The 144,179-nt window shown below is 43.2% G+C and overlaps 7 protein-coding genes and 1 long non-coding RNA gene across 8 annotated transcripts in view; 4 read left to right on the plus strand and 4 right to left on the minus strand.

The window, feature by feature from the left end:
* Positions 1-496: 496 nt before the first annotated feature.
* cped1 (cadherin-like and PC-esterase domain containing 1) lies at positions 497-35,239 on the minus strand (the record flags this gene model as incomplete). Its single annotated transcript, XM_083999331.1, has 20 exons — positions 497-787; positions 1,882-2,028; positions 2,963-3,050; positions 3,143-3,244; positions 3,955-4,175; positions 5,172-5,308; positions 7,121-7,220; positions 14,347-14,518; positions 15,276-15,462; positions 16,709-16,785; positions 16,879-17,027; positions 18,522-18,824; positions 19,850-19,922; positions 20,118-20,248; positions 20,384-20,516; positions 21,105-21,244; positions 21,341-21,435; positions 22,419-22,587; positions 30,044-30,440; positions 35,172-35,239. The coding sequence occupies 20 exons, from the start codon at positions 35,237-35,239 to the stop codon at positions 608-610; spliced, it is 3,069 nt and encodes a 1,022-aa protein (XP_083855457.1). The 3' UTR covers positions 497-607.
* A 398-nt stretch (positions 35,240-35,637) lies between these two features.
* Positions 35,638-53,010, minus strand: ing3 (inhibitor of growth family, member 3). The gene is made up of 12 exons (XM_083999536.1): positions 52,862-53,010; positions 50,435-50,506; positions 50,165-50,265; positions 49,321-49,386; positions 48,647-48,743; positions 47,864-47,935; positions 47,607-47,723; positions 46,088-46,251; positions 44,331-44,560; positions 43,269-43,461; positions 36,098-36,136; positions 35,638-35,965 (listed from the first exon to the last, which is right to left on the minus strand). Exons 1-12 carry the CDS (start codon positions 52,887-52,889, stop codon positions 35,849-35,851), a joined length of 1,296 nt encoding a protein of 431 aa, XP_083855662.1. The 5' UTR covers positions 52,890-53,010; the 3' UTR covers positions 35,638-35,848.
* A 3,155-nt stretch (positions 53,011-56,165) lies between these two features.
* Positions 56,166-76,373, plus strand: tbk1 (TANK-binding kinase 1). The gene is made up of 21 exons (XM_083999515.1): positions 56,166-56,203; positions 59,214-59,317; positions 59,439-59,579; positions 61,204-61,333; positions 62,408-62,589; positions 63,237-63,397; positions 64,072-64,182; positions 65,309-65,488; positions 67,023-67,219; positions 67,749-67,807; positions 68,518-68,609; positions 69,727-69,828; positions 70,000-70,078; positions 71,071-71,192; positions 71,301-71,377; positions 72,310-72,349; positions 72,484-72,585; positions 72,686-72,782; positions 74,635-74,735; positions 75,045-75,116; positions 75,860-76,373. The coding sequence occupies exons 2-21, from the start codon at positions 59,231-59,233 to the stop codon at positions 75,897-75,899; spliced, it is 2,172 nt and encodes a 723-aa protein (XP_083855641.1). The 5' UTR covers positions 56,166-56,203; positions 59,214-59,230; the 3' UTR covers positions 75,900-76,373.
* Positions 76,374-81,487: 5,114 nt separating this feature from the next.
* Positions 81,488-84,412, plus strand: gpr19 (G protein-coupled receptor 19; the record flags this gene model as incomplete). The annotated part of the gene is made up of 2 exons (XM_083999332.1): positions 81,488-81,802; positions 83,456-84,412. 2 exons carry the CDS (start codon positions 81,488-81,490, stop codon positions 84,410-84,412), a joined length of 1,272 nt encoding a protein of 423 aa, XP_083855458.1.
* A 4,403-nt stretch (positions 84,413-88,815) lies between these two features.
* ncaph2 (non-SMC condensin II complex, subunit H2) lies at positions 88,816-126,545 on the minus strand. The gene is made up of 18 exons (XM_083999333.1): positions 126,498-126,545; positions 122,120-122,185; positions 114,860-114,976; positions 112,818-112,916; positions 112,386-112,447; positions 111,963-112,038; positions 110,658-110,714; positions 107,446-107,525; positions 105,860-106,020; positions 101,677-101,778; positions 101,506-101,550; positions 100,329-100,399; positions 99,719-99,818; positions 92,666-92,752; positions 91,653-91,702; positions 91,425-91,526; positions 90,821-90,970; positions 88,816-89,052 (listed from the first exon to the last, which is right to left on the minus strand). The coding sequence occupies exons 3-18, from the start codon at positions 114,965-114,967 to the stop codon at positions 88,915-88,917; spliced, it is 1,488 nt and encodes a 495-aa protein (XP_083855459.1). The 5' UTR covers positions 114,968-114,976; positions 122,120-122,185; positions 126,498-126,545; the 3' UTR covers positions 88,816-88,914.
* On the minus strand, positions 101,873-103,631 carry LOC311006680. Its single transcript, XR_014596385.1, has 3 exons — positions 103,559-103,631; positions 103,069-103,146; positions 101,873-101,934 (listed from the first exon to the last, which is right to left on the minus strand). It is a non-coding gene; the product is annotated as an uncharacterized lncRNA (long non-coding RNA).
* Positions 126,546-132,635: 6,090 nt separating the features above from the next.
* On the plus strand, positions 132,636-136,401 carry socs2 (suppressor of cytokine signaling 2). The gene is made up of 2 exons (XM_083999547.1): positions 132,636-132,803; positions 135,769-136,401. Exons 1-2 carry the CDS (start codon positions 132,686-132,688, stop codon positions 136,272-136,274), a joined length of 624 nt encoding a protein of 207 aa, XP_083855673.1. The 5' UTR covers positions 132,636-132,685; the 3' UTR covers positions 136,275-136,401.
* A 3,060-nt stretch (positions 136,402-139,461) lies between these two features.
* cradd (CARD and death domain containing adaptor protein) overlaps positions 139,462-144,179 on the plus strand; it is a 7,304-nt gene continuing 2,586 nt past the window's right edge. The window contains exons 1-2 of the mRNA XM_083999334.1: positions 139,462-139,662; positions 140,093-140,306. Coding sequence (XP_083855460.1) covers positions 139,561-139,662; positions 140,093-140,306 — 316 coding nt within the window. The 5' untranslated portion in view covers positions 139,462-139,560. The remainder of the gene's footprint in view (positions 139,663-140,092; positions 140,307-144,179) is intronic.

Below are 144,179 nucleotides of genomic sequence, written 5' to 3' on the forward strand. Positions count from 1 at the left end.
AGATGAGAGAAGCAGAACGGACCCCTGTTTTAAAATCGCACGTTTCTGCAAAATATTTACTGTAGAAACACCAAAATCACACCAAATCGTTCAGGAAGTCCTTACAGCGATGATGGTCTGTGTTTTGTTCTGATAGGAGTTATCGCTTTGTCACAGTAAGCCCAAATGTGAGACCAGTGCAGAGGCAGAAAATCGCTCTTTTTCCTCGACGATTCTGTCTGCCTCAGCCTGGGGGGCCCCTATCGTCATTGGCAACCACCTGAAGTTGCCGTGGTAACGTCTGATTCTCAGGCCAGAGCCACAGTTCATCTACTGTGGGTTTGATTCCCATGTTGACAGAGATGGTATCTACGCCCGGCAGTAGCCCCGTGGCCCTATCAAGTTCAGTTACTAATTAGTTCCTCAGTAACGACTCTAATCTTGTGTCCCATATTGTAAAGTGTTACCGATGAGGATGATGAAGATGATGACACACACACACACACAGTCAGGTCCTGGTTCTGGTTCTGGTTCTGGTCCTGGTCCTGGTTGTAGTTCTGGTTCTGGTCCTGGTCCTGGTTCTGGTCCTGGTCCTGGTTGTAGTTCTGGTTCTGGTTCTGGTTCTGGTTCAGGTTCTGGTTTTGGAGCAGATGCGGCTCAGCAGGATCTCAGAGTACACCTGGTTGACTGGTCCTCTCACGTGATAGGTCCAGCCGTCCTTAGGCCCCGCCCCCTGCTCCACCTCCGGCCCAGCTGATTGGCCGGTGCTGTTGCCTGGCGACGGCCTGGAGGACCAGAGCTTCTCCACCTGTGAACAACCACAGAAGAAGAGTTTGTAAACCAGGGTTGTGTCCGAAATCACTCCCTCATTTCCTCCTCCCTACTCACTATATAGTGAATTCAATATAGTGACTCACTGGTCAAATAAAAAAACACTACTCCGCCGCACAGTTAATGACGTATTACGTCGCGTAATTAAAACGTTCTGACCGCGATCCTAACGGCTGGTGTAGGTACCATGGATACAACCATGGTAACGGCCGGTGTAGCATAGACCTACGGGTGTGCCAACATAAAAAGAGGAGTAAAGCAATATATTAAGCGGTAATATACTTAAGCATCAAAGATGTTCAATCAAACCCACACAGTTTGAAACAACGTTCAAAACACACACAGCCACTCACAACTAAGCATAAAGTCCGCTAGCTTAATGCTAACGTAATGTAAAACACCATAGACGGGCTAACAGAAATTAGCCTTGCTATCCAGAGTCTGTGGTCAGTTTATAACGCTTGTTAGGAAATTTGCTCTGACGTTTGTTGTGGGAGTCTGTGGAAGCCGCGACCGGACAACTCTGACAGCTGGACACATTTATTGAGGCTGCTGCACTACTGCATTTATTTGGTAGCTACACCGGTCACTACTGCATTTATTTGGTAGCTACACCGGTCACTACTGCATTTATTTGGTAGCTACACCGGTCACTACTGCATTTATTTGGTAGCTACACCGGTCACTACTGCATTTATTTGGTAGCTACACCGGTCACTACTGCATTTATTTGGTAGCTACACCGGTCACTACTTCATTTATTTGGTAGCTACACCGGTCGCTCTGGGCCGCTGTGGTAACGGCGATCCGTGACCGCAATGCATGATGGGATATCTTGCTCTGGTTAGTGACCATGGGATGTTCACTACATTTGGCAGTGAATTGTGGGATAGATTCAGTCACTATATAATGAACATTAATAATCACTGAACATTCGGACACCACTACAAAATGGCCTGGTTACTATATAGTGAGTAGGGGGGGATTTCGGACACAGCCCAGGTCTCTCCACTGATTGGTTTCTTCCTGCTCTTCAGTGATTGGTTCGTGGGCCGTGGTTACCGTGGTTACCTCGTGGAAGTGGCAGGCGCAGCGTCCCTGCAGGAACTCCTTGTAGCGACCCATCGTGATGCTGAACGTGTCGATCGCCTCATACCCATGATGCTTTGCAGCGGCGATGATGTCGTCATTCTCTTTGTCCAGATCCTGGATCTCACTCTGGAAACAGACACACACACACACACACACACACAGAGATGCTTGAGGCTCCGCCCCCTCACAGGTGACAGCTTGAGGCTCCGCCCCCTTATTTAAACTCAGAGATATAATTAAGCAATATATCACTCCAGGCCGTGGTCTCTGCTCATTCTACCACTCTAAGGGGCGTTGTTCCCCCTTAGAGTGGTAGAATGAGCAGAGACCACGGCCTGGAGGGATATATTGCTTTTATAAAACGGTTACCAATAATGACAATATGAAAGAGGACATGTAGTTTTCTTCAAGCAGAATAAAAATCTGTTCCCAGCTGTCCAGACGTTAGCTCCAAGTAGCTCTGTCACTGCTCAGTCCCCTCTACCATTGTTAACCCTCTGGAGGTCAAAGTTCACCTTAAACATGTCAATTACACTACTTTACTACATTTTTAACATCGTAAAAACATCAGCTGTCTGTTGCTACGGACTGCAACAGTCCGTTGTCATGGATACATGACAACAACTTCCATTCATACCAGTCATACGTGCCTGAGGCGGAGTGATAGCCTACGCTGTGATAAGGCTTTAGAATAGTAGCCGTGGTGGTATATGCTTATAACATCGTTGAGACAAAACACAAAACATTTGAGACGAACAATGAACACATCAGAAATACCACATCAATTCAGCCTTCAAACAGAGGAGTCTCGTTAAAAACAGGAGCAGTTGGAGGTGAAATTAGATTTAAACTGTCCTAATGAAAAGAGTTTCTGGTGAGTTTCAGGTGGTTCTGCAGAGGGTTGCAGGTCGCAGGTGCAACAGGAAGAAAAACTGAAATTTTCAAACTCAGTGTGAAGAGAAGGAACCTGCAGTGTGAGCTGGTCCAGTTAAAAGATACTAAAGAGTTAATACAGGACGGTGAAAGACCAGTGAGGACTTTAAAGATAAATAAGACGTACCAGACTGAGGGAGCGGATCCCATCCACCTGCAGGTGGAAGCCCAGACCCAGAGACTTCACCACCACCATGACGTCGCCCAGAGACTCTCTGTGGGGGGAGGAGGGGGGGGGCTGTTGTCATGTTGTCATAGTAACCACCGTCTGCATCATCCTCATCCTCATCATGATGAGTGAACTCACCGGTCCAGCACCTCCCTCACCGTCCTCAGGTGCTCCGTGTTGAGCCACTGGACTCCGCCCACCACCAGCACCGTCCGCTCAGAGTTCACCAGAGGTCGTGACCTTTAGGAGCACAGGCCCAAAGTTAACCTCTGACCTGCAAAGTAACTATGCTACGTTGTTAGTTCAACTAGCCGGAGCTTTAGTGAGTCCAGGTTGAGGAGAGGAAGCCTGAGGAAGCTGAACTTCATCCAGCTGCTCATTTTGTTCTGACAAGTCAGAAACACTAAAACTAGACTAAAATCAGTTTTCGTCGACTAAAACTACACGAAAATAGTCCTGGGTTATTCTGACTAAAATAGGACTAAAATGCTCAGAGTTTTAGTCGACTAAAACTTGACTAAACAAAAAAGAGCATGAACCTGACTAAAACTAATAAAAACTAAAATGACAGTTTGGCACAAAGACTAGATTAAATTAAAAAAACAACACTAGTCACATCACCATGACGACAATGTGAACAACCTGTGTCTCTGAGATGGTTTAGACACAGCAACAGAGGATCTTTACTCTCTCCTCCTTCTCACCATCTCTTTATCTACAGGTGGTGAACAGACTGTAGATGAAGAGGTGCCTCCCCCCCCCCCCCCCCCCCCCCCCCCCCCTCACCTGTGCAGCAGCTGCAGCAGCGCCTCTCTGAACGTGCCCCCCCCTCCCCTCACCTGAGCAGCAGCTGCAGCAGCGCCTCTCTGAACGTGCCCCCCCCCCCCCCCTCACCTGAGCAGCAGCTGCAGCAGCGCCTCTCTGAACGTGCCCCCCCCCCCCCCTCTCACCTGTGCAGCAGCTGCAGCAGCGCCTCTCTGAACGTGGGCCTCTGCTCCCTGTCCAACCAGAACTGGGGGTAGTAGCTGTAGCTGACGAGGCTCCGCCCCCCGTTCAGGGCTCCGTACACCTGCGTGTCGTGAGCTTTGCCCCAGACGTCCAGGCTGGAGTTGACCCGCTCCATCAGGAAGTACATCATCCCCCGATTGGTCGAGTCCCCGATGAACAGCACCTGAAGGGGGGGGGGGGGCTCACGCAGGTCAGTTTAGAACTGTTTATTAAAGGGATAGTATCATTTTTTTAAAGTGTGGTTGTATGATCTCCAAATAGCCCCCAAGTACTTTAATTGCAGTAGAAGACTCTCTGCACTCCTCCCGTTAGCAACGCCAGCCCATAATAGCCCTGCCCAGAGATTTACAACATACAGTGTTGTGAACAGACCCAAAGAAACGGCCTATTTTCACGGCCTAAAAGAGGTTTTACCTGAAAAAAAACACACAGTTCCATTGTTCACTATAATATAATTTTTTCCAGCCCCTCAAAGTTCAGGAAAAACACAGTTTTTATTTGGACCTAACCAACTGCTGATCGGCGGGCGCTAACCCTGGGCGGAGGGATACGTGAGGTGGTTAGGTCCAAATAAAAAGTGGTAACGTAGATATGAGACTTTTTTTATAACCAAATAGAAACTCCTCGTTGTCCCTTTAAACAGAGTTTTTCTTAGATAACAAAGTGGAACCACTCTTACTCGTATACAGCTCATAAAAAATAAAATTTCAATTTCTTTTTAAATACCTGTTTCCTTTCAATACAACAGAGGTAGTGAGGTAGATTATTCCACAGAGTTATTGCTCTATCCACCTTTTTCCGAACGTCAACAACGTAGCCTGTTTTGCCGGTTTTGCTCTTCCGGTGGAATTTTATGTTTACGTTTCCATGGTTTCGGTAGTCGCGGTAAATGCATGGATTTCTTTTCTTCTTTTCTCAATGAAAATCTGTAAAACGCATGAATCACCACACCAGCTTTTAACAATAGATATCACACAAATTGACATCCGTGTTAAAAGCCAGCGTTAATAGATCCATGCGTTTACCGTAACTATGACAACGACTGAAAACCATGGAAACGTAAACGTACAATTCCACCAAACCGGCTTTGACCACAGATGACGTTGGGAAACTTGTGGATAGATAAAAGATGGTGATGACCTCTCAGCTCTGAGCTCACCTTCCTGTCGGTCATACAGTCCTGCAGCAGGGGGCGGGGCACCGGCCGGTGGGAGCAGCCGTCTGGTTGCCAGGCAACCTCCCGCCAATCACACGTCCTGTTGTCAGAACAGCTGAGACACGGGACCACCCACCGCCCTGGTGAGACAGGTGAGACAGGTGAGAGGACAGAGACAGATTTATATTTAGAATACTGGGAAAAGAAAAGAAAAACTCAAAGCAGACTAAATTGTTATTTAACTCTAAACAGAGAATATAAATTGGCCGAATACCTCCACTCTGTTATGGCGCATTTCCACTAGCACGGCTCGGCTCGATACGGTACGGCTCGGCACGGCTCGGCTCGGTTTGGTTGTGTTTCCATTACAACTGAGTATCACTAGTGCCGCCGTGACGTCATTTACACGTCGCCGAGCAACGCTCTAAACTCTGTAATTATATAACTTTAGCAACATTTGAAACATTTTCAGGCGAGAAAGTAGTCGTTTAGATCCCCAACGTGTTGAAAATCTGACTAAATACCAGCTGTTTACAATTTTGTTTCAACGAAGTCGGCGTTACTAAAGCTAGCCGTAGTGAGCAACGCACTTCCGGTTATTTTCACAAAATAAAATACCCGTTGCCTTTTATCATAAGGAAAGCCATTACGATAGAATTGGTGCTTTTACTTTGAAAACAGGAAGTGAACCTACCTTCGCTGTAGCTAGCTTTAAACCGCCGTTTTGACTGCTCTCGTCCCGTTAACGGCATTTAACCGTTCAATATGCCTTACCGGAGAGTCTGGCCAGCTCTGAGATCGGCCTGGTTCATTGTAAAACATTTATTTATTGATGTAAATGTGGTGTTTTCTGTGCGTACAGACCCCAAGGCAGTGCTGCTCTTCTGTCTAACCACAAACAAACTTCTGCTACAGCCACTTGTTAGATTTCATCAATGAGACCAACATTTAAGAGTTTAACCAGCCGGTGGTAAACCTCTAAAAGCCATCGGGGAAGTTAATTAGCGGTCTGTTCTCCTCGGGGTGACGGTGGTAGGCTGGCCGGCGGAGCACGTCAGGAGCCGGGCTGCTGCCTCTGTGATGTCGCGGTCGCTGCTCGGACCTGGAGCTTCACTTCTCCGAAAAACATCGGGGCAAACTTCTAAACAGCCGTCGTTTGGATAAACTAACCGCACATGGGGATCTAAACAGTTACTTTCTCTCATGAAAAAATATTAAAACTTAATAAAGTCACGTAATAACAGAGCCAGTCTCAATATTAGAAATTCTCTGGTAATAACAGGCTTCAGGCTTCAGCAGGAACATTTCTGTTGTCGGTCGTCGCTTCCAGTGACGACACTCATCGGCCAATCAGTGGAAGGCAGTCGGCTGACGTCACGTTTTAGTAACGCTTCGGCTCGCTTGGAACCAGGGCTGAGGTGATACCAAAAATGTACCCGGTTGCAGGTACTGCGTGCTAGTGGAAACACGCAATAGCGCGCCGAGCCGTGCCGTACCGAGCCGAACCGTGCTAGTGGAAATGCGCCATTAGAGACATAAAACAAAGACTGATCCTGACCAAGTACAGGCTGAGTGACCAGCAGCTGGCTGTAGAGAAAGGACGACACCGACAGACATGGCTGCCCAGAGAGCAGCGGCTATGTGCTCACTGCTCCACAGGAGAGATAGAGACAGAGATGCACTTCCTGCTCCACTGTGAGAAATACTCGTTAATAAGAGACGCTCACTTTAAAGAAATAACTAAGAGAATCAAAAGATTCCACCTACTAACACCAGAGGAGAAGATGTCCGTCCTGCTGGGAGAAGGGACAGCAGCTCCTCTGGCAGCTAAATATGGAACTGCTTGCCACAACCTGAGGGACTCTTTAACATCTTAACTTCATACCAATAAAGCTGTTTGAACTGAATTGACAGACAGGTGAGACAGGTGAGACAGGTGAGAGGACAGACACCTGGGACGTGTCCGGAGCTGCAGGTCTGTTGTGGACTCTGAGTCCTGGTGAACGGCTGGAGACCACAGTCCTGACGGGGCCGGACCAGCAGTCCACAGTCCTAGAACCAGAACACACACACACACACACACACACACACACACACACACACACACACACACACACACACACACACACACACACACACACACACAGCAGTTTGTGCTGACTGTCGGTGTGAACAGGAGTCGTCTTTGTTTTTTGTTCCAACCTTCTTAGGTGTACCATTTGGTCAGTGGATCGTATCGTTTTGTCCGTGTACCGTTTAGTCAGTGGATCGTTTGGTCAGTGTACCATTTGGTCAGTGCATCGTTTGGTCAGTGCATCGTTTGGTCAGTGCATCGTTTGGTCAGTGAATCGTTTGGTCAGTGAATCGTTTGGTCAGTGCATCGTTTGGTCAGTGAATCGATGATTTGAATACTAGTAAAAATCCCACAGTCAAGTGCCATTAGGTAGTGTTAATGTGGAAAACGGTCCGGGCGGGAATCACCGTTTGGTCAGTGCATCGTTTGGTCAGTGCATCGTTTGGTCAGTGAATCGTTTGGTCAGTGTATCATTTGGTCAGTGCATCGTTTGGTCAGTGCATCGTTTGGTCAGTGCATCGTTTGGTCCGTATATCGTTTGGTCAGTGCATCGTTTGGTCCGTATATCGTTTGGTCAGTGCATCGTTTGGTCCGTGTATCGTTTGGTCAGTGCATCGTTTGGTCCGTATATCGTTTGGTCAGTGTATCATTTGGTCAGTGCATCGTTTGGTCAGTGCATCGTTTGGTCAGTGCATCGTTTGGTCAGTGCATCGTTTGGTCCGTATATCGTTTGGTCAGTGCATCGTTTGGTCCGTGTATCGTTTGGTCAGTGCATCGTTTGGTCAGTGCATCGTTTGGTCAGTGCATCGTTTGGTCCGTATATCGTTTGGTCAGTGCATCGTTTGGTCCGTATATCGTTTGGTCAGTGCATCGTTTGGTCCGTGTATCGTTTGGTCAGTGCATCGTTTGGTCCGTATATCGTTTGGTCAGTGAATCGTTTGGTCAGTGCATCGTTTGGTCAGTGCATCGTTTGGTCCGTATATCGTTTGGTCAGTGCATCGTTTGGTCAGTGCATCGTTTGGTCCGTATATCGTTTGGTCAGTGCATCGTTTGGTCAGTGAATCGTTTGGTCAGTGAATCGTTTGGTCAGTGAATCGTTTGGTCAGTGTATCATTTGGTCAGTGCATCGTTTGGTCCGTATATCGTTTGGTCAGTGCATCGTTTGGTCAGTGCATCGTTTGGTCCGTGTATCGTTTGGTCAGTGCATCGTTTGGTCCGTATATCGTTTGGTCAGTGCATCGTTTAGTTGTTGGATTTTCTTTTGACGAATGGGAATTAAAAAACAAAAATCATTGGTTTATTCTATTTTCATTTTGAAATACAGAAAATAAAATTGAAACACAAAGCGTTGTTGTTTCAATGCTGACATGGAGTCCGGCAGACAGTAAACATCAAACACCGCTGGACGGAACAGTAAAAACAAACAAACGGTCCGATGGCACAATGGCAAGACGCGTCACCATGTTGCTATGGCAACGCCAACATGCTCGTACTCGTATGTCACGGCAAAAGTTAAAGTATTCGAACTGTGGGCGGCGTCACCGTTTGGCGGCCCTTACCCAAGTTTTACCGTCATTGTCGTCGTTTGCACTAGAATGACATTCGGTCCGCCGTCTCCATGGCAACGCAGCATAAGGGTCAAAGAACAATTAACTACATTTTAAAAACTGTTTGATTTTCATGTTCTAGTTCACATAACGAAAAATAAAATAAAACAAGTCTCTCTACAGTCTCACCTTGTAAACAACGACTTCCAGGGTCAGAATATGAAACAAAAACCCTTTGTTTTCTAGTGATTTTATTTTTGTTTATATGAACTAGAACATGAAAATTAACATTAAATGTAGCTCATTGTTCTTTGATGCTCAGAAATAAAAAAGCTTTGTATCATTTTTTGTTTTTCAAAATGAAAATCCAATAAACCGATCAGTTTTTGTTTTTTATTCCCATTCATCAAAATAAAACTCAACGGCCAGAAGACAAACTGACCTCTGACCTCTGAGCTGAATGTGTTTTAACCCACTGTCAGCTGGTATAACTACTATTTCTTCATAACATTCTGACTATATAGGCAACATAAAATAAATCTGGACTGAAATGTGGAATAAATGAAATTCACTTTTGCAATGCAACACTATTTTACAATATTTGTCACATATTATTTTGGAGAAAAGCTTTTTGTTTTTACTGCCCAGTGTCGCTAAAATGCGTTAAAATCTAATTATAGAAACACAGAAAAAATCTATTTCAATGTAATGTTTCCAGAAAAAAGTATATTTTTATAAGTACACTTATAAACCCACTGTAGGTGGATAAAATATTCCATATTTATTATTCTTTTGTGGTTTCACCCTTTGACATTTTCAGGGGTTTCAGTCTTAAAAATGTCATTTCCAACGACATGAAATCAACATGAACCAAAATGTACATTTCAACAAATCTGATGGTTTTGAAACACTTTTTTTTTTAACTTATTAATTTTCATTTATTTACTGTAAAACTTCTTTCTTTTATTTGTCACTGACCCTTTAGTTTGTCGTGTGAGATGGAAAAACTAAAACAACTTAATAATCAGTTAAATAGAAGAACAGAGAATAGAAAGAAAGAACGAGTCACAGATTCAAACTGCACCAAGTAAAAACAACTGGTCGGCAGCGAAGCAGCTGAACTACTATGGGATGCCCCCCCCCCTCCCCCCCCCCCCTCCTCCTCCTCCTCTGTCGTCTCGTGGTCAGAGGTCAAAGGTCAAATAAACTGAACCAGCTCAGATCCTCATGAGAGACGAGTTCAGAGACACCGCCGACACACACACACACTCACACACACGTACCTGAGTGTGTGTGAGTGTGTGTGTGTGTGTGTGTGACTCCGCCCCCTGTCAGGACCAATAGCGATGAAGCAGCGAGTCCAGTTCCTCTGGTCTCAGCCAGAATAGAATAGGGTTGATTGTTATATTGTAACTAACTTAGTATAATATATTTATTTATGGGGATAGTTTATATATATTTATATTTATATTTACGAGGATATGTGTGTAGTATATATTTATTTTTGTAATTATATATTTATATAGCCTAGATATTTATGAAGTGTATATATGGTATATATTCATATAGGTGTATTATGTAGTTATGATATCTGTGTAGTTACAAACTGAAGAATAGTTAAAAAGAGGTGGGAAATTAAAAAAAAGTATTGTACTTCTTCCCACTCCTTTTTCGAACAATATGCGGTGTTTTGTTATGTCTTAGCTCTTTATTTTATTGTATTTTTTATTTTCTTTCTCTTTTTCTTTCTTTTGTATGTACAATAGTTACATACATTTTTTTTTTATACATGTTTGAAAATAAAATTCATTCATTCATTCAACAAACTTTTCATAAACCTACAAACCTTAAAACTTAATGATATCGTGGACGATAAAACTGCTCAAATGATGTTTAAAGTCAATAATAATCTGGACTGGAACCAGTAGATATGAACTAAGAGTGACTGACTGTATGTCTTTACAAAAGCAAAGGTACGAACAAGTGTGAAACAAAGATGTATTGATCAATTAAAGGAGTCAATCAATGGAAAAATCTAGAATTAGAAATCAACTGTGCAACACACTTAAAGGGACAACGAGGAGTTTCTATTTGGTTATAACAAAGTCTGATATTAATGTGGATGAATCTACGTTACCACTTGTTAATGGTCCATTTTAGATAAATCTATGGTTTTGTCTCTATGGTTATTTTGTTATTATTAGTGGTGGTGGAAATGCTGGGCGAGCCGACCAGCGTTTCTTTACTTTCGGTTTCGTGGCGAGTCATGAGAATAACGCCGCCGAAAATAATAAAATAAATATAAAACTGAATTATAAATAAATACCAGTGTGCTCATAAACTGCTGTATGGAGAATATGCAGGTTTTTTGAGTGAATGAGTGAACGGAAAAAAGGTTCATTTACAGTAAAAAGGCAAAATAAGCTGCTGCTTCAGCCGATACCTTTTTGGTCAAAGTGTGTGTGTGTGATGTTGGTGTGTCTGAACTCAGCCCAGATGACACACACACACACACACACACACACACACACACACACACACACACACACACACACACACACACACACACACACACACACACACACACACACACACACACACACACGCCCTCTGAGCTGCAGGTTTCTCTGGGCGCCGTCACATTCCTCACCGCGCCGTCGCTCCTGGCGACAAAGTGCGATGAGAAAACTTAACAGGGATTTTCTTGTTCGTACCTGAGCTCAGTGTAAAGCTCAAACACGCGGCGCTGGTCCGAGACCCGGTCCGAGACCTCAAACAGGCCGCCGCCGTCGCCGCCGGCAACCGCCTTTCATCCCCGCCCAGCGTCTGAGGCGCCGCCACGTAGGCAGAGGTCGACAGTAATGGAGTAAAGTTACTTTGAGTACTGTACTTATCTTACTGTACATATCCAGAGGATTTGTACTCTACTTGAGTATTAGATTTCTTTGCTACTTATTACTCTTACATAGGGATGTCACAATTACTTGTTTTCACAATTAAAGCAGATATCAGCTTCACAGCCGTTTCGGCTAATGCTGCGTTCAAGGCAGGCTTTTGAAACCGTAAGTTACAGCTTCAAGTCACAACTACGACTTGGTAGCGTTCCAGGTAACCCGTAGCTCGTGTTTTTACCATCCTGTTGTCTGTGAAAGTTCCCTATAACGGCCACTCGTAACTTCCGACCCGTGAACTCGTACCAGATCGAACTGGTATGACTTCACAGGAAGGAAAAACACAAAGTACGAGTTTCTTTGAACGCACCATGAGTTAGCAGCCCCCGCCCTTGTCAGGCATCAATTGGTCCTCGTGCTATGTCACCACATTCACGCGCATCCCTTGGCTGCACACACAGCCCTTCATGCCGTTCTCTCTCCTCATTGGATAACACTTGTATCCCACAAGGAAAATTTTCTCCTCGGGTTACAGCAGAGCAGAGTGACGGAGAGACTCGTGTTTAGGCTGAAATACTTCATGTAAGTGATTGCTGACGGAAAATAGGACTATTTAGGACTTATATTAACAAAAACATTCCACTGATATCTGCTTTAATCGCGGTGTTAAACGCCAAAGTAAAGGTAAATGCACAGATACTGGTCCATTTGTCTAAAGAAATGCTGAATTGGTAGGAATTTAAATGTTTGCATGTCATTTGTATTGTAAAAAAATGATTAAAATAAACTTAAACATTTTGTATAGAGGACAATTACAGTAATGACTTAAATATTTCAAACACTTCCCCTGGAGGATTAATAACTGATCCTAAGAGATTAGTAATGTTGTTATATTTTCACTATATTTGATTTCACACATTCATAGTGTTTTGACATTTATTGATGTATAATAATCGTGATAATCGTAATACTGTGATTATTTCTCTGACAATAATCGGACCTAGAAATTCTGTAATCGTGACATCCCTACTCTTACAGCAGATGTTTGAAAGATGGGGGTGGTTAAATTAAATTAGAGTTCATTCTCACTAACAAGAGTTAAAAGCTCCTTACATTCATTTAGAAACAATTAGAGTCATTCATTGATGTGGAGAATAAGACATTTACTCTGACTCTGACTTTGACTTAGAGTACAAAAAAAAAGCAAGTACTTTTTTACTCTTACTGGAGTAACATGTCGACTGAGCTACTTTTACTTGTAACGGAGTAAATTTTGACCAGTAGTATTTGTACTCTTACTCAAGTACTGGGGTCGAGTACTCTGTCCATCTCTCCACGTATGGAGTCAACACACACACACTGCAAAAACTCAAATATCTTACCAAGAATATTTGTCTCATTTCTAGTCAAAACAAATCTCATTCTACTTAAAATCAGACTCATCACATTAAAAGCAGCTTGTTTTTAGACACTTTTTACTTCTTTCAAGCTGATTTTCACTTGAAATAAGTAGAAAAATCTGATAGTGGAGCAAGTTTTTCTTTCTTATTACAAACACAAAAAACCTGCTTTCACTGGCAGATTTTTCTACTTATTTCAAGTGAGAATTAGTTTGAAACAAGTGAAAATGATCTAAAAACAAGTTCATTTTTAGGTTTTGAGTGGAAAAAGAGATTAGTTTTGACTGGAAATGAGACATTTTGACAAGAAACAAGACAAATATTCTTGGAAAGATTTTGAGTTTTTGCAGTGCAGGCCTCTTCCCACAATGCACCAGGGCAGCAGGACGCTCTGACCCCGGTCCCATTCAGACCAGAACCAGCGAGTCCTCTGAGATCAAAGACTCAGCCGGACTCAGTCCTGATCCGATCCGACTCCAGCTCCCTAATCCGGATCAGGACTCATCAGATCACATTCCCTCATCGAGCCAGAACCACCGGCCGGACCGAGGCCAGAGACCAGTTCAACATTTAGTCAAATTGGCCCAATGCCATAATCCCTATAGTCATAGCAGTAGGTTCGTTACCTTTAATTGTCGGTGCAAGCTGTTTTTAGAACGGTGGAGCAGAGCCGTGAGCTGCTCAGAGCTACGCTACGGAGGCTCATTATGGGATTTCTTGGTTTCCCTCATCAAACTCATCAAATACACAATCCAACAACTCCACAACGCTCTGGTGGACAAGTTGTGAGCTGCACATTCACCACGCTATGAGATAATAACACAACGTTACCACACAGAGTTGTTTTAGAGGGAAATTCATGCAAAACCTCTGATGCACGTTGCCTTCAGGGACAGTTTTTCATCAACAGTCTCTGTATTTACCTCTAAAACAACTCTGTGTGGTAACGTTGTGTTATTATCTCATAGTGTGGTGAATGTGCAGCTCACAACTTGTCCACCAGAGCGTTGTGGAGTTGTTGGATTGTGTATTTGATGAGTTATATATTTATTAGTTCTATTTATTTGTATGTAAATTAGCTCTGTCTTTAGCAACTGGAAAACAAAGGCACCTAATGTGTCAATAAATTTAAATCTGAGACCGAGGAACTGGACTTCACCTCTATTGGTCCTGACAGGGGGAGGAGTGTGTGTGTGTGTGTGTGTGTGTGTGTGTGTGTGTGTGTGTGTGTGTGTGTGTGTGTGTGTGTGTGTGTGTGTGTCTCACCTGTACGAAGCTGCAGGTCACGTGGTCTCCGAACATGGGCAGACTCGGCCGGCTCTCGCGGGTCACGTGGACGGTGTAGATCGTCATGACGACGGGCTGCGGCCCGGCGTCGTCGTCCGTCACCAGGATGCTGATCCGGCTGTTGCCGAGGCCGACCGGGTAGTTCGCCATCCTGCATGAGGTCACAGAACGCCGCCAGTCAGGAGCCAATCAGGAGCCGGTCTGGTGGTCTTCACATTTTACCACTTTCTTCTGGAATTTGTAAACTTCTTTTTTTTGAGAATTTTTTACCACTTTTTTTTTCTGAGAATTTTTTACCACTTTTTTGGGGGGGGGGGGGAGAATTTTTGAGGATTTTACGGAACAGGATTCGAGTCGCTGTGGAAAAACAGTGAGTTCTGACTTTTTTTTAAATTTTTCACTCAATTCTGAGATAAAAGTCAGAACCTTTTTACCACTTTTTTCTAGAATTTGTAAACTTTTTTTTGTTTTGAGAAATTTTTACCACAAAATTATTATTATTATTATTATTATTATTATTATTATTATTATTATTATTATTATTATTATTATTATTATTATTTTATTTTGGGGGGAAATTTTACCACTTTTACTCAAATTTTTTTTTTCCCAGAATTTCCGACACTTTTTTCTAAAAAAATAAAAAAAATCTTTTTTGGGAGAAATTGTACCAGTTTTTTCCAGAAAGTTCTCTACAATATTTCCACAAATTCACCCCAGTGGCCCTAATTTTAAAAAAGTAACGTCCTTCAGTCTCAGAACAAATATTTGTGTATTTCTGGTGTTTGCTTCAATGGGTCCGTGGTCTAATTTGGGTCAATTTAGGGTCCTTGTTGTAAAACAGTTTGGGAACCACTGGTCTGGGTCCTGGTCTCAGGTCCTGGTCTGGGACCTGGTCCTGGTCTGACCTGGGTCCGTGGTGCTGGTCCAGATGGACTCGGCAGGCGGCGCTGACCGGTTCTGGCCGGATGCGGACGGTGGCGGTGTCGAAGGTCACCTCGGCGTGGTACTCCTTCACCGCCGGGCTGAAGGGCGGCGAGAGGGGGAGGGGCGGCGAGGTGTAGATCTGCCGGAGCCGCGGCTCCACACACCCACCTGACACACACACACACACACAAACACACACACACACATCAACCGACCAATCACAGGGCTGCACACTAGAGCCGTCAGAACTTCACTGTTCAAACAGAATCTAATTATTTTACAGTAACAATGAAACATCTGAAGGTGAAACTGAACAAAACTAAACACATTGATGAAACGAACTATGTTGTTGTAGTCCAGGCAAAATAGCGTTTAGTCCGACAGACTAATTGTAACAGAATGTTTTTCACCATAAATCATTTCTATGAGGTGTCCAGAACAACATACTAAAAGTCCTAAGAAATCCTAGTTGGGGAAATATGTTTAATTCTCATCAATCCAACATTGATTTACTGTATAAAGTCTATGGTGCCAATAAGGCCAGAAAACAATACACCCCAATGGGGCTATTTTGGACCATAAGTCAATTAGTGTTGAGCTCATTTGCATATTTAAAATAAATTTTCCAAGAAACTTGAATACAGAAAATGTTACTTTTCATGGATACTTTCATTGTGTAAAGTTTCATTGTGGTAGGAGTAAAGGAAAAAAAAAAAAAAGCCTATTCGGGTTTATTTTGGGCATATTCAATTAGTGTATTGCTCATTTGCATATTCAAATTAATAAAAAAAACAAACTTGTAATACAAAAAATGTTACTTTTCATGTATACTTTCATGGTGTAAAGTTTCATTGTGATAGGAGTAAAGGAAAACAGCCCCATTGAGGTGTATTGTATTGGCACCGTAGACTTTATAGTCCAGGCAAAATAGCGTTTTCCGACAGACTAATTGTAACAGAATGTTTTTCACCATAAATCATTTCTATGAGGTGTCCAGAACAACATACTAAAAGTCCTAATGAATCCTAGTTGGGGAAATATGTTTAATTCTCATCAATCCAACATTGATTTACTGTATAAAGTCTATGGTGCCAATAAGGCCAGAAAACAATACACCTCAATGGGACTATTTTTTTCCTTTACTCCTATCACAATGAAACTTTACACAATGAAAGTATCTATGAAATGTAGCATTTTTTGTATTACAAGTTTCTTTGAAAATGAATTTGAATATGCAAATGAGCCACACACTTATCAAATATGCCCAAAATACACCCGAATAAGCTTAATTTTTTCCTTTACTCCTACAACAATGAAACTTTACACAATGAAAGTATACATGAAAAGTAACATTTTTTGTGTCTTTTTTTGTGTTTTTGTCGTCATGGAGACGGTGTCGACAGCAGCGTCTCACCTGCAGCTGTGGCTCCGCCCGGCGACAAGGAAACAGCCGGCTGCTGATTGGTCGAAGAAGCTCCAGCGTCGTCGCCTCTGTCACAGACAGGAAGTGAGTTTAAGGTTTTTACTTCCTGTTTTTACATCTGCTGAGTCGCCGCAGCAATGAATTATGGGATGTTTCCTCACCTGGAGCTCAGGTTCCTCTGGAGCTCGTAGTGACGGACGATGGAGACGAGGAGGTCGGACACACTCAGAGGAGAGGAGGAGGAGGAGGAGGAGGAGGAGGAGGAAGAAGACGAAGAGGAGGAGGAGGAAGAGGATGAAGAGGGGTAGAGCTGCACAGAAACAATAAACAGCATCTTACTTTGTGTGTCTGTGTCAGTGTGTGTGTGTGTGTGTGTGTGTGTGTGTGTGTTGTTGCAGCTCGGTGCAGCAGCTCCACCTGCTGGTTCTCAGCTGAAACTGACACAGTTCACTAAACTCATTCTGCTCTTTTCTGCAAAACCTTCAACAGACAACACGTTGTTCTCATTTAATTTCACACTGTGATACACACGTGTTGTAAAACTGTGAACACTTGCAGCAGAATGTGAACACAGCTCCAACACACTGTCGTCTATTACACACAACAAGTCAAACCTGAACACACACACACACACACAGATGTGTAACTTTGTGCTCAGAGCTCAGGAGACACAGTGAACCAGACACAACCAGACTGTTACTGAGGAAACAGACGATCACAGCACGTTAAAGGCTGAATACTGAGAAAACAGCAGAACAGCTCCGTCTGCTGGTCACAGACTGGAACTACAACTACAGGATACTCAAGTGGATTCACCACGCTATGAGATAATAACACAACGTTACCACACAGAGTTGTTTTAGATTAGATTAGATTAGATTAGATAAAACTGTATTCATCCCGAAGGAAATTATTCTGCCAGGCCGCTCCAGAGAAAATAGAAATAAATAGGATACAAGGAGGAAAATATATGACAAAATATATCCTGCAATGTCTAGACAATATACACAACAAAGAAGCAACCTAGATATAAGTTAAAAGTTAAATACAGTGCAACATTAATTTAAAAAATTGCACTCATGTTTTAGAGGGAAATACAGAGACTGTTGATGAAAAACTGTCCCTGAAGGCAACGCGCATCAGAGGTTTTACATGAATTTCCCTCTAAAACAACTCTGTGTGGTAACGTTGTGTTATTATCTCATAGCGTGGTGAATGTGCAGCTCACAACTTGTCCACCAGAGCGTTGTGGAGTTGTTGGATTGTGTATTTGATGAATTTGATGGAGGGAAACCAAGAAATCCCATAATGAGCCTCCGTAGCGTAGCTCTGAGCAGCTCACGGCTCTGCTCCGCCGTTCTAAAAACAGCTTGCACCGACAATTAAAGGTAACAAACCTACTGCTATGACTATAGGGGTTATGGTGATGGGCCGGTTTGACAAAATTGAACTAACCCTTTTAAATTAGACTCATCACATAAAAAGCAGCTTGTTTTTAGACACTTTTTACTTCTTTCAAGCAGATTTTCACTTGAAATAAGTAGAAAAATCTGATAGTGGAGCAAGTTTTTCTTTCTTATTACAAACACAAAAAACTTACTTTCACTGGCAGATTTTTCTACTTATTTCAAGTGAAAATTAGTTTGAAACAAGTGAAAATGATCTAAAAACAAGTTCATTTTTAGGTGATGAGTCTTATTTTAAGTGGAAAGAGTTTAGTTTTACTATAGGGATTATGGTGATGGGCCAATTTGACAAAATGTTGAAGCCGTGTGGACGTCCGACCGGACAAGACATGTCTCACCAGCTGGAAGGATGATGACGTCATCACCTGGCGCTGAAACCTCAGCAGCAGAAGGAAGTCGTCCTCGGAGAGACACAGACTGTCTGTCCCTCTGCAGCCGCTGCCGCCGCCGCCCGGTGTCCTCTCTGTCCCCTCCGTCCTCTCTGTCCTCTCCGTCCTCTCTGTCCTCTCCGTCCTCTCTGAGGACAGGTGAGGGAGCGTCCTCAGCAGGAAGTGCAGCGTGTCCTCCAGGATCAGGTCTCTGGTCACCTGTCCGTCAAACGTGTCTTCACTCAGAGAGGAGAACGTCAGGTCGGTGTCCACCTGGAGGGACAGAGACAGAGACAGAGACAGAGACAGAGGCTGTTTTCGAAACTGCATACTACCGTACTGTATACTACATACTGCGTTAGTATGTACTGTATACTGCATACTGAATGTAGGATTCAATCTGCTACTTCAGCAGACCGACACCGTTCACACCGCAGTAACAGTATACAAGTTTCCCAGAATGCATTTCACAGCAACCGGTAGCAGTAGCTGTAAAACAGGCTAACAGCTGTTTTATTTCCCGCTCTAGCGCTGTTATTATGTAACTTTATGAAGTTTTAATATGTTTTCATGTGAGAAAGTAACTGTTTAGATCCCAAATCTACGGCCAGTTTATCCAAACGACGGCTGTTTAGAAGTTTGCTCCGATGTTTTTCAGAGAAGTGAAGCTGCAGCGACCGGGACATCACAGAGGCAGCAGCCGGTCTGCAGAGCTGCTCGGCCGGCCAACCTCCGTCCTCATCCCGGGGGAGAAAACCATCACTAATTAACTTACCCGCAGGTTTTTAGAGGTTTACCACCGGCTGGTTAAGTTATTTCTAGGAGATAAATGTTGGTCTCAGTGATGAAATCTAACAGCTGTATCAGTAGCATTAGTTAGTGTGAATGTAAAGTGAAGCTTCCTGTGTGTGTTGGACAGAAGAGCAGCGCTGCCTCGGGGCTCTGGAGCCTACGGACACAAACCACCACATTTACATCAAGAAATACATGTTTTACAATCAACACATCAGTCTGCAGTAAGTTTTATTTTATTAAACTATAGTTACGGTACACGGCTACACTATCGTCTTTGATTACGGTTAGGACGTCAGGGGAGCATTGCATTGTGGGATACAGTACGTGATGTAGACTGGTCAGATACTGGAGATATTTTCCGAATCAGTACGACATCCGGGAATTTTTCACATACTGCAGATTTTGCGTTTGTTTGCATACTGCATACTGCATTTTGGCAAAATACAGCCAGAGACAGACAGGTGAGACAGACAGGTGTCCTCGGGGACTTGGACGTGTCTTACCTGGAGGACGACAGGTGTGGTGGAGCTGCTGAACATCAGAGTGAAGGTGAGCAGCTGGTAACACAACACACACCTGAAACACACAACACACACCGACCAATCAGCTGCCAGTACTCTACCAACAACCAATCAGCTGCCAGTACTCTACCAACAGCCAATCAGCTGCCAGTAGGCTACTCTACCAACAACCAATCAGCTGCCAGTCAGTACTCTACCAACAACCAATCAGCTGCCAGTCAGTGATCAGATGATTGGTCGATCGTTTCACCTGTCGACCGTTCCTGTCGTCTGATTGGCCGATGCCGCTGCCTGCAGGACTTCACCAATCACCTTCTTCACCTGCCCCAAGGCATGCTGGGAGTCTGTCGGTCCCAGCTGCTGCAGCAGGAAGTCCCCGAGCTGAGGGGGCGGAGTCAATTAAAGGGACAGTTCAACCACACTTGTACAGGTAAACAGTCACTCCTCACTTTAATCTGAAAATCCTCCTCCAGTGCTTTTATTTTGAAGGGGTCTGGTTTCAGACAGGTGACTGACCTTCGTGGACCGTCCCCTCGCCTCCTGATTGGTCGTCACCACGCTGATGTCATGCAGGAACGATGTCAGCGGTCGGACCGAGGTCACCAGGACGTAAACGTTCACCATGGCAACCAGGCCAGAGGGCGGGGCTCTGGTCAGAAAGGAGGAACACGTACATTTTTGAAAGATTATAGAGACATTTCTGGAAGAAAAGTGGTACAATTTCTCCAAAAAAGTTGAAACATTTCTAGAAAAAAAAGTGGTAAAAAAAGTTTTAAATCCTTTAGAAAAAAAGTGGTAAAATTTAGCAATTTTTTTTTTTTTTTTTTTTTGAAAAATCTGGTAAAATTTCTCTGAAAAAGTGGTAACATTTCTAAAAATAAAAAAAAAGCTTTAAAATTTTAGAAGAAATTGGTAAAATTTATCAAAGAAATTCTAGGAAAAGTGGTAAAATAAAATAGAAAGTCAAACAATTAAAAAACAAAAAGTGGTAAAAGTAAAAATAGTATATAGTAAGTAGTACAAAGTAGTTTGTTTGTTTTTTATTGTGAAGAAACTGGTAAAATTACTCAAGAATTCTAGAAAAAGTGGTAACATTTTTCAAATATTATAGAAAAATATTGGCAAACAATAATACAAAAAGGGGTAAAATGTCTTTCAAAAAATTGTAAAAAGTAGAACAGAAAAATTGAGAAGAAACTTTTAAAATTTCTCCAAAACATTCTAGGCTGACACTTACCTGTCCAATGACAGCGGCGGCCTCTGATTGGCCGAGCCGCAGGAGAACGGCCTTCTGGGTAAATCTGGAGACAGAGACAAGCGACAGACTCCTCCCCCCGCGTCGGAGAACGCCGCCATCAGCGCCGGGATGAGGTTGACCTGAGGGGGCGGAGCCAAAGGCCACAGTGAGGTCACACAGGGAGCTCTGCTGTGATTGGATGAGCTTTGAACAGGTGAACAGGTGAAGAGTCTCACCATCTGATGAGGAAGCAGTCGGGAGAAGGAGACTCTCCGGATGCAGCTCAGCTCGGCGCCGCTCAGACACAGCAACAGGCTCCACCCACTCACTCCTGTTGCCACGGAGACGCACACAGACGGACAGTTAGAAACAGACGTTTCACCTGGTGGGGACTCGAACCACCGGACCGGTTCAGACCAGACAGGTGAGACCAGCTGGTTCACCTGAGACAAACCCAAACATCTGTCTCATATAAAAACTGATTATTTTTGTTTCCTCAAACTTTAAAGTTTAAAGAGACAAAAATAGTCCGTAAAATAGTCCGTCTCATATAAAAATTTACTATTTTTGGATCTTTAAACTTTAAATTAGAGTTAGAAGAAACAAAAATAGTCCATACAATAGTCTGTCTCTTTTCGTTTTCCAAGTGGAAGTTTCAGTAACATTACATGGTTTTGATGAGATGCAACTCCTTATTTGCAAACATTTCCAAAAGTTATCTTTTCCTATCAACTTAAATTTCTGCAACAGTTTATCAAATGACAAAAACACCCCATCTTCGAATAGATCGTTAATGGTGCTTAAACCTTTAGTGCCACTGTTTCCAAAACACAGGTTTCACACAGAAAATGTTTTATTACATCATCCAGTTGTCTAAAAGTAGTGGATGGTATCCTAATTGGTAACATCATTGCCACATAGCTGAACTGTGGGGCAACTATCATTTTTATAACATTAATTTTCCCCCACAATGTTAGTTTTAATTTTTCCCACTTATCAAGGTTTGTTTTTATCTTTTGAAGTAGGGGGTTAAAGTTTAGTGCCACTATTTTGTCCATATCCTCAGAGAGTTTGATGCCAAGATACTTCATCCCCTGTCGTACCCACCTAAAATTAAACTTCTCCACCAGACTAGAAACAGGTTTTATCTGGAACAGGAAACAGGAAACAGGAAATGGGTCGGAGCAGAAACAGGAAGTGGCTGAACAAACAGACTGTGATGTGGCTTCAAGGACCCGACCCCCCCAGGCCCCCCTCTCTAACCCCCCTCTACCCTCTAACCCCCCCCCCCCACCACCACCACCACATGTTTACCGTGGTGGGCTCGCAGCAGGCTGCTGGTCTCGGCGTATCTGGACTGGTGGACCTGGTAGTCCGTCTGCTGCAGCACCTGCTGGTACAGCTGCACCTCGGGGTCCGAGACCGGGAGTCGACCCGTCAGAACCACGGCCCCACGGGGGGGGCGGACCAGGGGGGGGCGGACCTGGACCTGGACCTGCACACAGACACAGACACAGAGAGATCAACTTCAACTTTTATTCATTTTGTCCCCCGGGGGGGCAGTTGGTTTTGCAGTAGACAAGCAAGGGACAAAACAACCCCTGAGACAAACACATACACATCCAATTACACAAAGCACAGTTCCATCAACACAGGGATGGTGATCCGCAATGCACAACCACAAGTCAACAATAGAAAGATGCATGTCAGTAGTACAGACATCAATATCTATATAAATATAAAGTGCAACAACACTGCATGTAAAAATAAAAAACAAGGTGCAAAAACACTGAATGCATGTAGCCTGGGTCTAAGCCATAGAAGAGCTCTGTCAGGTAAGAGCTGGTTGACTCCTCCCCTGACCAGAGTTTGAAGTGGAGATGGCTGCAGGGATAAAAGAGTGCTTGTATCTGTTGCTCTTAACAGGAGGGAACCTAAACCTGGCACCAGAGGGCAAGGTCTGAAGTTCCCTGAACAAGGGGTGGGTGACATCTGCCTTCCTCTCTATCTGTCTGGTGAACAGGTCAGAGAGGGTGCTCTGCTGAACTCTTGCCACTCATCTTGACTGTTTTCATGAGTGCATTTTTGGATTTAACATTGAGGTTCCCATACCAGCACATTATAGAAAAAGGAAGTACAGACTCCACACAAGATTTATACAACAAGGTCATGAGGGACCTGTCCACATGAAAGGATAATAGAGATGGAGACGTTACAGGATCACCAGATGATGCTGCAGCGCTGCTCACTCTGTGATTGGTGGAGAGAGCAGCAGTGGGCGGAGCAACAGCAGCTCTAAACACTAAACAAACATTAACATGAGTTTAGATGTCTGTGGATATTCTCATTCATCCAGGTCGTCGTTCTTTTCTGGGCAAATTGAGTCGTAGGCAACTGGACTTGTATTTGTCTGGGAAGACGTTTCTCCTCTGATCCAAGAGGCTTCATCAGTTCCTACGCAACAAGTCTCACTAGTCCAACTAGCTGGACACTAGTGAGACTGTGAACTGATGAAGCTCCTTGGATCAGAGGAGAAACGTCTTCACAGACAAATACAAGTCCAGTTGCCTACGACTCAATCTGCCCAGAAAAAAATTAGATGTGAATATTCTACATGAACATGGTTCCTTCATCTCTGGAGACAAAACCAGGACTAAGACCTGGTTCTGGACTCACACTCTCATTTGAGACGGTCAGAAGAAGAAGGAGGAGGAGAAGGACCAGGACTAGAGACCAGAGACCAGGACTGGGAGGTCGTCCTGAACTCTGTGTGTCGACAGACAAACTCACTAACGAGGTCTCATTCCACTGACTGATGAACCGTCACCACACACACACACACACACACACACACACACACACACACACACACACACACACACACACACACACACACAGGTCACATGACAGAGTCAGTCAGCTGATCAGAGCATCAGGAGGACAAACTGTCTGAGGAGACAGAGACCAGGACCACCTGACTCCTGTAGTGAGTGGATTCAGACAGTTGGGGGCGCTACACCGCTAGTTGGGTGATTTGGTGATTATTTGTTCTGCACCAGCAGTAAAACTTTGTAGCTACAGACCGCGGTCTGGTCCGCGTTCACAACCAAACCAACCAAAACTGGTCTGAATGACGTTTCCTCATCTTCCAGTAGAAATAAATGCCAGTTTGGACTTTCACAATGGAGACAAGGTCGTACACTGTTACCGTAATCCGGCATTGCTCAGGAGACCGGTCATTCTCCCTCAACCGTTATATTTCACTATTCTTGTGGGTTGATGACAACTGTTCACTAATGTGTTCATCCCACCAGACATCAATGAGGGCTTGGATTTCTTGGTTAGCCCACGTTTGGCCACATTTGGCCACATTTGGCCACATTTGGCCACGTTTGGCCACGTTTGACAACGTTTTGCCCAATTGGCAACGTTTGGCCACGTTTGGCAACGTTTGGCCACGTTTGGCAACGTTTGACCACGTTTGGCCACGTTCACGTTTGGCAATGTTTGGCAACGTTTGACAACGTTTGGCCACGTTTGGCCACGTTTGACAACGTTTTGCCCAATTGGCAACGTTTGGCCACGTTTGGCAACGTTTGGCCACGTTTGGCCACATTTGGCAACGTTTGGCCACGTTCACGTTTGGCAATGTTTGGCCACATTTGGCCACATTTGGCAACGTTTGGCAACGTTTGACCACGTTTGACCAGGTTTGGCCACGTTTGGCCACGTTTGGCAACGTTTGGCAACGTTTGGCAACGTTTGACCACATTTGGCAACGTTTGGCAACGTTTGGCAACGTTTGGCCACATTTGGCAACGTTTGGCCACATTTGGCAACGTTTGGCCACGTTTGGCCACATTTGGCAACGTTTGGCCACGTTCACGTTTGGCAATGTTTGGCAACGTTTGACCACGTTTGACCAGGTTTGGCCACGTTTGGCAACGTTTGGCAACGTTTGGCAACGTTTGACCACATTTGGCAACGTTTGGCAACGTTTGACCACATTTGAACATTCACGTTTGGCAACGTTTGGCAACGTTTGACCACATTTGGCCACATTCACGTTTGGCAACGTTTGGCAACGTTTGACCACATTTGGCAACGTTTGGCAACGTTTGACCACGTTTGACCAGGTTTGGCCACGTTTGGCCACATTTGGCAACGTTTGGCAACGTTTGACCACATTTGAACATTCACGTTTGGCAACGTTTGGCAACGTTTGACCACATTTGGCCACATTCACGTTTGGCAACGTTTGGCAACGTTTGACCACATTTGGCAACGTTTGGCAACGTTTGGCCACATTCACGTTTGGCAACGTTTGACCACATTTGGCCACATTCACGTTTGGCAACGTTTGACCACATTTGGCAACGTTTGACCACATTTGGCCACGTTTGGCCACATTTGGCAACGTTTGACCAGGTTTTGCCACGTTTGGCCACGTTTTGCCACGTTTGGCAACGTTTGACCACATTTGGCCACATTTGGCAACGTTTGGCCACATTTGGCAACGTTTGACCACGTTTGACCAGGTTTTGCCACGTTTGGCCACGTTGGGCCACGTTTGACAACGTTTTGACTGATTGGCCACGTTTGGCCACGTTTTGCCACGTTTGGCAACGTTTGACCACATTTGGCCACATTTGGCAACGTTTGGCCACATTTGGCAACGTTTGACCACGTTTGACCAGGTTTTGCCACGTTTGGCCACGTTGGGCCACGTTTGACAACGTTTTGACTGATTGGCAACGTTTGGCCACGTTTGACAACGTTTTGCCCGATTGGCAACGTTTGGCCACGTTTGGCAACGTTTGGCAACGTTTGGCCACATTTGGCCACATTTGGCCACGTTTGGCCACGTTTGACAACGTTTTGCCCAATTGGCAACGTTTGGCCACGTTTGGCCACGTTTGGCCACATTTGGCAACGTTTGGCAACGTTTGACCACATTTGAACATTCACGTTTGGCAACGTTTGGCAACGTTTGACCACATTTGGCCACATTCACGTTTGGCAACGTTTGGCAACGTTTGACCACATTTGGCAACGTTTGGCAACGTTTGGCCACATTCACGTTTGGCAACGTTTGACCACATTTGGCCACATTCACGTTTGGCAACGTTTGACCACATTTGGCAACGTTTGACCACATTTGGCCACGTTTGGCCACATTTGGCAACGTTTGACCAGGTTTTGCCACGTTTGGCCACGTTTTGCCACGTTTGGCAACGTTTGACCACATTTGGCCACATTTGGCAACGTTTGGCCACATTTGGCAACGTTTGACCACGTTTGACCAGGTTTTGCCACGTTTGGCCACGTTGGGCCACGTTTGACAACGTTTTGACTGATTGGCAACGTTTGGCCACGTTTGACAACGTTTTGCCCGATTGGCAACGTTTGGCCACGTTTGGCAACGTTTGGCAACGTTTGGCCACATTTGGCCACATTTGGCCACATTTGGCCACATTTGGCCACGTTTGGCCACGTTTGACAACGTTTTGCCCAATTGGCAACGTTTGGCCACGTTTGGCAACGTTTGGCCACGTTTGGCAACGTTTGACCACGTTTGGCAACGTTTGACCACGTTTGGCCACGTTCACGTTTGGCAATGTTTGGCAACGTTTGACAACGTTTGGCCACGTTTGGCCACGTTTGACAACGTTTGGCCACATTTGGCCACATTTGGCAACGTTTGGCAACGTTTGGCAACGTTTGACCAGGTTTGGCCACGTTTGGCCACGTTTGGCAACGTTTGGCAACGTTTGGCCACATTTGGCAACGTTTGGCAACGTTTGGCAACGTTTGGCCACATTTGGCAACGTTTGGCCACATTTGGCAACGTTTGGCCACGTTCACGTTTGGCAATGTTTGGCCACATTTGGCAACGTTTGGCAACGTTTGACCACGTTTGACCAGGTTTGGCCACGTTTGGCAACGTTTGGCAACGTTTGGCAACGTTTGACCACATTTGGCAACGTTTGGCAACGTTTGGCAACGTTTGACCACATTTGGCAACGTTTGGCAACGTTTGGCAACGTTTGGCAACGTTTGACCACATTTGGCAACGTTTGGCAACGTTTGACCACATTTGAACATTCACGTTTGGCAACGTTTGACCACATTTGGCCACATTCACGTTTGGCAACGTTTGGCAACGTTTGACCACATTTGGCAACGTTTGGCAACGTTTGACCACGTTTGACCAGGTTTGGCCACGTTTGGCCACATTTGGCAACGTTTGGCAACGTTTGACCACATTTGAACATTCACGTTTGGCAACGTTTGGCAACGTTTGACCACATTTGGCCACATTCACGTTTGGCAACGTTTGGCAACGTTTGACCACATTTGGCAACGTTTGGCAACGTTTGGCCACATTCACGTTTGGCAACGTTTGACCACATTTGGCCACATTCACGTTTGGCAACGTTTGACCACATTTGGCAACGTTTGACCACATTTGGCCACGTTTGGCCACATTTGGCAACGTTTGACCAGGTTTTGCCACGTTTGGCCACGTTTTGCCACGTTTGGCAACGTTTGACCACATTTGGCCACATTTGGCAACGTTTGGCCACATTTGGCAACGTTTGACCACGTTTGACCAGGTTTTGCCACGTTTGGCCACGTTGGGCCACGTTTGACAACGTTTTGACTGATTGGCAACGTTTGGCCACGTTTGACAACGTTTTGCCCGATTGGCAACGTTTGGCCACGTTTGGCCACGTTTGGCCACGTTTGGCAACGTTTGGCCACATTTGGCAACGTTTGACCACGTTTGACCACGTTTGACCAGGTTTTGCCACGTTTGGCCACATTCACGTTTGGCAACGTTTGGCAACGTTTGACCACATTTGGCAACGTTTGACCACGTTTGACAACGTTTTGCCCGTTTGGCAACGTTTTGCCACATTTTGCAGCGTTTTGCCATGTTTTGCCACGTTTGGCAACGTTTGGCCACATTTGACCAGGTTTTGCCACGTTTGACAACGTTTGGCCATGTTTGGCAACGTTTGACCACGTTTGGCCATGTTTTGCTACGTTTGGCCACGTTTTGCCATGTTTTGCCACGTTTTGCCACGTTTTGCCACGTTTCTCACCAGAGGGACCAGAGGTCGGCATTTGGTGCGGAATCAAGCGGACCGAGACCCCTAACCCCTTTTTTGAGGTCTGTTTTATTAGTGTGCTGTTGCTGTTTAGTTGTTTTCTAAGTTAAAAAGCCTCTGGTCCGGGACCCGGAGCAGCAGCTGAGACAACAGAGTCGCCTGTGGAGCAGCTGTCAATCAAACACCGGTGTGATGATGTCACAGCTCTGAGTGACAGCTGACAGCTGAGACCGTCGGCCAATCAGCTGTCAGCTCCTCCTGGACCTTCAGGACCTTCAGGACCTGCACTGAGGTCTGAGGACTCAGAACCGGGTCAGTCCAGTAGTCTGGGTCTGGTCCTGGTCCTGGTCCTGGTTCTGGTCCTGGTTCTGGTCTCTGGTTCCAACATGGCCGCTCCCACAGAAACGTTTTACTGCTGCAATAAAACGTCACTGATGGTGAAACCAGCTGACACACACACACACACACACACACACACTGACAGGCTGTCAGCGTGTGCGGGGGCTTAACGCTGTGTGTGTGTGTGTCTGTGTGTGTGTGTGTGTGTGTGTGTGTGTGTGTGTGTGTGTGTGTGTGTGTGTGTGTGTGTGTGTGTGTGTGTGTGTGTGTGTGTGTCTGTCAGCTGCCACTTCACACTCTGTTATCCGTCAGGAACTGGATCCTCAGCTGATTCATGACCCTCAGGTATTTACAGTGTGTGTGTGTGTGTGTGTGTGTGTGTGTGTGTGTGTGTGTGTGTGTGTGTGTGTGTGTGTGTGTGTCTTAAAATACACTCTGGCTCCTGATTGGTCCAAGCAGCTGTCAATCATCCTGCTGTGAAGAGTAAAAACTAAACAATGTATAGTAATGTAATGTATAGTTGGTCGGTTGTTATGGAGAAATAAACCCCGACAGGTTGTATGGAACCCCGATAACGACGTCATTATACAGAAATAACGGACCGTAGAACGCAGCGATGGACCAATCAGAGAGCAGCATTCAATAGAGCCGTGTAATAATAATGAATATAAAACTGAATTATAAACTGTTGTATGTAGAATATACAGGTTTTTTGTTTGGTCAAATTGTTTTAAATGAATCAATCATTTATTGAGAGCCTTATGTGTTTTTCGTTCATTTGTTGGTTTCACTGTCTCTCAGTCAAGGACAGAAACAGCCTGACTAGTATCATCAAGTCCTGCTCTAAGATTACCGGAGTAAAACTAAGAGATTTAAGTTCCTTCTGCAACCAGCAAATTCTCAGAAAAGCAGAGAGCATTTCAGCCTCCCCGAGTCGAGCCAGGTCCTTGTGGGTGAATTCACTCTGTTGCCTTCAGGGCCGTTATGTCCTTCCTTCTTCCTATGTGTAGAACGAACCGCTTCTCTAAATCATTCATCCCCTCTGCACTCAGACTTTTAAATTCCTCATATGGTTTCTCTACTTTTTTTTAAAATATATATATACTATACCCGTTTCAAGCTCTGTGTTGTTGTTGTTGTCTGATGTGTGTTGTCTATTTATTGTGGGCCATGTAGGCCATATAAACCACGACAACCTGCTGCTCAAAATGAATTGGCCCTTGTGGGATTAATAAAGTTGTTTTGAATTTGAATTGAATGAACAATGTTAATTTAGTAATTTAATAAACTGATGCTCCAGCCTTTAGATCAATGTGCTTTGTGTTGCTTTGTTGTGTTGTGTTTTGTCGTGCATCTAAACTTTTATAGGTCTACTTTGTTGTGTTGGACTTGTTTTTACAAGACTGAGATAAACCAACTGAATAAAATAAAACCTAAATATTGATTATTGATTCATTAAAAAAAGAAAAGAACTGTTGAACTGACCTGAGGCTCGGTCTTCTCCAGGACGGAGATCAGCTTCCTTGTTTCCGTCATCAGGAACTCATCCCAACTCTCTCTGCTCCGGACCGGGACCGGGACCGGGACCGGGATTCGAACCTGGTCCTGGTCCTGGGCTGGAGGCTTGTGTCCGGTGCGGTCCAGCATCAGCATCAGGGTCTGGTAGCAGAGACAGAGCGCCACGCCGAGCAGCAGCAGCACCGGACCGGAGCAGCAGCGGCGCCGCAGCAGCAGCAGCAGGGTCCCGGTTCGAATCCCGGCTCCCCGCAGCAGGACGCCGAGGCCCGGGGGGCGGGGCATCACTGGACCGGCACCGGCACCGTCCGCTTCATCTTCACCATCCTGATGCTGGGGGCTGCTCGGTCCGGGACCGGGACTCGATCTGCACGGAAAAAACTCAAAATCTTAGAATATTTGTCTCATTTCTGGTCAAAACACTCTCATTATACTTAAAGGGATAGTTCAACATTTTGTCAAATTGGCCCATTGCCATAATCCCTATAGTCATAGCAGTAGGTCTGTTACCTTTAATTGTAAATACAGAGACTGCTTGATGAAAAACTGTCCCTGAAGGCAACGTGCATCAGCGGTTTTACATGAATTTCCCTCTAAAACAACTCTGTGTGGTAACGTTGTGTTATTATCTCATAGCGTGGTGAATGTGCAGCTCACAACTTGTCCACCAGAGCGTTGTGGAGTTGTTGGATTGTGTATTTGATGAGTTTGATGATGAGGGAAACCAAGAAATCCCATAATGAGCCTCCGTAGCGTAGCTCTGAGCAGCTCACGGCTCTGCTCTGCCGTTCTAAAAATAGCTTGCACCGACAATTAAAGGTAACGAACCTACTGCTATGACTATAGGGATTATGACAATGGGCCAATTTGACTAAATGTTGAACTATCCCTTTAAAATAAGACTCATCACATTAAAAGCAGCTTGTTTTTAGACACTTTTTACTTCTTTCAAGCAGATTTTCACTTGAAATAAGTAGAAAAATCTGATAGTGGAGCAAGTTTTTCTTTCTTATTACAAACACAAAAAACTTGCTTTCACTGGCAGATTTTTCTACTTATTTCAAGTGAAAATTAGTTTGAAACAAGTGAAAATGATCTAAAAACAAGTTAATTTTTAGGTGATGAGTCTTATTTTAAGTGGAAAGAGATTAGTTTTGACTAGAAATGAGACATTTGGACAAGAAATAAGACAAATATTCTTGGATAGATGTAGAGTTTTTACAGTGTGTGTGTGTGTGTGTGTGTGTGTGTGTGTGTGTGTGTGTGTGTGTGTGTGTGTGTGTGTGTGTGTGTGTGTGTGTGTGTGTGTGTGTGTGTGTGTGTCTAACCTGGAGGAAACTTCACTTCGGGTTGTTGCGACTTCACTGACGGAAACACACGAGTCTCAAAGTGTTTGGACTCGAGTTAAAAAAAAGGAAGAAGAAAAAAAAAACTACGCAGAAGTTTAAATCCACACGCACGGACTCTTTAAACGCAGCTGGTTCTGGTTCTGGACCTGGACCTGGACCTGGATCAGCTCTCCTCCTCCTCCTCCTCCTCCTCCTCCTCCTCGGTCACGAGCTGCTCACACACACACTCACACACACCGACTCACTTCAAAGAGAAAAACAGCGTCTCCTCCGTTAGTTGGTTATTATCCTCTGACACGTGAACGCACCACGGACCAAACTCCGACTCTTCTGCTTCTTCTAGTCCGAGTCCGTCTCAGTCCGGTTCGGTTCGGTTCTGGTCCAGAGGAGAGTCTGGAGGAGACTCTGAGGCGCTGAGGAGGAAGAGGAGGAGGAGGAGGAGGAGGAGGAGGAGGAGGTCCAACATCTGGGTCCACTTAGACCTCAGGAGGAGGAGAGACCGTTTCCTGTCCGGCCTCCTCCTCCAGAACCAGGACCAGAACCAGGACCAGGACCAGAACCAGAACCAGGACCAGAACTTCACCTCTTCCTCTTTTCCTTCTGTTTGTTTTTCTCCTCTAAGTTTCTTCTCCTTCTTCTAGTTCAACAGTTGGACAGAACTCCTTCCTCCTCCTCCTCCTCCTCCTCCTCCTCCTCCTCCTCCTCCTCCTCCTGCTCCTGCTGGTAAACCGCTCTGGAGTTATTTCTGGAGCGCACACACATGCACGCGCACTCACACATGCATGCACGCGCGCACACACACACACACACACACACACACACACACACACACACACACACACACACACACACACACACACACACACACACACGCTGCAGCCACTCAGCTATAAACAAACTTTAAAACGTCCTTGTTCTGACTGATGCAGTCTGGTGCCGACCCCCCACTACACACACACATAAACACACACACACACACACACACACACATATAAACACAAACCCTCTCTCACACACACAGTCTTGTGTTAGTTTTCTGCTCCATCTATGGTGTTCGGGTTTTAAATCAGCTGTAAAATAAACTAAAAACTTTTTTTTTCATCCAATCTGTTTTTCTTCTCTTCGTTACATCGTCAGGCTTCTTTATCCATGAAAATATTGCTTTTAATATTTTTTGGTGTGGACCCCTTGGCCTTTTTTGTCAGTGTGACCCTTGGCTTCAACTGAACCTTCCTCTTGTAGCTTTCTGCTCCATCTATGGTGTTAAAAATAAATCTTAAACCAGCTGTAAAACACTAAAAACAGTTATTTATTATCCCATGTGTTTCTCATCTCTTGGTGTTAGACTTCTTATCCATGAAAAGGTTGGTTTTAACACTAATGATTTCAGTTTTATCTCTCATTATTGTTCTTATCGTTATAACCAGGTCAAAATTGACCCTAAAAACACAAATGTCATAATTCTAACCAAAGCATTTTAGAATTTTGTGAAAAAATTTATTTATTTTTTGTTTAATTTTGTTTAAATTGAGGTTCCTGACAAAGTCAAAAGGCCTTGATGCTATGAACAAATGTATATGGTACTTGTATGCATTTCAAACCTGAAAACGGGTCAGTGGAGACCTGGACAGGGTAAAACCTTTAACTAACACATTTCACCATGAAACTTCCCAAGTTTATCACTCACATTAAGACAAATATTTTATTGTATTACAAGTTTTGTCCAATTTTATGTTTAAATATGTAAATGAGGCAATGTCTAATTAAATATGCGCTACTTTGCATATATTTCCAGAACAGAAATCTGAACAATGGATGAAGCTACTTTTAAAATTCTTGTTTTATTTTGTTGAAGTTTTCACCGAGGGGATTTTGGATATCTCTTTTTATCACTAAAATCCTGTCACCAGCCATAAAGCCCATAGAGCCCCATAGAAATCATGTGTTTTAGCAGCTAAAACAACTGGCCAGGAAGGGGTTAAACCGATATGTATCACTATACTTTGGGAGTAACTGATGTCTAAATTTTGTCCAGGGGTCATGGAAGTGGAACAAACTGAAGGATCATCAGAGAGACCATGAGAGTTCAGTCTTTATAGAAACAGTCTGGACCGTTGTTGTGTAGTTGTGTTGTGTAGTTGTGTAAACCTCTGGTCACATGACACACCACAGATCAAGTGATCGATCAGCTGAAAATCTACTGATCAGTAAAAAAAACAAATTGAGGAGATGAATCATGAGATTATTTTGTTGTTCAGGAGGAAAAATATGAAACAAGTTTAATCACAGAACTGAAGCTTTTATTGGACCTTAAAGGAATAGTTCACCAAAAATGAAATTCAGTCATTATTGACCTGGGGGGGGTTCGTAGTCCAACAAAATCCTTATATCAATAGGGACGGACACAAAAACGTCAGTGCAGTGGACAAGCAGTGTGGAGGAATATTAAAGGGTTGTTGTGTAGTTTTATGGAGGTTTTTGTGTCGGGCCCTATTACTCTCATATTGGTTGGACTAGGAACCGACCTTTGAGGAATACAGTTTTTCTCAGTTGCTAAAACACTAAACCCTGTTGTCTGAACCAAATTCTCAGTTTCCTGAACCCACTGATTGAATCAGTCACTCTTCTCTTTTGGCAAAACCATCAGCACGTTTCACCTGTTTAGACTCAACTCACCAACACATTTTCATTGTGATGCAGCAGTGTTGCATAATGCTGAGCACAGGTGGCAAAAGTCAAACACAACTAAAGCACAAGTTTCACCGGTTGAACACAACAACTCAAAACTGATCACACTTGTGTCTAATGATGTGAGGGTACTGTAAGCCAGTTGAGGATGAAGTCCTGTGGCCTGATCCAGTACAGAGAAATGATGCTGTGGATGAGTTGTGCACTTCTCATTTCTATATTTTTGTACTTTATTTTTACGTAGGTTTACTGTATACAAGTACTAAATGCACAAGATTTCTGTTTGTTTTTGTACTGTACAAGTGCTACGTGTAAAATGAACAGGATTTCAGTTTTTTGTACTTGTTTTGCAACATGCATTTAGCTACAGTGAACAATAAACATTTATTTCTTCAGCTTCATGTGCTGAGCGTTGTGTTTTCTATTTTTCTATGTCGTGTTTAGTGACGGCTCAGTAGTGGTTTTAATGTTGATTTGACAACATAGTTCAGTTTTGGGCACCAGATTGAACTGTTTTGAGGTGAAAGTTTGGTTTTGCAAGAAGAGTCTGATGTTTTGTGAATGTAGCTTGAAAATTGGGGTTTGTGTTCACAGTTTAGAGAAAATGAGAGAAGCTTTACAGAAATGTGTCTTAGCAATCGAGAAAAACTGTAAAAGTAGTATTCATCAGCATGAGGGGGAGGCAACAATGACTAATGAATTTCATTTTTTGGTGAACTATTCCTTTAAACATCTCACACAGTTAAGTTCAGTCTCTATAGAAACAGTCTGGACCAGTAAAATAAAAAACCAAATGAGGAGCTGAGTCATGAGATTATTTTGTTGTTCAGGAGGAAAAATATGAAACAAGTTTAATGACAGAGTTACAAACAACTGAAGCTTTTATTGGACCTTAAACATCTCACACACACATTAACACACACACACACACACTCCGTCACACACACACACACACACACACACACACACACACACACACACACACACACACACACACACACACACACACACACACACACACACACACACACACACACACACACACACTCCGTCACACACACACTTTGTTCTGTACAACGTCATCAGAGATCCCAGCCAGGCCCCGGTAGTTGTAGTCCACAGCCTCCATTTGTAGTTCTTCCTCTTCCTGTTCCTGTTCCTCTCAGGAGGCAACAACCAATCAGAGCGGAGCTTTGATCCGAGCATCAGAGGGTTCGACAGATTTTCACAATAAAAGTCTCAAAACGTTAAACCAGAATTCATCATCTAAATCTGTCGATAAATCAATCAATCAATCAATCACCGGATCAATAAAGTCCAAGTGGAGTTTTTTCTTCTTTTTTTTTTAAACTGTATTGAATTGTTCAGACTCCGCCTCCTCCAATCAGACACCACGTTGAGACGACGACATCCTGGAGTGTGTGTGTGTGTGTGTGTGTGTGTGAGGGGGCGGAGTCAGTCCAGAAAAAACAAAAAGGAAAAACAAAAAAGTTCATGTGTTAAATCTCAGTTTAGTGTCGAGACGTGTGTGTGCATATGTGTGTGTGTGTGTGTGTGTGTGTGTGTGTGTGTGTGTGTGTGTGTGTGTGTGTGTGTGTGTGTGTGTGTGTGTGAGCATCTCCGTCCGTCTGCGTCGGTTCATGTGGCTTCTTCTTTTTTTTTTTTGTATTTTTTCCGAGGACGATCAGGAGGTTCGATTCCAGCGCGGCGGCGGTGGACGTTGCAGCTGGTGTTGAGTCTATTTGTGGCGGCTGCCTCTCCTCTTCATGGCGGCCGTGCACTGAGGGCAGTACCACTTCCCCTTGGGCGCCTCCGTCAGCCCCACGCAGCCGTAGTGGAACCACTCGATGGGACACTGAGGAGGAAACACCGATGATCAATGATCAATGATCAATAATAAATACACAAGCTCACTGGTAATCAATACGTCACATACAGACCATTTGGTAACTAAACGATAACATGGTTTTTTGATCAGGATACTCACGTCTGTGTTGTCACATCCGACCATCTCACCGTACGACACCTGCAACACAACACAGTCACCTGTTACCATCCTGTGAGTCTCTGTGTGTCTTAGAGCTGCAACAATTAATCTGTTAATCCAACAATTAGTAAAGTAAAATGATAATTTAAAAAAGTGGTGAAAATTACTCAAGATTTAAAGCAGAAGTGAGTGATATATTTGTGTTAATATAAGTCTTAAATAGTTCTATCTTCCGACAGCAATCACTTCTATAGAGTGTTTGGTCTGAAACACGGGTCTGTCAGTCCCTCTGCTCTGCTCTGAGCCGAAGAGAAAACATTTATCGTATCCTACAGTTTTTATCCAATGAGGAGAGAGAACGGCATGCAGGGCTGTGTGTGCAGCCAAGGAACGCCGTGAATGTGGTGACGTAGGGACGAGGACTGTTATGGTGCGTTCAAGGAAACTCGTATTTTTCCGACCGTGAAGTGGTACCAGTTCGATCTGGTACGAGTTCACCGGTCGGAAGTTACGAGTGGCCGTTATAGTGACTTTCACCGGTAAAACAGGTCGGAAAAACACGAGTGGGTTGCCTGAAACGCTACAAAGTCGTAAGTTGTGACTTGAAGCTGTAATTTACGATTTCAAAAGCCTGCCTGGAACGCAGCATTAGCCAAAACGACCGGACCACTCACTTCTGCTTTAAGAAAAATTCCCAAAGAAACTGGTACAATTTCTCAAAAAAGTAAAAAAAAAAAAATTCTAGAAAAAAGTGGGAAAAAATTCTCAAAGTTAAAAAAAAATCTAAAAGAAACTGGTACAATTTCTCAAAAAAAAATTCTAGAAAAAAGTGGTAAACATTTCTCAAAAATAGAAAGATTCTAATAGAAACTGGTACAATTTCTCAAAAAAGTCAAAAAAAAGAGAAAGATTCTAGAAAAAAGTGGTAAAAATCTCTCAAAATGTATAAAAATCTAAAAGAAACTGGTACAATTTCTCAAAAAAGTAAAAAAAATAAAATAATAATAATTCTAGAAAAAAGTGGTAAAAATTTCTCAAAATTTTAAAAAGTCTAAAAGAAACTCGGACAATTACTCAAAAAAATAAAAAATAAAAAAATAATCTAGAAAAAAGTGGTAAAAAATTCTCAAAATTAGAAAGATTCTAATAGAAACTGGTACAATTTCCTCAAAAAAGTCACAAAAAAAGAGATTCTAGAAAAAAGTGGTAAAAATCTCTCAAAATGTATACAATTCTGGCTTCCGGTGGCGCGCTACACGGCATGGCAGCATAGTGACTGAGCTCCGGGCATCAGCCTCAAATTCAATAATCTTTACTCAATAGGACTACATATAAACAAACAAATTACACTCTGCTTCGACGATGAACGTTGACAAAGCCAAGAAAGAAAGGTACGACCTGCGCAGTAACCCAGAAAGAGAACTCGAGACGGAGGCTGAAGCTAGCGAAACTCCGAATCAAGATGGAGGCGGCAGGGAGACCGAAACTTTGGATTCAATACGCACGGCGGTGAGTGAAGTTTTGACTACGGGAATGGCAGCGCTACAAGCCGAATTGAAAAAAGACCTCTCAGACTTCCGCGAGTGCTTCATGGAAGATACCAAAAAACAAATGGACGAATTTGTATCAGAAGTAAACCGGAAAATACAGGATGTGACAGGCCAAATTGAGGGGGCAGTGGAACGCGTGAGCCAGATGGAGGAAAACATGCTCGGCATGGAAAGATGGGACATTGGAGTCAAAGACACTCTCACCCAGCTGCTCACTAAACAACGGGCGCTACAGGAAAAAGTGACTGATCTGGAAGGGCGCTCTCGGCGCAATAATATCAGGATTTATGGCATCCCGGAGGACGCCGAGGGCACGTCTGCAGTGACTTTTATTGAAAACTTCATCAAGACGGAGCTGGGGAGCGAACCCGGCCGTGGACTGGGAATTGAGCGCGCGCACCGCTCCTTGGCACCAAAACCACCACCGAGTGCCCCCCCACGCTCCATGGTGGTTCGTTTCCTCCAGTTCTCAGTCAAAGAAAAGATCCTTCACGCAGCCTGGAAAAAAGAGCTCCGTGTCCAAAACAAACGGGTGTATTTTGATCATGATTATGCAACGGAGGTACAGAACCAAAGGAAGGAATATATACCCATCAAGAAAATACTGCGAGAGAATGGCGTGCGCTTCCAGACCCCGCTGACAAAACTGCGAGCCTTTTTTGACACGGGCCCTGTAACTTATAACAGCGCCGCACAAGCAGCAGAAGATTTGCGGAGGAGAGGATACACGGTGGGCGAGATCCCCGGCAGGACCAGGAGCAAAGACATCTCGGAGGAGACACTGACTCGGCTTCTCCCCTGGGAAACAACGGAGGCCCGACCCGAGAGAGAAAAACAAAGATTCCAGCGGCAGATCCGAGATAAGCTGAAGGAATATCGCAGAACGGAACCGGGAGCAACAGCAAGGGATGAGTGAGACACTTAATGATAACCTCCCCACTATCCTATTATTACGTTAAAATACAGGCTGGTGCCTATGGGCAATAGACAGAGCCACCAAACTCTCTTTTCTTTTTCTTTTTTTTCTACTGAGTGAGGGCCCCACCCTGTGGCCAGCTCCCTCACGGTCGAAAGCGACATGACAGCTTTTCTGATGGAGGTTCAGTTCACTGTTCTACTACGTTCTCGATGTTCATCTGTTTTATACTGTATTGTTTATTACCATTGGTCCGGGATGATACAAGAATGTTTCAATTGCAAGACGGATGCATTATCAACACTATAATATACAGTCCCTGAATGTAAATGGGCTGAATAACCCCATCAAAAGAAGCAAAATGATTGCTAAAATAAAGAAGGAAAAAGTAAACGTGGCATTTTGGCAGGAAACGCACCTTTCAGGTGCTGAACATGAAAAACTTAAAAAGATGGGGTATAGAAATACTTTTTTTTCATCATATAAGAAAGGAAAAAGAAGGGGAGTAGCTATATTGATCTCAAATGCGGTCAAATTCGAATTTATATCCCAAATTAATGATAGAGAAGGTAGATTTGTTTTGGTGAAAGGAAAAATAGACCAAAAAGAAGTAACATTATTTAATGTCTATGCTCCCCCGGGAAGCAATATAACCTTTTTCAGAAAGATATTTGAATTAATTACATCACAAACGTATGGGACTCTTATTTGTGCAGGAGATTTCAATATGCTTCTGAACCCTTCTTTAGATACAACCAATAGAACAAGAAAAAGGAATTTGACTGAAAAACGCATGAACAAAGTACTTAAAGATTTGGGACTTATTGATGTGTGGCGGGCTCTGAATGGATCAACCCCAGGTTATACTTTTTATTCTGCAAGACACGCAGTCCATTCAAGGATTGATTATTTTTTCATGTATAACAAAGATCTTCATAGGTTGAAATGTTGCAGAATAGGTCAGAGGGATCTTTCAGACCACTCAGGGATTTTTCTAACCTTACATTTAGATGGAAGACAGCGAAAAACTTTGTGGCGACTTAATACTGGCTTGCTAAATGACCATATCTTTAGAGATTCAATGGAAAAGGACTTTGCACTATATATGCAGGACAATAATAATGGAGAGGTAAACCCCAGCATATTGTGGGACGCTGCTAAAGCTGTTCTCAGGGGGAAGATTATTGCCAGGACAGCTGCACTAAAAAAAATAAAGACCCAAAAATTAGCTGGTCTACAGGAAAAACTGAGAAACTTGGAACAAATACACATAACAAATAAAGAACCCTCAATCATACAACAAATTAGACATACTAAACAGGAAATAGATAAAATATTAAGCGAGGAGGTGGAGAAAAATATAAGATTCATGAAACAAAGATATTATGAGGCTGGCCCCAAGGCTGCAAAATTATTGGCTTGGAGGCTCAAAAAACAACAGGCAGAAAACACTATCCATAAGATCAGGGATCCTACTACAAATAGAATTACTAACAATCTGGACGGCATACAAAAAGCATTTGAAAGATATTATAAATCTTTATACTCTCAGTCAGAACAGGTTAATAGCCACTCAGCTGCTGAATTTTTGAGCTCTTTAGACCTTCCCACGTTAGGTAAAGAAGCTAACGATAAACTTACCTCGCCAATAACAAAGGAGGAAATAAGTAAAGCCATCTCAAGCTTGAACACTAACAAATCACCTGGGACGGATGGCTTTCCTCCAGAATGGTATAAGTCAATGAAAGATCACCTGCTCCCCTATTTGGAGTCCAGCTTTAATTATATTCTAAAAGGAGGCTCCCTCCCCCCCTCCTGGAGAGAGGCCTTCATATCTGTGATCCCCAAAGAAGGGAAGGATAGAGTGGACTGTAAAGGGTACAGACCCATTAGTGTTTTAAATTCAGACTATAAATTGTATGCCACCATCCTTGCAAAAAGAATGGAACCTGTAATGCCCTTACTAATAGACGAGGATCAAACAGGATTCATAAAGAATAGACAGACACAGGACAACATAAGAAGAGCCTTACATACTATCGAACAGATTAACAAAGATCAAATCAGTGCCATCATTCTCAGCTTAGATGCTGAAAAAGCTTTCGATTCAGTCGGGTGGGAATATCTGTATTTAGTTATGAAAAGATTCAATTTTAGTAAGGATTTTATACATTGTATCCAGGCACTTTACACCTCCCCCACGGCAAGAATCAAAGTTAATGGCAGTCTGTCTGACTCTATAACTTTACAACGTGGCTGCAGGCAGGGCTGCCCCCTCAGTCCCAACCTATTTAATTTATTCATCGAACCCTTAGCCCAAGCAATACGCCAGGAAATAGAATTAGAGGGTATATCCATGGGAGGAGAGGAATATAAAATAAGTCTGTATGCGGACGATGTGTTGATCACAATAAAAAATCCTAATTCAGGCCTGCCTCTGTTAATGAAAATGCTAGAAACATATGGGGGATATTCAGGATATGCCCTAAATATACATAAAACACAGGTTATGACATTTAATTACACACCTAATGAAGAAATCAACGTAATGTGTAGTTTTAAATGGAACACGCCCTTTATTAAATATCTGGGAGTAAATTTGCCTAAAGACATGTCACAGTTATTCAATATTAACTATAACAGTATTAACAAAAAAATATATGATGACCTTGATGGGTGGAGCCTGTTGCCTCTTGACTTTGGAAGCAGAATTAGATCAATAAAAATGAATATTCTCCCTAGGTTATTATATCTTTTTTTATCATTGCCAGTGGAAATCCCTTTGAAACAATTTAGAGAGTGGAACAAACATATTTCACGATTCATTTGGAATAAACAGAGACCAAGGGTAAAATTTTCCACCCTTCAGCTTCCGGAGGAGAGGGGCGGCAGGGCCCTCCCATCTTTAAGGGACTATTATTTAGCAGCCCAACTGAGGCCTCTTGTATATTGGTGTAACCCTTCTTATGAAGCGAAATGGAAAACCATGGAGTTATCTTTAACAGATACACCAATCCATTCACTGCTTGGCTGTGCGGGGGTGGAGAAAAAAACACTACATACAGAGAGCCAATGGGTGAACTGTTCATTGAAGGTATGGGGTGAGGTGGTTAAAAAATTTGAACTCCAGAAACAGATAAAACTACTTAGATGGCCAGCGTATGACCCCGAATTCACACCAGCATTATTAGATCACAGATATAAACAATGGACCTATTATGGTGTTACTGCTCTATGCAAAATTGTTAAAAAATGGGAACTTATCAGCTTTAAAGATTTGTGTCAAATGTATGGACTAGGTGGGCAAGACTTCTACAGGTATTTACAGGTCCGTGATTATTTTTGTAAAAAGCTAAAAGGTTGTAACCCAGCAGAGCTATCATTGTTTATACATATATTTATGGATGCATACAACTCTGGGAAAATTAAAGGACTTATAAGCAAGCTATACCACAGCATCATCTCTCTGAAGAAGGACTCAACTGACTACATAAAACAACGGTGGGAAAAGGAGTTAAATACTGTAATAACAGAGGACATGTGGTCAAAGGCCTGGAAAACACAATCATCCTCCACCAATTCATGGACCTGGAGAGATTTTTGCTGGAAAAGTTTAATTCGTTTTTTTATAACTCCCAAACAGAAGTCCAAACAGACTGGTACACAAATGACCTGCTGGAGAGAATGTGGAGAAGCTCTTGCTGATCATGCCCATATTTTTTGGTCTTGCCCCTCCATTCAGTCTTTTTGGAGAGAAGTGACAAAAATTATTTCAAAGGTTCTATGTTTTAATATGAATGTATTGTTCACAACTCTTTACCTTGGGAATATGCCAGATGGGTTGAGTGAAGCTGATCAGTATCTACTCAGGGTCTTGCTGGCCTCAAGTAAGAAGGCCATCACAAAATGTTGGCTCCAGAAAAATGCTCCCACTACAAAATCTTTTGTTAATATTGTAAAACAACTACATGTACTAGAGCAAATGACATACTCAATCAGACTCCAAAAAGATCTAGGTGAAAAACGGTGGCAGAAATGGAAAGACTACTTAGCAAATGAATGAGACTGTATGCACACATTTGTCTTGAGGACTTATTGATCACCCCCGGACCTTGAATATGGGTAATTGTTCAATGTCTTGTATCTGTTTTTTGTTCTGTACTAAAAGTTGAAAATGACTTTTAAATAAAGAGTTTAAAAAAAAAAAAAAATGTATACAATTCTAAAAGAAACTGGTACAATTTCTCAAAAAAGGAAAAATAATAATAATAATTCTAGAAAAAAGTGGTAAAAATTTCTCAAAATTAGAAAGATTCTAATAGAAACTGGTACAATTTCTCAAAAAAGGAAAAAAAAAAATCTAGAAAAAAGTGGTAAAAAATTCTCAAAGTAAAAAAAATTCTAATAGAAACTGGTACAATTTCCTCAAAAAAGTCAAAAAAGAAAAGAAAGATTCTAGAAAAAAGTGGTTAAAATCTCTCAAAATGTATAAAATTCTAAAAGAAACTGGTACAATTTCTCAAAAAAGGAAAAATAATAATAATAATTCTAGAAAAAAGTGGTAAAAATTTCTCAAAAATAGAAAGATTCTAATAGAAACTGGTACAATTTCTCAAAAAAGTAGAAAAAAAATCTAGAAAAAAGTGGTAAAAATTTCTCAAAATTAAAAAAAAATTCTAAGAAACTGGTTCAATTTCTCTGGTACCTGGTTGCAGATGCAGTAGCGCGGCTCGTTGGGGTCGTAGGTCCAGTCCACCTGGCTGTTGGCCTCGGCCTCGGGGAGAGCCGACGCCTGCTGGGACAGTTCCTGAGCCAGGGCCGAGGAGGAGGAGCAGGAGGACAGGGAGGAGGAGGAGGAGGAGGAAGAAGACTGGTGGTTGGACGACTTGATGCTGCTCCTGGAGGAGAGAGGAGAGAGGAGAGGAGGAGAGAGGAGGAGAGAGGAGGAGGAGGAGGAGGAGGAGGAGAGGAGGAGAGAGGGGAGAAGAGGAGGAGAGAGGAGGAGGAGGAGGAGGAGGAGAGAGGAGGAGGAGGAGAGAGGAGGAGGAGGAGGAGAGAGGAGAGAGGAGGAGGAGGAGAGAGGAGAGAGGAGGAGGAGGAGGAGAGAGGAGGAGAGTGATGTCATGTTAGAACTGGCTCTAAAGTTTGATTCCATCTGAATCACTGAGAAGTTTGCCATTTATTTATAAATATATATACTGTTATTCCCATCACTGTGTGTAAAAATTTCTCAAAATGTAAAAAATTCTAAAAGAAACTGGTACAATTTCTCAAAAAAGTTACAAAATAAAAATAAAAAATTCTAGAAAAAAGTGGTATATTTTTTTTCAAAATTATAAAAGAAACTGGTACAATTTCTCAAAAAAGTAAAAAAGAGAAAAGAAAAATTCTAGAAAAAGGTGGTAAATTTTTTTTCAAAATTATTATAATTTTTTTAAGGAACTGGTACAATTTCTCAAAAAAGTAAAAAAAAAAAAAAATTCCAGAAAAAGTGGTAAAAATTTCTCAAAATTAAAACAAAATTCTAAAAGAAACTGGTACAATTTCTCAAAAAAAGTGATAAAGATGTCTAAAAAAAACTTTAAAAACTAAAGAAAGTGCAGCCCTAGTATCTGTGTGTGTGTGTGTGTGTATCTCTGTGTGTGTCTGTGTGTGTATCTCTGTGTGTGTGTGTATCTCTGTGTGTGTGTGTGTGTGTGTGTGTGTGTGTGTGTGTGTGTGTGTGTGTGTGTGTGTGTGTGTGTGTGTGTGTGTGTGTGTGTCTCACTTGGACTTGCGGCCGCGGCTGTCCGTGGCGGCGGCGGCCGGGGTGAAGGTCTGTGTGAGCGTGTTGGCGAGGGCCGAGGTCGAGTACCCGGCGGCGGCCGCGGCGGCGGCGGCGGTTGCCGTGGCAGCGTTGTCCCGCGACACAGAGAACTCTCTGCTCAGCTGGAAGTCGTTGTTCTTGATCGCCTCGTAGCTCGCCTTCAGACTGGACGTCCTGCGGCCCTCCTTCATCTACACACACACACACACACAGGGTTACCATGACAACCGACACACACAGGCAGGCAGCGGGTTACCATGACAACACACAGGCAGCGGGTTACCATGACAACGCCACGCTACAACCCGTCACACACAGGCAGCGGGTTACCATGACAACGCCACGCTCCAATCCAAAAGTCACACTGAGGCAGCGCTGAAGTTTCCTACGACGCCTGAAGGGAACACACTTTGTCCTTGTTTCTACTTCCTTCCTTTTTGACCCAATTGAACTGATCTGTTCCCTCCCTCCTTCTATCTTTCCTTCCTCTTTCCTCCCATCTTTCCCTTTGTCCTTCCTTCTTTCTTTCCTTCCTTCCTTCCTTCCTTCCTTCCTTCCTTCCTTCCTTCCTTCCTTCCTTCCTTCCTTCCTTCCTTCCTTCCTTCCTTCCTTCCTTCCTTCCCTTAGTCCTACCTTCCTCTTTCCTCCCATCTTTCTCTTTGTCATTCCTTCTTTCCCTTCATCCTTCCTCCCTGTCTGTAACAACATCTCTGTCCTGGGTGATGATCCCTCCTCTGTTGCTCACCCTGAGCTTTCTCCTGGTTTTCCCTGTTTAAAGGGTTTTCTATGGAGTTTTTCCTCAGTGGATGTGAGGGTCTAAGGACAGAGGATGTTGTTATGATGGGATGTAAAGCCCTTTGAGACAAACTGGTGATAAAAACGGGCTATACAAATAAAACTGCCTTGCCTTGCCTTCTTTCTTTCCTTCCTTCCTTCCCTTCGTCCTCCCTTCCTCCTTCCTCCCATCTTTCCCTTCATCCTTCCTTCCCTCTTTCCTTCCCTTCGTCCTTCCTTCCTTCCTTCTTTCCCTTCGTCCGTCCTTCCTTCTTTCTTTTCTTCCTTTTCTTCCATTTTCTCATTTACAGAGTGATAAAAAGAGATATCCAGAATCCTCCTCTATAAAAACTAAAGACTCTAATATGTCAACAAAATAAAACAAAGTAGTTTTATCCATTGTTCAGATTTCTGTTCTGAAAATATATGCAAATTAGCGCATATTTAATTGGATATTGGCTCATTTACATATTTAAACATAAAATCTGATTGAACTTGTAATACAAAAAATAACTGTCTTAATGTGATAAAGTTGGGAAGTTTCATGGTGAAATCTGTTAGTTAAATGTTTTACCCTGTTCACCTGTAGTGTCTCAGTGTGTGTGTCTCAGTGTGTGTGTGTGTGTGTGTGTCTGACCTGTGTGTGTGTGTGTGTGTGTGTGTGTGTGTGTCTGACCTGTGTGTGTGTGTGTGTCTCAGTGTGTGTGTGTGTGTGTGTGTGTGTGTGTGTGTGTGTGTGTGTGTGTGTGTGTGTCTCAGTGTGTGTGTGTGTCTGACCTGTGTGTGTGTGTGTGTCTGACCTGTGTCTGACCTGTGTGTGTGTGTGTGTGTGTGTGTGTGTGTGTGTGTGTGTGTGTGTGTGTGTGTCTCAGTGTGTGTGTGTGTGTGTGTCTCTGTGTGTGTGTGTGTGTGTGTGTGTGTGTGTGTGTGTGTGTGTGTCTGACCTGTGCCGTGGCCTGCACGGCCTGAGCTGCTGCCATGGTGATGGCCCCGGCCCCGGCCCCCGGTCCGGCCGGCAGAGAGCTCAGGTTGTAGGAGGGAAGAGGCTGAGACGAGTTCACGCTGTACACGTTGTTGGTGGACGAGGACGTGCTGTTGGCACGGCAACCTGGAGGGGACACGGGAGAGGAGAGAGGAGAGGAGAGGAGAGAGGAGGAGAGGAGAGGAGAGGAGAGGAGAGAGGAGGAGAGGAGAGGAGAGGAGAGGAGGAGAGGAGAGGAGAGGAGAGGAGAGGAGAGGAGAGGAGAGGAGAGGAGAGGAGAGGAGAGGAGAGAGGAGGAGAGGAGAGGAGAGGAGAGGAGGAGAGGAGAGGAGAGGAGAGGAGAGGAGAGGAGGAGAGGAGAGGAGAGGAGAGGAGAGGAGAGGAGAGGAGAGGAGAGGAGAGGAGAGAGGAGAGGAGAGGAGAGAGGAGGAGAGGAGAGGAGAGGAGAGGAGAGAGGAGGAGAGGAGAGGAGAGGAGAGGAGAGGAGAGGAGAGGAGGGGAGAGGAGGGGAGAGGAGGGGAGGAGAGGAGAGGAGAGAGGAGGAGAGGAGAGGAGAGGAGAGGAGAGAGGAGGAGAGGAGAGGAGAGGAGAGGAGAGGAGAGGAGAGGAGGAGAGGAGAGGAGGAGAGGAGAGGAGAGGACACGCCGTCAGAACAACTCACCACATGTCGTCTTATTAGGTGAATAAAGCTTCTCGTTCTATTGGCTGCAAAAAGAAACTAAATTCATGCTAAACCTCTGATGCACGTTGCCTTCAGGGACAGTTTTTCATCAACAGTCTCTGTATTTCCCTCTACCCCCAGACTTTAAAGGGATAGTTCAACATTTTGTCAAATTGGCCCATTGCCATAATCCCTATAGTCATAGCAGTAGGTTTGTTACCTTTAATTGTCGGTGCAAGCTGTTTTTAGAACGGCGGAGCAGAGCCGTGAGCTGCTCAGAGCTACGCTACGGAGGCTCATTATGGGATTTCTTGGTTTCCCTCATCAAACTCATCAAATACACAATCCAACAACTCCACAACGCTCTGGTGGACAAGTTGTGAGCTGCACATTCACCACACTATGAGATAATAACTAGGGCCGGGACTTTAACGCGTTAATTACGATTAATTAATTACACAAAAAATAACGCATTTGAATCGCACTTATTTTGCACCACGGAACGTTTCTCACTGGATGAGTTTCAGGTGTACTGATTACACTGGAGCACAATCATCTAACAAGCCGCCGACACTGATCACTGCAAGGGAGATTAATTGATTCCAATTAAAGGTAACGAACCTACTGCTATGACTATAGGGATTATGGCAATGGGCCAATTTGACTAAATGTTGAACTATCCCTTTAAGAAACCAGACCCAGGTGTAGTTGAGGTTGTGTTGTGTAGAGGTTGTGTAGAGGTTGTGTTGTGTTGTGTAGAGGTTGTGTTTGTGTTGTGTAGAGGTTGTGTATAGGTTGTGTTGTGGTTGTGTTGTGTTACCCGGTGTGTTCTCCTTGGAGGCGTCTGACGTGAGCGTGGACAACAGAGCTTCAGACTTGAACTTCTTCTCGGGGACGTGCTCGGTGGTGTGGTGGGCCGGGGCGCTGTACTTCCTCTCTACACACACACACAGAGAGAGACACACACACACACACACAGAGAGACACACACACACACACACACACACACCTGGTCATCCACAGCTCAGACCGACCAATCAGCGATCAGATCAGATGAGGTCACTCAGCTCTACTTACTCTCGGCGGCGGTGTGAGAGTGGACGTGGTGGTTGTTGACGGGCTGAGACGGACTGTCCATCTCCAGAGAACCTGAGGAGGAGGAGGAAGAGGAGGAAGAGGAGGAGAAACATCCTCGTCACAGAGAGAAAAAGAAGAAGAGGAGGAGGACAGGAAGCCTGTATTCTAAACCGCATACAATACTGCTAGTACGTACTGATTTGGCCAAAATGCAGTATGCAAACAAAAGCTAAATCTGCAGTATGCGAAAAATTCCCGGATGTCGTACTGATTTGGAAAATATCTCCTAATTATTGGTTAATAATGTAACCAGCCGGTGGTAAACCTCTAAAAACCTGCGGGTAAGTTAATTAGCGATGATTTTCTCCCCCGGGATGACGACGGAGGTTGGCCGGCCGAGCAGCTCAGCAGAGCAAACTTCTAAACAGCCGTCGTTTGGATCAACTGGCTGTATATTTGGGATCTAAACAGTTACTTTCTCACATGAAAACATATTAAAACTTAATAAAGTTACGTAATTACAGCGCTAGAGCGGGAAATAAAACAGCTTTTCACCTGTTTTACAGCTACTGCTACCCGTTGCTGTGAAATGCATTCTGGGAAACTTGTATACTGTTACTGCGGTGTGAACGGTGTCGGTCTGCTGAAGTAGTATACTGAATCCTACATTCAGTATACAGTATACAGTACTAACGCAGTATGTAGTATACAGTACGGTAGAATGCGGTTTTGAAAACAGCAGTAGTGATGTCAGCACAGGAAGTGATGTCAGCTGTGACTCACGTCTCTCCAGGATCTCCGTGATGCCGGCGTTGTCGGCCTCCAGCTCCATCTTGAACTTGGCCAGTTCCTGGTCCAGTTTCCTCAGGTGACGGTCCACCTGGAGGAGAGGAGGGGGGGGGGGGGGTGTTAGATCAGGACACACACCATACACTAATGCTGCGTTCAAGACAACTCGGAGGTCGGAACTCCCAACTCAAAACCATGGATACCTGAAGGAAGTTTGTCGTATTGTGGCTCATCGCTGAATATGAAAAATCAATGCAGTAGTAAATGATGTTTATTATGGAGGCAAATGAAGAGGAGAGGAGACGTTACAGCCTTGATAACCGTTTAACGTTATTTCCGTTACATACGAGGAACACAATTCCACACAATACAACAATCACAGCTTAATATAAACGTATTTCATAGAGGCTACTGCAATAATACACAAGAATATGCATTAAAACCTCAACAAATAACTTAAAATTTCTAAATTCTAACTGTTTAAGATGAGGGCCACCGTTTTTTTCAGACTTTGGGGTTGTTTTGAACACAGCATCACACACACACACACACACACACACACACACACACACACACACACACACACACACACACACACACACACACACACACACACACACACACACACACACACACACACACACACACACACACACAATGTGACTCACCAGGTCGTAGATCTGATTGGCCAGCTGAACCTTCTCATCTGCATCTTCCAGAGCTTTGTAATAATCCTGTTCAGACAAAACCAATCAATCAATCAATAATCAATAACACACAAACACTTATACACATACATACATATATACATACAGGGTTCCTACACATTTGAAATGTCCAAATTCCAGACGTCTCAGTAAATATTTTGTGACGTTAGAGTAAATAGTTGTGTATCATGTAAATGAATCATTCTGAATGTGTTATGTCGTTACGTCACCAGATAATCAGCAGGAGTTCGTAGCTCGGTACAAAATAATACGAACTCAAACAACTTCAGATGGGACCAAACCCAAATAAGTGTTATTATTATAAATATATTTCCATACAATAGTTTCCATTTTCCAGACCTGGAAATGTATAAAATCAAATTCCATACTTTTCATAATTAGAGTTTTTACAGCTCTGTCTTTCATGTGTTTGGTGCATGGAAAAGCTGATTTCTAGTTAGAATTAATGAAAACTTGGTTTCTTCAACACGCTATGAGATAATAACACAACGTTACCACACAGAGTTGTTGTCTTCCCTGAAGGCAACAACGTGCATCAGTGGTTTTACACGAATTTACCTCTAAAACAACTCTTTGTGTTGCATTTTGTATGAAAGGTGCTACATAAATAAATAAAGTTTGAGTTTGAAAGGTAGAGAACTGAACCTACTCCTAAAACTATAGGGATTATGGCAATGGGCCAATTTGCCAGAATTTTGAACTATCCCTTTAACAATCGCCCACTGACTCAGGTTAAACTGAGTCCTGTGATGACATCACGGCGGTGACATCACGGCGCTCTGACCTTCTTGATGACCTCCATCTGCTCCTCCCTCCACTCGGGTTTGTTCTTCTTGGCGTTGACGAAGAACTCGATGACTTTCTGCTCCAGCTGATCGGTGGCGTCTGACACAAAACATTGAAACTAGTGATGTAATCGTTACCTGTTACCTTACTCACAATTAATCTGGGCATTAAACGACTGTTTAAAAGTTTAAAAAATACAAATAAAAAAAGTTTAGTGTGTGTGTGGGTGTGTTAAACGTGACTGTGGTCGGTCGGTGTGTTTACGTACTCTGAACCTGCAGGTCCATCTCCCTCATTTCCGTGAATCTGTCGCGCAGATCCATGGGAAGCTGCTCGATCACTGCAGAGGAGGGAAACAAGAAGTAACGCGTTATTACATCACACTGAAGACTGACTCAGATTGTTCTTTAGATTGGAATAGGGATGTCACAATTACTTGTTTTCACAATTAATCGCGGTATTAAACGCCACAATTAATTAATCGTAAAGATTCTTAAATACCGTCACTTTCCAAAAAAGATTATTTTGGAAACACAGAGGCAGATTTGCACAAAAGTTAAGGTAAATGTAAGAAATATTGGTCAATTTACCTACGTAACATGGTAGAAATGTAAATGTTAGCGTCTCATTTGTGATAAAAAACAAACAATTAAAATAAACTTCCCCTGGAGGATTAATAATTGGTTACATATGAATAGTAGATAGTTAAAATATTTAGTGTAAAGATTTGTAATGTAATTATATTTTGACTGTGTTTGATTTTACACATTCATACGTTGTGAAATTAATTAGGCTAGTGCAAAATAATCGTGATAATCGTAACACCGTGATTATTTCTCTGACAATAATCGTACAAAGAAAATCTATAATTGTGACATCCCTAGATTGGAACAATAATGTACTTTTTAGTGTCCACGATGTTAAAAGTAAGAAACAGAAAGAACTGTATGTCATAAACTTGATAATAATATTAGAGAAATATAATATCACATACACAAAGCTAAAGTTAGTCACTCTAAACCCTGTTTGTTTTGTGGCATTGCAAAGGGAAACGGAACAGTACATGCAAAGTATCTGTGACTCGAATAACAAGAAAGCTATGAAAACATCTGATTTGTGCTCTTTATTCTCTGTATTTATATTAAAGCAGAAGTAAGCGATCGATTTGGCTTCACTGTCTTTCCATTTACCAAAGTTAGACAGTACTACATCATTAATCTTATTATCCTTTTATCAAAGTGGCACATTCATAAATGTAGATACACAAATCAAAATCATTTTTTTCTTACATTTAAAAACGAAGTCAAGCAGTAATATTAAAACCATTGAAAAATCTAATAACACAAAAGCTATCAGGACCTTGAACCTACAGTATGTGCTCTCTACAACATATTTTTATAATGCAATCTGTAAAAAAAAATGCCTTTATGCATCATGTAACCCCCTGGCGTGTTGAATTCACTTTATGCACAGCTCCACTACTTCCTGAAATAAGCCAGCTCGTTTAATTCCTGTCTTACATTATTGGACCAATTGATTAATCCAGGTGTGTCTGAGTAGTCGCAGTGGTCAGACACACCTGGATTAATCAGTTTGTCCAATAATGTAAAACAGGAATTAAACGAGCTGGCTTATTTCAGGAGGTAGTGGAGCGTTTTTTTTCTTCAAATTTTTATTGAAAAAGTACAAAAATAAACAACACTGGCATTTTTCATAGTGCATATACCATAAGTGTGAAGGGAATGCCAGATGAACATCATTCAACATTAGTGCAAGTTAACTCACAATAGGAACATACACATTAGTGCTTCAATAGAATACATTTAGAGCAGTTGAAATAAAAGTAAAATTAAAATAAACATCTCAAAATAAATAGTCAAAAAATAAATTAAATATAAAATAGAATAAACATTGATTTCATAAGGGGGATTCAAATCAATTTTAGTTATTCATTTCAGTGGGGAAATTCTTTAAATTATCTTATAGTTTCTGTGCCTTTATTTCTGTTACAAGTTTTAGTGATTTCATGTACAATTTAAATTCATTCATGAAGACAATAAATTTGGGGGATGACTTCATAACTCTATTCTTGTGGATGAAAAATTTAGCTAGACAAAGAATTAAATTGCAACAGAGTTCATCATATTTGTTTTGTAAGATCATACCGAAGTAGTGGAGCTGTGCATAAAGTAAATTGTTTTGTTTTGCACAATTTTTAATAAAGTTCTGAAAAAAAAGGAGGAGAGGAGGAGGAAGAGTGAGAGGAGGAGGAGGAGGAGACCAAAATAAATGAAAAACATCTTCAGAGTGTCCTACACAGAAAGAGCAGTTTAAATCTATATCTTTTTTAAATCGTTGTAAAAAAACAAAAAAAAACAACAACTTCAGATGGGTAAATTCTGTGAATTATTTTAAAAGATACTTCTTTTACCTTATTATTAACTATCTAGCAGGTAAATTTTTGTTGTCGTGTTGAATTGTATTGTTTTGCACAATTTTTAATAAAGTTTTGAGAAAAAAAAAGGAGTAGAGGAGGAGGAAGAGGGAGAGGAGGAGGAGGAGGAGGGAGAGGAAGAGGGGGGAGGGGAGGAAGAGGGTTAGCATGGCTAGGCTAACAGGCCGGTAAATGAGACTCTTTCCCCCCGGTAACCGGCTCGGTGACCCCCGCCCCGCGGCGCCGCGGCCCCCTACTCACTCTCCAGGTAATCCTCCAGGTACAACATGGCGCCGACCTTCTGCTTCAACGCGATAAAAACAGAAAGATTTTCTTCTCTTTTTCAATATGGCGCCGTCAGCCGCTCGTCTCTCTCCGCAGAAAAAAAATACCCCGACTGACTGCTGAGGTCAGCGGGGGTGACGTCAGCGCCTGGCTGCGCTCTGATTGGCTGAGCCGGCTGGCAGCGGCGGGAGGGGGAGGGGGAGGGGGAGGGGGGAGGTTGTTGACTTGCGTCGATTTGCGTCTTCAGTCGAGATGCATCATGGGAGTTGTAGTTCAAACCGCGTCCAGCTCGTTTCTCCTGTTTCTGTCCCCAGATGTTTTTATTTTACGTATCGATTTATCACATTGTGACTCTAAATGTTTCTATTTTGACAAATACACTAAATAAATATGAATAAATGAATATAATATAATATTTATATTAATATGTATTCATATATATATGTATATACACATATATGTGAATAAATATGAATATATGTTAATTTATTCATATTTATATATATATATATATATATATATATATATATAAATATGAATAAATTAACATATATTCATATTTATTCATGAATACAATATATATATATATATATATATATATATATATATATATATATACATATATATATATATATATATATTGTATTCATATAGAGTTCATTTGCAAAAGCAGATAACTCAGTTTTTTTTTTGTATATATATTTGAAAATTTTTAATTATTATTTGCACCAGGTGATATCAGTCAAACCAAAGTTGAGTGGCTTTGACCAAGGAGATGAGATGTGCAAAAACAGATGTAACTCAAAAAAACAAAGCTTTATTGAAAACAACACTCTGTAAAGAATAATTCAAAAGCATTAGCTCATTTTTTTCAAAATGGCACTTATCTGCTTTTGCAAATGAACTCTTCATATACACATATACTGTATGTGAATACATATATTAATTTATTAATAGGCTATTTATTTAGTTTATTTGATATTTAAAGAGTTATTGATCTGACACATTAAAAACTGAGTGATGTAATTGGAGGTGGGTGAAGGTATGTTCGTTCTACGTGGTTTGGAGCAGGAGCATCATGTCCCAGTGGTTATATATGTGTGTTAATATGTATGGAAATAAATAAAGATATTGTTGGGGGGGGGGGGGGGGGGGGATCAATTAAAAAACTGAGTGATGAGGTGGAAAGGATCAGAGATCTGATAATAATAGTAATACTACATTTAATTACACCTTTCTGTCATTCAATTAATAAAAGAAAGTACAAAATAAACAATAAAAATCACAAGAAGTAGGCCTATACAAGATTAAAAACAGGTTAAGATTAGACCGTGCAATAGAATCATTTAAAGGGAAAAGGCAAATAAATTATCTTAGCGTTAAACCACCTGGATGTGATGAGACCTTCACCTCTGTTAATTTATTCCTTTTACTCACATTTGATTCAGAAATGAAACGTGTTGCTTGTTGATTTTCATTTATTGTCGTCGTTATGTTTCGTTATTTATAGAAGAAGGTCACAGCATCACCAACAGTGTGTTGTCGACTGTTGTTGGTCATTTCAATGACAGTGACATCAGAACATGTGCTGAACATCTGCTGCTTTTTAACGACAAACACAGCTGCTCTGGAAACTTCTGCACATTCCTCACACTCTGTTATTCAGAGGAATGACAGATATGATATGATATGATATGATATAATATGATATTACATTATTAGGGCCACGGGGCAATCGCACCGAGCACTGGACTACTAGCGCTCGGGGGATTCGCTACTTTTTATACGTTATATATCGATACGTTATATGTCAAAACGTGCGGTTCGATCGGGATCGGTGTGCTCTGTCTTTTCTCTAAAGAATATGAATTTTTCGCAACGTAAGTTTAAAATTTTGCATTGAAGTCAATGGGACGGGGGGAGAAAAAACAAGCGAAAAAGAACAATAATTGGAGTTTTTCAAACGTCTACTGCTCAGGCATACTTTCACCTAGAGACTTCATTTAAACTTTAAACAGTAGACACAAGTCTTGTGTATTGGTGTATTAATTAACGTTTTGATAGGTCATATCGTTTTTGATCAATCCCTGATCAATGACCATGATCATTTTTGGAGAAATTATGAGTCAGAGTGTCAGAGTGCGTGACATCATCGGTTAGAGTCTGAAATCTTCTGAAACTTTTCTCTTTCCACGCTCCTCCTGGACACAATTTACACTCTACACACATGATTTTTTTTTTTACAAAATTGTTCACAAACTTGTTCTGTTTCTCACCATGTGCTCAAAATATCAGAGAGACTTACAGAATTTGAATTATCAGCCTCTAAGTGCGGCCACGTCTGTCTCTGCTCCTCATTTTCAGTTATGTCACTTTAACTTTATGAACTGGTTCACTTTATCAGAATTTATCCATTAAATAAAAATATGAGACGAGTCCAGTCTGTTTTACATTACATTATATTATGTTATATTAAATTACATTATATTATGTTATATTACATTACATTACATTACATCATATTATATTATATTATGTTATGTTAGCCTATATCACATATTAAATTACATAAAATTATATTATGTTATATTACATTACGTTACATTATGTTAGTTTACATATTACGTTAAATTATGTTAGATTACGTGATTTTACATTATGTTATATATCATTATATAAAGGACGGTTTATAAATATATATATGAAGAGTTCATTTACAAAAGCAGATAAGTGCCATTTTGAAAAAAATGAGCTGAGGCTTTGTAATTATTCTTTGCATAGTTTTGTTTTCAATAAAACTATTTTTTTGAGATATGTCTGTTTTGTTACATCTCAAAGTCACTCAACTTTGGTATATTGAATATCTTTGATTATATTCCATATTCCATGCTGCCTGGCTGTGTGTCCTGTGCTGCCCTCTGCTGTTTCAACTATGAAGCTTCTTAACAGATGATACAGTAAGTCTCGGTTTTCATTTCCGAACCGCTGCCTCATGTTTTTACCGTAATGACGTAACGACGGAGAGCTCTCACTCTGACGCACAGTCACATGCTGTCACTCTTTAATTGTATAAATAAAGTTTCATTGAAGTTTCATTCACATTTACAACATTTCCAACTTCAACTGTTGGATAAATTAATGTAATTAGTTGATTTTCTTTGATGAGTGCGCTCAGTTCGTCTCTACTCGGAGTTTTACGGTAACGCAGCTTCTGGTTCTGGCCACGCCCCCTCGGTGTGACGCCGCCGCTGATTGGTCCGCGGCTGTCACGTGACGCATACGCAGACCGGAAGAGAAGCACTGGGCCGCGGAGAGAAGGTGAGGAAATAAACAAAACTCAACATGAAACGTTTTTAACCGTTTAAACCGTAAAAACGGCGTCTTTTCTCCGGTACCGACCCAACTCCCGGTCCCGTTCTCCACCGGACCCGGTTGGGCTCGTGCGCTGCGGCGGCTTTTAACGGTTTTAACGGTTTTAACGGATCGTGTTTCTGACGGACTGAAAGTGAAAACACTGCGGGTTCGATTCCGCACCGGAAAAAAACCCGTAGTTTCCCGGTAGAAGCAGAACTACCGGTACCGGCGGAGGTTCGAGTCGACACGGACCGGACCGACTGTGTTGACACGGACTGGACCGGTCCGCTTCTCCGGTTCGAGTCCCGTTGGTCATTTGGCTCAGCGGTTCTGGTCTCGAAAACTCTCGAAAATCTCTCTCCTCCTCCTCCTCCTCCTCCGGTCGAACCGAACCAGAACCAGAAGCTGCCAAGGCTCCGTGACGTCACGGTGAGTTTGCTTTGCTGCTCGCGGCTCGAGGCCTTAAATAAAAAAAACGGGAATTTCCCACCGGTGACGTCACAGCGCCGAGGTTAAAAAAAACTTTATTTACAACCGACACTTCCGGGTTCACACCTCACACCGACTCTCTGATATAATAGATATATAGATAGATATATAATCAATAACAATACCCAATCATAATAACAGCAACAGCAGCGTGTGGGCGGAGCTTCAGCTGTGACCTCAGACCTCTCACTGTTATTACGTCATCAATCATTAGTTTATGTAGTTATTGATCATTATCATGTGATCAATCAACAGTTTGATTAGTTATTGTAGAATTTATGAAATAAAGAAAAAATCCGCACACCATAGGAGCTCCCTTCAGAGGATTTAATAGCGTGACGTTTCAAGCAACAATGCTCTTTTTCAAACTGCTGTGTAGCTAATACAGACAGGAAACTGCTTAAATACAAAGTGATCCCGCCCAGGTGAACAATCAACCAATTTGGAGTCAACCATTTTGAAAAGAGGGGGGTGTGACTACCACAAAATATCCATATAAAAGAAAAAATTAATACAAGCAAAGATACATTTTCCATAAGGTACATGGTGGAAGAAGAAACATTTTTTTGTAGAAAAAAGCATAATAAATCTATGAAGTACAAGCAATCATCATTCTGTAGAGAATAAATAAACAGGCAGAGTCGTTGTATTGTGTAGTAGGGACACAGCAACCTAACTACAGTAAAGAGGTGCCTCTGTCTATTAATTCAAGAATCAAATGACCACCAAAGGTGGATATACGGGTATACAGAGGAGAAGAGAATAGAATTTACTCTTCATCCTGTCACAGTAGTTCATCTGTTTTAGTTTTTATCCTCCTCTGTTTATTTAATTGTCTAATTTTAATTTTTCCATTTCTGATCTTTTCTTTTATCTCCAGTTTTATTTCTCTCTGTGTTTTCAGCTTCTCCTCCTCTTGTTATTTAGTTTTATTTAGTTTTTTACTTTTACATGGAACTCTCAGTGAATGTTGTTTTGAAGCTGCTGCGTGAAACAGGAAGTGTTTTATTCTGAAAGGTCACAGGTGAGTTCCAGAGCGATAGATATCGCTCTGGTGAGTTCCACCTGCAGCACAAACAGGAAGTAAAGTCGCGTGATGTTCAACCGGTGAAGTTTGATAACAGCTTCTCATGGTGTTGATCGGTATTAATGGGTATTGGTAAAGGTAAAGGTACTTTATTTGTCACATAAGCCGTGTTTCCACTGCAGGAGTTCCTGGTAAAGGGAGGGGGTAGGAACTTCTACAGGAACCGTCCTCTCACTCGGCCCTCTCAGTGGCCGTGTTTCCACTGCAGAGTCGGACCCCGCGGCGACGTCATGAGTTTCGATCAGTTTCGACCGTGACGTCACCCAGGCAGGTCACAAGCACATGCACAAAAATCATAACAACAACGGAGAAGGATGGAAGGAGCTGAGGCGGCAGCCGCGTTTCTGGTTTGTGTGTTTGTGCGCATGGCGGTTGATTGTAATCCTGCTTGAGTTTTTTTTTTTTTTTTTAACTTTTCACAGCATTGTTTTGTGGCGTGATGGATCCCCAGTGTGTCGAGGTGCGCTGATATTTTCATTTCGCCGCGATGACTCAAACCCCCTCTGAATCTCCTCGGTGCTGTAGACTACATCAATGTCTGCACCTCGTCGTCGGTCCATTTGTCGTACATCTTCCTGCTGTTTTCTTGTTGTTTACAGTGGTGTCTGCTAGGCTAATGCTCCGCTTCTGCTCCCCCTTTTAAAAACGCCGGTTGTTTTGGTGCTTTCTGGTAGCGTCAGAGCTGCTCTAGCTTTAGCCAATCAGTGCCGGGTTAACCTCGAGCCCCACCCAGGAGCTTTTCAGAGCCAACGGAGTACCTACCCTGGAGTAGGTACTTGGCCCCTGTAAAAGTTCCTGTAAATGGCCCTGTGGGGGAGGTTCCTGCAGTGGAAACACGCACCAACGGGGCTGGCCCCGTAAAATTACCCCGAAGTTCCTGCAATGGAAACACGCCTATATACAGCTAGTACAGTGAAATTCTTTCTCTGCATTTAAAGGGATAGTATAATTTTTTTTAAATTGTGGTTGTATGATCTACAAATAGCCCCTAATAGTACTTTAATTGCAGTAGAAGACTCTCTGCACTCCTCCCGTTAGCAACGCCAGCCCATAATAGCCCTGCCCAGAGATTTACAACATACAGTGTTGTTATTTGGACCTAACCAACTCACGTATCCCTCCGCCCAGGGTTAGCGCCCGTTTAGGGTGGGCCGTTTCTTTGGGTCTGTTCACAACACTGTATGTTGTAAATCTCTGGGCAGGGCTATTATGGGCTGGCGTTGCTAACGGGAGGAGTGCAGAGAGTCCTCTACTGCAATTAAAGTACTTAGGGGCTATTTGGAGATCATACAACCACAATTTAAAAAAAATGCTACTATCCCTTTAACCCATTGATCAGTATTGATACGTATTGATGGGTATTGATACATATTGATCGTATTGATGTTCTGTGTTCAGGACCAGTGGCCGTCAGGATGCAGAGCACCACCAACTACCTGTGGCTGATCTCAGACCTGCTGGGTCAGGGCGCCACGGCCAACGTCTACCGAGGCCGACACAAGGTGGGTCAGAGGTCAGAGGTCAGAGGTCAGAGAGCCAATCACAGGGCGGGATCGCATCGCCATAGAAACAACTCTTCATCTGTGTGTGTGTGTGTGTGTGTGTGTGTGTGTGTGTGTGTAGAAAACGGGCGACCTGTACGCGGTGAAGGTCTTCAACAACCTGAGCTTCCTGCGGCCGCTCGACGTCCAGATGAGAGAGTTCGAGGTTCTGAAGAAACTGAACCATAAGAACATCGTCAAGCTGTTCGCCGTCGAGGAGGAGGTGGGACATTTTAACATTTTAACATTTAAATGCCAGACTGGATGTGTGTTGCAGATATCTGTAATTCAGTTTTGCCGAGTCAAAAAGAATATTCCCGATATAGAATAGAATAGAATAAACTTTAATGTCCCACAGGGGAAATTTGTTGTGGACTCAGTGCATGGTAAAAAAAGCTGACTCAATATACATAGAATACATAAATAACAGTTGACATGTACACACACACTCATGACACACCCAGTTAAGGGTTAAAAGATTAAAAAGTAAACAAACAAACACACAAGCATCAGTTATTGCACATCTCCCAGATAAAAAATAAAAATAAAAACAAGAGTTACTGCACAGCTCCCAGGCCTCAGCGTACACCATCTACAGAGCTGTTTAAAAGTTTGATGGAGGTGGGTTCAAAAGAGAATTTAAAACGATTCAGTCTGCATTTAGGGAGTCTAATAGACTCTATACCTTCTACCGGAAGGCAAGAGCTCGTAGTTTTCTAGAAGGATGTGGGACGGGTCTGACTGACTACAGACTGCTCATAGATGGACTGGAGGGAGGGTTTGTCAGTCCTCCCCATCACCTTCATAGCCGTCTATATCCACAACTACATTCTTCCTTCACTGTAACATTCATGTGTATGGGGTTTGTCATTACAGATATCTACAGTTCAGTTGCAGATATCCACTATGTGAATTACAGATATCTGTAACTGAATTACCACTAGTACTAATTCCAGTTTGAGATATCTACAACTTCATTTCACCTAGTCAAAACTTAATTACAGATATCTGAACAGGGACATGTAGATATCTTTGATTGAGGTGAATTAAAGATATCTAGAACTGGAATTATGACTAGTCATAATTCCAGTTTGAGATATCTGTAATTCACATAGTGGATATCTGCAACTGAACTGTAGATATCTGTAATGACAAACCCCATACACATGAATGTTACAGTGAAGGAAGAACGTAGTTGTGGATCTGAAATGTTCTTTTTGACAAGAGGTAAAACTGAATTACAGATATCTTGAATAAAAAATCCAACTATTCAAAATGTAGTTAGGACCAGTCAGAAAGACGTTGTTGATATCTACAATGTTAATTCTGGAGAGTCAAACTGAGCTTTTAAATGAAGAGAAGCCAGCACTGGCGTAATGTGCTCATACCTAGATGAGCCAGACAAAATACTAGCTGCTGTGTTCTGAACCATTTGTAATCCATGAAGACTCTTCTTGGATAGTCCAGATAAGAGGACATTACAGTAATCAATCCTAGATGTAACAACATCAGGAACGTCCCGACCGTGAGCTGTAGCGGCTCTGTGGCTATTAGCTTAGCTCGTTAGCTCGTATTTACTCCATATTCTACTACAGTTTCTTTATTAGGTAAGGGATAATGTAGAGTTTGGTCGGTTGTTATGGAGAAATAAACCCCGACAGGTTGTATGGAACCCCGACACGAAGCCCTGTTGGGGTTTATTTCTCCATAACAACCGACCAACTCTACATTATCCCGCTTATTACACAGTTTACGAGTGAAATAATTAATTTGAAACATAATGTTGATCAAAATATGACTTTCATCGATTTAAAATTGCATCAATGATCTCTCTCCCCCCCCTGCAGTCCAACACGCGTCACAAGGTGCTGGTGATGGAGTACTGTCCCTGTGGGAGTCTCTACACCGTCCTGGAGGAGTCGTCCAACGCCTACGGTCTCCCAGAGGACGAGTTCCTCATCGTGCTGCACGACGTCGGTGAGCAGCAACACGCTCCTCTGTCTTTTACTGTCTTCTACTGCAGGGGTTCTCCACTAGTCTCACTCTGGGTCACTAAGTCGCGACCCACTTTTATAGAATTCAAAGCCTTTAAAAACTCATTTATCTCTTTATTGAGCAAAGTGCATTTCAGAGCACATGAATGAAACTGAGGAGTTACCATGACAACTGCATGTACGGAAGTGAATAAAAAAATATCAAACTGCACAAAATGGAGACCAACAAAACGATATATTTGACTTCTAATGCATCTCTGCATTCAGAGCATGTTCACTAAAGTGAATCAATATCAAATTGCACAAAATAAAGACCCACAAAACAAAACCAGATTCACTGCATCAGGCCACATTAATAAGAAACTGATATCTTTGCATTCAGAGCAAATAATAAGAAAGTGAGGAGGAGCATTACAACTGCATGTGTTCATGTGTCTCGTGCCTTTCAAAATAAGTTATTTTTCAAAATAAAAGACATGTCCAACATCAGATGTGCATTAAATATTAGGGCTGGGCCAAAAAATGGATTTTTATATTAATCGCGATTTTTTTCTGGCGATTTTTAAAAATCGATTCTCATATGAGAATCGATTTTTTATTTTTATTTTTTTTATTTTTTTATTTTTTTGGGGGGGTGACCAATCTTTATTGTACGATCATTTATTCTGTGCCATTACACTCGGCAAAGTCAAACCGGCCTGTTGTGTTCATTTGTTCACAGATGTCTATGTGAACAAACGAACACAACAGAGAAACTGATGTGATTGTTTTTTGTAAATATGACTTATGATGTATTGTCAAGTGTTTGGTTCAACCTGCTCTTGTTTAAGGAAAGAAAACCACAATAAATGAAATATAAAATCGCAATACTTGTTTAATCAGAATCGCAATTTAAATCGAACCGGGACCCAAAAGTCGTTAGAGAATCGAATCGGCACAAAAGCATATCGGCCCAGCCCTATTAAATATGAATTACTTTTTTGACCAGCTGTTGAGAACCACTGTGTTAGTGTGTGTGCTGCTCTCTGATTGGCTGCTGCCTCCCCCCCCTCCACAGTGGCCGGTATGAACCACCTGAGGGAGTACGGCATCGTGCACCGAGACATCAAACCAGGAAACATCATGCGTGTGATCGGAGAGGACGGCTGCTCCGTCTACAAACTCACAGACTTCGGCGCCGCCAGAGAACTGGAGGACGACGAGCAGTTTGTCTCTCTGTACGGGACAGAGGAGTATCTGGTAAATAATGATCAATAATCAATAACCAATAACCAGTAGAGGAGGAGGAGGAGCAGTTCGTCTCTCTGTACGGGACCGAGGAGTATCTGGTAAATAACGATCAGTAATCAATAACCAATAACCAGTAGAGAGGAGAAGGAGGAGAGGGAGGAGGAGGAGAGGGAGGGAGGGAGGGAGGAGTATCTGGTAAATAACCATCAATAACCAATAACCAGTAGAGAGGAGGAGGAGGAGGAGGGAGGAGTATCTGGTAAATAACGATCAGTAATCAATAACCAATAACCAGTAGAGAGGAGGAGGAGGAGGAGGAGGAGGAGGAGGAGGAGGAGGAGGAGGAGGAGAGGGGGAAATGAGAGTGAAGAGGAGGGAGCTGGAGGACGACGAGCAGTTTGTCTCTCTGTACGGGACCGAGGAATATCTGGTAAATAACTATCTATAATCAATAACCGATAACCAGTAGAGAGGAGGAGGGAGGGAGGAGTATCTGGTAAATAACGATCAATAACCAATATGTCGAAGGAGGAGGAGGGAGGAGTATCTGGTAACGATCAGTAATCAATAACCAATAGAGAGGAGGAGGAGGAGGAGAGGGAGAAAGGAGAGAGAGAAGGAGAGGTGTGTGACATCATGATGTGTTTCCCGTGCAGCATCCTGACATGTATGAGCGCGCCGTGCTGAGGAAGGATCACCAGAAGAAGTACGGCGCCACCGTCGACCTGTGGAGCATCGGAGTCACCTTCTACCACGCTGCCACGGGAAGTCTTCCCTTCAGACCGTTTGAAGGGCCGAGGAGGAACAAGGAAGTCATGTGAGGAGGGGGGGGGAGGGTATCCGCGGGGTCACAAAAAAAAGTCTAAAATTTGAAAATCAAAATTTTTGACTTTAAAGGGACAACGAGGAGTTTTGTAAAAGCAAAGTGTTTTCTCACTACATTTATGAGCCTCTGCACCGTGAAATTCTTTGACCGGTGCAAGACAGACTCATGTTTTCATTCATCAAGAATTAAAGTCAGAGGTTGGAAGACGATCACATACCGTCGTAGTTCCCACCATAAACGCAGATTCGGCGGCGTTATTCTCATGACTCGCCACGAAACCTAAAGTAAAGAAACGCTGGTCGGCTCGCCCAGCATTTCCACCACCACTAATAATAACAAAATAACCATAGAGACAAAACCATAGATTTATCTAAAATGGACCATTAACGGAGATTCATCCACATTAATGCAGAATTTTTCGTTCTGCCGCTGGAGAAACTCCTCGTTGTCCCGTTAAAATGTCTTAAATTTGTTGAATTATTGTGTTCAAGTCTTAAATAATTTTAGACAGGTCTTAAATGTTCTTGTGCCCACCATGGGCGAGCATTTCACTCACATTTGCCCCCCAAAAAATACAACCGGAAAATCACAAAAAAGAAAGATCACAACCTGCGATCGTTCAAAAACCAACCCTATGTCCCTCTCTCCCTCTCTCTCTCTCCCAGGTATAAGATCATCACGGAGAAACCTTCTGGAACGATCTCTGGACACCAGAAGTGTGAGAACGGGAAGATCGAGTGGAGCACGGAGATGCCGGTGTCCTGCAGCCTGTCCAAGTAGGAGGCCCCGCCCCCTGGCTATGACATCATCACCATCATCACCATCATCACCACAGTCACATGGCTCAGTTTGACCTTGTGTTGTTGTGTTTGTCGCTACCCGATTTGTGACAATACTGGTCTGCGCATGCCGCCATCTTGGACAGCTGCCTACGGCAACTCCACTTGGACAAACTTCATCTGGGCACTGCCCGATTTGCGTAGAAGCGTTAGTCTGCTTAAAGTTCTGTAAATTTAAAATACTGTACTGTGAAAATGATTTATTTTTGTTAAGTGTCAGTCTGTTTAACTGACATGTTGTAGCTACCACGGACGTCCGTCAGAAGACAGCCGTGTTGTGGTTACAGGGTTCTTACGGATCCTTAAAAAGTCTTAAAAGGCATTGAATTCATTAATCTAAAAACAAGGCATTAATTGGCATTAAAATGTCTTAAATCAATTTTTCAAACGTCTTAAAAATGTGAACACTTGGTGAGTGGTATTTTATGGTTGTAATTAGTCTCAAATCTCAAAATAATTGGTAACATTCTGACATAGAGAAGTTAGTGGCGGCCGTCAACGCTAAATCTCTCACCGCCTCCAGCTCCCAAATCAGTTTTTTTTCCCCCCAATCATTCATGTAGCAGTCACTTTACCTTGGACCACATAGGAAAGTGGGTAAAATTGTCCCTAGTAACCCTATGTAATAGATGTGGTGATGTTTTTTTTTTTTTTTTGCATTTGTGTTTATTGTGAAGTCGGTCTTAAATTTCATTTCAAGTGGCTTTAAAAACGTCTTAAAAAGTCTTAAATTTAACTTGTAGGAACCCTGGGTTAGTTGTGATTGTTTGTGGTTGTCATGGTGATGAGGCCGGCGAGAAAAGAGGAGAGTAAACACTAAAAGTCGCCTCTGTTCCTGTTTTCTGAGCATCAAGATCCAGACCACCGCAACCAACCCTCAATTTACATTACTAATAAAAAGATAAAGCGTCTCTGGCGACGCACATAGGGCAGTGATCCTAATTCAATTCAACTAAGTTTGTCCAAGTGGAGTTGCCGTATGTAGCCGTCACAAATCGGGTAGCGATATAGTAAATCGGGGAGTGACACCGTTGTTGTTGTTGTGTGGTTGCCGTGGTTGCAGGGGCCTGCAGAGCCTGCTGACCCCGGTGCTGGCCAACATCCTGGAGGCCGACCAGGAGAAGTGCTGGGGCTTCGACCAGTTCTTCGCCGAGACCAACGACATCCTGCACCGCGCCGTGGTCTACGTGTTCAGCCTGCAGCAGGCCACGCTGCACCACGTCTACATCCACGAGTACAACACGTGAGCACGCCACACGCCGCCGCCGTCACCATGACTACCACCGCTACTGAACTCCTCTGACATCATCATGACTACCATCACAGACACAGTTAACACAGTCCTCCAGTAAACCCTGAACTCCGTTAGCCCTTTCATCGCTTCCTGTTTCCTCAAAATCAACACGTTTTCTGAATGGGATTTTGGTAAAACACCTCAAATCAGGTCTGCTTAAAGGGATAGTTCACCATTTTGTCAAACTGGCCCATTGCCATAACCCCTATAGTCATGGCAGTAGGTTCGTTACCTTTAAAGCAGAACTATGCAAGTCGCCGGAAATAGCTCGCTCCTTCATTGGTTTCTCTTTTTTTTCCCTCTCCGGAGCTCCCCCACAGTTCTGGTAGGCACATGTCACTGTCGTAAAAAAAATAAAAAAAAACTTGCCATTCTGTTATTATCTCATAGTGTGGTGAATGTGCAGCTCACAACTTGTCCACCAGAGCGTTGTGGAGTTGTTGGATTGTGTATTTGATGAGTTTGATGAGGGAAACCAAATAAATCCCATAATGAGCCTCCGTAGCGTAGCTCTGAGCAGCTCACGGCTCTGCTCCGCCATTCTAAAAATAGCTTGCACCGACAATTAAAGGTAACGAACCTACTGCTATGACTATAGGGCAGTGATCATCAACTGGCGAATCCGGCCAGCTGAACCTTCCAATCCGGCCCGCCACTGAGATCTGATAGTTAACAAGTAGCTATTATATTATATTTCTCGGTCTCTGTTGGTGTGCACCTGTAAGTCAATGCGCGGTACCCAAAGCCCCGTGCATGAAAGTTTAGGGAGCTGCTGGACTGCAGGGTTTTCTCTGCCTATCTGCAGAGGCCAGCTGCCGCCGCCTTGGTTAAACCGGGTGTGCACGGGGCTGCTCAGATGTAGCGTCTTTTACGCACTCAAACCCATTCAGTGTAGGTGCACGCTCTCAACCCAAAAACTCGGTTGTTTTTTTGTGCACGTCCGTGACGCACAGCTGCACGAACCTGCTTCTCCCTCCGGTGTTGTGTCCCGGTTCCCCCTCGGCCTGTGTCTCTCCTACTGTTTCCCACTGAGCTCTGCCTGTGTGTGGAAAAACGTCGCCTCCGAGATGTAGAATGTGTTTTATAGAAGAGAAACACTACCGACTACTCAGGACTACTGACTTGTATCATCAGAACCGATTGTCAGCCTCCTTTCATATTTAGGCTGAAAATCACAGGACAAGTCAGCAGTGTAAAGCTCCAGCATGTCGGAGGATCTGAAAGTCCAGCTGTCAAGATTTTTCATTCTATATCATACCAAACACCAAAGATATGTATAAATGAATATTATGAGCTTACAGGTCAAATAGAATATAAACAAATAAATTATTAGGCAAAAAGGTGAATTTAATTTCAATCTCGGCCTATTTGAATGTCCGGCCCCCAAGGTGTCTGTTGAGAAAGATTCTGGCCCTTCAACAAATATACTTGATGACCCCTGATCTAACTGTCCTCCTCCTCCTCGTCCCCGTGGCGTCCACAGGGCGGCGCTGTTCCAGGAGCTCCTGTCCCGGCGCTCCAGCATCCCGCTGCACCACCAGGAGCTGCTGTACGAGGGCCGGCGGCTGGCGCTGGACCCAAACCGCCAGGCCAAGACCTTCCCCAAGACCTCCAGAGACAACCCCATCATGCTGGTCAGCCGCGAGTCCGTCGCCACCGTCGGCCTCATCTTCGAAGACCGTACGTCGTTTCATTTCATTTCATTTCTTTTCTTTATTTATTGAATTGGGACAGTGCACATTCATCAACACTGCACTGCAAAAACTCTAAATCTGTCCAAGAATATTTGTCTCATTTCTAGTCAAAATGTCATTTCTAGTCAAAATAAATCTAATTATACTTAAAATAAGACTCATCACATTAAAAAGCAGTTTGTTTTTAGACACTTTTTACTTCTTTCAAGCAGATTTTCACTTGAAATAAGTAGAAAAATCTGATCGTGGAGCAAGTTTTTCTTTCTTATTACAAACACACAAAAAAACTTCCTTTCACTGGCAGATTTTTCTACTTATTTCAAGTGAAAATTAGTTTGAAACAAGTCAAAATGATCTAAAAACAAGTTAATTTTTAGGTGATGAGTCTTATTTTAAGTGAAAAGAGATTAGTTTTGACTAGAAATGAGACATTTTGACAAGAAATAAGACAAATGTTCTTGGAAAGATTTCGCACGACGACCACAACGTTATATACACTGTGTTTCCCTCCACAGCCAGTCCTCCCAAAGTTCAGCCGCGCTACGACCTCGACCTCGACGCCAGCTACGCTAAGGTAACGCTGCCGTGTGATTGGCTGCTGGCTGTGTGTGTATGTCAAGCCGTTTTAACATTTAAAAGCCAGACTGGATGTGTTGTAGATCTCTGTAATTCAGTTTTGCCTCTTGTCAAAAAGAACATTTCAGATCCACAACTCCGTTCTTCCTTCACTGTAACATTCATGTGTATGGGGTTTGTCATTACAGATATCTACAACTTCATTCTGACTAGTCATAATTCCAGTTCTAGATATCTTTAATTCACCTCAATTACAGATATCTACATGTCCCTGTTCAGATATCTGTAATTAAGTTTGGACTAGGAGAAATGAAGTTGTAGATATCTCAAAGTGGAATTAGTACTAGTGGTAATTCAGTTCCAGATATCTGTAATTCACATAGTGGATATCTGCAACTGAACTGTAGATATCTGTAATGACAAACCCCATACACATGAATGTTACAGTGAAGGAAGAACGGAGTTGTGGATCTGAAATGTTCTTTTTGACAAGAGACAAAACTGAATAACAGAGATCTGGAATAAAAAATCCAACTATTCAAAATGTAGTTAGGACCAGTCAGAAAGACGTTGTTGATATCTACGATGTTAATTCTGGAGAGTCAAACTTAGCTTTTAAATGTTAAATCCTCTGGTCATAGTGTGTGTGCAGGTGAGTGCAGGTGCAGCAGCTTTGTCACTTCCTGTTTCCTGTTTCCTGTTGTTCAGACTTTTGCAGGCGACGTCGGACATTTATGGAAAACCTCAGAGTCTCTGCTGGTTTATCAGGAGCTGGTGAGGAAGGGAGTCCGCGGTGTCATGTAAGTCTGAGTGTGTCTGTGTGTTATAAACTGCTATTTTTCTAAAAGATGGAGTTCACTAGCCTATAAATCTATCTGCACCCTAGCAGCAGCAGATATATTTGCTCCGTAGGTCTAGAAACGAGCCATAGGAACTTTTTGAGTCTGGAACACTGTTTGTGTTGACCAATCACAGCGCTCTATCTGTTTAGAGAGTCGTTGGGCGGCTTAACGCGATGGCGACATACTTGGCGAGTCGCGACGGTGAAAAACATGACAAGAAGATAGATGGCTTTGGCAAAGGAATGGTTTGAATCAGCGTTGGCATCAACTTTGAAATAATTCAACTTGTCATTTTCTTTAAAAGTTGAGCCAGAAACTGCACTGAAGTCGTTCATTTGGAAGAAGGATGTATTTGGTGTTTTGCTGACGGGATATGGGAAAAGTTTAATCTACCGACGTCATCCTGCTCTTTGCTCTGATTGGTCGTAGCACTACCCTATTGGTGCAGAGGCAGTTTGAAAGACAGCCTTCATCCCGCCCCCTGGACTGAGCCGAGGTCTACCGGTCGTTGACACACTAGACATGTTCATGATGTAGTCTGGATGGTCAGGCTAGCCAATGGTGTGAATTTTTGGAAAAATTTCAAGAAATTTCTGGGAATTTTTTTTTTGTAAAATTCAGAGAAAAAGGTTGGGACCCCCTTTGAACCGTCTCAAGGCCCCCTGGAGGTCCCTGGCCCCCACGTTGAGAACCACTGTTTTAGAGGATTGGCGACAGTTTGGGGAGCCGGTCTGCTCCGTTTTGTCTCTTGGTTCAAAAATAAAACATTTTAAATGAATAACTTCTGGTCTCACTGTGTTAAAAACTAAACCTTAGCCTTATTGTCTTCGTTGAGTTGGGTTGTTGTGTCTTTTTAAATGAAATGAAATGAAATGAAATGAGGAAGCCTGAGGAGAAACGACGAGTTCATGTTTTATCTGTGAGGACTCGAGGACTCGACGGATGGGGATACTCTGAATGAATCTGTATTTATGAATGAGCAACTCTTGATTGTAAACCTGTGTGTGTCTGTCTCTATGTGTGTGTGTGTGTGTGTGTGTGTGTGTGTGTCTGTGTGTGTGTGTGTGTGTTGCAGAGAGCTGATGAAGGAGGACTACAGTGAGATTCAGCACAAGAAGTCGGAGGTTTTCCACCTGTGTAACTACTGCACACAGATCCTGGAGAGAACCGAGCAGCTGTGAGACTCACACACACACACACACACACACGCACACACACACACACACACACACACACACACACACACACACACACACACACACACACACACACACACACACACACACACTGACACACACTCTGTGTATTAGACAGAGGTCATGTGAGCTGTGTGTGTGTTGTGCTGCAGGTTCGAGGTGCTGATGCAGGGCAACATGCTGTCGACTGAGTACGATGAGATCTGTGACATGCACAAGAAGATCCTCAGAGTGAGTCCTGCTGCTTCTTCATCTGAGACTTAAAGGAATAGTACACCAAAAAATTGTTGCCTCCCCCTCATGCTGATGATTTGATGTCTCAAATCCCATACTCTTCTCTTAGTGCACTGCTTTACAGTACACTGTAAGGCACTAATTTCAACAGGCTAGTACCGTCTCAAATCAAACTCTGCCGCTGCGCACTTACCGGAAATGACTCCACAGCTTCTTCTATTTCTTTAATTCTGATTGTAACCGGCCGTTGCAGCCCTGTCGCCGACACTTGACAGCGCTTTTTGCCGATCAAAACCAGCTATTAAGTTGTGTTTTATTGTGTTAGTGTTGTTGTTGTGCTGTTATGAGTGTTTTTAAAAGACATTTATGCCGGTTTCAGCTCCGTCGCTGTTCAAAGCAACCGCTGCCGTTTGAAAAGTAGTGACGTGTTTCTGCTACGTCACTAAGACGACGGCCGTTAAGTGTGGAAAGTATCCATCGATCCACACTCAGTGTTCTGGCCATGTGAACGCACTTCTGTACACAAAATATTAGGTGTAAGTGCAGAAGTGCGTGATTTGGGACACACCACGTGTGTTTGTGGGGGGCTCATATCGGATTCCTTGGTTTTTGTCAGGGAACGCAGTGCTTCCCATCACAGTAAACAATGGCAACTGAAAAACAAACGCTTTTATTGCAAATGTTGAAGCGCAGGCGACGAAGAAGCTGTTGTAGCTACGCCGTCGCCGCGACGCCGAAGCATAAACCAGGCTATAAAGTTTTGGTTGGACTAGGAACCGGCCTCCCGGGTCTCCAGATGACCTTTGAGGAATAAAAAACTACTCCAAAGTATTCATCAGCAGCAGCAGGGGAGGCGATAATGACTAATGAATTTCAGTTTTTGGTGAACTATTCCTTTAAAAGAACCCTGCGATTACTGTTGTTTGTGAAGATGAACTTGTGCTGTGATGTCATGATGATGTCATGATGATGTCATGATGACGTCACAGATCTCTGGGTCCTTGGAGCCGATGGAGAGGACGAGTCAGGACGTGAAGAGTAAGTTCCTGCAGGGGGGGCTGCTGACGGACAGCTGGACGCAGCAAGTAGGGACTCACCCCAAGGACAGGAAGTAAGGCTCTGTGTGTGTGTTTGTGTGTGTGTGTGTGTGTGTGTGTGTGTGTGTGGGTCTGTGTGTCTGTGTGTGTGTGTGTGTAACAACTGTTGTGTGTGTGTGCAGTGTGGAGAAGATCAAAGTTCTGCTGGACGCCATCACGGCCATTTACCAACAGTTCAAGAAGGACAAAGCAGAGAGACGTGAGTCACACACACACACACACACACACACACACACACACACACACACACACACACACACACACACACACACACACACACACCTCTGACTCTTCCTGCAAAACCAAAACAGTTCAAACTGTTCAAAACCAAACACTGTTGTCAGATCAGATCCAGAGTCAGTCAAAATGAAAAACACTTCAGTCGTCCAGTTTTTTTTACAGATTATGATAATATACACTCTGAGGTACCCTGTGTGTGAATATGGTTCCTCTGATATGTAAAACTGTTTTAAACTAAAATCAAAACATAATGTTTTTTATAAACTGTGTGATCTTGGTTTTGTTTGAGTAATCGTTCTCCTTGAACGCTGCTCTGGGGACAGCGTGCAGCGCTGTGCGGCTGTCGGCTACAGTGTTGCCACTTTCTCGCTGAATCTGGCGACTTTCCAAACCCTCTTGGCGACTTTTTTTGTCAAATGCGGCGGACGACAAATCTGGCGACTTTTTCCGGTGCTGTTACAAACGTTTCTGGTTTGGAGACTCGGATCTGAAAGCCGGTTATCTCTGCTGATATGGGATGATTTGGGAGACGCCACACTGCAGAGAACCGGTAAAATGAGCAGATTGCCACTTGACACAAAAGTGCGTTTTTCTCTGAAACTAGAGCGGGAGCTCCGTTTTTGGAGAAACCCAGCTCTCTTCTTCTACTTCTTACTCACGAACGTCACTCATTCACTCACTCTTCAACCACGTGAAGACCGTTTGTTTCTAGGTGATGTACAGAGTTCGCTTCCACGTGCGAAAAAAGGTAAACAAATAGCCAAAAACATGTGGTCCTGAGCGGATGTGCTGAGGAATTAGTGTGGTCGCGAAAGAGTTAAAGACATAATTATTTTTATTCCTCTGTCATGTGAACGTCCTGACTGTCTCTCCTGGTTCCTCCTGGTTCAGGTCTTCCCTACAACGAGGAGCAGATCCACAAGTTTGACAAGTGAGTCGACGGATCAGAAGATTTCACTGTTTCTACTGGACTTTTATTCTGAAATCCTGACTTCCTGTGTGTGTGTGTGTGTGTGTGTGTGTGTGTGTGTGTGTGTGTGTGTGTGTGTGTGTGTGTGTGAGCAGACAGAAGCTGGTCCTTCACGCCAGTAAAGCTCGCTCTCTGTTCACCGAGGAATGCGCCATGAAGTATCGTCTGTTCATCTCCAAGAGCGAAGAGTGGATGAGGTGAAGCCTTCATCTTCATCTTCTTCATCAGACTGTGCCAGGTGCTGCTGTTGCTAGGCGACGGTGTGACCAGTGTGTGTGTGTGTGTGTGTGTGTGCAGGAAGGTGCACCACGTGAGGAAGCAGCTGCTCAACCTGTCGGCTCAGCTCATCAGCATCGAGAAGGACGTCACCATGTTGATGGAGCGCGCCATCAAGGTTACCCACAATCCTCCACTGCACAATGCACAACACGCCTTTCTTTATAACTTTATTGTCAATTCAAACACTTACAAAGGCTCAATAGGAATGGATATTGCATTCTTTTTTTTCTTACAATGCATTGATTTCCATAAATAAAACAAAGAAAAAGAAAACACAAATCCAAGGCACTTTAACTCATTTGGACTCTTCACAGTTTAACAGATTACATTGCAGTTTCCACCGTTTCATTTTACCACTTTTTTCTAGAATTTTTAAAACCTTTGTTCTAGAAATTCTTTTACGACTTTTCTCTAGAAATTATATGATTTTTTCCCCCAGAAATATTAAAAACTTTTCCCAAAAATTTCCAAAAAATCATGCCATTGGCCCTAATTTAAATGTACATTGTGTATCTCTGGTGTTTGTTTCAACATTTTAACAAATGTGTTGTTAGGAATGTATATTACATTCTTTTTTTTTCTTACAAGGCATTGATTTCTATAAATAAAATCTACCAGGCTTTTAGATACAGAATAAAATATATAGGAAATACACTATATTACCAAAAGTATTCGCTCACCCATTCAAATGATCAGAATCAGGTGTCCTAATCACTTGGCCTGGCCCCAGGTGTATAAATTCCCTTAGTTCCAGTGAAAGGAACTTTGAATGCTTCAGGTTACCAAAACATTTTGGACGATTCCATGCTCCCAACCTTGTGGGAACAGTTTGGAGCGGGCCCCTTCCTCTTCCAACATGACTGTGCACCAGTGCACAAAGCAAGGTCCATAAAGACGTGGATGACAGAGTCTGGTGTGGATGAACTTGACTGGCCTGCACAGAGTCCTGACCTGAACCCGATAGAACACCTTTGGGATGAATTAGAGCGGAGACTGAGAGCCAGGCCTTCTCGACCAACATCAGTGTGTGACCTCACCAATGCGCTTTTGGAAGAATGGTCAAAACTTCCTATAAACACTCTCCTCAACCTTGTGGACAGTCTTCCCAGAAGAGTTGAAGCTGTAATAGCTGCAAAAGGTGGACCGACATCATATTGAATTCTATGAGTTAGGAATGGGATGGCACTTCAGTTCATAGAATGAGTAAAGGCAGGTGAGCGAATACTTTTGGTAATATAGTGTATGTGGTGGCCTGGGAAAACCCTTCACATGGTGGGATTTTGACATTTTCATTTTTTGATATTTCCATAAACTGGAAGTTTTCAGCTATTCATAACTGTTTGAATAACTGAGATATCCCTCTCAGATCAGAAGTTATGGGCTTTTTAATCTATTATGACCAAAAAACTAATCTAATCTAATTCAAAGTCTGGCGGAGTCTCGCGCGAGACCCAAGTTGCCGCTCGGTGTGTTCAGGTGTAGTCTCTTGACTTGCTTCAGGTAATAAAAACTTGAAAATGTACACTTGAAGCAAGTCCAGAGTTGATATTCCTGTGTTTCTGACACAAACGGGAGCTTCCCACTGCACCTGAACACACCAAGTACGGCAACTGGGTCTCGCGCGAGACTCTGGGAGACTTTGAATTAGATCTAGTTTTACAAACATGTCGGCTTGTTGAAGTAAATAAACTTCTGGCTGCATGTTTGAGTCTCCATCTGATGCTGTCTGTGGCTTTGAGGGATGGAAACGGCCTAAGCAGCAGAACTTCCATCCGCTCCCATTCATCGCTGCCGTGGCGACGTGGGGACAGACACAACTACCGCAAAACAGGAGACATTAAACTGAAAACCTTCAGATTCCTTCTGTTAGACCTAAAATGATATGAACATACAGCCCTGACTTAGGAATTTGCCCGGAATTGTCCTTTAAATGGTGAGATGTTTTCATGTTTTCATGTTGTTTCCAGCTGCAGGAGCATCTGCCTCAGAAGGTTCTTCCTCTGGTGTCCAGTGGGATGAAGCCTCAGGCCTACCTGAGCCAGAACACTCTGGTGGAGATGACGCTGGGGTCAGTCGCTTTTACTTATTTATTCATTTAGTTATCTATTTATTTAAGGAGGACAATGCACATTAATGAACATAATAAATGTAAAGGTGCCAGTGTTTCTGACTGTAGTCCTCCTGGTGAGGTGTTAAAAGCCGTTAAAATAAACACAAGGACATAACAACAGAATTCATAAAACAGGAAAAACACACACAACAAAAACTAATCTAATCTAAATGAGTGTAATATGACTGATGATGATGATGATGATGATGATGATGATGATGATGATGATGATGATGATGATGCTGATGCCTCTGTGTGGGTCTCCAGGATGAAGAAGCTGAAGGAGGAGATGGAGGGTGTGGTCAAGGAGCTGGCAGAGAACAACCACTTCCTGGAGAGGTCAGAGGTCACGGGGTTCAGTCTCTCTACAGGAACATAAAGGGATAGTTCACTCAAAATTGAAATTTCATTATCTCCTCCCCCTCATGTGGACTAAGGGCTGGGAGAAGTTTCAGAGTCCTCCGTGGCTTCTCTGAGTTACAGGGGGTCTCGGCGTAGCAGTGCATGTCCATATGACGGTTGCAAATGGATACCAACTGTCTTCATAACAAAAAGACACACCAAAAAACATCCACATACCTCCATGCTGCTCGTCTGTAATGTCCCTCTTGTATTGAAGCCCCGACATGAGAAATTGTTCTGAAAAAAATGAAATAAGTCTATATTTTAAGCTTGTTTGTAGCGGAAGCTCCCAGTGTTGCTCTGCTGGAATCTCGCGTGATTTGCGGAGCCGTGAACTGGGTGTCAATGCAAATCACGCGAGATTTGGACGGACCAGGAAGAGCAGTGAACTGAGACACTGGGAGCTTCCGCTACAAACAAGCTTAAAATATAGACTTATTTAATTTTTTTCTGAACAATTTCTCATGTTGGTGCTTCAATACAAGACGGACATTACAGACGAGCAGCATGGAGGTATCTGGATGTTTGGACGGTTTGTTTCAACAACGCAGGGTGAAGTTAGTTAGTAAGGAACCAGGGCCAGAGAGACAGGACTTCAAAATAAAAGCACCACAGAATCAAATATATACAAATAAAATGAAAATAAAAAGTATATTTACTCTCTCCTCTCTCCCCCCCAGGTTTGGGACCCTGACCCTGGAGGGGGGGCTGAGGGGCTGAAGGTCTGAGGGGCTGAAGGTCTCCTCTCCGCTGTGTTTGTACAGACGCTGTGTAAATACTGAGGTATGATGAACTCAACGACGTCACTCAGCTTTAACTCCTCCCACCTGGTCGCCACGACGACCACGATCCATCCCACCGGTCCCACTGACTCCTCCTCCTCCTCCTCCTCTTCCTCCTCCTCCTCCACCGGGTGTTTGGTCGTTAGTCCGAGGCCTTTAAAGTTATTTATCAGTCAGTAATATCAGTAATATTATCAATATTTGTTCCCAGATCGATGAGAAACGACAGATTTAAAACTTTTTAAGGGATAAAAACTTAAAATGTATAAAAGAAAACATCAGTTCTGTGTTTGTTCACCAATAATGAATCAATAACTGATCAGTTTTTAATGAGTTAAAACTCCCTCAGACTCGTTAATCGATTTAAAAACAAGCGTATGGAGCTACGTTTCCCTCTTTAGTATTTAATTTTAAAAAAAAAGTAGATTTAAACAAAAAAGATATTTTCAACTTCACTTCAATCAAAAAAAAAGTGATTGAAAAGGGTTTTTTTTGATTGAAGTGAGTTATTTGATTGAAAATATCTTTTTTGTTTAAATCAACTTTTTTTTTCTTTTTATTGAATAATAAATACACAAATACCCATAATATGGCCCAAATACAAAAAAGACTAATGACTTTAATCCCCCCAAAAATATTTTCAAGCTAGTAAGAACTCACCTCAATAAAAAAAGTGCTTGAATGCATTTTTTATTTTTATTTTTTTGCATTCAAACTAGGGATGGGCATGATTGATCGATGATCGATTATTGATCGTATCGTTTTATTATAAGGGATCATGTAGAGGGCAGAGGTTGTCATGGAGAAATAAACCACAGGTTTATTTTTTGTTTATTATTATTTCTGTTTAACGACGGTTAAAATGAAACTGAAGGTAAATATCCTGCAGAGTTAGTTTCTGTTCTCTGTGCCGCGCTGATCAGAGCGCCGCTCCGCCGTGTTGGCTACATGAATAATAATAAAACACAGCTTTCACAGTTTGAAAGTGCTTGTGGTTTTTTTTGTACAAGAGCAGCCAAACACGAGGTTGTCTGACCTTCTTCCTTCACGGGGAGTCGGGGACTGCCCTGGATTACTGGCACACGTCATAGCCGCACGCATTCTGTTTTTAATTATGAATATTAATGTTAATATTAATATTAATATTAATGATTAATCGATAATTGATCGTTAATTTTCCCGAAGATCGATCAAAAATATTTCTTCAAATGCCCATCCCTAATGGAAACCAATTTTGTCTTTGATTGAAATGTTTTTTTTGTTATTGAAGTGAAGTTCGTTTTGATTGAAAATATCTTGTGAATTTTTTGGGGGATTGAATAATAAAGACACAGATGTACAGTAGCTCCATACGAGGGACTCGTTAACGTCTCCATGACGACGTGTGTTTAATTAATTAAAGGTCAGATCGAGGTCCGGCACCAAACGCCCGTTTCAGTGTTTTCAGTTAATTAACGTTGATTAAAGGACCGACTTTATTTATTGTTCTGTTTTAGACCAATCAATAATCAATATATCAGCTCTTCTTCTTCTTTACGTCGTTTATCTCTTCTTCTGGTCGTCATAGCAACAAGCATCTTCCTCTTCAGATGGTGAAGTCTTTTTGTTCATGTTTTGTTTTGTTTTGTCAATAATCAGCATCAAAACGCCCCGACTGTTTGGAAAACTGTAAATAAATAAATAAACAAAGAAACAAACAAACGTGTATCTCTGTGGTTCCACCTTAAATACACAAGCATTAATCAACGTTAATTAAAGGGATAGTTCACCCAAAAAATTCAAATTTGAAGTTGACTGGAAAATTCAATTTTGGGTGAACTACCCCTTTAATTATAATTTGATCAGAAATAATAAAACCACTGATTGTTTCTGTTATTGATTTATTGATTCACAGTGATGACGTCATGATGATTAATCACAGTAACGACTTCGTTTTAACGTCTTTAATCGTTAGATAAGAGAAACACACACACACACACTCTCTCCTCCTCCATCCATCCCATCCATCAGCACCATTGTTGGTTTCCCATGGCAACCAACCGGCCTGTTGGAAAATCACCCGTCTCCGTCCTCAGCTGTGGTTGCCACGGCGACGAGCTGCTGCTGCGACATCATCGACCCCGTCAGCATCAGAGCAGCGGAGGGGAGGGAGAGAGAGACACACACCTCACTTCTTTTCTTTTTACTTCTTTTTTTAATATATATACTGGTATATTTATTTTATCTTTATTTTTTTTTACTTATTTATTCTATATTAGGCTATTACTAATTAATTAACCATCTATGTATTTGTTGTTGTATTTGTAGTATTGCTGTCCCAATGCTTTGGCAATATTGTACATCACAGTCGTGCCAATAAAGCTTATTGAAATTGAATTGAATTGAGAGAGAAACATCTAAGTGTTTTATATCATAATGTCTTTATATTACATTACATCATAATAGCCTATATCATTAATATATCATTAATATAATATAGGCTGCACATCTTCCTCCTGCTGCCTCCTCTTCATCACTCAGACAGGTGTCATGGCCGCTCGGACTTCCTCCTCCTCCTCAGTTTCAATTTCAATAAGCTTTATTGGCACGACTGTGATGTACAATAGTGATATACAAAGCATTGGGAAAACAAATACATAGTTAATTAATTAGTAATAATATAGAATAAACAAGTTAAAAAAAATAATATATATATATATAGAAAAAAAAACTTCTCCCCTCCTCTTCTTCCTCCTCACTCCTCCCCCCTCCTCTCCCACCCTCCTTCCTTCTCTCCCCCCCTCCTCTTCCTCTTCTTCCTCTTCTCCCACCCTCCTTCCTTCTCTCCCCCCCTCCTCTTCCTCTTCTTCCTCTTCTCCCTCCCTCCTTCCTTCTCTTCCTCCTCCCTCCCTCTCCCTCCTCCCCTCCCTCCCTCCTCCTCTGAATCACGGTGAACCTCCATCATGAAGCAGCGGCGGCTTCTCGTCGCTTCTTCTCCGCCGGTGAGTTCCGTCTAACGGCGCCGTTTCCCCCAAACACTCTCGGTCCGGGTCCGAATCCGGATCAAAGACCAAGACCAGGTCCTGGTCCTGGTCCGGTTCGATCCGGATCTAGGTCTGGTCTGGTCCGGTTCAGGTTTGTGGTCCAGTCTGCCGTCGCAGGCCGCATCAGGATGCAGATGAAGCTGCTTCTGTTTCTATCAGGGATCGATGATAATGACGTCATGAAAGGGTTAATTTATCAGTGATCATTAATAATCAGCTGCAGCAGCTCGGTGTGTGTGTGTGTTGTTGTTGTTGCTGCTGCTGTTGTTGCTTCTGTTATTGCTGTTGTGCAGCATCAACAACAACACAACGGTGTATTGACAGTGAGTGACGTCACGGTGACGTCGATCGGATCAATTGAACGTTTTAATTTCCTGATTAATTTAATAAAAAAAAAAACACCAAATAATCACGAAGCCTCGACAACAAACTGAAACTGTGTGACGTCATTTACCTGGGTGGCGTCACACCGATCGATGACTGAAACAGCTGATCAACACGGATCAATGAGTCTCATCAATAATTTAGTTGATCAAAGTTCAGATTTTAATAATTTTCTGGCGTTAACAAACAAAACGATAAATTGATTAAATCATCGATTAAATATAAATGTTTAAAGATTGAATAAAGTATTCTCTATTCTATTAAACTGATCGATCGATCACAAGATTTAGATTTCTAACTTTAAACTGTAGCTACATTTACTCAGATACTGAAGTGTTGGACAGGTGACAGGTGTTCCTCCTGACAAAGTGGATTCTCTCTGGTTGTCGTTGTGTTTTGATTGATCAGTTTGTTATTGATCAGTTAAAGGTGTAGTTACAAGTTTAATTCCTCCTGGCCAGTAGGTGCAGAACTCCAACCTTCTGTTGTACTGGTTGCCAGTTACAGCCGTAGCTAAAGTTTTAATGCTGTTGCCATAGAGATCATTCCATGCCGACGTTGCCAACGTAACCAGATGTAAATATTTATATATTTCGGACCCGCCAAAATGTATTAAACAATTATTTATATACTATTTTTTTTAAAGGAGCATTATCGCAAATACATACTAAACGAGGCTGCTCTCTCTCTCTGACAGCTGCTCCCCTCTAGACATTCTGTGGATGCATTATTTTTTTTAAATTAATCCTTTTGATGAAAAAGTTGTAGCTATGACCTTTAAACTCTGATTATAGAATAAAATAGAATAAAACTGTATTAACCCTTTGCAGGAAATCAATGAGTCAAAGCAGCTCCAATAGAATAAAATAGAATAAAAACACAGACTCTAGTGATAAAGTTAATGATAATAAAGGATGTGTTATTGATCGGTGATGGAAGTCGTTATATATGATGATATGATATGAAGTCGCTGCTCAGAGGAAACTCAGACCCTCAGGAGTTCCTCTGAGCGTTAACGACCTCGAGGCCTCAGGGGGCGGAGCCTCAGTGGACTGAACCATGTGACTCGTTAATGAAATTAACCCCGAGCAGCCTGGGAACCGTGACGTCACGTCACTGTGCTGGTGTGAAGACGAGTCCATGTCTGTCCTGGTGAGACAAACACGGTCCTGGTCCTGGTCCTGGTCCAGCAGTGTTGGGCACATTACTTTTAAAGGGATAACCAGGAGTTTGTACTTGGTTATAAAAAAGTCTAACATTAAAGCAGAAGTAAGTGATATTTTTGTGTTAATCTAAGTCTTAAATAGTTGTATCTTCCGACAGCAATCACTTCTATAGAGTGTTTGGTCTGAAACACGGGTCTGTCAGTCACTCTGCTCTGCTCTGAGCCCAGGAGAAAACTTTCCTTGTATCCTACAAGTTTTATCCAATGAGGAGAGAGAACGGCATAAAGGGGCAGTCCTCTCTGTGTGTGCAGCCAAGGGATGCGCCTGAATGTGGTGACGTAGGGACGAGGACCAATAGATCCATGACGAGGGCGGGGGCTGCTAACTCCATCTGCTGACAAGACGTTATGGTGCGTTCAAGGCAACTCGTAACTCGTGTTTTTCCGACCTGTGAAGTGGTACCAGTTCGATCTGGTACGAGTTCACGGGTCAGAAGTTACGAGTGGCCGTTATAGTGACTTTCACAGGTAAAACAGGTCGGAGAAACACGAGTGGGTTGCCTGGAACGCTACAAAGTCGTAAGTTGTGACTTGAAGCTGTAATTTACGGTTTCAAAAGCCTGCCTGGAATGCAGCATTAGCCAAAACCACCGGATCGCTTACTTCTGCTTTAAGTAGTAAAAGTCCATTACATCTGGGGTGCATTAAGAAAAGAGGAGAATTAAAGCCTATTTCTAATAGATTCCATGAATGGCTTCCAAATGTTCTCAGAGTCATCTGAGGAGCCACATACTGAGTATCTCAACGTTTCAAGTTTAAGGAGCTGTATCAGGCTTTATTGTGTTTTTAATCCTTTTGAACACTTGTCTAATGTTGTTCAATAAAGTTTTCAATCAATCAATCAATCAATCCCTCTCCTCCACAGCTCGTCCCCCCCGACGCCGCAGCGTAGCGATGGTTTACGCCCAGCAGTCGAACACCGTTGGAGTCGCCCCCTCCATCCGCTCTCCGTGCTGGTCCTCTTACCTGTCCTACAACTTCTCCCAGAGTGAAAACTCCACTGAGGCCCCGCCCCCCCCCACGGCCACGCCCCCCGCCGCGCCCAACGCCACCGCCACCTCCGCCTCCTATGAGCTGACTGCAGGCGAAGTCGCCGCGCTGGGATTGGTGTTCGCGCTGCTGTGGCTGGTCTCCATCCTGGGCAATGCTCTGGTCTGTCTGGTCATCCACCGCAGCCGCCGCACGCAGTCCACCACCAACTACTTTGTGGTGAGTTGTTGTGGAAATTTCCTTTAAAGGGATACACCAACATTTTTTTTTTTTTTTCGTGTCTTGCCTCACTCCCGAGTCCATGACCAGGAGATAGACACCATCCTTTCCACTGTGCGTGCAGTAAAAAGGGAGATAGAGCCGTATCGCCGTAATTAGCTTAGCTCAAACACTGGAAGTGTATGGGTAGTGTTAGCCTGCCTCCACCTAAAGTCGCTAATTAGCTTAGCTCAAACACTGGAAGTGTATAGGTAGTGTTAGCCTGCCTCCTACCCGAGTCAGAAGCTGATTTCATTTTAGCTCTAAACTCTGTAAATATTTCACTTTATCAACATTTCAAACATGTTTAGGTGAGAAAGTAGCCGTTTAGATCAGCAGTGTGTCGTTAATTTGTCTAAATACCAGCTGTTTACTATTTTGTTGGGACGAATTTGGCGCTACTTAAGCTAGCCGTTGTGACCAACGCACTTCCGGTTACTTTCACAAAATAAAACACCCGTTGCCCTTTACATACAGAAAACCATGACGATAGAATTTGTGCTTTTACTTTGAAATAGGAAGCTAACCTACCCTCGATGTAGCTAGCTTGAACCAAAATAAAGCGTCTTTGCTTGAACCCTCCGTTTTGACCGATCTCGTCCCGTTAGCGGCATTTGACCGCTCAAGATGCCTTACCGGAGAGTTTTGTAGCTCTGAGACGAAGATCGGCCCGCCGGTTTCCCTTTAGAGTTGCTGAAGAGTTTCTCTGATGACTTTAGGTGGAGGCAGGCTAACACTACCCATACACTTCCAGTGTTTGAGCTAAGCTAATTAGCGACTTTAGGTGGAGGCAGGCTAACACTACCCATACACTTCCAGTGTTTGAGCTAAGCTAATTAGTGACTTTAGGTGGAGGCAGGCTAACACTACCTATACACTTCCAGTGTTTGAGCTAAGCTAATTAGTGACTTTAGGTGGAGGCAGGCTAACACTACCTATACACTTCCAGTGTTTGAGCTAAGCTAATTAGCGACTTTAGGTGGAGGCAGGCTAACACTACCTATACACTTCCAGTGTTTGAGCTAAGCTAATTAGTGACTTTAGGTGGAGGCAGGCTAACACTACCTACAGTGTTTCCCATTAATTAAAGAGACTGTGGCGGCCCGCCACAGTCTCGTTAGGGCCCGCCACAGTCTCTCACAGAAAAAGAAAAAAAATTAAAAAAAAAAAAAAAATTTCAAAAAATTTTTTTTTCCTCACGTGTGTCTACGTGCGGTGCGCCCGCACGCGAGCGAGGCGGCAGTTTGAGAGGCTGACTGGCGGAGATGAGAGCTGGTGAAACACTAGCATGGTTATTTAAAACACCATCTCTGATCTCTGCCTGCACATAGATACACAGACACGTGCGCACGCTAAATGCGCTATATCGCGCTAATTGCTCAGCTGCGGCGCTATATCCCCCCCCCCCCCCCCCCCCCGGAACAACGACCCATCATCACCCCCCCCCCCCCCCGGCCATGGTCTCCTGAAATCCTGTGGGAAACACTGACCTATACACTTCCAGTGTTTGAGCTAAGCTAATTAGCGACTTTAGGTGGAGGCAGCTTGAACGTTTTTTTGGAGAGTGCGTGTTTTTCCTTGTTTTGTAAATAAACATCATCGTTTCCGTTGCAGGTGTCGATGGCGTGCGCCGACCTGCTGCTGAGCGTGGGCGGCGCTCCCTTCGTGCTGCTGCAGGTGGCGTGGGGCGGCTGGCCGCTGGGCGCCGCCGCCTGCAGGGCCGTGCGCTTCCTGCAGCACCTGTGTCCCGGTGTGCAGGTGTGCGTGCTGCTGTCCATCGCCGTCGACCGCTTCTACACCATCGTGCACCCGCTCAGCTTCAAGGTGTCGCGGGAGAAAGCCAAGAAGATGATCGCGGCGTCGTGGCTGTCGGCCGCCGCCTTCGTCTCGCCGTGCCTCTTCCTCTACGGGTCCGCCGGCGGGGACCACTGTGACTTCTTCCTCCCGGACGGCAGCTGGGGCGCCGTGGCCTTCGCCGCGGTCCACCTCCTGCTGGGCTTCGCGGTGCCGGCGGCGCTGGTGGCGGCGTTCTACCGGCGCGTCGTGCGCCACATCTGGAGGATCGGCGGCGACGGCCACGCGGTGCGGCGCACCACCAACATCGTCCCGCGGACTAAAGTCAAGACCATCAAGATGTTCCTCATGCTGAACTCCGTCTTCTTCCTCACGTGGACGCCGTTCTTCGCCGCGCAGCTGTGGCGGCCCGGCGGCGGCGGCGGCGAGGCGGGCGGGGCGGACGGGCGGCGCTCGCTGCTCTTCTTCGCCGCCGTGGCCTTCGTGTCCTTCAGCTCGGCGGCGTCCAAGCCGACGCTCTACTCCGTCTACAACGCCAACTTCCGGCGCGGCATGCGCGAGACCTTCTGCATGTCGTCCATGAAGTGTTACCGTAGCAACGCCTACACCATCACGGCGAGCTCGCGCATGGCCAAGAAGAACTACGTGGGCGTGGTGGACGTCCCCGCCAAGACGGTCGCCAAGGACGCCGCCCTCTACGAGGCGTTCGACCGCGACGCCAAGGAGAAGAAGGTGGCGTGGCTGACCAGCGCCAACCCGCCCAACACCTTCGTCTAGAAACTCTGAACGATAAAAAAACTTTATTCAACTCACAGAAACAGAATGTGTTCAGTTTGTACAAAGGGCTTCTTCTTCTTCTTCTTCTTCTTCTTCTTCTGGTCCCGGCCGGCGGCCATCTTGGAAGTTCTCAGCTCGCCAGTTTTCTACTTCACATTTGAACTCTCGTTTCTTTCTGTGCCGTGTTTCGATGTGACCGCGTCGCCATGAACGCATCAGAGTCTGTGTTTTGTTTTGGTAGCTTGTTTGCTAGCTTTTTGGCTAGCTTGTTGGCTAGCCAACCGTAGCGTGTCAGTGCAGCGCTGCAGTGGTCGATGCATGTGGTAGAAGCTAAGCTAAGCTAACGCCGGTAGCCGTTCGTCAACACCGACATCATCCGCTTCGCTACATTGAGAGTCTCGTGGTGAGTTGGCGAGCTAACGAAGCGCTAACAAGGCGCTAACGGGACGTTTTGTCCTGGTTTTAACAAAACTTATCAAACTGACGACAGATTGTTGATGAAAAACCTCCAGATAAAACACAGAGAGGAATCTGCAGGGACACGGGCGCTGTGCCGCCATTGGTCCAATCCAAACAGGAAGTCGCAACAGGAAGTCGGTCTTTTTCATGTGTCTTGTTACTTATTCGGTGCTACAATTGGATTTAACGATAAATGTCTTCCTAATCCTTTAGCCAAATTCTTTATTCACAAAGCCAAATATCTACAAACTCCACCCATCTTCACATACGTCTTAAATGAATTCCATCTCCATATTAAGTCCCTAAAATGTATTAAGTCCAAACATGCCAAAGACCTCTACTCAATGTACAAAAAAATGTTCTCTCTTCCCTTCTATTTGATATGAGTTTGTTTTGTTTTTTACTCACTTATCTTAACTTTTGTTATTCTTAATTCTTATCTTTGAAACATGATCCGGTGGTTTTGGCTAATGCTGCGTTCCAGGCAGGCTTTTGAAACCGTAAATTACAGCTTCAAGTCACAACTTACGACTTTGTAGCGTTCCAGGCAACCCACTCGTGTTTTTCCGACCTGTTTTACCTGTGAAAGTCACTATAACGGCCACTCGTAACTTCTGACCCGTGAACTCGTACCAGATCAAACTGGTACCACTTCACAGGTCGGAAAAACACGAGTTACGAGTTGCCTTGAACGCACCATAACTTCTTCTCAGCCGATGGAGTTAGCAGCCCCCGCCCTCGTCATGGATCTATTGGTCCTCGTCCCTACGTCACCACATTCAGGCGCATCCCTTGGCTGCACACACAGAGAGGACTGCCCCTTTATGCCGTTCTCTCTCCTCATTGGATAAAGGTTGTAGGATACAAGGAAAGTTTTCTCCTGGGCTCAGAGCAGAGCAGAGTGACTGACAGACCCGTGTTTCAGACCAAACACTCTATAGAAGTGATTGCTGTCGGAAGATATAACTATTTAAGACTTATATTAACACAAAAATATTGTTTACTTCTGCTTTAACTAGTAGCCTAAATTATGCAGTTTCGGTAAATATGTAACTGCAAAATAAAAAATATATATAAAGTGAAACAATATATTCCGGTATGGAGCGGCGAATGGTGAATAATCTACATGAAAGAAGGCCAACTTCTGGTTCTGATCTTCCCTGCAGACGGTTAAATCCTCTCTGGTCCTGTTGGAGGTTTCACACCTGCAGAGTTCTGGTTCTGGTTCTGGTTCTGGTTCCTCAACCCAATGCTGATGTGATTTAAATGAATGTAGATGATCTCCAGTCCGGTCGGATCAGTGAGTCCAGACCAGACTAGACTGAAGGACTCAGAGTCAGAGATCAACTCTGACGTTTCACTTTCACTTCACCACAACAACAAACTTTGGTCTTTTTCTACTTTTTTTTTTTTTTTTAGATTTTCTGAGGTTTGTGTTCTTGTAAAACTCACTGCAGCACCAGATGTCAGTCGTCAATGAACCTGAGATAGAACAAATGTCCTAAATCAGCCACCATACTTTAAACTTTGGGATAGTTCACCCAAAATTCAAATTTCTCAATCTCATTATGAGAAGTTTCAGAGTCCTCCGTGGCTTCTCTGAGTTACAGGGGGTCTCGGCGTAGCAGTGCATGTCCATATAACGGTTGCAAATGGATGCCAACTGTCTTCGTAACAAAAAGACACACCAAAAAACATCCAAATACCTCCATGCTGCTCGTATGTAATGTCCCTCTTGTATTGAAGCCCCGAAATGAGAAATTGTTCCGAAAAAATTTTTATAAGCACTGTGTCTGTGCAAATCTCACACGATTTTTGTATTTTTGTGACCTGCCAAGGGACTACAGATGCAAATTGGCTTAAAGCTACAATCTGGTATAGTGCATCAAATGGCAACATTTATGTTTTAACTGTACGCTGTCCCTTTTAAATAAATTAAAACTGGTTGATCGAGACACAGGCAGAGCAGTGAACTGAGACACTGGGAGCTTCCGCTACAAACAAGCTTAAAATATAGACTTATTTAATTATTTTCTTAACAATTTCTCATGTCGGGGCTTCAATACAAGAGGGACATTACATACGAGCAGCATGGAGGTATTTGGATGTTTTTTGGTGTGTCTTTTTGTTACGAAGAAAAGTGAGCTCCGTTCTCAACCGTCATATGGACATGCACTGCTATATCTCAACCCAGGCATCAGGGCTGTTCTTCTATGTTAAGAAGGTCACTGAGTGGTTTTAATTCTATACCATCACTGAACTAAGATTGATTCCAGATTTCTTAACAACAGAATTGATTATTAAAATGTTTATATTTTAAATGATTGATTAACTTTTAATTCCACCAATATTTAAGAGTAAAGTTATTTTTAAATGGAGTCAGGTTAAATGAGTATTTACTTTACTTTATTTAGAAAACCTCATCTTAACACCGGAAAGACAAGACGCGTATTGGGGAGATATTGTTTAATATTGATGAATATTTCCTCCCCTACAGGAGCCCCGCTGTAACTCAGAGAAGCCACGGAGGAAAATTTGAATTTTGGGTGACCTATCCCTTTAACTTGTTTGAATCAGGTCACAACATTTCACAGTTAATTGAAATTAAGATCAATTAAGTGAAACTACTGATGACATCACCTCTGCTTTAACCTGCTTGTACAAAACACTTCAACATTTTGTGATGAAACTTTTGTGAAACATCTTTGAGACTTTCTGTCAGAGCTCCTGTGAGTTAAAGGTCCAGTCCGTGCTTTATACTTCTGTTTAAACTCTCTCTCTCTCACACACACACACACACACACACACACACACACACACACACACACACACACACACACACACACACACACACACACACACACACACACACACACACACACGTGGTTCTGATGTTTTGAAGCTTGTGTGTAGACGATGTGTGTTTCTCTGTGTACAAATAAATTATTTATTTATTTTATCATTTTAATTAAATATATTTAGTAAAAGCAGCAAAAACACAACCGGCCTCAGTTTGTTCATGTTTCTGTTCAATAATCAATAATCAATCATGTCATTCACTGTGTTTCCTCCTCAGTGGGACGTTATAGATCGCTGTTGTGAACATTTAAAGGTGCAGTGAAATGAGGGGAAAACAGTGACATCTAGTATTCTGTATCTATCATTTATCTATTAAAGGGATAGTTCAACATTTGGGCAAATTGGCCCATTGCCATAATCCCTATAGTCATAGCAGTAAAGGTTCATCACCTTTAATTGTCGGTGCAAGCTGTTTTTAGAACGGCGAAGCAGAGCCGTGAGCTGCTCAGAGCTACGCTACGGAGGCTCATTATGGGATTTCTTGGTTTCCCTCATCAAACTCATCAAATACACAATCCAACAACTCCACAACGCTCTGGTGGACAAGTTGTGAGCTGCACATTCACCACGCTATGAGATAATAACACAACGTTACCAGACAGAGTTGTTTCAGAGGGAAATGCAGAGACTGTTGATGAAAAACTGTCCCTGAAGGCAACGTGCATCAGTGGTTTTACATGAATTTCCCTCTAAAACAACTCTGTGTGGTAACGTTGTGTTATTATCTCATAGCGTGGTGAATGTGCAGCTCACAACTTGTCCACCAGAGCGTTGTGGAGTTGTTGGAGTGTGTATTTGATGAGTTTGATGATGAGGGAAACCAAGAAATCCCATAATGAGCCTCCGTAGCGTAGCTCTGAGCAGCTCACGGCTCTGCTCCGCCGTTCTAAAAACAGCTTGCACCGACAATTAAAGGTAACGAACCTACTGCTATGACTATAGGGATTATGGCAATGGGCCAATTTGACTAAATGTTGAACTTGAGTATTCGATTTCTTTGGTACTTATTACTGTTACTTGAATACATTTATAAAAATTGAACCATGAAGTTTGATGTTTGAATGTTTTCAACGTGCTCATTTTTTTTTTATTACAAATATTCATATTTCATAGACGAAGAGACAAACAGAGAGTAAACATTTACAGAGTTCATGATCTGAGGAGGAGGAGAAGAGAGGAAAAGGTCAGAGTGAGGCAGCGGACGACGTCATGGTCTTGAAGCGGTCGGTGGCCCTGTCGGTGCTGAGCAGCGTCAGACCCATCGAGTCCACGCTCCGCTCCAGATCCTCCACGCTGTCGATCTCCACCGTGTAGTCGTTGGCCTGGCAACGCAACACACACACACACACACACACACACACACACACACACACACACGGTCACATGTCACGGCACAAAAAAAAGCTTCAAAACCACTAAAACTCTCCGTCCTCCTGGTCTAGTTTCTTCATGCACTGATCAACTTTGAGATTTTGGGCTGTTTCTCTTCTTTAACACGTCTTCTTTCAGAAAAGTGGAAAGAAATGATAGAAAAAAATCCACTTTAAAGGGCTGGGAGAAGTTTCAGAGTCCCAATGCCCAACATGAGAAATTGTTCAGAAAGAAATTAAATACATTTTAAGCTTGTTTTGTAGCGGAGAAGCTTCCGTTACAAAACAAGCTTGAAATATAGACTCATTTAATTTTTTTCGGGACAATTTCTCATTCCGGGGCTTCAATACAAGAGGGACATTACATAGGAGCAGCATGGAGGTATTTGGATGTTTTTTGGTGTGTCTTTTTGTTACGAAGACAGGTGGTATCCATTTGCAACCGTCATATGGACATGCACTGCTACGCCGAGACCCCCTGTAACTCAGAGAAGCCACGGAGGACTCTGAAACTTCTCCCAGCCCTTAGTCCACATGAGGGGGAGGAGATCATGAGTGAAACTTCAATTTTGGGTGAACTATCCCTTCAAAGTTTTTATTTTACTTCTTTTCATCAGTAAATTTCTCCTAAACTCACCAGGAGTTAGTCTGAGCCGTGTCATGTCAGGTGTCATTGTAAAGCTCTCTCTCTCTTGAACAATGATGTCATTTCCTTTGTATCATAGCAACAAATGATAAAAGTAGGATTGACATTAACAATCTCTGTAGTTTTACAGTCCAAGTCTTTAAAGGCCCCATGGCATGAAAAATGTGATTTTGGTTATTTTTTCATGCTTGGGGAGGTCTCTGGGCCACATATATACTGTCCCATGCATCAAACTGGTCATAAACGGAGAAACACACACCGCCCATTTGTACGAACATTCTCTTTGAGACGAGCAGATAGCACTTCCTCCTTTCTGTGATGTCACACACAAGGTAACTCCGCCCACCGTGACCAGTTGTTATTTTTCAATTTCTATGAATGCAGCTTAGGTTTCAGTTACTTGCCTGTGATTGGCCCGACCACATGCCACTCTAAAACAGTCAGCCAATCAGAGGAGAGGTTCTCATTCTCTCTTCTGATTGGCCAAATGACCTGTGCCTGTTAGAACTCCAGAAAGAGGCAACAGAAAGGGGCAATATAGACGATATGAAGCAGATCACAGGTACTCAAAACCAATGATACATCTTGTTAGGGATATCAGCAGGTAAATAAACCCAGAGAAAAGTGCACAGCATGGGGCCTTTAAAGGCCGTTTTCTCAGAAAGAGTTTTTCAGACTCAGACTCCTCTCTAGAAATCTCCACTTCAGCAGCACTTCCAGACACCAAACCTTCCACTTTGATCCCTTTCTATATTCTGAAGGTTTTTACAGAGGGGATTGTTGATATATCATTCACAGCCTCATTTATACAACATTTTATTACTACAAACATGGAGACATTAGATGTTTTAAAGGGCTGGTGACAGTATTTTCTCATTTACAGAGTGATAGAAAGAGATATCCACAATCCTCCTCTGGAAAAACTAAAGACTCTAATATGTCAACTAAATAAAACAAAGCAGCTTTATCCATTGTTCAGATTTCTGTTCTGATATATATGCAAATTAGCGAGACTAAACTGAGCGGTCAGCCTGTGTGTGTGTGTGTGTGTAGTTCAGGGAGCGTGGGATTTACCAGCTGCAGCGAGGCCAGCAGATACTTGCAGGCTTCAAAGTTGTCCAGCCCGTGAACGATGGAGGAGAAGGAGCGGTGCTGCCCGACGCCGCTCAGCGCTCCGACGATCCGGTCGCCATAGTCGTGGATGTCGAACACCGCACGCTCCTCCTGGAAAACAAAACAAAACAATTTTTAATTCTGTTAATGCGTCACATTATTAAAGTCCCCCTAAACCAAAAATAGATTTAAAAAAATATATATATATTATTGAAAATGTTGGATTCAGTTTTTCATCACCCAGTCGGGTTTAATACGTCAGAATCCCTAGAAACCAAAACCCTTGATTAGAGTGAATGCTGATTCAGCATTCATTAGTGTGAATGCTGATTCAGCATTCATTAGAGTGAATGCTGATTCAGCATTCATTAGAGTGAATGCTGATTCATACGACGGAGTATTAGGGCCACATTGACAAATAAAAAAATTCACAAACTTCGAGAATAAAGTCGTAAATGTACGACTTTATTCATGTAATGTTATGATTTTATTCTCGTAATGTTATGACTTTTTTCCTCGTAGGAAATTTACGACTTTATTCTCATAAATTTACGATTGCCGTCACCTGCATGTCGAGCTCAGGACGGATCATCTCCTCCCACTCTTTGACCCGTCGGGACAGCGCCGTCTCTTGAGTGTAGCCCTGGCTGTTCACCACCAGCTGCTCCTGCACACACACAGACACACACACACACACACAGGAAGTCACACCACCTTTCACAATAAGAGCCACCACCTTTCACAATAAGAGCACAGCACAGGTGAAGTGTGTTTGTGTGTGTTGAGGACGAACCACTCGCAGCTTCACGAGGTCCTCGTAGTTCAGCTCGTCTCTCTGGTCATCTGCACAAACACACACAGAGAAACACACACACACACACACACACACACACAGACGCACAAAAACACACACGTCATTATTCATCATCTCACCTGTGTAGCTCTGATCCGTGAACTCACCTGTCGCAGCCTCAGGTGAGTTATAACAGATCAACAGAACAGAACTCCATAGAGAATGAATGGGAGAAGGTCAGAAAACTAACAAATCATTGGAGTTTAACAAACGTCTACTGCTCAGGCATACTTTCACCGAGAGACTTCATTTAAACTTTAAACAGTAGACACAAGTCTTGTGTATTGGCGTATTAATCCACGTTTTGATAGGTCATATAGTTTTTGATCAATCCCTGATCAATGACCATGATCATTTTTGGAGAAATGATGAGATTATAATGGGTGTGTATTGCACGGAATGTTCAGAGCGCGTGACATCATCGGTTAGAGTGGGAGAGAGCTCCGAAAAATTCCAGATTTTTCCTCTTTCCACACTCGGCCCGGCCACAATTTACACTCTACACACGTGATTTTTTCCTAAGTTGAAGACAAACTTGTTCTGTTTCTCATCATGTGCTCAAAATTTCAGAGAGACTTACAGAATTTGAATTATCAGCCTCTAAGTGCGGCCACGTCTGTCTCTGCTCCTCATTGACTCCAATACAAAGATTTTCTGAGAGAAGCAGAACGGACCGATGTTTTAAACGCGCACGTTTCTGCTAAATATTTACTGTAGAAACACCAAATCGTACCAAATCGTTCATGAAGTCCTTACAGTGATGATGATCTGTGTTTTGTTCTGATAGGAGTTACCGTTTTGTCACAGTAAGCCTAAATGTGAGACCAGTGCAGAGGCAGAAAATCGCTCTTTTTCTCCACGTTTCTGTCTGCCTCAGCCTGGGGGGCCCCTATCGCGCTAGTTAACATGTTTCTAAACACACACACATCTATCTATCTATCCATCCATCCAACCTGCTTGTATGACTTCTCCACCACCAAACTCTGCTGGGATGTCGTCAGGAAACGCTTCGTGGTCGTTGTCCGAGTCGTCGTCGCCGCCTTTAAAAGACAAAAATTTAACTTTACTCAACGTCAAGAAGTTCAAGTTCACAAACACTGAGGGCGTTTTCACACCTGCAGTTGTTCCGATTCAGCAACTAAACCGATACAACTGTTGCGTTCTTTTTTCTGGGCCGTTTGTGTTCACATTGCATGATTCTAAAGCGGTACAGCGCTTTGCGCTGTGGAACAGCGCCATAGCAACGGCCCTAACAACACCCCATCAGCTGATCAGCAACAATGGCAACAATGAACCGCGGGCTGACTTGCAGTAGTGAGGAGGTTCAATTTCTTATTAATATTTGGGCAGACGAGTAGCCTATTTAGTTGAAGTTCAATTAAAAAAAATGCCCAAGCTGACTGGTTTATGGCTGGGGCGAGACCTTGAAGTGTGCCTATAATGTGCTATAGCTACAAAAGTCTAATAGGCTGCTACATTATTATTATTATTAGCCTATTATTATTATTAGCCTTATAGCCTATGTGTGACCAAGCGTGCTGTCCGCTGTCTCAGTGCTGACACGTGAATGAATGACAGAGCGTGTCACTGCCCGTGAGAGAGAGAGAGAGAGAGAGAGAGACAGGGACCCCAGTCGATGTGACTGGAGGGGACGAATGAACGACATGTTTCTTGGCATGCATTGCTGACCTGGGCATTGTTTCTTAATAAATTAGGAAAACCTTTCTTATCATTCCCCTTTTCCGTGCATGGTTGAAGGAGATTGGCTTGCATCCACGCTCCACTCGCTCCTGCACCGACAGGTCCTCGCATGTCACATAAACCAGTCCGGGTGTGTGGACACCGCATCAACTCGCCACCCGCATCTATTTAAACTCCGTCACTTTTTTGTTCTTTTGCCCTGATGGGCAGAAGAACAAAGGTCGAAACATTGGCCATGGAGACAAAACTACAGCAGCCAATTGATTTTTTCAGTGCAGGGATCAAGAACTAAAAAGGCAAAAAAAAAAAAAACCACCGCGGACAGCGCTGCGCTTTATCCATCATGCGTTCACACCGGCGTGTGTGTGTTTGTGTGTTGGGGGGGGGACAGCAGTACATGTGAAATTGGGGGTCACGACTCAAAAAGGTTGAGAACCACTGCTCTAACACACCCTTTTTGACTCTTTTTTTCTTCTAGTAAACGGGCAGCGTAGCATGACTAGTTATAGGGGTTGTTTGCGGAGCTCTGCCCGGTGCTGATCGCCGCGGGTCAGCTTGGAAAGGCTGGTGGACTCATAGAGTTTGTGTCTTTCTTTTCTTTTTGCCACCGGCTTTCCTGTTTTGTGTACATTATGAAAAGGCCAAGACGACACGCTGCTGATGCTCCATTATGTTTTTGGGGCAGTTGCCCGTGGTCCTCCTCCTCCGGTTGCCAGGTAACCAGTCAATTTGTTCCGATACATGTGTCGGTTGCGTTCTCACTACAAACGAACCGCTCCAGGGCTCGGATGGAAACGAGCCGAGACCGCCTCTCCCAAGCGATCTCGGCCCGCTTGTTTTGTTCCGCATCGAGCGCGATTGCTGTGTTCACATCTGACCAAACGAACCGATATATGACGTAAACGCTCCCTGTTTCGGAACAAATGGTCAGGTGTGAAAACGCCCTGAGAGTCTGAGGCTCCTTTTGTCCCCAATAAAGTTAAAGAAATACATATTAAAGTCTTACATAGATATTATCCCTGTAATGAATTCATTAATTGATTTAGATCTGATGGACTCAAATGTCTTTATTGATTTGGGAATCTAATAAAGTTTTACTAAAATTATGGTCTTATTCTTAAATGTTGAATGCAAAAATAAGGAAGTTAATAACGTAATAAAATTGCTGTGTCTGTTGGGTAAATTCCACATACACAAAGCCAGATTTCTCCAGTCCACGCCAAATGAAACTTTATCTTAGGTGGAACTTAAATCTTTTTATGACTAACATTTGTAAAAACAAGAAAGCTTTGAAGACATCCAGACTTATGGAAAAGATTATGGTCCATATTACTAGATAAAATCTCTACTGTTTTTTTTGTTTTGTTTCCAATTTTTGCATATATTTATTTCTGACTCTTTATTGTTCATAATTATCCTTATGCATCCGGACTGTATTTTTATTTGATTTATTTATTTATTATTTCATTTATTTATTTTTGTCAAGCTCTGCTATATGTATTACGCACTCTCTGTACTTCAGTGTTGTTTCATGTCAGTATGATGTCATGTTTGTATAATGTTTCAAATATGATTGTGATGTTTTATGTGTTTTATTATGTAAAATGTTATAGCACCTCCTATGGATCATTAAGAGGAATGCAGCTCTTTTCACAATATTTTAGGTTGCATTTTTATTGGTTGTTCAGGTCACATGATTAACCAGGTCACATGATCAGTGGTAGGAAGTAAGAAAAAACTAGAGGACCACATGGGTTGAAATTTTCTCCTTTTTTACTCGGTCTCATCTGATTGTGCAGAGCTTGGAGCAGCTTTGTGTGTGAGTAGAATGATTAATCTGTGTTTATAAAAATTATTTCTGCTCATATTTTGTTGTATTTCATAAGATGTATTTACATTATTTCATTGCTATTTTTGTGTTGGTTTATTTACAGTTTCACATGATTAAAACAACTCGTCATAAAAACGCTGTACCTTCAGTAAAACTGAGTTCATCTCGACAGCACGTCTTGCCTATGTCATAACATGGTGTTTTGAAGGTGACAGCTGCATTAAATTAACTAATCAGTGTGGAGTGGTATGAAGACTGTGTTTCAGACATTCAGGTGGAGACTGGCTGTGAAGAGGAGGCTGCTGGGCTGTGCTGTGCTGGACTGTGTTGGGCAGAAGAGGACTCCCCCCACTTACCTGGAACCCCCCTCACAGAGGATCACTGGCACCCTAAAGAAGAGGAAAGTTGGATACTTTTCCCTGTTCACCTCTCTCTGGTTCTAACTCTCTCCTAGAAATCAGCAGGCTGTAGGAGACCAAGCTCAACGAAGGTTGAGGCATCAGACGGTGTAGTACTGCAGAAGGAGTGGGCCCCCTTCCCCCTTGGAGTTCTACTAGAGCCTCATGATGAGAGGAATCCAGCGAGAGTCGAGGTAACGAGACCTCCGTCTATCAATTTTGGTTTTATTATAAACCATCTCCTGGACTTGTTTTAATCTGTGCTGTGTCCTTTTAGGAATAGATTGCCCTGCTGCTCCCCTGATTGAAGGCCCTGCTGCATCTTAAATCCAGCCCACCAGAAATGCACATTCTATTGTGAATAAACAGTGTTTCCCCTTTTATTCCAACTTGTGTCTTGTTATTTTAGCTCAACGTGGTTCCCAACCAATCCAAGTTCTAGAACCTTTTAAACTTTTAAGCTTTTATTCTTAATTGTGTGGTGTGACATATTTTGGTGTTGTTGGCAGGATTTGGACTGTAGTGTTGGGACCTCATTGGGTTAATATACTAGACCAGGAATTATGGCAAATCCAGCACCTGCCATGGTGGCACCCTTTTTCATAGGGGCACCCTGGGTCCCAAAATTCACCGGCCATGGCCTGGATTTTAATGAGTGGAGAAACCAGATGCAAGCCATTCTCAGAGCACAGGTATGGGCTGAAGCACAACAATGTGACTTCATCATTAGCACTCTCGAAGGAGAAGCCAGACGAGAAGTCTTGATTTTGGATGAAGACGAGAGGGCCACTCCTGCAATGATATTTGACCTTCTTGACGAACTGTATGGTGATAGAGAGTTTATTGGTTCACTACGATCTATGTTTTTTGACTGCAGACAAAAGCCAGCAGAAACTGTTCGAGCCTATGCTCTTCGCCTTCGGGAGCTGGGTAAGAGACTGCAGTCCAGAGACCCTCAAGCTCCTGCACGGATGGATGTCCAGCTACGTGACCAGTTCATCACAGGGCTGCAACCAGGAGCCATTCGAAGTGGGGTAAGAAAACAACTTAGAGAGACCCCAGATTATACATTTGCTAGGACTCGGCAAATGGCTCTAGACATGGAGATGGACCAAGTGGAGGGGGATCGGCTAGAGTCGACATGTGCCTCTGTTACTGAAAGGAGGGTGGCGCCAAACCTGACAACAAGCTGGAAAGCAGAGCTTAAGGATGAAATACTGGAAGAGGTGAAGGGACATATATGTGAGGTCATACAACAGGAGTTCCAGAGGCTCCGCTCCTCCCCAGTACAACAGGTAACTCCCCCTCATAATAGCCCAATCAACCATCAACGCTACCCTCGCAGCCCTACACCTTACCAGCAAAGGGGAGATCAGAGGCCACGTAGCCCGAGCCCTAGGAGACCACACCAGCAGGAGAGACTCCGAACTAGGGATTCAGGGAGGAGGTCGAGAGCCACTCCTAGAGCACATGCACAGCACCATAATTCCACCAAAGACACGAGTTTTGGTTTGAGGTGGGATGAGCAAGGCCGACCTATATGTAAGCGGTGTGGAGTAAGTGGCCACCTCTACAGAGAATGCCCACAGCAAGATTTAAATTGCTGAACCCAGTTACCACGGGCCAGGTGACTGGTAGCCATACAGCGGCCCAGAACGAACTTGTCAGAGAAGCTGTAGTTGGGTCTTGCCCAAAAGTCCCAGTGACCTTTAATGGTAAAACTGTGAGTTGTATAATGGACACGGGCTCACCTGTGACATTAATGTCTGAAAACTGTTTTAACCGTCTTTTCCCCATGCAGGAAGTAGGTCCTGTTGGAGACCTCAAGTGGCTAAGGCTAAGGGCAGCCAACAAGACCAAGGTACCCTATGTAGGCTACGCCATGATGGATGTAAAAGTGGGGGACCTGGCACTGGGTGAGTTGGGAGTCGTCATCACTGAGGATATAACTGGTGACCCAAATGAACCACCTCTGTTGGGTATGAACATTATCCAGTGCTGTTGGAATGCAGTTGGACCTGATTCACAGGCAAAACATAACTTTGCTTCTGCCCCAAACCCAGTGAAAAGGGCCTGGGAAATGTCATGTGAGGTTTGCAGACGTATTGACATGACACCCCCCTCTGGGACCCTTCGGCCAGCCTACAAGTCCCCTGTTTGTGTTCCAGGCCAGAGTGAGATCTTGCTCTGGACGAGAGCGCCATCCAGTGTCCTCGATGGAGATAGTGTATTGGTGGAACCCTTGGAAGAGTCCGGGCTGGTCTCTGCTGCTAGAGCGTTGGCTACTGCAACCCGTGGACGAATACCAGTACGGGTAAGAAACCTGGCCCCTTACCCTATATGGTTAAAGCGCTACCAATCTATTGCCACTTCTTCAGCCTGTCCATCTGACATAAGAGAAATGGAGGACCTCATCCTAAAAGAAGTCAGTCCTGGTGTTGTGGAGGTGGGTGTAGGACAGGTGAGCACCGACTGCAAGGACGAGATTGTACAAAATCTGTGTTTCCAAGGTGATGGCTTGACTAACATCCAACAGGAGAAGATGCAGGCCATGTTGCAGAATTGGGGACATTTGTTTGCAAAGCATGACGAGGACTTCGGGTGTACAGGACAGGTGCAACACAACATCCCCACTGGTGTAGCGGCACCAATCGGTGAGCGGTACCGGCCCATCCCTCCAACCATGTACCAGGAAGTCCGTGGCCTCCTGAAGGACATGTAAAAAGGCGGAATCATAAAAGAGAGCTCCAGCCCATGGGCCGCCCCCATCGTCCTCGACCGCAAGAAGAGTTGCGTTTTTGTGTTGACTATCGCAAACTAAATGCTGTCACTCATAAAGATGCCCACCCACTACCACGCATTGAAGAGGCATTAACCACTCTCTCCAAGGCTGAATACTACTCCACTCTGGACCTGGCCAGTGGCCAGTGGCAGGTTGAGGTTGCACCTCAAGACAGAGAAAAAACTGCCTTTTGTACCCCATTTGGGTTATATGAGTTTGAACGCATGCCCTTTGGCCTCTGTAACGCTCCTGCGACGTTTCAGAGGCTGATGCAGAGATGCCTGGGGGGTCTAGTCTCTGACTCTGCATTAGTATACCTGGATGATGTCATCGTCTTCTCTGCAGACTTTGAAACCCACATGAACGACCTCGAAAAGGTATTTAAAAGACTGTCTAGTGTTTGGCTTGAAGTTACGCCCTGACAAATGTGCTTTATTCCAGAGGCAGGCGAAGTTCCTCGGACATGTGGTGAGTGGAGAAGGAGTGGCTCCAGACCCTGAAAAGATAGCCTGTAAATTTGGGGACTCTACGACGAGGAGAACTGAAATAGATGACAATCAAAGTCACATGACAGCTCATGATGTGGACGTTTTTATCATAACTCAGCTTCTGCAAACGGAGTTCTGCATGCAGATGCAGCGCAGCTGCTCTGCTCTCACCTGCGCTGCTGCTCCAGCTGCTCCAGCTGCTCCAGCTGCTCCAGCTGCTCGAGCTGCTCGGAGCTGAACCAGGAAGCTCTCAGCCGACTGTCCGCCCGGTCTTCAGCTGGAGCAACACCGTGTCCTCCCCAAAGTCCTCCCGCGGTAAAATCTGATGGTCTCTGGGCCAAAGCAGACCGGCATCACCGACCCGTACCACAGAAGGACCGCGACCACCGGCGGGACCGGTCTTCCCGAGCCGCGGTGGCCGACAGACCCTCACGCTCCGCGGGGAGAAGCTGTGACACGGCACGGTGCGTCTGTGTTATTGTTGTTTAGTGGCGCCCCCCCCGCCCCCGATGGTGGTTTTGTGAATAGAACAACAATTGTTGTGTATATTTATCCCTCCAACTTGTGTCTTGTTATTTTAGCTCAACGTGGTTCCCAACCAATCCAAGTTCTAGAACCTTTTAAACTTTTAAGCTTTTATTCTTAATTGTGTGGTGTGACACCTACTCATCATTGAAGATACCTAGATACTTCAGTCGAGTTAAAAAGTGTTTAGCTGTCTGGTGATGTGTGCAACGCTACGCACTCAGGTGCCAGAACAATGATAATAAAGTTTTTTGAAAAAATGAGATGTTTTATTATTTTACCCAGAAGCTCCGGGTGTCTGAATCCCTCCACAGCCTCCTCCCCCTGCTGCTCCGGCTGCAGGAACGTCGTCCTCAGCTCCTCGTCAGAGACCAGCACGCCCTGGTCACATCATCAGCATCATCATCAACATCAACATCAACATACAATAAATTAATTAAATGTAAATTCACAAGCAAAAAACCAAACTTCACTGTGTTTATGAAAGAAATGGAGCAGTATATTTCAACAATTTCCCCCTCACAGAACAAAAAAGCGATCAAAACTCTGACTGATGCTGTACTTTTAAGGTATTTACGTAATCTGATAACTTATTCTCGCACCTCTTTATTTTATTACTATTTATTTACTTTTATTGCTGCTAATATTATTTTTATTTTTCTCTCTCTCTCTCTCTCCTTTTTTTTCCTTCACCTCTCATCTCTTTGTTAATGTTTTGTTCTCTCTCGGTGTTGTGTTGATGTTTACACCAGCAACAACGTATTGTATGGTATTTGTATGTGCTGGTCACTTTCAATAAAGTTTTTTGAAAGGAAAAAAAAAATAAACATACAATAAATAGTTACTACGGTAACTGATGATGACTATTATGGTCTGGACACACACACTCACCCGCTTCCTGTAGATCCTCTTCTTCGTCTTCAGTCGGTTCTTCATCGTGCTCAGATAGATGTAGTTCAGGTCTGTGAACACAGGAAGCTGCCGGTTCATTTCATTTCACACTCGGCCGTGAACTAACTGGGTGTTTGCACTGATTTGATTTGATTTGATTTATTTATTTATTTAGCACAATTTTAAAACAGTGCAAGGAGGGAACGAAGCCTATAGAAGGCTTGTACAAAATTCCACTCCCATCAATCATAGAATTACATGAACTCAAAATTAGAAATGAACAATAAAATGTACAGTGCAACATAGAAAGACTATGAAACACAAACAACAAAAGAAAAGAAGAAGGATGCATCATTAACATTAACAGAAAAATAACACTGAAGGTTATGACATAAGGTGTTTCTTCAGTAACTTTCTAAAGGATGTGTAAGATGTTGTTGACCTCAGAACCAGAGTTTTGGACCTCTAGATGTGATATTAGATTGATGCCCAGATGTTGGACAGAAGGGTAAATGAAGATTGCCACTATGCCTAGTTGAATATGAATGGAGGTCAGATGAAAAAGTAAAAAAAAATGTTGAAAAGTGTCAGGAAGATTTTGTTTAGCGTTGATAAACTTATGCACAAACAAACATGAATGGAAGACATTAAGTTTATGAATGGGCAATATTGAATATTTCATAAATAGGGGTGCAGAAGGTTGACACTGACACAGGCAAAGCAGTGAACTGAGACACTGGGAGCTTCCGCTACAAAACAAGCTTAAAATATAGACTTATTTAATTTTTTTCGGGACAATTTCTCATGTTGGGGCTTCAATACAAGACGGACATTACATACGAGCAGCATGGAGGTATTTGGATGTTTTTTGGTGTGTCTTTTTGTTACGAAGACAGTTGGTATCCATTTGCAACCGTCATATGGACATGCACTGCTACGCCGAGACCCCCTGTAACTCAGAGAAGCCACGGAGGACTCTGAAACTTCTCCCAGCCCTTAGTCCACATGAGGGGGAGCAGATAATAATGAGGGACATTTCAATTTTCCCTTTAATATTGTTGTATTGTTGAATTCATTAATAAATGAGCATGTAGCAGCCTGAAAGATGGATTCAAATGTGTCCTGCTTATTATTATTCAGGATTATTTCAGTTCAAGTTCAAACATGTGGAACAAACCTGCGAACTTGGGTCCGTTCTTCAGCTTGTGCACAGGAGGGTCATCTACAACACAACAACAACAACACATCATTATCATCATCATCATCATCAGTGTGTGTGTGTGTGTGTGTGTGTGTGTGTGTGTGTGTGTGTGTGTGTGTGTGTGTGTGTGTGTGTGTGTGTCCTCACAGGCGCCAGTGAACCAGCTCCTGAACTCCTGCAGAGCCGCCGGTCGTTTCCTCTTCCTCCTCCCTGGGTCCTCCAGCCCGTCAGGAAGCTTGTGACATTTCCCTGAACACACACAAACAACATCAACATCAACATCAACACTGAGTCCAGCCGCCTCCTCTCCCTCCTCTCTCCGTCCAACACCCGACGCTCACCTGGTTTTAGGGGTTTGTCCTCCTCGAGGACGGAGTAGGCGTCGTGCAGCTTCCACACGTCCACCTGGGACACAGAGACCAGTCACAGCGTTTACGTTAGGGCTGTCCCCATTATCATATTTTGATAATTGAATATTATATAAAATCGATCAAAATCGAAGCTTCAACGGCCGGTGTGCGCGCGATCGTAGCGGAAATAATGGAAGTAATGGCAAACAAACAGGACGCCAAGTAGCCGACTCATTTTAAAGGGAAAACGAGGAGTTTTGTTAAAGTGAAGTGTTTTCACACTACATTTATGAGCCTCCCCGCACGGTGAAATTCTTTGACCGGTGCAAGACAGACTCATGTTTTCATTCATCAAGAATTAAAGTCAGAGGTTGGAAGACGATCACATACCGTCGTAGTTCCCACCATAAACGGAGATTCGGCGGCGTTATTCTCATGACTCGCCACGAAACCGAAAGTAAAGAAACGCTGGTCGGCTCGCCCAGCATTTCCACCACCACTAATAATAACAAAATAACCATAGAGACAAAACCATAGATTTATCTAAAATGGACCATTAACAAGTGGTAACGTAGATTCATCCACATTAATATGAGAATTTTTTATTGTCGTGGAATTTTTCGTTCTGCCGACGGAGAAACTCCTCGTTGTCCCTTTAATGTAACAGTTGTTGATGAGAACCGGTGTCAAAAAGGAAAAGAGGAAAAAAAAAAAAATCTATCACAGACTTCATGATTGATTACCATGGCAACGAACGAAGCTTTGAAGCTTCGATTTTTTTTTGGTCAGCCCTAGTTTAGAGTTGTTTTAGAGGGAAATTCATGCAAAACCACTGATGCACGTTGCCTTCAGGGACAGTTTTTCATCAACAGTCTCTGTATTTCCCTCTAAAACAACTCTGTGTGGTAACGTTGTGTTATTATCTCATAGTGTGGTGAATGTGCAGCTCACAACTTGTCCACCAGAGTGTTGTGGAGTTGTTGGATTGTGTATTTGATGAGTTTGATGAGTTTGAAACCAAGAAATCCCATAATGAGCCTCCGTAGTGTAGCTCTGAGCAGCTCACGGCTCTGCTCCGCCGTTCTAAACCTACTGCTATGACTATAGGGGTTATGGCAATTGGCCAATTTGCCTTTAAATAAAGTTATTTCTAAAGAGAATAAATGGTGAATGAAGTGTGAAGACGTACGATGGGCCGAGCCTCGTCCTCCCTCCTCTGCTTCTCCACCTGTCGTCTCTCTCGGATCATCCGGCCTTCGCCTGCAGCCTGAGACAAACACACACACGCCATTAACGCAACATGGAAACACACTGGCTCAGACCGGTTCAGACCGGTTCAGACCGGCTCAGACCGGCTCAGACCAGTTCATTTATTTATTTAAAAAGGGACAGTACACATTAATGAACATTCGTACGTGTGCACAAATGTAAATGCGTCAGAGTTAGCAACTTGCTAATGTGCATCCGTAGTCCCTTGGCAGGTAACACACAAACAGACAGAAATGCACAAGAATTATACAGTGGTTCACAATCATATACACATTCATACCTAGACATAAAGTGCATGTGATCTGTAAAGTGCCTGGTATAAAGTGCCAGTTTCTAAAGTGCAAGTGCAAGTTTAAATAGGTACATACTTACAGAGATAAATTGCAATATAGAAAAATAAGACATAAGACCTGCTGTCTGTCGATGTGTTCCTCCGGCTGCTGGTCCACGTCCATGTTGTTGTCGTCCAGCGGCAGGAAGTTCTCTGCAGCGTCGTCGTCTCCAACATCTCCATCTCCAGGGGGCGGAGCCGCTAAAACAACCAGATGACATCATCACATCAATGTGTCTGCTTTGTTTTCATTATTTTCACCCGGAGTTCTTGTGTATTTTTAGGTTTTTAAATGTCTTTAAAGAGGAACTAAACCCCTAAACCACTTTTTTCTGCTGAAAACAAATATATTTGGGTATAAGGTAGTGTTGTCAGTTGATTCTGGTCCAACTTTTGACATTTTAGTCAAAATATTTCAATTTGGTGTATTTTGTAGTAAAAATGTAGAGTGACTGCCCTCTATGGGTTGAAACACGGCTATTACAATCACATTTTTCTATTGGCTGAGATGGAGGCAGATGACGTTTTGGAGGCAGCTTTCGTCACCGGCCACCAGCTCCCCGACCAATCAGCACCGGCTGCTGCCTGCTGCTAACGGTTGCTAGGCGCTCTAGCTGCTCTGCTGCGGCTAACGGCTGCTAGGCGCTCTAGCTGCTCTGCTGCCGCTAACGGCTGCTAGGCGCTCGAGCTGCTCTGCTGCGGCTAACGGCTGCTAGGCGCTCTAGCTGCTCTGCTGCGGCTAACGGCTGCTAGGCGCTCTAGCTGCTCTGCTGCCGCTAACGGCTGCTAGGCGCTCTAGCTGCTCTGCTGCGGCTAACGGCTGCTAGGCGCTCTAGCTGCTCTGCTGCGGCTAACGGCTGCTAGGCGCTCTAGCTGCTCTGCTGCTGCTAACGGTTGCTAGGCACTCTAGCTGCTCTGCTGCCGCTAACGGCTGCTAGGCGCTCGAGCTGCTCTGCTGCGGCTAACGGCTGCTAGGCGCTCTAGCTGCTCTGCTGCGGCTAACGGCTGCTAGGCGCTCTAGCTGCTCTGCTGCGGCTAACGGCTGCTAGGCGCTCGAGCTGCTCTGCTGCGGCTAACGGCTGCTAGGCGCTCTAGCTGCTCTGCTGCGGCTAACGGCTGCTAGGCGCTCGAGCTGCTCTGCTGCGGCTAACGGCTGCTAGGCGCTCGAGCTGCTCTGCTACGGCTAACGGCTGCTAGGCGCTCGAGCTGCTCTGCTGCCGCTAACGGCTGCTAGGCGCTCGAGCTGCTCTGCTGCGGCTAACGGCTGCTAGGCGCTCGAGCTGCTCTGCTGCGGCTAACGGCTGCTAGGCGCTCGAGCTGCTCTGCTACGGCTAACGGCTGCTAGGCGCTCGAGCTGCTCTGCTGCGGCTAACGGCTGCTAGGCGCTCGAGCTGCTCTGCTACGGCTAACGGCTGCTAGGCGCTCGAGCTGCTCTGCTACGGCTAACGGCTGCTAGGCGCTCGAGCTGCTCTGCTACGGCTAACGGCTGCTAGGCGCTCGAGCTGCTCTGCTACGGCTAACGGCTGCTAGGCGCTCTAGCTGGTAGCTCGTTAGCGCTATAGCAGAAGTGTCGATGTGTGTTTATTACTTTTTTTTTTCCAAGGGGGCAGTTGTGGGTCTGAGAAGTGAAGCTCACTTCCGCATTCAAAAAGCTGCAATCCCCTCGGCTGTCGCTGGGGGCTGGCTCCAGAAGGGAGCAACTCCAACTGAGCCCCATGTTAAAATCACCGATTTTACAGCTTAAAAAAACATATTTACAGCCTGGTACATTTTATTTTTTTGGTCTCAATCGATAGTTTCTACCTCCGCACACACTCTGAGGGGGGTGAATTTTTTTTAAACTCTACCGTTTTACTGTTATTAGGTTTAAAATTCTGGCCAATCAGGGCACGGAAACGTTGAGTGACAGGTCCGTGGACCGCTGCTTCGAGGCCAGTGGGCGGGCTCTCGGCCGGCTAACGGCCGCACCGCTCCAATATGGCAAGTAGAATCCAACATGGCGCGGCTCAAACCCCCGTAGTAGAGACACAAAACAGACTCCCCCAAACCAATGGGTGACGTCACGGTGCTACGGCCGTTCTGTTACAGTCTATGGTGATTTCATGGGTGTGAATGGGGCGCGCGCGCGCGGGGGGGGGAGGGGGTCGGAGAGTAGCCTACTCCATGAGCTCCGCCCATAATCAAGGCATTTTTTGAATTTCCAGCTTAGAGCACATCATCCAAAACTGAGGGGTTTAGTTGCTCTTTAAATGTGTTGAGCCCACGATAGATCGATAGATTTCTGTTCAGACAAATAAAGTTTCTATTCTATTCTATAAAACCTAAGGAGATAAAGACTCCAGCAGCTCACCTTCACCTTCTCCTTGACCTTCACCTTCACCTTCCCCATGACCTTGGGCCTCGTGCTGCTGCAGAGCATCTGTGGGATTGAGCAGGAGTCTGGACCCTGATCCCAGCGTGAGGAGGATGAAGTCCTCGTCTCCGGGGATGAACACGTTGATCCTGAAGTCCTTCAGACTGCCGAGCACCTCGCCCTTCAGGCTGAGACACACACACACACACACACACACACACACACACACACACACACACACACACACACACACACACACACACACACACACACACACACACACACACACACACACACACACACACACACACACACAGTTTATCAAACACTTCCTGTGTAGACTGATCGATGCTGTGCCTTTATTTTGAAAGGGTTAGACTCGTTTCCACTGCAGGAACCTCGGGGGAACTTTACGGGGTCGGGGCCGTTGGTGTGTGACTCCACTGCAGGAAGTTTCTACAAGTCCCTGATCGGCCCCCAGATGAGAAGCATTTTAAAAACCCAGCGTTATTTATTTTTAAAGAGTGGGGTCCGGGTAGTAACGCTCTTCAGTCTCAGAACAAATACTGGTGTATTTCTGTTTGCTTGTGGTCTAATTTGTGCCAGTTTAGGGTCCTTGATGTAAAACAGTTTGAGAACCACTGGTTTAGATGGCCAGAAAAAAAGAGAATAAGTCAATAACAGACGTGTGATTAGTAGACAGACAACTACGTGATCACACGATTACGCGACGATCAGAACAACATTTTTACAACCCGGTATTATCAGAAAGTTTCTGCCATAAAAACAACAACAACTACTAGAGTGAAAGAACTGCCGCACAACAATTGTGTGATTAGAATTTTCAAAATTTCTTTACCTTCACTTATAATGTACATTCTCATTCTCACCGCACTAGACACAGTAATAATCTTACTCTATAGTATTTACCCTTCACCCGCACATCACACCATCAGTTTAATATGACTTACAGAGGTCCTATGTTTTGGAATGGACGACCTCCTTCATTAAGATCCATTTCTTCTTATTCACTTTTTAAAAAGCAGCTAAAAATTCATCTCAACTTCTCTTGAATTTCCCGCTCTTTCCTCTCTCTCTTTTGCTCTCTCCATATCCCACATCCTCACTTTGTCTTTTTATGAGTTTAATTAATCAATTTTTTGTATATTATCTCTATTGTCTTTATTTGTTACCGAATCACTTTGCACTTTATTTCTTTATTTTTTTCTCATTTCTGTTCATTTTTGCTCATATAACATTGATTATCTATGCACTTTATTTCTTTTTTTTTATGTTTATTTGTTAGACATTGAAATTTGTCTTGTTGTAATTTGTTATAGGGGTGGAACTTATGTACCAGCCAATCGGCTTCGTTCCCTCCTTGCACCATTGAAATTTGTGTGCTAAATAAATAAACTCAAACTCAAACAATTGTGTGATGATGGAAACTGATGCACGTTGTCTCGTCTCAAGAGTTCGAAGGTCCTGCACTGTAACGCCCCCCCCCCCACCCCCCCACCCCCCCACCCCCCTTCACCAGGAGCTCCTCAGTGCAGAGAGAGGACAGTACTGTAATTCCTGCAGTGGGAACGCGGCGGACGACGGATTCTGACCTGATGAGAGGAAGTTTCTGCTTCTCGAAGGTTTCAGGAGGCATCAGAGACTCTGGAGGGAGAGGAGCCACGCTCACCGTCTGCAGCAGCACACACACACACACACACAGTAAACTACACACACATGAAACTACACACACAATTTGAAATGTCCAAATTCCAGACTTTTTCCAGACCCTAATTTCCAGACTTCTCAATTCAAATAATTTGTGGTATTTGAGTAAATAGTTGTGCATTATATATATAAAAAAAATCATGCATTTAATCATTTGTTTTCATTATTCTGAATGTGTGTATGCCATTATGTAACCAAATAGCTTCCAGGAGATTGTAGCTATAGGTACAATAGCGCATACAAATATAATCAACCCAGATAACTTCAGATGAGACCAAACCCAGATAAGTATTAAGAGAAATATATTTCCATACAATAATTTCCATTTTCCATACTTTTCCAGACCTGGAATTGTATAAATTCTAATTCCATACTTTTCCATACTTTCCATACTTGCGTAGGAACCCCGACACAGTAAACTATACACACATTAAACCACAGACCAACTGGAGAGAGATGCTTTGGGTCCTGTTTAAAGTCGTGTATCTGTGTGATTTCAATGGACTTGAATATATAAAGTTGGACAAAAACCTTTGAGTGGGACGTCAAAAGTTAAACCAGCAATAAATGAGTAGATTGATATAATCTATAGTAAATATACATGATAGAGAGAATTAGAGTCAAACTAAACGATCAGACTGGTCAGAACGGTTCAGTTCAGAAATAGGTGGAAGCAGCTTCTGTGTGTTTTAACGTGTGAAGTGTTCATGTCGACTCGGCTGTCGGACTTAACGCTCCGGATGAACTTCATCTATCGGAGCACAGTTCCCTCCCTAACTTCCTTTTCATTCATGATCCTCACACACACACACACACACACACACATACACACACACACTGGTCTGACACCTGTTAACGGCAGATTCCAGATTCTCTGAGTTTCCTCTTCCGTGTTTTACCAGCGTTAGAAACAAAACTAACTGGTTTCACATGAGGAAGTAGATGAAACATTTACTTCACTGTCTCAAATCTTAGGAGCAAAAAGCCTCCGTTAATGAGCAGAGAGGAGCCCCGTCATGTCTTTTGGGTGAATTCTTCATGTCATATTTTTAATAATGCACCAGGTTACTGTCCCAATAGCAATCCATTGCTGCAGGTGCCCTGGCTCTGTTCAGTAATTCTGCCCTACAGCATGTTAGTAAAATTCTAGTCTATCAACATTCTGGGATTGGTCCTTGCCATTTTCCCCAGTCTTATAGCCATCATTAACTACCAATAGGCTACTTCATTAACCCTCTAGGCGCCAAAGTCGCATTATTGCGACAGGCAGCATGCTTGGATAAAACAGCCCATATCTTTAAATCTACTGCCCTATATTGTTACTGCTTGGTACCACTAGATGGCGAACACGTTCAGCTTCAATCCTCACGTAAATGTACTCCAATCACACCCCTGTTCCTTTACTTTGAGGATGAGATGTCAATATAATTTTTTTTCCTGTGTAAATATGTTCCAAATTCAGTTTTACTGGAAGTCACGTAATCCAATGGGGTTGCCACCCGGTGACGTCACAATATGCAAATTAGATGAGTCGATTTACTTCTATCACAAACTTTAGGTCATTGTGAATATTTTTCTCATTTACACCATAGATTTATCTCTGACCACTTAAAAGCTACAGCCTTGTGAAATCCTGAAATCCAAACTTAATATTTTCCTAAATAAACTCTGGCGCCTAGAGGGTTAATTTAATACTAGTATTAATATGTTGCATAACTAGACAGACAATCAGGTAGGCCTATATGTTACATAACTAGAAAATGAGGTAACAGCTCAAAAAACAGTTTTAATGACACTAACCCAAATTGATATCGGATCGAATCGAATCGGAATGAATTGCATCGAATCGAAAAAATCGATTCTGAAACTTAAAGGATCATAGGGCAGGATTAATGAGAACGGCCAGTGACGCGACGGCCGCTGCGCGTAACTACAGCAACCAGCGAAGCCACCGGCACGGGAGCGCGCACAGACTTTTCACTGTTTACTTTACTCTTTACAGTCTTTCCTATCTGGGGAGGGAGGGGGGTATTTTACTGTAGGTTCTCTCTCTCTCTCTCTCTCTCTCACACACACACACACACCTGCCTCTTCACTGTGCTGCAGCAGGGGGCTGCTGTCTGTTCCTCTGAGCTCCTCTGCATGGATCTGTATGGGCTACAGGCCGGTACCATGGATGTATTAGGCCGGTACCGAGAATGAACGCGCCGGGTCCGGGTGTCGGACCGCATCAGTCAGGGTCCGCGGTCGCATGCAAACCAATCAACACCGGACATATTCATGATTTCATTAAAAAAAAAAAAAAAACGGACGCGTCGCGGACACGCTGGCCAGGACGTGAAAAGTGGACGTGTCCGGGCAAAAGAGGACGTTTGTCCACCTGCCTGATAACGTTGTTAAAGTTATAACGTCGGCTTTTAGCCGCTAGCTGCGGCTAACGGCTAATAATAAGACAGTAGTGATGAGGGAGAGGGTGTGTAAGTTAGTGACCTGCCTGCTGCTGTGTGCGTGTGAAGGGAGGGGGAGAGAGAGCGGCGGCGGGGGGGTGGGGGGGGCTTGTGGTGGGTCGTTTGCTGGCAGACAGTAGCCTAATTTGGATCCACCGTGGTTCAGAGCGATTGATATAACAGGTAGTGTCGCTACTCTGTTACTGTATCAATGGCTCTGCCGCGGTTGCCCTCTTCATGTCTCCATTCCATTGATCCATTCGAAGGCAGTCGTGGACGCGCTGACGTCAGGTCCGCCGGCCAGCGCGCGAAATTCACCCCCTGAATTGCAGCGCATTTTGCAGCACAGACCCCGTTCAGGGCAATCGAGAGATACGCGGGTGGGCTCGTTCTTTTTGGTTTTGAACGCTTCCTCACCCATTATTATTTAAAAAACGTAAAACGCATGGGTATTTTCCGGTATTTTCTCACAAATCCTGCCCTATGATCCTTTAAGAATCAGAATCGAATCGATTCTTGAAATTTGAATCGATACCCAGCCCTAGTGTTGTGTGTGTCTCATGCCCAGTTGGTGCATGTGTGTGTGTTACTAAAAGAAAATGAATAAAAAGTTGATTACAACCAGGAACCAGCAGCACGGAGGAACTGACCGTGGAGGATTCTTCTCTCTGAGAGCGGTCGGACACGTCCACGTCCAGACTCGAGAACTGAAACACAGAAACACAGAGTCAGAGTCAGTCTGGTGGTTCTGGTTCTGGTTATTAGCAATAACTTGACTCCATACATAATACATTTATGTATACAAACTTTGTGCAATATTGGACACACATCTGCATGTGCAGTCGTGTGCTATGGGATGGTGCAGTTTAAGTCGATCCTGCACTTTATTGGGGCATCGTGCAATTCAATTCAATCTTGCACTTATGCACTCGTCACTTTAGCACATAGCACTTTAACTAGCACTGTAGCACTTTAACTAGCACTGTAGCACTTTAACCAGCACTGTAGCACTTTAACTAGCACTGTAGCACTTTAACTAGCACTGTAGCTCTTTATAACTTCTCAGTAATCTGTTGGTCTCTTACCCACTCTTTTAACCGTCTATGGTCAGTTAACTGCTGGTTTATGTCCTTCATATATGTTTTGTGTAAGATGTCAAGGTGTTTTATTGTCCTAGTCCTGCCTCTTGGACTTTTTATCCTCATTGTTTTTATGTCTAATATCAACCTGCCAATGGGACTGGGGATGGAAATGAGCCACTTATCTGGGAGAAATTAACTTTCTCACAGGGCATCTCAACAAATACCTATTTGGCGCTCTGATTGCTGCCGGCAAGAAAACCATCACACGACACTGGCTGCATCCTGACTCCCCCACAATAGAGGAATGGACCGATATTGTTAATGAAATATATAAAACGGAAAATATTACTTTCTCACTTCGGCTACAAATGGATAAATTCACAAGGTTATGGTCAAAATGGGTCTCCTATGTACAAATGTCACAGTCACATCCTGGAAACTAAATTACTTGTCTCCGCCCACTTACTTTCTTTGTAATTTCCCTGTTGGTTTGAAGGACTGCCAGGTCTTATACCATTTATACGTACATATCAAAACTCTTATAATGTTGTTGTTTGGTCTCCCTACAAATTAATGCAGCCGCTGTTACAAGCCCATACATCCCGTTTTTATTGTTTCATTGTTTTTTTTCCTCTTTTGTCTGTCTTTAGTTAGTCTGGTTTGTTTGTTTTTTTTCTCTTAAAAATATAAATATATGCAGGTTTTATTTCTTTTAACATTACACAACTACAATATGGCAACAGCTATGTTTTGATATGCTGATGTTATCCTTTCTTCTTGACAATAATTGTAAATCAAGAAATCAATGTCAATGTCCATCAACATACTGTTCCCATTTAAAAAAACAAAAACAAATCTGAATCTGGTCCTCACCTCGTCCTTGGCGTCGCGGTCGCTCTCCTCTGCGTCTTCGTCTCCGTCCTGAGCCTGAGCCGCCGCTTTGTTACGTCTGTCAGAAATGAAATGACATCATCATCATCATTATTACATATTAATCATTATACTATTATATTATTATTATTATTGATTATTAGGGATGGGCAATGGTCTTTGAATATTCAAATAGTCGTTCAATTAAAATAGTTTATGAGACTATGGTCTGTAGATGTTTCCTTTTTACTGCGGCAGAAGGAGAAACACGGAGAGACTCTGTGTGAAACTCTGTTAATAAAAAACTAATAAAACTGAGGAGCAGCTCAAGATCCAATATTCAATAAATACAGATGAGATTTGTTCCCGGTGATTATTTATCTTGAAAAGCCCCTCCCTATTAACCAGAACCAGAACTGCTCCTACTTCTTGTTCTTCTCGTTGATGTTCTCCAGAGTTTGGAAAACCAGACTGTGCAGCAGCTCCACCTGGAACACACACACACACACACAGTAGTTTTTAGCAGTTTGCACTTTAAAAACTTTATTATTTCACCACTGTTAAGCACATTAAAACAAGAATATTTGTCATTATTACGTCACTGTGTTTAGTTTATCACTGTTTATTCTATTTATTGATACAAAACAAAACATCACCACTACAAATCTATGTAAGGATCTTTTCAAACGAGTCGGGCAAATAATAGCCTACATAATGCATTCATTAAAAAAAACACACACACTTTTCTAGCAGGAACTAGAGAAACTGATCATTTTGGGAGTGGTCTCTTAGTTTTTTCCCAGAGCTGTATATATATATAAATGAATGAATTAGTGTGTTGTGGCTCAGTGTTTGTACCTTCTTGCTGTAGATGCAGGCCGAGCCCTGGATCAGCAGCGCTGCTTCTGCAAAGTTCAGTCTGGTGTCTCCATCAAACGTGATGCACATCTCATCCAGCTGCACAAACACACAGACACAGACACACAAGGAGCTCACTGCACAGAGGAAACATCTAGACACACAACGCAACCGCACTCTCTAACAATACATTCAGTTTAATACGTCTATTTGTATCAGGGACAATGTATAGTAATCCCTATAGTCATAGCAGTAGGTTCGTTACCTTGTCGGTGCAAGCTATTTTTAGAACGGAGGAGCAGAGCCGTGAGCTGCTCAGAGCTACGCTACGGAGGCTCATTATGGGATTTCTTGGTTTCCCTCATCAAACTCATCAAATACACAATCCAACAACTCCACAACGCTCTGGTGGACAAGTTGTGAGTTAAGCAATATTACCCTCGAGGGTGTGCTTTAACGTCATTTGAGCACGACGGTGATGCGGTCAGGACCGAGGCGCTTGCGCCGAGGTCCGCAAGCATCCCCGAAGTGCTCAAATTATGTTTAAGCACACCCTCGAGGGTAATATTGCGATTATACAACAATTACCAACAAAATAAAACGTATAATTAAATAAATATTCATGTTGATGGACATTTTGCTCTCAATATTTAAAGTTTTTTGCGAGTGTGCTTCCCGTTTCCATGGAAATAAATGGGGTCTGACTAATAACTGAAACACAATCAGTCACGTCAGTAGACTCCTATGTGTAATGGAACCTAGTTCACCTCTACAGCAAATAGTCCGAACCTTAGTAACGACCTAGCAACAGAAATGATTTTCTAGTCCCAGATGAGTGAACTCTGAGCTGACGTTCATGTTTTAACGCGGTCTCGGACTTTCCCGAACTAAATCAACACTGCACAAACTCGCCCAAGTTATAACAAAGATGCCGTTTTTTTCTTTTCACATAATAGCTTCTACAACCGCAAACTCTGCATGTAAATGAAGTTATAGCGCCGTGTCGCCGACACAGCTGATAGAGAAAGCCAAACGATTACTCCAGACTATTTAAAAGCCCAATCTGGCACAAGCGAGAGAGAGGGAGAGAGAGAAACATACAGGTAATCACCAATTTTAAAAAACATATTCACCGCGATCACAACTCGTGTCTCTCCGACTTTGTAACGTTACACATGGGAGGGAGACAATCCTCTCGGCTGTAACGGGGAGGTTTACAATATATTAACAAAAAATAAAATAAAATAATTGTTCTATAAATGTGACTTTGGCAGCTGACAGGAACAACCTACAGGAGGTCAATGTAGTTTGTGATTTATTTTCACGAGTAATAAATGACGTTTCTGAAAATAAAAGGGGAAAAAATCCATGTTGCCATGGAGATGTATAAACAACATGACATGGCGAAGTAATATTTTCAGTGATAAGTCAGCCGTGCTGTAATGCTGATTTGAGCACGTTCTAAATGTCTTATTGACCAATCAAATTGCTTGGTCGGAACTACTTGTTGTATAACTGCACATTCACCACGCTATGAGATAATAACACAACGTTACCACACAGAGTTGTTTTAGAGGGAAATTCATGCAAAACCTCTGATGCACGTTGCCTTCAGGGACAGTTTTTCATCAACAGTCTCTGTATTTCCCTCTAAAACAACTCTGTGTGGTAACGTTGTGTTATTATCTCATAGCGTGGTGAATGTGCAGCTCACGGCTCTGCTCCGCCGTTCTAAAAACAGCTTGCACCGACAATTAAAGGTAACGAACCTACTGCTATGACTATAGGGATTATGGTGATGGGCCAATCTGACAAAATGTTGAACTATCCCTTTAAAACTAATTTAGGTTGAAGATTAAAGCTGACAGGACTGATTTTTGACTTCACGGGGAAAAAAACGTTGAAGCCTGTACAGAGTTTTCAGGTTGGTTGGGAGATTGTTCTTGAATTTGCCCGGAATTGTCCTTTAATGTCTATAAATCAAGATAAACCAGATACAACCAGTGTGTGTGTGTGTGTGTGTGTGTGTGTGTGTGTGTCACCTCCTCTAAGTAGTCGTTGAGCTCCGAGGCCACGTCGATCTCCCAGTTCTTGGTGAGCTCTCTGATTGGCTGCAGCAGGTGAGCGTACCTGCTCTCTGTCGACTCCATCGCTCGTCACTGTGGACCAATCACAAGGCCACAACCAGATGCATTACATAATAATAATAATATAATTAATACAGAGATAACATAATAATTATTATTAAAGTGTTGTACATCTGCACTTTGTACATTACACTGCACAATTATTCACCGTGCACCGAGTAGCTGCTACTAGTCAAATAATACAACAAGAACAGACGTCATATTTCAGAGATGAAACCATGAATAAAATTTAAAAAACATAAAATATCAAATAAATGAGGATTAAATAACTGTTACGCTTCTTTAGTAAATTCATTGTTTCATTGAACACTGAATAGATCTTTGGCAAGTTTAATGTCTCAACAAAATAAAACAAAGTAGTTTTATCCATTGTTCAGATTTCTGTTCTGGAAATGTATGAAAATTAGTGGATGTTTAATTAGATATTGCCTCATTTACATATCTAAACGTAAAATTGGACAAAACTTGTTGAGCACTGCTTCCCCCTCCTGAGGCGCCGGATGGAGTTCGTTCTGCTGGGACATCATTTTCAAAGAAAGTAAAATGTTTATTGACTATTCTGACATTTTAAAAATATTCCAGTTGCTGTTGCTCATCAAAAAAGCACAACAACTTAAATAAAGTTTTTCATTTATATCGGCCCATAGTGAGTGCTGAAAGATCTACAAGTACATTCCAAAAAAAAAACCCAAGTGTCTTTTAAAATAGTGGTTCCTAACCTTTGTTGGTCAGTTATTTATTTATTTATTTTTAATTTATCAATTCCTACTAGACATTTCAGGCGTATTTTTTAATAAAAAATTTTTATATTCGGCCTTGCTTTTCACTCATTCCACCAAATACCGAATGTTGCTTTTTTTTTTGCAATATCAGACCTGCTGATGGTTATTAGATAGTTATTAATTATGTGTCCCATCCCATCATACATAACGATGTGTGTTGTCAATGAACAAGCAGCTCTACAGAACCAGGATGTAAGAAGCTGCTGCATGTTTAAACATCAAACAGCATCTCCTTCATTCTCCTGGTAGTAATAGATTACATTTATATAGTGCTTTTCACCCAACACCCAAAGTGCTTCACAGCAACCATTATTCATTCATTCATACCACATTCACACCAGTGGTGGTAAACTAGGTGTAGCCACAGCTGCCAATGTGCACCAAACCACCACCACCATTCATACACATCCACATGAGGAAGGAAGGAAGTTGTCGCGAGCTGCAACACCAGTTTACCTGAGTCAGGAAATTAATTTGATTGGTCGTTATCGAGCGGGAGGGATATTCAAAGCTTGGGGCGAGACCGAGCTCCGTGTGTGTGTGCGTGTCTCAGATGTTTGAATGACGGATGACGGATCCAATATCAGTGGCTGGTGAATCGTGTACAGGCTGACGTATAATCCGTGCGCCTGCATTATCCGATGTGGAAAAAAAATACCACACTTTCATCCCGGATTTACTCAAAAATAGAATTTTGCACAAAGTTTGGCCTCCATCGTCTGATAGATGAGTTATTAGACTCATTTGCTCTCTGTTGATTGGACCTTTCTGTGACTTTGTGACATTCCAGGCTACAAGATGAGACTGTTGTTCACTCACGACGGACTAATATGGACACATGTGCAAACACACGTAATCTGTATGTACTGTCTAGAGCTAGACTGCAGCTCTGTATTAGGGATGTCCCGATACCACTTCTTCACTTCCGATACGATACCGATATTGCAGCCTTCAATATCGGCCCGATACCGATATTGATCCGATATTAGGGGTGGTGAAAAAAAACGATTATTTATATTTTTCAAATTCTAATACAAAGGAGAGTCTTCCTGTTGCTGACTGACAGGCTGCTGCTGTCATGTTCTTCTATGGGACAGACAGTAGTGAGCTTACTTTTGAACTGTAAAATATTAAAAAATAAACCTTATTTACAACTGTTATTGAATTACTGTATGTACATCAATGTCAAATAAAAGGCAAAATCTTCTTGCTTCAAGGTTTTATTTGTCACTCCAAATTGAAGATTATAGCCTGCCTTATAGCCTGCCTTACAGTAAAAATGGCACATAAAATAAAAAGAGGAGTAAAGCAATATATTAAGCAGCAATATTTAAGCGTCAAAGATGTTCAATCAAACCCACATAGTTTGAAACAACGTTCAAAACACACAGCCAGTGTCACAACTAAGCATAAAGCCCGCTAGCTTAATGCTAACGTATAATGTAAAACGCCATAGACGGGCTAACAGAAATTAGCATCGTTAATTTAATTCTGGCTTTAGCACTGTTATCGGAGCGTTTATATCGGAGATTTTAGATGCAGTCCGATATAATCCGATATTCGTTTTTTTGGCTGATATCGGACATAAATCCGATATCAATATCGGATCGGGACATCCCTACTCTGTATACTACCTACTGCTGTAACATGTTATGTCAGGATGTCAGAAGTAAAAGAATGTTATATCAAAATGCAAAAAAAAAAAAAATCTGAAAGAAAAGATTATGATAAATATTTTTTATTCTGTGGGTAATGGGGGCGGGACTAGATCAGCTTTAGCTTCTGCCGCTTTCCCTTTCGGCCATGTGTATTGTATTACTTGAACTAAGATGAAGTGTGATGATGATGATTTAAATTGACATGCCCGAAATAAACACATTGATTGATTGATTGATTGATTGATTGATTGATTTTATGACCCAGAGTGTTACCATATTTTGATAATCATAGCGTAAATAATGAAAGTAACGGCAAACAAACACTGCATAATGTCTCCAAAATCAGGCAGGTTTCCAGGATGCCAAGTAGCCTATGGTATTAATTTTAATGTCACAGTTGCCGATGAGAACCGGTGTCAACAAAAACAATCGATCACGGACTTCATGATCGATTACCATGGCAACGAACGAAGCTTCGATTTTTGTGGGGGTCAGCCCTACAGTCTAGTTCAGTGGTTCTCAACGTGGGGTCCGGGGACCCCCAGGGGTCCTTGAGAGATTTGAAGGGGGTCCCCGATTTTTTCTTGAAACTTTACCACTTTTTTCTAGAAGTTTTTATTTTATTTTTTTTATTTTACTACTTTTTGTAGAAGTTTTTTTTTTACTTTTTTGTTTTAGAAATGTTACCGCTCTTTTCTAGAAATTTTTACTTTTTTATTTTTATTTTGAACATTTTTTATGAGAAATTTTACCTCTTTTTTTTCGAGAAAATTTTTACTTTTTTTTATTTTTTACTATTTTTTTTTGAGGATTTTTACCACTTCTTCCCAGAAATGTTTAAATGTTTTTGGAGAAATTGGACCACTTTTTTCCAGAGATTTCTCTATAATATTTCCAAAAATTCACGCCATTGGCCCTAATTTAAATGTATAAAAAAGTAATGTTCTTCAATCTCAGAACAAATATTTGTGTATTTCTGGTCTTTACTTCTAAATTTGGTCCAATGGGGGTCCGTGGTCTAATTTGTGTCAATTTAGGGTCCTTGATGTACAAAAGGTTGAGAACCACTGGTCTAGTTAAACCTCTGTCATCCAGAGTCTGGAGGATGTTTCTCTTATTTAACCTTTATTTTAACAGGGTCGATCCATTGAGAGCGAGTCTGTAGCACACAGAGATCACAGAAGATCAAACATCAAAACAACACAATGAAATACAGTTATGAAAACAAGAGTAGTAAAATCACTAACTGAAGCGAGTGCACGTCTGAGTCTGAGCCCCCAATGCTGTGGTGAGAAGTAGGTTTCTGAAAGCCTCAAGTGAGATAAGTCTATCGATTTTCAGTGAGTTTTGTAATTTGTCTGTGGTTTCCTCCTCTGGAACTCTGACCAGCTGGGCAGTCTGTCTCAGATCATCTGTCACTAACTTTTATCTTCACAGCGCCACTAGTGTCGTCACTCTGAGGAGAAACTCTCAGAGTGACGACACTAGTGGCACTTTTCCACTACACTTTAACGGCACTGCTCGGCTCTACATGGCACAACTCAGCTCGGGCCTACATGGCGCGGCATGGCTCGGCACTGCTCAGCACTACATGGCACTACATGGCACCACATGGAGCGGCTCGGCACTGCATGGCGCGGCTCTGCATGGCTCGGCACTGCTCGGCACTACATGGCACAAAGGCTCTGCATGGCGCGGCGTGGCTCGGCACTGCTCGGCTCTGTATGGCGCAGCTCGGCATGGCGCGGCACTGCTAGGGCACTAATTGGCGCAGCGTGGCTCGGCACTGCTCGGCTCTGCATGGCGCGGCACGGCTCCACATGGCGCGGCGCGGCTCGGCACAGCTCGGCTCTGCATGGCGCGGCGCGGCTCGGCACAGCTCGGCTCTGCATGACGCGGCACGGCTCGGCACAGCTCGGCTCTGCATGACGCGGCGCGGCTCGGCACAGCTCGGCTCTGCATGGTGTGGCACGGCTCGGCACTGCTCGGCACTGCTCGGCACTAATTGGCGCGGCGTGGCTCGTCATTGCTCCGCATGGTGCGGCACTGCTCGGCTCCGCATGGCGTGGCACGGCTCGGCACTGCGAGGCTCTGCATGGCACGGCACGGCCCGGCACTGCTCGGCTCCGCATGGCTCGGCACGGCCCGGCACTGCTAGGCTCCGCATGGCACGGCACGGCCCGGCACTGCTAGGCTCCGCATGGCACGGCACGGCTCAGTACTAAAAATGGTACCTGGTACTATTTCAGTGCCTGGTACCAGGTACTAGGGCTAGTGGAAAAGCAGTTTCTGGGCTCGTGGCTGTGAGCACCCAACTCAATAGGGTTTGAATGGAAAGTAGACGCCCAGAGCGCTGAAAACGCGCCTGGTGGACACGGCCCCTAAGACTGTAGACCACTTACAACAGAATTCAAAACAGGCTGGGATAATAAATCAAAGGAAAAGTTTATCAAAAAAGAAATATTGCTCAACTCCCCAAAAACAAAAACTACAGTCTGGACAGACAGTCATGACATGTGCCTCAGCTCGTTTGATTTTGTTTCTAGTAGAGCTGCAGCCGATATCCGAGTACTCCGGTACCGAGCGCCGTTTCCCTACTCGGATTCCTTCAAAATTTAAGACTTTATAAAGTCGTGAAAAGACTTTTTAATACTTTTCAAGACCCCGCGGATACCCTGATCAATGGGCTATTGAAACTTATTGTGTGACCAATATGCCATAATAACTTACAAAGCAATAAACAACCTACTTCCACCCTGCAAAAGCTGTTCTCAACTAGAGAGTCTCAGTATGACCTCAGGGGGACCTGCATTACCACTCCTATAAATTCTGTAATATTCGCCTATCCAAGGCGTACCCAAAGTAAATTGAATGCTGTTCTTGAACTGTTTGGAGAATATGGATGGGCTTGGTCTCTTTTGAAAGGTATCACTCTGAAGTTTTTCCCCAAACTGAAATAATCACTATAAGTGCTACTATCATTGATTCATCTCAGTGGGAGCACACTGAATTACAATGTTTTTATTCTCGCCTGAATTTTTTTGTTGCAATCAGATGCCTGAAGATGAGTGTGGCTGAGAATTTTTGCTGGAAAACACAATGGGACTACAGCATGAAGCCTTACCTGGCCCCAGTTCAAATTTGATAACAATCCTGCTAAAAATGAGTATTTTACACATGTTTTTCTAAGTGTATATCTAGGCGTTTTCCTAAAGTTGCCATTGAGAAACAATACATGCGCCAAAGTGCAGCTTTTGCAAAGTTACGCATGAAAATGGCAGTGCTGCCTTTTCCCAGGGACCGTGAATGCAGCACATCGTTCGTTTCGTAATCTCTTTTGCTATTCAATGCTACAGTTTCCATCGGGATCGGTTCCTATTGGCTGAAGCCATTCAGCGCTGTCGGAGGGGATGTTCCTCATGAGACACAGCCACTCATTCGCTATTGCAGGCGGCAGCCGGGGACAGGGAGCTTGTGATTGGTCGAGTGAGCTGTCAATCGAAAGGTCAGAGGGCAGCGCCATTTTGTAAAGTGAAATAAACATTGTTTTCATGTAAACGCCGGACTTATGAGGAGAAATAAACGGATTTACTGGATATACAATGCGTAATTTCATAAGATGCAGCAGCGGGATGAGGTTATCTACCGGTACAACCGTGTGTTTTGGACTAAATACTTTACTGGATTGGATTTACTGGACTTTTCTGAATGTAACAACATCCAGTTTGTGGGGAAACCCTGTGATCCTGAGCCTGCCCTGACACAAATCGTGAGTTATATCGGCTTTTTACGAACTTTGTTAGCATGTTTATAGTCTGGTTCGAGTGTTGCTGTGATGATTATATTTAGGAATGGTCGGCATATCTTTAATCACAAGAGTTTTAGCTTTCCAACGATATGTGGCATGACTATTTCAAGTGACTGGTGACATCCTCTATGACACCTCCCTGATTAAAACCCCCCCGCGGGCCCGCCGGCAGGCCGTCGGAATGGCAAACCAAAAGCAAGGACAAACTCTAAAGCCAAATGCATTTCTGTCATTGGAGTAAAATTATGGAATAGCCTTGACAATGAACTAAAATCATGTACAACTATTACCCAATTTAAAAGGATGTTTAAAATCAATGTATTGAATAAATATTTAACACTAACATAAAGTAAGAAAATTATTATAACCAAATGGAGGTTCTGTTCACCTTACTTACTCTCTTCGAGTGTAATTTTCCTACAAATTTTGTTTTGTTTTGTTATTACAATTTTTCTTCTTGTAAATAGGGTAGGCATTAATAAGCTGCTTCTGCCTTGCCCTTTCGCCCATATTGATTATGAAATTTTGACTTGTTTGTGTATGTTAATGTTTTGTGGAATGGACGAATAAATCAATCAAAAAAATCAAATATATATAATGTAGACATGTCATGATATGTCAATACTATGTACCACTGCTGACCTATAGGGAGCTGTCTTGTATTGTCTTGTATTGTTGTGTATCTGTTGGTATTTCCTTGTGTTTTATGTTGTATTTGAACATGGATTGTAAAGTATGGGACGTAAATTGCATTGATACACTGTAAATATGTTGTATGGACCCCAGGAAGAATAGCTTTGGCATTGCCATAGATAATGAGGATCCAAATCAATCAATCAATCAATCAATCAATCAATCTGTCTCCATGGGAACCAGCTACTGAGGATGAGGATGATGAAGCACTGACCTGCAGCAGAAGATCTTGTCGTGGATGGGAGTCAGTTTGTCTGTGACTCTGTTGGCGATGTACGCGCTGATGGACGGAGAGAAGACGGAGAGATAGAGAGAGAGAGGTTAGGGTTATCGTTCTGTTGTTACTATTATTATTACGGTAATTAATTAATAATCTATGTATTCTGGTTCTGTTGCCCTAATGCTTTGGTAATAATGTACAACACAGTCCTGTCAATAAAGCTTGTTGAATTGACTTTGAATATTTTTTTAAATTGAGAGAGAAGGAGAGAGAAGTAGGGAGAGAGACAGATGGAGGGAGAGAGGAAGAGAGGAAGATGGAGAGAGGGAGAGAAGAGAGAATGTGTAGTAGTGTAGTAGTTTCTACTAGTCAGTGATTAAGCAATATCACAGTAGAGGGAGAGCTGTTGTACTGTATATCAGCACGGCTGTGATTCGGTCAGATAGATAGATAGATAGATAGATAGATAGATAGATAGATAGATAGATAGATAGATAGATAGATAGATAGATAGATAGATAGATAGATAGATAGATAGATAGATAGATAGATAGATAGATAGATAGATAGATAGATAGATAGATAGATAGATAGATAGATAATTTATTAGTACAGACTCTGGGTCCAGTTAAAAATACAACAATACTACAACAACAAACAACAACAACATACGGGGTAGCCTAGCAGCCCACCGTGCTGATATACAGTACAACAGCACGACCAGTGTGATATTGCTTTTATACAACAGTGCTACGAGCGCATTTTAAAACAGTCATAAACTACAAGAGATTATGATTTGTTTGTTTATTTAATCATTTATTTGGCTCCGCCAACAGAAATAGTTCCGCAACTGGAAGGGAGACAAGGCTGTTGCCAGGCAACACATAAACATTAAACTAGCTAGCTACGAGCTACAAGCTTCTCCACCGAGCTGCTTCCAGTGCTGGTTCTGGTTCTGGTTCTGGTTCTGAGCCCGTGTCTGATCAGCACCGCAGCAACAGGACCAGCGTGAAGACACAGAGACGTTATCGATACCGTATTACATCTGTTTATCTGCTATGTAATCAATATAAACACAGTTGAAGCTAAGTAGCTGAGCTACGTGGCTAACAACAGCTAACGCTAATATCAAAACACATCACCGTCAAAACGTAGTTGCCCCGCAGCGATTTTTTTCAAGCCGGGTTTAGTAGAGATTTATCTCCAATTAGACGGACCAGGTCAGGTCCAGGTTTTAATGTTCACGTCCGTTTCTAACTGTAGTAGCAGCAGAGAGATGGTTTAATGTTCAGGTCCGTTTCTAACTGTAGCAGCAGCAGAGAGATGGTTTAATGTTCAGGTTTCTAACTGTAGCAGCAGCAGAGAGATGGTTTAATGTTCAGGTTTCTAACTGTAGCAGCAGCAGAGAGATGGTTTAATGTTCAGGTTTCTAACTGTAGCAGCAGCAGCAGAGAGATGGTTTAATGTGCAGGTTTCTAACTGCAGTAGCAGCAGAGAGATGGTTTAATGTTCAGGTTTCTAACTGCAGTAGCAGCAGAGAGATGGTTTAATGTGCAGGTTTCTAACTGCAGTAGCAGCAGAGAGATGGTTTAATGTTCAGGTTTCTAACTGTAGCAGCAGCAGCAGCAGCAGAGAGATGGTTTAATGTTCAGGTTTCTAACTGTAGTAGCAGCAGAGAGATGGTTTAATGTTCAGGTTTCTAACTGTAGCAGCAGCAGAGAGATGGTTTAATGTTCAGGTTTCTAACTGTAGCAGCAGCAGAGAGATGGTTTAATGTTCAGGTTTCTAACTGTAGTAGCAGCAGAGAGATGGTTTAATGTGCAGGTTTCTAACTAGTAGCAGCAGCAGAGAGATGGTTTAATGTTCAGGTTTCTAACTGTAGCAGCAGCAGAGAGATGGTTTAATGTTCAGGTTTCTAACTGTAGTAGCAGCAGAGAGATGGTTTAATGTTCAGGTTTCTAACTGTAGTAGCAGCAGAGAGATGGTTTAATGTTCAGGTTTATAACTGTAGCAGCAGCAGAGAGATGGTTTAATGTTCAGGTTTCTAACTGTAGTAGCAGCAGAGAGATGGTTTAATGTTCAGGTTTCTAACTGTAGTAGCAGCAGAGAGATGGTTTAATGTTCAGGTTTATAACTGTAGTAGCAGCAGAGAGATGGTTTAATGTTCAGGTTTCTAACTGTAGTAACTTAGCAGCAGAGAGATGGTTTAATGTTCAGGTTTCTAACTGTAGCAGCAGCAGAGAGATGGTTTAATGTTCAGGTTTCTAACTGTAGTAGCAGCAGAGAGATGGTTTAATGTTCAGGTTTCTAACTGTAGTAGCAGCAGAGAGATGGTTTAATGTTCAGGTTTCTAACTGTAGTAACTTAGCAGCAGAGAGATGGTTTAATGTTCAGGTTTCTAACTGTAGCAGCAGCAGAGAGATGGTTTAATGTTCAGGTTTATAACTGTAGTAGCAGCAGAGAGATGGTTTAATGTTCAGGTTTCTAACTGTAGTAGCAGCAGAGAGATGGTTTAATGTTCAGGTTTCTAACTGTAGCAGCAGCAGAGAGATGGTTTAATGTTCAGGTTTCTAACTGTAGCAGCAGCAGAGAGATGGTTTAATGTTCAGGTTTCTAACTGTAGCAGCAGCAGAGAGATGGTTTAATGTTCAGGTTTCTAACTGTAGTAGCAGCAGAGAGATGGTTTAATGTTCAGGTTTATAACTGTAGTAGCAGCAGAGAGATGGTTTAATGTTCAGGTTTCTAACTGTAGTAACTTAGCAGCAGAGAGATGGTTTAATGTTCAGGTTTCTAACTGTAGCAGCAGCAGAGAGATGGTTTAATGTTCAGGTTTCTAACTGTAGTAGCAGCAGCAGAGAGATGGTTTAATGTGCAGGTTTCTAACTGTAGCAGCAGCAGCAGAGAGATGGTTTAATGTGCAGGTTTCTAACTGCAGTAGCAGCAGAGAGATGGTTTAATGTTCAGGTTTCTAACTGCAGTAGCAGCAGAGAGATGGTTTAATGTGCAGGTTTCTAACTGCAGTAGCAGCAGAGAGATGGTTTAATGTTCAGGTTTCTAACTGTAGCAGCAGCAGAGAGATGGTTTAATGTTCAGGTTTCTAACTGTAGCAGCAGCAGAGAGATGGTTTAATGTTCAGGTTTCTAACTGTAGCAGCAGCAGAGAGATGGTTTAATGTTCAGGTTTCTAACTGTAGTAGCAGCAGAGAGATGGTTTAATGTGCAGGTTTCTAACTAGTAGCAGCAGCAGAGAGATGGTTTAATGTTCAGGTTTCTAACTGTAGCAGCAGCAGAGAGATGGTTTAATGTTCAGGTTTCTAACTGTAGTAGCAGCAGAGAGATGGTTTAATGTTCAGGTTTCTAACTGTAGTAGCAGCAGAGAGATGGTTTAATGTTCAGGTTTATAACTGTAGCAGCAGCAGAGAGATGGTTTAATGTTCAGGTTTCTAACTGTAGTAGCAGCAGAGAGATGGTTTAATGTTCAGGTTTCTAACTGTAGTAGCAGCAGAGAGATGGTTTAATGTTCAGGTTTCTAACTGTAGTAACTTAGCAGCAGAGAGATGGTTTAATGTTCAGGTTTCTAACTGTAGCAGCAGCAGAGAGATGGTTTAATGTTCAGGTTTCTAACTGTAGTAGCAGCAGAGAGATGGTTTAATGTTCAGGTTTCTAACTGTAGTAGCAGCAGAGAGATGGTTTAATGTTCAGGTTTCTAACTGTAGTAGCAGCAGAGAGATGGTTTAATGTTCAGGTTTATAACTGTAGTAGCAGCAGAGAGATGGTTTAATGTTCAGGTTTCTAACTGTAGTAGCAGCAGAGAGATGGTTTAATGTTCAGGTTTCTAACTGTAGCAGCAGCAGAGAGATGGTTTAATGTTCAGGTTTCTAACTGTAGTAGCAGCAGAGAGATGGTTTAATGTTCAGGTTTCTAACTGTAGTAGCAGCAGAGAGATGGTTTAATGTTCAGGTTTATAACTGTAGCAGCAGCAGAGAGATGGTTTAATGTTCAGGTTTATAACTGTAGTAGCAGCAGAGAGATGGGGCAGCTCCTGTATGAGGAGCGTAGCTCTGACTTAGCTCCTGCCCAGCTGAACAGCGGAGTGATAATGTGTGTTTCCAGTGCTCTAGTCGGAACTAACTGTTGTATAATCAGCGTTAAAGTCTAATAACAAAGACCTGAGTGGTGTTTTATTCTCCGTGGATTCACCGACAGACGCAGCTGTCACAGCTTCACAACAACACGACGGAAAACATCTCCCGCCTTCAATAAACTAGTTTGTAACAGTAACAAGTAACGTTGAACCGTCGGTAACGTCGAGTTGTAACGTTGTTCTACGGTAACGGGGGGTATAAACGTTAATATAACCCATAATAACTCACCTTTAGCGTCTCCACAGTCCAGCGGCTAGATGTCCAGTAGCGGTTAGCAGCAGCAAACAGTCAAACTACCCGCGCAGTCAAGAGTCTCTGCCGGTTTGTTTGGGTTCACTTCCGGTCCGGTGTTGCCCCCTGTCGGCCTGAGTGGTCGACGCGGCCGCCATCTTGGTGAGGGCGAAGCGAAGCCGCGTCTACTTCCTGTATTAGTCAACAGAGGCAGAGGTCTATCGCCATAATAACTCACTGAATATTCAACCGATTTTCAAGCCGTTTGGTTTATTATAAATGTCAGACATATATTTATGATACAACAACAACATTTCATTTTTTTTCTTCATATTTTTATTTTTTATTGTAGGCTATTAAAGCAGAAGTAAGTGATATATTTGTGTTAATATAAGTCTTAAATAGTTGTATCTTCCGACAGCAATCACTTACATAGAGTGTTTGGACTGAATCATGGGTCTGTCAGTCACTCTGCTCTGCTCTGAGCCGAAGAGAAAACATTTATCGTATCCTACAGTTTTTATCCAATGAGGAGAGAGAACAGCATGCAGGGCTGTGTGTGCAGCCAAGGAACGCCGTGAATGTGGTGACGTAGCGACGAGGACTGTTATGGTGCGTTCAAGGAAACTCGTATTTTTCCGACCTGTGAAGTCGTACCAGTTCGATCTGGTACGAGTTCACCGGTCAGAAGTTACGAGTGGCCGTTATAGTGACTTTCACCGGTAAAACAGGTCGGAAAAACACGAGTGGGTTGCCTGGAACGCTACAAAGTCGTAAGTTGTGACTTGAAGCTGTAATTTACGATTTCAAAAGCCTGCCTGGAACGCAGCATTAGCCAAAACGACCGGATGACTCACTTCTGCTTTAAATAAACATACACTTATGTCTATGGCCAGAAACCCCGACCCAAGATGGCGCCATCTAGTCAGTAACACACGGTAACACAGGCCGCTGCTGCCCGGTAGGTGGCGGGAATCGGTAAATTTATGATCAAATCAGAGTTTTGTTTCTGTTTTGTTTTTTCAATAATCTTTATTGAAAATGATTTGTACAAACAAATGTACAGGGGACATAAGTTTCTCATCTAGACAGAATTCCTTTATTGTCCCATAGAGGAAATTCATTTTCCCCGGTGGACAATGGATGGATGGATGGACATCTAATGTCAGAGAAAAATAATAATCAATATATTATGCATTAAGGATATTAGCAGTAGGATATTACTGAGTATCTTTGGAATTAACAATATTAGAAAAACATAGTAATGACTGTTATATAATAATTAGCCACTTTTTTTCTTTTCTTTATTAAAGGGACAACAAGGAGTTTCTATTTGGTTATAAAAAAGTCTCACGTTAATGTGGATGAATCTCCGTTACCACTTGTTAATGGTCCATTTTAGATAAATCTATGGTTTTGTCTCTATGGTTATTTTGTTATTATTAGTGGTGGTGGAAATGCTGGGCGAGCCGACCAGCGTTTCTTTACTTTCGGTTTCGTGGCGAGTCAGAACAACATCATAAAAATTATATAGAGTAGGAAAAAAAGAATAATAATGAAAAATGTACATATTAATTAAATAAAAATGTTGCCAGAATATAGTTTGTTTTTAATGCCTTTGGGTTGTCTAGTCCGTTGATAGTGGGGCTGTAGCTGCTCATAGAGTTCCTGCTAAAAAAAAAAAAAGTGTGATGTTTGATTTGGAGTCAGTCAATTTTTTTATTTATTTTTTGTTAAGGTTTTTTTTTTTTAATTTATGATCAGAATAAACAGTGATAAACAAACGTAATAATGATACATTTTCTTGTTTTAATGGGGGGGGCTTGCATGTTTTTTTTCTTTTCGCCCCTGCTCTTCAAAAACTCTGTGCACGCCACTGGGACTGTGTAACCATGCCGACGAGCCCAGGTCTGGTATGTAGCCATGAAGCACGCAGCAGCTACCTTTAGCCCCGCCCCCCACAGGTCAAGGTGCTGCATGACGTCATTAAACATCTGTAAACTGAACACACACGTAGTTAGTTGTACCTGTGTGTAGGAGTGTGTGTGTATGTGTGTGTATGTCCTCTGTGACCCTGACTGAGTACACACACACACTACACACACACACACACTACACACAAAAACAACAACAACATACACACACACACGCGACAGCTCCAGTGAATCAACCATAGACCGAGGCTACTATATGAGACTATGTTGTGTCATTTAAATACAGTGTGTGTGTGTGTGTGTGTGTGTGTGTGTGTGTGTGTGTGTGTGTGTGTGTGTGTGTGTGTGTGTGTGTGTGTGTGTGTGTGTCAGTCAGTCCACCTTAAATCGCGGCTCTGTGCACCACGTGACCCGATTCCTGGAAAGTTCCTGGAAACCTCCTCTCTCTCTCTCTCACACACACACACACACACACACACACACACACACACACACACACACACACACACACACACCTCTCTCTCTGTGTCTTTGTGTTTATGCTCATATTCTCGCCGCTGTTCCGGTGTTGAGACGCGGAGGAACTGAGGCTCGTTAACCGGGTATTGGTGTCGTTTTGGCGCGGGAAACAGCAGCTTTAACGCGGGAAATAGAACCGGACTGAGGCTCTACCGCGGACTCGGACTCGGACTCGAACCTGGGCCGTTGCTGCAGCTCCACCACCACCGCCACCGACATGTCGCGCCGTCGCTCGCCGAGGACGAACCGGCGGCGGCGGCTGTGAAGGAGGAGACGGGCTCGGTCCGGTACCGGCTGACTTCACTCAGGTAGGACAGAGACAGAGACAGAAGAACCACTAGATTTTATTTTTTTTTATTTCTTTTTACTATTATTTATTTCTATTTATGTATGTAGGCCTATTTATTTGATTGTCACGTCTATTTGTTATCCAGTTGTTATTAATATGATGCTCATCATGTGGTTTTATGCACTGTTTATGTAGATTTTGTAAAGCAAAAGGCTAATAAAGTTGTTTAAAAAAAAAACCCCACTAGAGTCAAGGTGAAAAACACCTGAGATGAGGTGTTCACGTGTCGCTGGGAAATCTAAAACAACCTGTCTCTCCTCTGCAGACTGACCACTGACCTATAATTTCCAGACTTCTCGGTAGCCTAAAAGAAAATTGAAGTAATTGCTGACATTTGAGTAAATAGATGTCTATCGTGTAAATAAATCATGCAATTAATCATTTGTTTTCATTATTCTGAATTTGTATGCCATTAGTATGTCTCCAAATAATTTCCAGGAGGTAGGAGGCACAATAGCGCATAGCTACAAAATAAATTCAGATAAGACCAAACCCAGATAAGAACTAGTATATTTCCATACATTTTCCATAGCTACTTTCCAGACCTGGAAATGTATAAAATCAAACTCCATACTTTTCCATACTTTCCATACTTGCGTAGGAACCCTGATTTAATGATTTAAAAGGACAATGTAGGCCTACATCACTAATAATAACATCAGTTCTTTTCACCTTTTAAGGAAGAGAAAAGAGGAAGCCCAATAACGTAAATGTAGCTACCACCACCACAGTCCTCTGGCAGTTTACATAGAAAAAGATTTCATAACAGTTAGACAGACACAGGTAGGTTATAACAGGACAGATATAGAATCAGACACAATACTGACAGATGAAATAAGACAGACAACAATAAGAACTCCACAGAGCAAAACACAGAGATCAGAGGTACAAAGAGTACAAAGAGGTAGAATAAAGTGCTATAGTGGCCAGGCTTTACACTGTGCAGTAGTTTATATTGATGTTATATAATATCAGTGTTGGTTAATCGATAGTTGATCTAAAACTCTATCAATGTTTTATAGAGATGTGAGGAAAAACAGAAAACATGTTGAGTATTTCACTTCCTCTCTGAGCAGACAAAGAAAACCTGAATGTTTCTTTATCATAAATTCATCAAAACCAGATAAAAGAACAAAGTAGAGACCAATAAATAATAATAGGCTATATCATATAATTAAAAGTCATAGCCAATACCTAATCAATAACTAATAATAATCAGCTGTGGTTCAGTGGTTTAGATTCAAACTGTCAGTGAGTTCATCTCTGTCTCTGTTTCCTGGTGAACTGAACACGTGAACACCGTGTTAATGTGTGTGTGTGTGTGTGTGTGTGTGTGTGTGTGTGTGTGTGTGTGTGTGTGTGTGTGTGTGTGTGTGTGTGTGTGTGTGTGTGTGTGTGTGTAGTTGAGCCTGACAGTAGTTTTACTATTTACATTAGTCAAACTGCAGCTAGAAGAAGCAGCTTTATCAGCTAGAATAGAATAGAGAAAACTTTATTCATCCCTAGCAGGGAAATTCTAGTTAGTCCAGTAGCTCACACAACAATGACACAAAAAAGATGAATTTATTATTTTGAGTTTTACCTCTGACAATAATCTATAATCATGATGCTGCATGTGATAAAATATATTTCATGTTATTGACCCAAAGTTGTAGTTTGTAAACGGAGTTAAACTAGAAAATGACCCCAAAAAGTACCACAATTAAAAGTAACTAATGACTTTATGCTTTGATCTGTACTCTGACATTCAGTGTGAAACTGTTTGAACGACATTCACACGGTTAAAGGGTTAAATCCAGTTTCCTGTTTGGTTTAGTTTAGACTTTGTGTTCAGGGAAAAGTAGGAAATCCTCCCAGGAATGTTTCTGTTTGGAGAATCAATAGAGTGATTGGTTTGGTTTGGTTTGGTTTGGTTTGGTTTATTTATTTAGCAGCACACATTTCTATTCAATGGTGCACGGAGGGAACGAAGCCGATTGGCTCGTACATAAGTTCCACCCCTATAACAAATTACAACAAGACAAATTTCTATGGCTAACAAATAAACCGAGGGGGAAAAAAGGAGATAAAGTGCATAGATAGATAATCAACGTTATATGAGCAAAATGAACAAAAATGAGAAAAAATGGAGAGATAAAGAACAAGTGATCAGTAACAAATAGAGACAATAGAAATAAGATACAAAAAATTCATTAAAGGGACAACGAGGAGTTTTGGAAAAGCAAAGTGTCTTCACACTACATTTATGAGCCTCCGCACCGTGAAATTCTTTGACCGGCGCAAGACAGACTCATGTTTTCATTCATCAAGAATTAAAGTCAGAGGTTGGAAGACGATCACATACCGTCGTAGTTCCCACCATAAATGGAGATTCGGCGGCGTTATTCTCATGACTCGCCACGAAACCGAAAGTAAAGAAACGCTGGTCGGCTCGCCCAGCATTTCCACCACCACTAATAATAACAAAATAACCATAGAGACAAAACCATAGATTTATCTAAAATGGACCATTAACAAGTGGTAACGGAGATTCATCCACATTAAAGCAGAAGTAAGCGATCCGGTCGTTTTCGCTAATGCTGCGTTCCAGGCAGGCTTTTGAAACCGTAAATTACAGCTTCAAGTCACGACTTACGACATTGTAGCGTTCCAGGCAACCCACTCGTGTTTCTCCGACCTGTTTTACCTGTGAAAGTCACTATAACGGCCACTCGTAACTTCTGACCCGTGAACTCGTACCAGATCGAACTGGTACGACTTCACAGGTCGGAAAAACACGAGTTACGAGTTTCCTTGAACGCACCATAACGTCTTGTCAGCAGATGGAGTTAGCAGCCCCCGCCCTCGTCATGGATCTATTGGTCCTCGTCCCTACGTCACCACATTCAGGCGCATCCCTTGGCTGCACACACAGAGAGGACTGCCCCTTTATGCCGTTCTCTCTCCTCATTGGATAAAGGTTGTAGGATACAAGGAAAGTTTTCTCCTGGGCTCAGAGCAGAGCAGAGTGACTGACAGACCCGTGTTTCAGACCAAACACTCTATAGAAGTGATTGCTGTCGGAAGATACAACTATTTAAGACTTATATTAACACAAAAATATCGCTTACTTCTGCTTTAATTGAAATCATAAAAAGACACAGTAAGGATGTGGGATGTGGAGAGAGCGGGAAGTTCAAGAGAAGTTGAGATGCATTTTTAGCTGCTTTTTAAAAAGTGGATAAGAAGAAATGGATCTTAGTGAAGGAGGAAGTCCATGGTCCGATTGATCAGTGATCATAAATGTTCCCACTAACTAGAACTCCCTGTCCCTCCCTGTGTCTCAGACCCCCCCCCCCCCCCCGGTCCGGTCCATGTCTGAGCTCTGGTTCTGATCCGGTCCGATGACCTGCCAGTCCTCCGAGTCCATCGAGGGCGACCGACGAGCCGACGACGACTCGGGAGCAGTGGAACCAGATGAGAGGCGCATCGCTGTGGCCATGAAGGACCTGAGGAACACCGGTGAGTCTTTAAAGGGATAGTTCAACATTTAGTCAAATTGGCCCATTGCCATAATCCCTATAGTCGTAGCAGTAGGTTCGTTACCTTTAATTGTCGGTGCAAGATGTTTTTAGAACGGCGGAGCAGAGCCGTGAGTTGCTCAGAGCTACGCTACAGAGGCTCATTATGGGATTTCTTGGTTTCCCTCATCAAACTCATCAAATACACAATCCAACAACTCCACAACGCTCTGGTGGACAAGTTGTGAGCTGCACATTCACCACGCTATGAGATAATAACACAACGTTACCACACAGAGTTGTTTTAGAGGGAAATTCATGCAAAACCACTGATGCACGTTGCCTTCAGGGACAGTTTTTCATCAACAGTCTCTGCATTTCCCTCGAAAACAACTCTGTGTGGTAACGTTGTGTTATTATCTCATAGCGTGGTGAATGTGCAGCTCACAACTTGTCCACCAGAGCGTTGTGGAGTTGTTGGATTGTGTATTTGATGAGTTTGATGATGAGGGAAACCAAGAAATCCCATAATGAGCCTCCGTAGCGTAGCTCTGAGCAGCTCACGGCTCTGCTCCGCCGTTCTAAAAACAGCTTGCACCGACAATTAAAGGTAACGAACCTACTGCTATGACTATAGGGATTATGGCAATGGGACCAATTTGACTAAAATGTTGAACTATCCCTTTAACAGTTCGGCTGTATCTGCTCTGAGTCAGATCCAGACCATAATAGTCATCATCAGTTACTATAGTGATTATTTATTGATTCATTATCTGCTTCATAAAACCAGTTGTTTCTCCTGATTAGAACCAGATGTTTCAGGATCAGATTTGATTCGTCCCAGAAGGAAAATCTGTTTCCACTCGTCTCATAACGGTCGTCATGACGACACAAGGAGATGATAAAACACGAACCGGTGGTATTAAACTGTTAATCATAAAGCTTAAAGCTCGCTGCGTGTTCACACACCTCATGATCAGATTATGGGATGTTGTGCCCATATTAACACTGGATTTGGATTTTCCATTCTCTAAAGTTTTTAATCTGGTTAAGACGTTTTGCGCATGTAAACACAACTAGTGATGATGATTATTATTATTGATTAGGACCGAGGCTGTTCATTAGAGCTGCAACAATTCATCAATTAATCCAACAATTATCTATTTTTAAATTAATGGCCAACTATTCTGATAATCTAATAATCAGTTTGAGTCGTTTTTTTAAAGTAAAAAAGTCCAGGTTCTCTGATTGCAGCTTCTTCAATGTGAATATTTCTGGTTTCTTTGTTCCTTTATGACAATAAACTGAGTCTCTCTTTGGTTTGTGGACAAAACAAGACATTAGAGGACGATGTCGTCTGGTGGTTTGAGAAACACTGACTGATGTTTTTAACATTTTATTGACCAAACAACTAATGGATTAATTGTTTAATAATCAACAGATTAACCAATAATGACTATAATAGTTAGTTGCAGCTCTACTGATCTTATCCTGAAGCAGTGACACAGTAAAACACTGTAGCAGGGTATCCACAGGGTCTTGAAAAGTATTAAAAGGTGATAAATCAATTTTGGGAAAATTAAGACCCTTAAAAAGTATTAAAAACGTCTTTTCACGACTTTATGAGGAGTTTGAGTCCTAAAAAAATTGTAAAAGTGTGTGAATTTATTCATTTTATTAAAAAACAAAGATGAACCGGTACTTAAATAGAAAAGAAGATTGTTTTTCTTTTTGTTTTTTTTAATAAACTTTGCCTTTAATTTATTATCCTAGCCTATTTTGAATTCTGTTGTATCATAGTGGTCTATAGTCTTTATTTATTAAGTTAAAAGTGTCACTGAACTTCAACTTCAACTTCATTCAACAACTTTATTAATCCCACCAGGGGCAATTGATTTCAGCAGCTTGCACAGTCCAAAAAAACAAGTACACACAATAAATAGATATAAAAGATAAGGTAAATAAATAGAATAGGATGCCAAGGATACAGTGTTGTCAAAGATCAGTTGAATAAGTGAATAAATACACAAGTTGCAACATGTTTGACCAATAAAATGTGCATGGTAAGAGGAATAGAATGTAAATGGTTACAGCTTGAGGTTTTGAAAAATATTGAGAAGGTCTTGAAAAAGTCTTAAAATTAGTATTAAAATTAGGTTTTAGAATAGAACGAATCTCCTTGTTGTTTACATTCTACTTCCTGGTAGAAAACCAGCTGTAATGTGAATGAGATCAATAGTAACGAACGAGAGTTTAGCTATATATCATATTTTTCACGCCCTATCACCGTTTAGACAAATCTGAAATGATTGAAGAAACATTACTATTTCTGTGTGTGTGTTTTGTGTTGCTATGTGTTGTATTTATTCAGTTTGGGGGAATCACAGTGTCTAGAAAGCATCAGTGGCTCAGCTGACAGGGACAGCTAACGGTAGCTAAGCTAACGGTAGCTAAGCTAGCGGCGGTAGCTAAGCTAACAGTAGCTAAGCTAACGGCGGTAGCTAAGCTAACACCAGGACGTCAGCTGTTAAAACCCTCCCGTTGTGGGACACGACATGAAACTACTCCAGTTAGCTCAGTCATGTTGGAACTCAGATATCCGCTGGAGAAAATATTTTTCCATGGAGCGTTTATTGAGTCACTGAGTTATTAAAGTTAAACAGGTAGCTAACCGTTAGCCCGGCTAATCTATGATAACCATGACTAATTACAAAAATGTGCACACAGAAATAGTAATGTTTGTCCAATCATTGGTTTTATAAACTTTACAAACATCAGATTAGTCTAAACGGTGATATAGTGACATGAAAAAGTAGATAAATATAGTGAAACTCTCGTCCGTCACTATTGTTCTCATGCTGGTTTTCTACCAGGAAGTAGTTGTAAACAACAAGGAGATTCGTCCTATTAACTTCTAGATCCCTGTATTTACCCTGGTAACCATGGTGATGTCCTCCCCCCTCCAGGCTGGTACTGGGGCGGTCTGACGGCCACCGAGGCCAAGCGCATCCTGCAGGACGCCCCTGAAGGCAGCTTCCTGCTGCGCGACAGCTCGCAGACGGATTACCTGTTCACCATCTCGGCCATGACGGCGGCCGGTCCGACCAACCTGCGCATCCAGTTCCAACACGGCAAGTTCAAGCTGGACTCGGTGGTTCTGGTGCGGCCGCGGCTCAGGCAGTTCGACAGCGTGGTCCACCTGGTGCAGCACTACGTCACGCTGTCCCGCACCACCGACAAGGCCACCGCTACCACCGCTACCACGACGACCACCACGCCTGCGGCTACAGCGGCGACGAACTCAGCGAACGGCACGGTGCAGCTGCTGCTGACGCGGCCGGTCTACGCGGCCACGCCCACTCTGCAGCATCTCTGCCGCATCAGCATCAACAGGAGGACGCGGCGAGTCGAGGAGCTGCCACTGCCCAACCGGCTGAAGGAATACCTGAACGACTACACCTACCACGTGTAGGGGGCGGGGCCAACGCTCTGACTCACACCACCACCGACCAATCAGAGGCCTGGTCTGGATCCTCAGGTCCTCATGGATCTGACCACAGGAAGTGGATTTTATTGTAAGGGATACGCAAACTTTTTTTTTTTTTCGTGTCTTGCCTCACTCCCGAGTCCATGACCAGCAGATAGACACCATCCTTTCCACTGTGCGTGCAGTAACAAGGGAGATAGAGCCGCATCGCCCGTAATTAGCTTAGCTCAAATGCTGGAAGTGTATAGGTAGTGTTAGCCTGCCTCCTACCTAAAGTCGCTAATTAGCTTAGCTCAAACGCTGGAAGTGTATGGGTAGTGTTAGCCTGCCTCCACCTAAAGTCGCTAATTAGCTTAGCTCAAACACTGGAAGTGTATGGGTAGTGTTAGCCTGCCTCCACCTAAAGTCGCTAATTAGCTTAGCTCAAACACTGGAAGTGTATGGGTAGTGTTAGCCTGCCTCCACCTAAAGTCGCTAATTAGCTTAGCTCAAACACTGGAAGTGTATGGGTAGTGTTAGCCTGCCTCCACCTAAAGTCGCTAATTAGCTTAGCTCAAACACTGGAAGTGTATAGGTAGTGTTAGCCTGCCTCCACCTAAAGTCATCAGAGAAACTCTTCAGCAACTCTAAAGGGAAACCGGCGGGCCGATCTTGGTCTCAGAGCTACAAAACTCTCCGGTAAGGCATCTTGAGCGGTCAAATGCCGCTAACGGGACGAGATCGGTCAAAACGGAGGGTTCAAGCAAAGACGCTTTATTTTGGTTCAAGCTAGCTACATCGAGGGTAGGTTAGCTTCCTATTTCAAAGTAAAAGCACAAATTCTATCGTCATGGTTTTCTGTATGTAAAGGGCAACGGGTGTTTTATTTTGTGAAAGTAACTGGAAGTGCGTTGGTCACAACAGCTAGCTTGGGTAGCGCCGAATTTGTCCCAACAAAATAGTAAACAGCTGGTATTTAGACAAATTAACGACACACTGCTGATCTAAACGGCTACTTTCTCACCTAAACATGTTTGAAATGTTGATAAAGTGATATATTTACAGAGTTTAGAGCTAAAATGAAATCAGCTTCTAACTGCATTTGAGCTAAGCTAATTAGCGACTTTAGGTGGGGGCAGGCTAACACTACCCATACCCATCTATCTCCATGGTTACTGCACGCACAGTCGAAAGGATGGTGTCTATCTGCTGGTCATGGACTCGGGAGTGAGGCAAGACACGAAAACAAAATGTTGGCATATCCCTTTAAAGAGACACTGCAGGGGGGGCTGAGGTACACAGACACACACACACACTTCCTGGTTTCCTTTCAGACTCTGTTTTTTAAAGCGCTCTGATTTCCCACGGTGCAGGCGTCTTTAAACGCCTCGTCATGATCGATAACCAAACACAGACAGACAGGAAGTGACATCAGAGCTGGAATAAACTTTATTTACACAGGACTGATTATCAGTTATTGATTAAGAAAAAACTGAATGTGCTGCTGCTCATTATTCAAATCGAGTTAAACTTTATTTATACAGCACATTTGTCACAGACACTAAAACAAACGGTAACCCTTTAATTTACAGGCTGTTGATTACGTCATAATGTCAAGAAATATTGGTCAATTGCAACGACTTGGTGGAGAAAATATTCATAGCATGAAAAGCATGTGTAATCTATTACCTTTATGAAAAACATGAGATTACTATGACATTGACCGTTGTTTATGGGCTGTTTCTAGACTTTATGACATAATTAATTGTTATTTCTTGACATTATGACGTAATTACAGCCTGTAAATTAAAGTGTTACCAAACAGTGAAAGAACAGAGGATGTGATGGTCAGTATTGATCGGTATTGATCGGTTTATTCAGTGTCATTTTCCCAGAATTGATTAAAAGCGTTGAAGCCTTCGTTACTTCACTTCACTTCCTGTCGTTCCTGCCTGTCAACGAGCCGACGCAGCCGTGTGATTGGCCGGAGCGAAGCAGCAGCAGAAGAAGAGGAGGAGGAAGAGGAGGAAGAGGTTACCTGTGGTCAAACGTCCGTCAGGGTGAACAACAAACACAAACACTGAACTCACTTCGACTTTGTACCTGCTGGATGTAGCGCCGTCGCTGTCGACCAATCAGAGCGCAGGAAAACACACACACACACACACACACACTGACGAGATCATGTGACAGCGGGTCACTCAGGTAAACAGGACGTTGTTGTTGCACACGTTTGGTTCGATGTGTGTGTTTTGGATCGCCCTCATAAGCCCCGCCCCCTTTCTACTTTTCTACGGCGGGGTGGGAGGGGCTTGTTTTCCCCGGGTGGGAGGAGCTTAACCCCGGGTGGGAGGGGCTTGTTTTGTGGACGAGTGGACAAGTGTCTGAAGGCGTCTTGGTCTTCGTCTGCATGAGAAGTGAATAAATGTTGAGACGAGGACGACGACTGTACGATACGATACGATTGGCTACTGCTACTGCTTCTCTACCGACGCTTTGACTTTAATATTTATTGATGTGTCACACTGTGTTTCCTGGTACAGTTCAGACTCTGAGCATGTTGGGTAATAAAGTTTTATATGGTGCTTCACTTTCTGGTTTCTCCCTCTTCTTTCTAAATACACCATCACATTATCATTATTATTATTAGAAGGCATCAAATTATCTTTTTTCTTTGTAGCTGAGGAACTTTACAAGTTCCAGTTCAAGAATTGAACAAGGTGAGAACTGACTGTAGACCAGAGTCCTGCTCCTGTTGAGTTTTACCTGCTAAATGATATCTACACTGTTTGTTCATTAGTATCATCTTTATTATTATTATCTGTTTATTTTTTTATGTTGTATTATTATTATTTTTTTTAATAATCTTTATTGCAGACACAACAAGCGGTCCATATCAACAACAACAGACATGATCAAACAGATTTAAGAAGGAGAGAGAGAAAAATGTGTTGTGTATGTGTTATTATTCCATTTTTGTAATGCTTTGGCAATATTGTACTGACGGTCATGCCAATAAAGCTTGTTAAATTAAAATTGACCAGTAGAACCATAGAATCAGACAGATTAACTGGTTCTGACCGGTTCTGGAGGTCCCTGTAGGCCTATGTGATTCTGAGCGTTGGTTCCGCCTCGTGTTTCCCGTCGGACACAATAACAGTGAGCACAGCGGAGTCTTCCTGGCGGGCTGGTGCCTGCATAGAGCCTCCTCCATGGTTTAGTCCGGGTTAGTCCGGCTCGGCTCGGTTGGGCTCGTTAGTCCGGCTCTGTCTGGCCCGGTTCGGCCCGGTTCATGGACCCGGTCCACCGAGCGCTGCTCCGGAAGCACCGGGTGTTCCTGTCCGGGGAGCTGCTGGTCTGCGACGCCATCGTTCCGTTCCTGTTCCAGGAGCAGGTGGGTCATAACACAGCTTTATTTTACAGTCCAATAATTGACATAAACAAAGAAACATAGACAAACAATATAGACAAACACAGTCTGTCCACACACAAACTAAAAACGGTGCAGTGGTTCAGACCAGTATTTCCAAGACATGGAAGTGTATTTTGTGTCGCTCTGAGTTGGGTCAGTCAGAGACTGATTAATTGTGTAGACCTCACAACAATGGTCAGACACACCTGGATTAATCAGTTGGTCCAATAATGTAAGACAGGAAATAAAAGAGCTGTCTTATTTCAGGAAGTAGTGGAGCTGCATAGAGCCCATTGACTGTAATGTGATGTTATAGTAAGGAGAGAAAACATGGTAATGTTACTTTTATCATCATTTTATGACTGATTACTTCTTGGGGATGCAAAAGTGACCGATTTCATGGACTGACCAGGTTCTGACTCAGGACCAGGTCCAGCAGGTGGAGGCTCAGACCACCGACCGGCTCAAGGCCCTGAAGCTGCTGGACCTGCTGCCGGGCCGCGGGCCCCGGGCCTTCCCCTGCTTCCTGCAGGCCCTGGAGGACTTCAGCTGGGTCCGGGACCGGCTGCTGCTGGACCTGCACAGTCCACCCGGACCCAGTCCACCTGGACCCGAGAACCTGCAGAGTCCACCTGGACCTGGACCTGAACCTGGACCTGAACCTGGACCTGGACCTGGGGACCTGCAGAGTCCACTTCCACCTGGACCTGGACCCGGGACCACGGGGGAGAGTCCGGCAGGTATAGTCCAGTAATTTTAAGCCAAAAAGGGGGTCAACGTTGAACAAACTGCAACAGAATCAAACTCAACTGGTTGTGTATCCTCAACATGTCCTGAGTGAGGGAAAAAAAGAAGAATCCCATTAGGGGAAAGTTTAGAAAAAGACCCAAATATATCCCATAATACGCCTATTCATTATTGTTCTCATGTGAATAGGGTAAAATTTTTAACCTTTAGATATCTCCATGAAAATTACTGAGTTGATTACTTACATTAAGACAAACAAAAAATGTATTACAAGTTTTTGGAAATTCTTTGTTAACATGAGCAAATGTGCATAAATGTGCATAAATTCCACCGTTTTGACGGCACATGTATATATGAAGGTGCTGTGGTGGTACCAGCATGAAAAATGGAATGAGTTGACTCCATCGGTCAACCGACAAGAAACCACTTTAAATCTCAAGATGACTGCAAATTTTCAAGATTTCTTGTTTTACATGGTAGCCTAGCGCCCTAGCTCATTAAAGCTACAGTTGGTAAGCTGACGAAAGTGAAAGTAAACACAGCGACTTGGTCCGAAATTTCAAGACAATACACAGGTCCCTTTATGAACCTCTGGAGTCAATTCATCCCAGTTTTCATGCTGGTACCACCACAGCACCTTTATATATACACGTGCTGTCAAAACAGTGGAATTTACGCAAATTTATGCAAATTTATGCAAAACTATGCAAATTTGCTCATGTTAACAAAGAATTTCAAAAAACTTGTAATACATTTTTTGTTTGTCTTAATGTAAGTAATCAACTCAGTAATTTTCATGGAGATATCTAAAGGTTAAAAATGTTACCCTATTCACGTGAGAAAAATAATAAATAGGCATATGAATGGGCTATATTTGGGTCTTTCAAAATAAAAGCCCTCGGTTTAACCAGTAACCACCTAAACCAGGTCGGCTCAGCGGTTGCCGTGGTTACGGGCTCAGTCACATGGCCGACAGAGACTCCATGTGGGTCTGAGGTGGATTCTGGGAACCGGTCCCAGTTTAGTTTTTCCAGGAAACGACACAAAGCTTCAGAGTTCAGACTGAAGACTTTTATTCTGAAATGTGAGGAAACACTGAGACTGAGAGAAATAAAAAATAAAACCACTTTGATCAGCAGATTAATAATAACATTTAGTTCACAGACAAATTCACTAAAGAAAAATAAAAAAAAAAACAGAAAACTGTTTGAGGAAAGTTTGAAATTCCAGGAATTTTCCATGAATTTTCCAGGACTTCAAACAGACGAACAAAGAACAAAGAACAAAGAGATTCCTGGAAACAAGTTGGTTCAGAGGAAGAAAAGAGGAGGAGGAGGAGGAGGAGGAGAAGAGGAGGAGCAGAAGAGAAGAGAGGAAGAGGAGGAAGAGAAGAGAGGAAGAAAAGAGGAGGAGGAGAGGAGGAGGAGGAGGAGGAGAGGAGGAAAAGGAGAGGAGGAGAGGAGAGGACAGGGAGGAAGAGGAGGAATAGGAGGAGGAGAGGAGGAAAAGGAGAGGAGGAGAGGAGAGGACAGGGAGGAAGAGGAGGAATAGGAGGAGGAGAGGAGGAAAAGGAGAGGAGGAGGAGGAGGAAAGAGGAGCAGGAGGAAGAGGAGGAGAAGAAGGAGGAAGAGGAGGAGGAGGAGGTGTAGTTAGTGTTGGGTTAGCCATGTATCCTCTTCTTCCTCTCCTCCTCCTCTCCTCCTTTTCTTCCTCCTCTCCTTTTCTTCCTCCACCTCCCTCCTCCTCTCCTTTACTTCATCCTTTCCCTTTCTCCTCTTCCTCCTCTCCTCCTCCTCTTCTCCTCTTCTTCCTCCTCCTCTTCCTCCTCTCCTTTTCCTCCTCTTCTCCTTTTCTTCCTCCTCTCTTTTTCTCCTCCTCCTCTTCTCCTTTTCTCTTCCTCCTCTTCTCCACCCTCCTCCTCCTCTACTTCCTCTCCTCCCCTCCTTTTCTCCTCCTCCTCCTCCTCTCCTTTTCTTCCTCCTCTCCTCCTCTACTTCCTCTCCTCCTCCTCTCCTTTTCTTCCTCCTCTCCTTCTCCTTCCTCCTCTCCTCCTCTCCTTTTCTCCTCCTCTTCCTCTCCTCTTCCTCTCCTTTTCTTCCTCTCCTTTTCTCCTCTTCCTCCTCTCCTCCTCCTCCTCCTCTCCTTTTCTTCCTCCTCTCCTCTCCTTTTCTCCTCCTCTTCCTCTCCTCTTCCTCTCCTCTTCCTCTCCTTTTCTTCCTCCTCTCCTTTTCTCCTCTTCCTCCTTTTCTCCTTTTCTTCCTCTCCTTTTCTCCTCTTCCTCCTCTCCTCCTCCTCCTCCTCTCCTTTTCTTCCTCCTCTCCTCTCCTTTTCTCCTCCTCCTCTTCTCCACCCTCCTCCTCCTCTCCCTCTCCTTTTCCTCCTCTTCTCCTTTTCTTCCTTCTCTTCTCCTTCTCTCCTCCCCCCCTCCTCCTTCTTTCCAGGAACTTCTCCTTCTCAGTTGAAGCTGATGAACATCACATGACCACATGACCGTGTGTGTGTGTGTGTGTGTGTGTGTGTGTGTGTGTGTGTGTGTGTGTGTGTGTGTGTGTGTGTGTGTGTGTGTGTGTGTGTGTGTGTGTGTGTGTGTGTGTGTGTGACAGACAGAGAGCGAGGTTACCGCGGCGACAGCAGCACTTCCTATGTCACAGTGACCTCATAGTTGTTTTTGTTGATGCCGTCGACCAATCAGAGCGGAGCGAGCGGCGCAGCCCTCACCGTCACCGTCACCGTGTCAATAAAGATTCTTAATCAAACACACACACACAACACTGGGTTATACAGTAACCATGGAGACGAGAACAGTAATGATGTCATCCTGTTGTCAATAAAGTTTTGAAATAGAAGAGGAGGAGAGAGAGCTCTTCCTCCTCCTCTCCTCTTCTTCCTCTCCTCCTCTTCTTCCTCTTCTCCTCCTCCTCTTCTCCTTCTCTCCTTTTCTTCCTCCTCTCCTCCTCCTCCGCCTCCTCCTATCTTCCTCCTCCTCTCCTTTTCTTCCTTCTCTTCTCCTCCTCCTCTTCTCCTTCTCCTCTCCTTTTCCTCCTCTTCCTCTCCTCCTCCTCCTTTTCTTCCTTCTCTCCTCTTCTCCTCCTTCTCCTCTCCGTACCTTCCTCCTCCTCTCCTCTTCTTCCTCTCCTCCTCCTCCTCCTATCTTCCTCCTCCTCTCCTTTTCTTCCTTCTCTCCTCCTCTTCTCCTCTTTTCCTTTTCTTCCTCCTCCTCCTCCTCCTCCTCTTCTTCCTCTCCTCCTCCTCTACTCTTCCTCCTTTCCTCTTCTTCCTCCTCCTCCTCTCCTCCTCTCCTTTCCCTCCTCTTCCTCTCCTCCTCTCCTTTTCTTCTCTCCTCCTCCTCCTCTTCTTCCTCTCCTTTTCTTCTCTCCTCCTCCTCTTCTTCCTCTCCTTTTCTTCTCTCCTCCTCTTCCTCCTTTCCTTTCCCTCCTCTTCTTCCTCTCTTCCTCCTCTTCCTCTCCTCCTCCAATAATAACAGTGATGATGTCATCCTGTTGTCAATAAAGTTTTGAAATAGATTTCAGTTTTTTAGTTGAAATCAAAATCCAGACGTTTCTGAATCAGTTTGAGGTGTTTACAACGAATCTCCTTGTTGTTTACAACTACTTCCTGGTAGAAAACCAGCATGAGAACAATAGTGACGGACGAGAGTTTCTCTACCTTTTCATGTCACTATATCACCGTTTAGACTAATCTGATGTTTGTAAAGTTTATAAAACCAATGATTGGACAAACATTACTATTTC

The sequence above is a fragment of the Trachurus trachurus genome, assembly GCF_905171665.1.
Source record: "Trachurus trachurus genome assembly, chromosome: 23".
In the NCBI taxonomy this organism is placed as follows: Eukaryota; Metazoa; Chordata; class Actinopteri; order Carangiformes; family Carangidae; genus Trachurus; species Trachurus trachurus.

Excerpts from the sequence above, each read along its gene's own strand:
- ing3 (XM_083999536.1), bottom strand. The coding sequence starts at position 52,889 with ATGTTGTACCTGGAGGATTACCTGGAGA. Across the intron at positions 50,266-50,434 it reads GATGGACCTGCAGGTTCAGA|ACGCCACCGATCAGCTGGAG; the intron begins GTACGTAAACAC and ends GTTTTGTGTCAG. Across the intron at positions 48,744-49,320 it reads CCAATCAGATCTACGACCTG|GTGGACCGTCACCTGAGGAA; the intron begins GTGAGTCACATT and ends CCTCTCCTCCAG.
- tbk1 (XM_083999515.1), top strand. The coding sequence starts at position 59,231 with ATGCAGAGCACCACCAACTACCTGTGGCTGATCTCAGACCTGCTGGGT. Across the intron at positions 70,079-71,070 it reads TGCACAAGAAGATCCTCAGA|ATCTCTGGGTCCTTGGAGCC; the intron begins GTGAGTCCTGCT and ends ATGACGTCACAG. Across the intron at positions 72,586-72,685 it reads AAGAGCGAAGAGTGGATGAG|GAAGGTGCACCACGTGAGGA; the intron begins GTGAAGCCTTCA and ends GTGTGTGTGCAG.
- ncaph2 (XM_083999333.1), bottom strand. The coding sequence starts at position 114,967 with ATGGAGTCGACAGAGAGCAGGTACGCTCACCTGCTGCAGCCAATCAGA. Across the intron at positions 91,703-92,665 it reads TGGAGAAGTCATACAAGCAG|ATGACCAGAGAGACGAGCTG; the intron begins GTTGGATGGATG and ends GTGTTTGTGCAG. Across the intron at positions 91,527-91,652 it reads ACCTCGTGAAGCTGCGAGTG|GAGCAGCTGGTGGTGAACAG; the intron begins GTTCGTCCTCAA and ends GTGTGTGTGCAG.
- socs2 (XM_083999547.1), top strand. The coding sequence starts at position 132,686 with ATGACCTGCCAGTCCTCCGAGTCCATCGAGGGCGACCGACGAGCCGAC. Across the intron at positions 132,804-135,768 it reads GAAGGACCTGAGGAACACCG|GCTGGTACTGGGGCGGTCTG; the intron begins GTGAGTCTTTAA and ends TCCCCCCTCCAG.